The 121,896-nt window shown below is 33.0% G+C and overlaps 12 protein-coding genes across 28 annotated transcripts; 7 read left to right on the forward strand and 5 right to left on the reverse strand.

The window, feature by feature from the left end:
* Positions 1 to 22,354: 22,354 nt before the first annotated feature.
* On the reverse strand, positions 22,355 to 29,933 carry LOC141446630 (aldehyde dehydrogenase, mitochondrial-like). Of its 2 annotated transcripts, XM_074113214.1 has the most exons (9): positions 29,549 to 29,932; positions 28,794 to 28,898; positions 27,759 to 27,899; positions 26,235 to 26,481; positions 25,969 to 26,153; positions 24,989 to 25,276; positions 24,734 to 24,898; positions 23,287 to 23,444; positions 22,355 to 22,637 (listed from the first exon to the last, which is right to left on the reverse strand). In XM_074113214.1, exons 1-9 carry the CDS (start codon positions 29,657 to 29,659, stop codon positions 22,490 to 22,492), a joined length of 1,548 nt encoding a protein of 515 aa, XP_073969315.1. In that variant the 5' UTR covers positions 29,660 to 29,932; the 3' UTR covers positions 22,355 to 22,489. The 2 variants fall into 2 exon arrangements, with proteins under 2 accessions (XP_073969315.1, XP_073969316.1); XM_074113215.1 differs by lacking the exon at positions 28,794 to 28,898 and having other exon boundaries at positions 29,549 to 29,933.
* Positions 29,934 to 34,633: 4,700 nt separating this feature from the next.
* Positions 34,634 to 45,458, reverse strand: LOC141446631 (aldehyde dehydrogenase, mitochondrial-like). Of its 2 annotated transcripts, none has more exons than XR_012453798.1 (9): positions 45,318 to 45,458; positions 44,360 to 44,464; positions 43,164 to 43,304; positions 41,483 to 41,729; positions 41,217 to 41,401; positions 39,577 to 39,864; positions 38,996 to 39,160; positions 37,686 to 37,846; positions 34,634 to 34,917 (listed from the first exon to the last, which is right to left on the reverse strand). XR_012453798.1 is itself a non-coding variant. In XM_074113216.1 (9 exons), exons 1-9 carry the CDS (start codon positions 45,426 to 45,428, stop codon positions 34,770 to 34,772), a joined length of 1,548 nt encoding a protein of 515 aa, XP_073969317.1. In that variant the 5' UTR covers positions 45,429 to 45,458; the 3' UTR covers positions 34,634 to 34,769. The 2 variants fall into 2 exon arrangements, 1 of the variants encoding a protein (XP_073969317.1); XM_074113216.1 differs by having other exon boundaries at positions 37,686 to 37,843.
* A 201-nt stretch (positions 45,459 to 45,659) lies between these two features.
* Positions 45,660 to 54,213, reverse strand: LOC141446629 (aldehyde dehydrogenase, mitochondrial-like). Of its 2 annotated transcripts, XM_074113212.1 has the most exons (9): positions 54,008 to 54,208; positions 53,292 to 53,396; positions 52,414 to 52,554; positions 49,873 to 50,119; positions 49,612 to 49,796; positions 48,492 to 48,779; positions 47,768 to 47,932; positions 46,550 to 46,707; positions 45,660 to 46,066 (listed from the first exon to the last, which is right to left on the reverse strand). In XM_074113212.1, the coding sequence occupies exons 1-9, from the start codon at positions 54,200 to 54,202 to the stop codon at positions 45,919 to 45,921; spliced, it is 1,632 nt and encodes a 543-aa protein (XP_073969313.1). In that variant the 5' UTR covers positions 54,203 to 54,208; the 3' UTR covers positions 45,660 to 45,918. The 2 variants fall into 2 exon arrangements, with proteins under 2 accessions (XP_073969313.1, XP_073969314.1); XM_074113213.1 differs by lacking the exon at positions 48,492 to 48,779 and having other exon boundaries at positions 54,008 to 54,213.
* A 5,463-nt stretch (positions 54,214 to 59,676) lies between these two features.
* Positions 59,677 to 62,677, forward strand: LOC141446638 (uncharacterized). 2 transcript variants are annotated; one of them, XM_074113234.1, is made up of 4 exons: positions 59,677 to 59,941; positions 60,069 to 60,197; positions 60,271 to 60,680; positions 62,346 to 62,677. In XM_074113234.1, the coding sequence occupies exons 1-4, from the start codon at positions 59,935 to 59,937 to the stop codon at positions 62,529 to 62,531; spliced, it is 732 nt and encodes a 243-aa protein (XP_073969335.1). In that variant the 5' UTR covers positions 59,677 to 59,934; the 3' UTR covers positions 62,532 to 62,677. The 2 variants fall into 2 exon arrangements, with proteins under 2 accessions (XP_073969335.1, XP_073969336.1); XM_074113235.1 differs by having other exon boundaries at positions 59,678 to 59,941; positions 60,037 to 60,197.
* Positions 62,678 to 62,825: 148 nt separating this feature from the next.
* On the forward strand, positions 62,826 to 66,763 carry Csas (CMP-sialic acid synthase). 2 transcript variants are annotated; one of them, XM_074113231.1, is made up of 6 exons: positions 62,826 to 63,825; positions 63,898 to 64,028; positions 64,099 to 64,251; positions 64,319 to 64,480; positions 65,291 to 65,432; positions 65,795 to 66,763. In XM_074113231.1, exons 1-6 carry the CDS (start codon positions 63,707 to 63,709, stop codon positions 65,949 to 65,951), a joined length of 864 nt encoding a protein of 287 aa, XP_073969332.1. In that variant the 5' UTR covers positions 62,826 to 63,706; the 3' UTR covers positions 65,952 to 66,763. The 2 variants fall into 2 exon arrangements, with proteins under 2 accessions (XP_073969332.1, XP_073969334.1); XM_074113233.1 differs by having other exon boundaries at positions 65,324 to 65,432.
* Positions 66,764 to 67,462: 699 nt separating this feature from the next.
* Positions 67,463 to 77,652, reverse strand: dare (NADPH:adrenodoxin oxidoreductase, mitochondrial). 8 transcript variants are annotated; one of them, XM_074113222.1, is made up of 11 exons: positions 77,442 to 77,652; positions 77,090 to 77,261; positions 75,457 to 75,630; positions 72,445 to 72,575; positions 72,161 to 72,379; positions 71,865 to 72,080; positions 70,630 to 70,822; positions 69,656 to 69,831; positions 69,052 to 69,187; positions 68,798 to 68,971; positions 67,463 to 67,655 (listed from the first exon to the last, which is right to left on the reverse strand). In XM_074113222.1, the coding sequence occupies exons 4-11, from the start codon at positions 72,559 to 72,561 to the stop codon at positions 67,519 to 67,521; spliced, it is 1,368 nt and encodes a 455-aa protein (XP_073969323.1). In that variant the 5' UTR covers positions 72,562 to 72,575; positions 75,457 to 75,630; positions 77,090 to 77,261; positions 77,442 to 77,652; the 3' UTR covers positions 67,463 to 67,518. The 8 variants fall into 8 exon arrangements, with proteins under 8 accessions (XP_073969323.1, XP_073969324.1, XP_073969326.1 ...); XM_074113223.1 differs by lacking the exon at positions 75,457 to 75,630; XM_074113225.1 differs by lacking the exons at positions 75,457 to 75,630; positions 77,090 to 77,261.
* Positions 72,878 to 78,212, forward strand: Rae1 (ribonucleic acid export 1). The gene is made up of 9 exons (XM_074113230.1): positions 72,878 to 73,032; positions 73,108 to 73,290; positions 73,365 to 73,457; positions 73,535 to 73,708; positions 73,919 to 73,990; positions 74,338 to 74,491; positions 74,991 to 75,121; positions 76,387 to 76,581; positions 77,649 to 78,212. Exons 2-9 carry the CDS (start codon positions 73,108 to 73,110, stop codon positions 77,733 to 77,735), a joined length of 1,089 nt encoding a protein of 362 aa, XP_073969331.1. The 5' UTR covers positions 72,878 to 73,032; the 3' UTR covers positions 77,736 to 78,212.
* Positions 78,213 to 81,476: 3,264 nt separating this feature from the next.
* Positions 81,477 to 85,634, forward strand: Mlc2 (myosin regulatory light chain 2). The gene is made up of 5 exons (XM_074113236.1): positions 81,477 to 81,635; positions 82,846 to 83,055; positions 83,158 to 83,338; positions 84,293 to 84,365; positions 85,233 to 85,634. Exons 1-5 carry the CDS (start codon positions 81,633 to 81,635, stop codon positions 85,378 to 85,380), a joined length of 615 nt encoding a protein of 204 aa, XP_073969337.1. The 5' UTR covers positions 81,477 to 81,632; the 3' UTR covers positions 85,381 to 85,634.
* Positions 85,635 to 89,466: 3,832 nt separating this feature from the next.
* Positions 89,467 to 99,121, reverse strand: LOC141446635 (BTB/POZ domain-containing protein KCTD9). Its single transcript, XM_074113229.1, has 9 exons — positions 98,977 to 99,121; positions 98,510 to 98,822; positions 98,234 to 98,355; positions 97,280 to 97,510; positions 97,028 to 97,185; positions 95,392 to 95,615; positions 95,113 to 95,308; positions 94,196 to 94,329; positions 89,467 to 93,910 (listed from the first exon to the last, which is right to left on the reverse strand). Exons 2-9 carry the CDS (start codon positions 98,555 to 98,557, stop codon positions 93,794 to 93,796), a joined length of 1,230 nt encoding a protein of 409 aa, XP_073969330.1. The 5' UTR covers positions 98,558 to 98,822; positions 98,977 to 99,121; the 3' UTR covers positions 89,467 to 93,793.
* An 85-nt stretch (positions 99,122 to 99,206) lies between these two features.
* Positions 99,207 to 100,351, forward strand: mRpS16 (mitochondrial ribosomal protein S16). The gene is made up of 2 exons (XM_074113238.1): positions 99,207 to 99,595; positions 99,816 to 100,351. Exons 1-2 carry the CDS (start codon positions 99,207 to 99,209, stop codon positions 99,865 to 99,867), a joined length of 441 nt encoding a protein of 146 aa, XP_073969339.1. The 3' UTR covers positions 99,868 to 100,351.
* A 1,277-nt stretch (positions 100,352 to 101,628) lies between these two features.
* LOC141446626 (clathrin interactor 1-like) lies at positions 101,629 to 120,614 on the forward strand. Of its 5 annotated transcripts, none has more exons than XM_074113205.1 (13): positions 101,629 to 101,817; positions 102,382 to 102,461; positions 103,133 to 103,254; positions 103,337 to 103,604; positions 104,374 to 104,461; positions 107,603 to 107,840; positions 109,097 to 109,314; positions 110,168 to 110,349; positions 110,444 to 110,656; positions 111,878 to 112,087; positions 115,760 to 115,833; positions 115,982 to 116,135; positions 117,595 to 120,614. In XM_074113205.1, exons 1-13 carry the CDS (start codon positions 101,786 to 101,788, stop codon positions 117,687 to 117,689), a joined length of 1,974 nt encoding a protein of 657 aa, XP_073969306.1. In that variant the 5' UTR covers positions 101,629 to 101,785; the 3' UTR covers positions 117,690 to 120,614. The 5 variants fall into 5 exon arrangements, with proteins under 5 accessions (XP_073969306.1, XP_073969307.1, XP_073969309.1 ...); XM_074113206.1 differs by having other exon boundaries at positions 110,447 to 110,656; XM_074113207.1 differs by lacking the exon at positions 101,629 to 101,817 and adding an exon at positions 101,910 to 102,024.
* LOC141446623 (telomere length regulation protein TEL2 homolog) lies at positions 112,094 to 114,586 on the forward strand. Its single transcript, XM_074113197.1, has one exon. The coding sequence runs from the start codon at positions 112,198 to 112,200 to the stop codon at positions 114,427 to 114,429; it is 2,232 nt and encodes a 743-aa protein (XP_073969298.1). The 5' UTR covers positions 112,094 to 112,197; the 3' UTR covers positions 114,430 to 114,586.
* Positions 120,615 to 121,896: the final 1,282 nt, after the last annotated feature.

Here is a 121,896-nt window from a genome sequence, read left to right on the forward strand (position 1 = left end):
TTGTTTATATTTTACCTGTATATGGAGACTACAACTGTATATAATTGTGTAAATTTTAGTAAAAATCTGTCGAGTAGGAAACGAGATATTTAGAGTTAAAGTTTGGTTTTGTTTGAAACAGTGAAATCTTCAACTTCAAATATCTCGTGAACTACTCAATAGATTTTGTTTATATTTTACCTGTATATGGAGACTACTATTGTCTACAATTGTATCAAATTTCGTAAAAATCTGACGAGTAGGAAACGAGATATTTAGAGTTAAAGTTTGGTATTGTTTGAAACAGTTTAATCTTCAACTTCAAATATCTCGTGAACTAATCAATAGATTTTGTTTATATTTTACCTGTATATGAAGACTACTAGTGTCTATAATTGTGTAAATTTTAGTAAATATCTGTCGAGTAGGAAACGAGATATTTAGAGTTAAAATTTGGTTTTGTTTGAAACAGTGAAATCTTCAACTTCAAATATCTCGTGAACTACTCGATAGATTTTGTTTATATTTTACCTGTATATGGAGACTACTAGTGTCTATAATTGTGTAAATTTTAGTAAAAATCTGTCGAGTAGGGAACGAGATATTTAGAGTTAAAGTTTGGTTTTGTTTGAAACAGTGAAATCTTCAACTTCAAATATCTCGTGAACTACTCGATAGATTTTTTTTATATTTTACCTGTATATGGAGACTACTATTGTCTATAATTGTGTAAATTTTAGTAAAAATCTGTGAAGTAGGAAACGAGATATTTAGAGTTAATGTTTGGTTTTGTTTGAAACAGTGAAATCTTCAACTTCAAATATCTCGTAAACTACTCGATAGATTTTGTTTATATTTTACCCGTATATGAAGACTGCTATTGTATATAATTGTGTAAATTTTAGTAAAAATCTGTCGAGTAGGAAACGAGATATTTAGAGTTAATGTTTGGTTTTGTTTGAAACAGTGAAATCTTCAACTTCAAATATCTCGTAAACTACTCAATAGATTTTGTTTATATTTTACCTGTATATGGAGACTACAATTGTATATAATTGTGTAAATTTTAGTAAAAATCTGTCGAGTAGGAAACGAGATATTTAGAGTTAAAGTTTGGTTTTGTTTGAAACAGTGAAATCTTCAACTTCAAATATCTCGTGAACTACTCGATAGATTTTGTTTATATTTTACCTGTATATGGAGACTACTATTGTCTACAATTGTATCAAATTTCGTAAAAATCTGACGAGTAGGAAACGAGATATTTAGAGTTAAAGTTTGGTATTGTTTGAAATAGTTTAATATTCAACTTCAAATATCTCGTGAACTAATCAATAGATTTTGTTTATATTTTACCTGTATATGAAGACTAGTAGTGTCTATAATTGTGTAAATTTTAGTAAATATCTGTCGAGTAGGAAACGAGATATTTAGAGTTAAAATTTGGTTTTGTTTGAAACAGTGAAATCTTCAACTTCAAATATCTCGTGAACTACTCGATAGATTTTGTTTATATTTTACCTGTATATGGAGACTACTAGTGTCTATAATTGTGTAAATTTTAGTAAAAATCTGTCGAGTAGGAAACGAGATATTTAGAGTTAAAATTTGGTTTTGTTTGAAACAGTGAAATCTTCAACTTCAAATATCTCGTGAACTACTCGATAGATTTTGTTTATATTTTACCTGTATATGGAGACTACTATTGTCTATAATTGTGTAAATTTTAGTAAAAATCTGTCAAGTAGGAAACGAGATATTTAGAGTTAAAGTTTGGTTTTGTTTGAAACAGTGAAATCTTCAACTTCAAATATCTCGTGAACTACTCGATAGATTTTGTTTATATTTTACCTGTATATGGAGACTACTATTGTCTATAATTGTGTAAATTTTAGTAAAAATCTGTCGAGTAGGAAACGAGATATTTAGAGTTAAAGTTTGGTTTTGTTTGAAACAGTGAAATCTTCAACTTCAAATATCTCGTGAACTACTCGATAGATTTTGTTTATATTTTACCTGTATATGAAGACTATTAGTGTCTATAATTGTGTAAATTTTAGTAAAAATCTGTCGAGTAGGAAACGAGATATTTAGAGTTAAAGTTTGGTTTTGTTTGAAACAGTGAAATCTTCAACTTCAAATATCTCGTGAACTACTCGATAGATTTTGTTTATATTTTACCTGTATATGGAGACTACTATTGTCTATAATTGTGTAAATTTTAGTAAAAATCTGTCGAGTAGGAAACGAGATATTTAGAGTTAAAGTTTGGTTTTGTTTGAAACAGTGAAATCTTCAACTTCAAATATCTCGTGAACTACTCGATAGATTTTGTTTATATTTTACCTGTATATGGAGACTACTATTGTCTATAATTGTGTAAATTTTAGTAAAAATCTGTCGAGTAGGAAACGAGATATTTAGAGTTAAAGTTTGGTTTTGTTTGAAACAGTGAAATCTTCAACTTCAAATATCTCGTGAACTACTCGATAGATTTTGTTTATATTTTACCTGTATATGAAGACTATTAGTGTCTATAATTGTGTAAATTTTAGTAAAAATCTGTCGAGTAGGAAACGAGATATTTAGAGTTAAAGTTTGGTTTTGTTTGAAACAGTGAAATCTTCAACTTCAAATATCTCGTGAACTACTCGATAGATTTTGTTTATATTTTACCTGTATATGGAGACTACTATTGTCTATAATTGTGTAAATTTTAGTAAAAATCTGTCGAGTAGGAAACGAGATATTTAGAGTTAAAGTTTGGTTTTGTTTGAAACAGTGAAATCTTCAACTTCAAATATCTCGTGAACTACTCGATAGATTTTGTTTATATTTTACCTGTATATGGAGACTACTATTGTCTATAATTGTATCAAATTTCGTAAAAATCTGACGAGTAGGAAACGAGATATTTAGAGTTAAAGTTTGGTTTTGTTTGAAACAGTTTAATCTTCAACTTCAAATATCTCGTGAACTAATCAATAGATTTTGTTTATATTTTACCTGTATATGAAGGCTACTAGTGTCTATAATTGTGTAAATTTTAGTAAAAATCTGTCGAGTAGGAAACGAGATATTTAGAGTTAATGTTTGGTTTTGTTTGAAACAGTGAAATCTTCAACTTCAAATATCTCGTGAACTACTCGATAGATTTTGTTTATATTTTACCTGTATATGAAGACTATTAGTGTCTATAATTGTGTAAATTTTAGTAAAAATCTGTCGAGTAGGGAACGAGATATTTAGAGTTAAAGTTTGGTTTTGTTTGAAACAGTGAAATCTTCAACTTCAACTATCTCGTGAACTACTCGATAGATTTTGTTTATATTTTACCTGTATATGGAGAATACTATTGTCTATAATTGTGTAAATTTTAGTAAAAATCTGTCGAGTAGGAAACGAGATATTTAGAGTTAAAATTTGGTTTTGTTTGAAACAGTGAAATCTTCAACTTCAAATATCTCGTGAACTACTCGATAGATTTTGTTTATATTTTACCTGTATATGGAGACTACTATTGTCTATAATTGTATCAAATTTCGTAAAAATCTGACGAGTAGGAAACGAGATATTTAGAGTTAAAGTTTGGTTTTGTTTGAAACAGTTTAATCTTCAACTTCAAATATCTCGTGAACTAATCAATAGATTTTGTTTATATTTTACCTGTATATGAAGACTACTAGTGTCTATAATTGTGTAAATTTTAGTAAAAATCTGTCGAGTAGGAAACGAGATATTTAGAGTTAAAGTTTGGTTTTGTTTGAAACAGTGAAATCTTCAACTTCAAATATCTCGAGAACTACTAGATAGATTTTGTTTATATTTTACCTGTATATGGAGACTACTAGTGTCTATAATTGTGTAAATTTTAGTAAAAATCTGTCGAGTAGGAAACGAGATATTTAGAGTTAAAGTTTGGTTTTGTTTGAAACAGTGAAATCTTCAACTTCAAATATCTCGTGAACTACTCGATAGATTTTGTTTATATTTTACCTGTATATGGAGACTACTATTGTCTATAATTGTGTAAATTTTAGTAAAAATCTGTCGAGTAGGAAACGAGATATTTAGAGTTAAAGTTTGGTTTTGTTTGAAACAGTGAAATCTACAACTTCAAATATCTCGTGAACTACTCGATAGATTTTGTTTATATTTTACCTGTATATGGAGACTTCTATTGTCTATAATTGTGTAAATTTTAGTAAAAATCTGATGAGTAGGAAACGAGATATTTAGAGTTAAAGTTTGGTTTTGTTTGAAACAGTGAAATCTTCAACTTCAAATATCTCGTGAACTACTCGATAGATTTTGTTTATATTTTACCTGTATATGGAGACTACTATTGTCTATAATTGTATCAAATTTCGTAAAAATCTGACGAGTAGGAAACGAAATATTTAGAGTTAAAGTTTGGTTTTGTTTGAAACAGTGAAATCTTCAACTTCAAATATCTCGTAAACTACTCGATAGATTTTGTTTATATTTTACCTGTATATGGAGACTACTATTGTCTATAATTGTGTAAATTTTAGTAAAAATCTGTCGAGTAGGAAACGAGATATTTAGAGTTAAAGTTTGGTTTTGTTTGAAACAGTGAAATCTTCAACTTCAAATATCTCGTGAACTACTCGATAGATTTTGTTTATATTTTACCTGTATATGGAGACTACTATTGTCTACAATTGTATCAAATTTCGTAAAAATCTGACGAGTAGGAAACGAGATATTTAGAGTTAAAGTTTGGTATTGTTTGAAACAGTTTAATCTTCAACTTCAAATATCTCGTGAACTAATCAATAGATTTTGTTTATATTTTACCTGTATATGAAGACTACTAGTGTCTATAATTGTGTAAATTTTAGTAAAAATCTGTCGAGTAGGAAACGAGATATTTAGAGTTAAAGTTTGGTTTTGTTTGAAACAGTGAAATTTTCAACTTCAAATATCTCGTGAACTACTCGATAGATTTTGTTTATATTTTACCTGTATATGGAGACTACTATTGTCTATAATTGTATCAAATTTCGTAAAAATCTGACGAGTAGGAAACGAGATATTTAGAGTTAAAGTTTGATTTTGTTTGAAACAGTTTAATCTTCAACTTCAAATATCTCGTGAACTACTCGATAGATTTTGTTTATATTTTACCTGTATATGGAGACTACTATTGTCTATAATTGTATCAAATTTCGTAAAAATCTGACGAGTAGGAAACGAGATATTTAGAGTTAAAGTTTGGTTTTGTTTGAAACAGTGAAATCTTCAACTTCAAATATCTCGTGAACTACTTGATAGATTTTGTTTATATTTTACCTGTATATGGAGACTACTATTGTCTATAATTGTATAAATTTTAGTAAAAATCTGTCGCGTAGGAAACGAGATATTTAGAGTTAAAGTTTGGTTTTGTTTGAAACAGTGAAATCTTCAACTTCAAATATCTCGTGAACTACTCGATAGATTTTTTTTATATTTTACCTGTATATGGAGACTACTATTGTCTATAATTGTGTAAATTTTAGTAAAAATCTGTCAAGTAGGAAACGAGATATTTAGAGTTAAAGTTTGGTTTTGTTTGAAACAGTGAAATCTTCAACTTCAAATATCTCGTAAACTACTCGATAGATTTTGTTTATATTTTACCTGTATATGGAGACTACTATTGTCTATAATTGTGTAAATTTTTGTAAAAATCTGTCGAGTAGGAAACGAGATATTTAGAGTTAAAGTTTGGTTTTGTTTGAAACAGTGAAATCTTCAACTTCAAATATCTCGTGAACTACTCGATAGATTTTGTTTATATTTTACCTGTATATGGAGACTACTATTGTCTACAATTGTATCAAATTTCGTAAAAATCTGACGAGTAGGAAACGAGATATTTAGAGTTAAAGTTTGGTATTGTTTGAAACAGTTTAATCTTCAACTTCAAATATCTCGTGAACTAATCAATAGATTTTGTTTATATTTTACCTGTATATGAAGACTACTAGTGTCTATAATTGTGTAAATTTTAGTAAAAATCTGTCGAGTAGGAAACGAGATATTTAGAGTTAAAGTTTGGTTTTGTTTGAAACAGTGAAATCTTCAACTTCAAATATCTCGTGAACTACTCGATAGATTTTGTTTATATTTTACCTGTATATGGAGACTACTATTGTCTATAATTGTATCAAATTTCGTAAAAATCTGACGAGTAGGAAACGAGATATTTAGAGTTAAAGTTTGATTTTGTTTGAAACAGTTTAATCTTCAACTTCAAATATCTCGTGAACTAATCAATAGATTTTGTTTATATTTTACCTGTATATGAAGACTATTAGTGTCTATAATTGTGTAAATTTTAGTAAAAATCTGTCGAGTAGGAAACGAGATATTTAGAGTTAAAATTTGGTTTTGTTTGAAACAGTGAAATCTTCAACTTCAAATATCTCGTGAACTACTTGATAGATTTTGTTTATATTTTACCTGTATATGGAGACTACTATTGTCTATAATTGTGTAAATTTTAGTAAAAATCTGTCGCGTAGGAAACGAGATATTTAGAGTTAAAGTTTGGTTTTGTTTGAAACAGTGAAATCTTCAACTTCAAATATCTCGAGAACTACTCGATAGATTTTGTTTATATTTTACCTGTATATGGAGACTACTAGTGTCTATAATTGTGTAAATTTTAGTAAAAATCTGTCAAGTAGGAAACGAGATATTTAGAGTTAAAGTTTGGTTTTGTTTGAAACAGTGAAATCTTCAACTTCAAATATCTCGTAAACTACTCGATAGATTTTGTTTATATTTTACCTGTATATGGAGACTACTATTGTCTATAATTGTGTAAATTTTTGTAAAAATCTGTCGAGTAGGAAACGAGATATTTAGAGATAAAGTTTGGTTTTGTTTGAAACAGTGAAATCTTCAACTTCAAATATCTCGTAAACTACTTGATAGATTTTGTTTATATTTTACCTGTATATGGAGGCTACTATTGTCTATAAATGTGTAAATTTTAGTAAAAATCTGTCGAGTAGGAAACGAGATATTTAGAGTTAATGTTTGGTTTTGTTTGAAACAGTGAAATCTTCAACTTCAAATATCTCGTAAACTACTCGATAGATTTTGTTTATATTTTACCTGTATATGGAGACTACTATTGTCTATAATTGTGTAAATTTTAGTAAAAATCTGTCGAGTAGGAAACGAGATATTTAGAGTTAAAGTTTGGTTTTGTTTGAAACAGTGAAATCTTCAACTTCAAATATCTCGTGAACTACTCGATAGATTTTGTTTATATTTTACCTGTATATGGAGACTACTATTGTCTACAATTGTATCAAATTTCGTAAAAATCTGACGAGTAGGAAACGAGATATTTAGAGTTAAAGTTTGGTATTGTTTGAAACAGTTTAATCTTCAACTTCAAATATCTCGTGAACTAATCAATAGATTTTGTTTATATTTTACCTGTATATGAAGACTACTAGTGTCTATAATTGTGTAAATTTTAGTAAAAATCTGTCGAGTAGGAAACGAGATATTTAGAGTTAAAGTTTGGTTTTGTTTGAAACAGTGAAATCTTCAACTTCAAATATCTCGTGAACTACTCGATAGATTTTGTTTATATTTTACCTGTATATGGAGACTACTAGTGTCTATAATTGTGTAAATTTTAGTAAAAATCTGTCGAGTAGGAAACGAGATATTTAGAGTTAAAATTTGGTTTTGTTTGAAACAGTGAAATCTTCAACTTCAAATATCTCGTGAACTACTCGATAGATTTTGTTTATATTTTACCTGTATATGGAGACTACTATTGTCTATAATTGTGTAAATTTTAGTAAAAATCTGTCGAGTAGGAAACGAGATATTTAGAGTTAAAGTTTTGGTTTTGTTTGAAACAGTGAAATCTTCAACTTCAAATATCTCGTGAACTACTCGATAGATTTTGTTTATATTTTACCTGTATATGGAGACTACTATTGTCTATAATTGTGTAAATTTTAGTAAAAATCTGTCGAGTAGGAAACGAGATATTTAGAGTTAAAGTTTGGTTTTGTTTGAAACAGTGAAATCTTCAACTTCAAATATCTCGTGAACTACTCAATAGATTTTGTTTACATTTTACCTGTATATGAAGACTATTAGTGTCTATAATTGTGTAAATTTTAGTAAAAATCTGTCGAGTAGGAAACGAGATATTTAGAGTTAAAGTTTGGTTTTTTTTGAAACAGTGAAATCTTCAACTTCAAATATCTCGTGAACTACTCGATAGATTTTGTTTATACTTTACCTGTATATGGAGACTACTATTGTCTATAATTGTGTAAATTTTAGTAAAAATCTGTCGAGTAGGAAACGAGATATTTAGAGATAAAGTTTGGTTTTGTTTGAAACAGTGAAATCTTCAACTTCAAATATCTCGTAAACTACTTGATAGATTTTGTTTATATTTTACCTGTATATGGAGGCTACTATTGTCTATAAATGTGTAAATTTTAGTAAAAATCTGTCGAGTAGGAAACGAGATATTTAGAGTTAATGTTTGGTTTTGTTTGAAACAGTGAAATCTTCAACTTCAAATATCTCGTAAACTACTCGATAGATTTTGTTTATATTTTACCTGTATATGGAGACTACTAGTGTCTATAATTGTGTAAATTTTAGTAAAAATCTGTGGAGTAGGAAACGAGATATTTAGAGTTAAAGTTTGGTTTTGTTTGAAACAGTGAAATCTTCAACTTCAAATATCTCGTGAACTACTCGATAGATTTTGTTTATATTTTACCTGTATATGGAGACTACTATTGTCTATAATTGTGTAAATTTTAGTAAAAATCTGTCGAGTAGGAAACGAGATATTTAGAATTAAAGTTTGGTTTTGTTTGAAACAGTGAAATCTTCAACTTCAAATATCTCGTGAACTACTCGATAGATTTTGTTTATATTTTACCTGTATATGGAGACTACTATTGTCTATAATTGTGTAAATTTTAGTAAAAATCTGATGAGTAGGAAACGAGATATTTAGAGTTAAAGTTTGGTTTTGTTTGAAACAGTGAAATCTTCAACTTCAAATATCTCGTGAACTACTCAAAAGATTTTGTTTATATTTTACCTGTATATGGAGACTACTATTGTCTATAATTGTATCAAATTTCGTAAAAATCTGACGAGTAGGAAACGAGATATTTAGAGTTAAAGTTTGATTTTGTTTGAAACAGTTTAATCTTCAACTTCAAATATCTCGTGAACTAATCAATAGATTTTGTTTATATTTTACCTGTATATGAAGACTACTAGTGTCTATAATTGTGTAAATATTAGTAAAAATCTGTCGAGTAGGAAACGAGATATTTAGAGTTAAAGTTTGGTTTTGTTTGAAACAGTGAAATCTTCAACTTCAAATATCTCGTGAACTACTCGATAGATTTTGTTTATATTTTACCTGTATATGGAGACTACTAGTGTCTATAATTGTGTAAATTTTAGTAAAAATCTGTCGACTAGGAAACGAGATATTTAGAGTTAAAGTTTGGTTTTGTTTGAAACAGTGAAATCTTCAACTTCAAATATCTCGTGAACTACTCGATAGATTTTGTTTATATTTTACCTGTATATGGAGACTACTAGTGTCTATAATTGTGTAAATTTTAGTAAAAATCTGTCGAGTAGGAAACGAGATATTTAGAGTTAAAGTTTGGTATTGTTTGAAACAGTGAAATCTTCAACTTCAAATATCTCGTGAACTACTCGATAGATTTTGTTTATATTTTACCTGTATATGGAGACTACTATTGTCTATAATTGTTTAAATTTTAGTAAAAATCTGTCGCGTAGGAAACGAGATATTTAGAGTTAAAGTTTGGTTTTGTTTGAAACAGTGAAATCTTCAACTTCAAATATCTCGTGAACTACTCGATAGATTTTGTTTATATTTTGCCAGTATATGGAAACTACTATTGTCTATAATTGTATCAAATTTCGTAAAAATCTGACGAGTAGGAAACGAGATATTTAGAGTTAAAGTTTGGTTTTGTTTGAAACAGTGAAATCTTCAACATCAAATATCTCGTGAACTAATTAATAGATTTTGTTTATATTTTACCTGTAAATGAAGACTACTAGTGTCTATAATTGTGTAAATTTTAGTAAAAATCTGTCGAGTAGGAAACGAGATATTTAGAGTTAAAGTTTGGTTTTGTTTGAAACAGTGAAATCTTCAACTTCAAATATCTCGAGAACTACTCGATAGATTTTGTTTATATTTTACCTGTATATGGAGACTACTAGTGTCTATAATTGTGTAAATTTTAGTAAAAATCTGTCGAGTAGGAAACGAGATATTTAGAGTTAAAATTTGGTTTTGTTTGAAACAGTGAAATCTTCAACTTCAAATATCTCGTGAACTACACGATAGATTTTGTTTATATTTTACCTGTATATGGAGACTACAATTGTCTATAATTGTGTAAATTTTAGTAAAAATCTGTCGAGTAGTAAACGAGATATTTAGAGTTAAAATTTGGTTTTGTTTGAAACAGTGAAATCTTCAACTTCAAATATCTCGTGAACTACTCGATAGATTTTGTTTATATTTTACCTGTATATGGAGACTACTATTGTCTATAATTGTGTAAATTTTAGTAAAAATCTGTCGAGTAGGAAACGAGATATTTAGAGTTAAAGTTTGGTTTGGTTTGAAACAGTGAAATCTTCAACTTCAAATATCTCGAGAACTACTCGATAGATTTTGTTTATATTTTACCTGTATATGGAGACTACTAGTGTCTATAATTGTGTAAATTTTAGTAAAAATCTGTCGAGTAGGAAACGAGATATTTAGAGTTAAAGTTTGGTTTTGTTTGAAACAGTGAAATCTTCAACTTCAAATATCTCGTGAACTACTCGATAGATTTTGTTTATATTTTACCTGTATATGGAGACTACTATTGTCTATAATTGTGTAAATTTTAGTAAAAATCTGTCCAGTAGGAAACGAGATATTTAGAGTTAAAGTTTGGTTTTGTTTGAAACAGTGAAATTTTCAACTTCAAATATCTCGTGAACTACTCGATAGATTTTGTTTATATTTTACCTGTATATGAAGACTATTAGTGTCTATAATTGTGTAAATTTTAGTAAAAATCTGTCGAGTAGGAAACGAGATATTTAGAGTTAAAGTTTGGTTTTGTTTGAAACAGTGAAATCTTCAACTTCAAATATCTCGTGAACTACTCGATAGATTTTCTTTATATTTTACCTGTATATGGAGACTACTATTGTCTATAATTGTGTAAATTTTAGTAAAAATCTGTCGCGTAGGAAACGAGATATTTAGAGTTAAAGTTTGGTTTTGTTTGAAACAGTGAAATCTTCAACTTCAAATATCTCGTAAACTACTCGATAGATTTTGTTTATATTTTACCTGTATATGGAGACTACTATTGTCTATAATTGTGTAAATTTTAGTAAAAATCTGTCGAGTAGGAAACGAGATATTTAGAGATAAAGTTTGGTTTTGTTTGAAACAGTGAAATCTTCAACTTCAAATATCTCGTAAACTACTCGATAGATTTCGTTTATATTTTACCTGTATATGGAGACTACTATTGTCTATAAATGTGTAAATTTTAGTAAAAATCTGTCGAGTAGGAAACGAGATATTTAGAGTTAATGTTTGGTTTTGTTTGAAACAGTGAAATCTTCAACTTCAAATATCTCGTAAACTACTCGATAGATTTTGTTTATATTTTACCTGTATATGGAGACTACTATTGTCTATAATTGTGTAAATTTTAGTAAAAATCTGTCGAGTAGGAAACGAGATATTTAGAGTTAAAGTTTGGTTTTGTTTGAAACAGTGAAATCTTCAACTTCAAATATCTCGTGAACTACTCGATAGATTTTGTTTATATTTTACCTGTATATGGAGACTACTATTGTCTATAATTGTGTAAATTTTAGTAAAAATCTGTCGAGTAGGAAACGAGATATTTAGAGTTAAAGTTTCGTTTCGTTTAAAGCAGTGAAATCTTCAACTTCAAATATCTCGTGAACTACTCGATAGATTTTGTTTATATTTTACCTGTATATGGAGACTACTATTGTCTATAATTGTATCAAATTTCGTAAAAATCTGACGAGTAGGAAACGAGATATTTAGAGTTAAAGTTTGGTTTTGTTTGAAACAGTTTAATCTTCAACTTCAAATATCTCGTGAACTAATCAATAGATTTTGTTTATATTTTACCTGTATATGAAGACTACTAGTGTCTATAATTGTGTAAATTTTAGTAAAAATCTGTCGAGTAGGAAACGAGATATTTAGAGTTAAAGTTTGGTTTTGTTTGAAACAGTGAAATCTTCAACTTCAAATATCTCGTGAACTACTCGATAGATTTTGTTTATATTTTACCTGTATATGGAGACTACTAGTGTCTATAATTGTGTAAATTTTAGTAAAAATCTGTCAAGTAGGAAACGAGATATTTAGAGTTAAAGTTTGGTATTGTTTAAAACAGTTTAATCTTCAACTTCAAATATCTCGTGAACTAATCAATAGATTTTGTTTATATTTTACCTGTATATGAAGACTACTAGTGTCTATAATTGTGTAAATTTTAGTAAAAATCTGTCGAGTAGGAAACGAGATATTTAGAGTTAAAATTTGGTTTTGTTTGAAACAGTGAAATCTTCAACTTCAAATATCTCGTGAACTACTCGATAGATTTTGTTTATATTTTACCTGTATATGGAGACTACTAGTGTCTATAATTGTGTAAATTTTAGTAAAAATCTGTCGAGTAGGAAACGAGATATTTAGAGTTAAAATTTGGTTTTGTTTGAAACAGTGAAATCTTCAACTTCAAATATCTCGTGAACTACTCGATAGATTTTGTTTATATTTTACCTGTATATGGAGACTACTATTGTCTATAATTGTGTAAATTTTAGTAAAAATCTGTCGAGTAGGAAACGAGATATTTAGAGTTAAAATTTGGTTTTGTTTGAAACAGTGAAATCTTCAACTTCAAATATCTCGTGAACTACTCGATAGATTTTGTTTATATTTTACCTGTATATGAAGACTATTAGTGTCTATAATTGTGTAAATTTTAGTAAAAATCTGTCGAGTAGGAAACGAGATATTTAGAGTTAAAGTTTGGTTTTGTTTGAAACAGTGAAATCTTCAACTTCAAATATCTCGTGAACTACTCGATAGATTTTGTTTATATTTTACCTGTATATGGAGACTACTATTGTCTATAATTGTGTAAATTTTAGTAAAAATCTGTCGAGTAGGAAACGAGATATTTAGAGTTAAAGTTTGGTTTTGTTTGAAACAGTGAAATCTTCAACTTCAAATATCTCGTGAACTACTCGATAGATTTTGTTTATATTTTACCTGTATATGGAGACTACTATTGTCTATAATTGTATCAAATTTCGTAAAAATCTGACGAGTAGGAAACGAGATATTTAGAGTTAAAGTTTGATTTTGTTTGAAACAGTTTAATCTTCAACTTCAAATATCTCGTGAACTAATCAATAGATTTTGTTTATATTTTACCTGTATATGAAGACTACTAGTGTCTATAATTGTGTAAATTTTAGTAAAAATCTGTCGAGTAGGAAACGAGATATTTAGAGTTAAAGTTTGGTTTTGTTTGAAACAGTGAAATCTTCAACTTCAAATATCTCGTGAACTACTCGATAGATTTTGTTTATATTTTACCTGTATATGGAGACTATTAGTGTCTATAATTGTGTAAATTTTAGTAAAAATCTGTTGAGTAGGAAACGAGATATTTAGAGTTAAAATTTGTTTCTCTTCTATAAAGTGAAACATTTAACTTCAAATATCTCGAAAACTACTTGATAGATTTTGTTTATATTCTACCTGTATATGGAGACTACTATTATCTGTAATAGTGTAAATTATAGTAAAAATCTGTCCAGTAGGAAACGAGATATTTAGAGTTAAAGTTTGGTTTTGTTTGAAACAGTGAAATTTTCAACTTCAAATATCTCGTGAACTACTCGATAGATTTTGTTTATATTTTACCTGTATATGAAGACTATTAGTGTCTATAATTGTGTAAATTTTAGTAAAAATCTGTCGAGTAGGAAACGAGATATTTAGAGTTAAAGTTTGGTTTTGTTTGAAACAGTGAAATCTTCAACTTCAAATATCTCGTGAACTACTCGATAGATTTTCTTTATATTTTACCTGTATATGGAGACTACTATTGTCTATAATTGTGTAAATTTTAGTAAAAATCTGTCGCGTAGGAAACGAGATATTTAGAGTTAAAGTTTGGTTTTGTTTGAAACAGTGAAATCTTCAACTTCAAATATCTCGTAAACTACTCGATAGATTTTGTTTATATTTTACCTGTATATGGAGACTACTATTGTCTATAATTGTGTAAATTTTAGTAAAAATCTGTCGAGTAGGAAACGAGATATTTAGAGATAAAGTTTGGTTTTGTTTGAAACAGTGAAATCTTCAACTTCAAATATCTCGTAAACTACTCGATAGATTTCGTTTATATTTTACCTGTATATGGAGACTACTATTGTCTATAAATGTGTAAATTTTAGTAAAAATCTGTCGAGTAGGAAACGAGATATTTAGAGTTAATGTTTGGTTTTGTTTGAAACAGTGAAATCTTCAACTTCAAATATCTCGTAAACTACTCGATAGATTTTGTTTATATTTTACCTGTATATGGAGACTACTATTGTCTATAATTGTGTAAATTTTAGTAAAAATCTGTCGAGTAGGAAACGAGATATTTAGAGTTAAAGTTTGGTTTTGTTTGAAACAGTGAAATCTTCAACTTCAAATATCTCGTGAACTACTCGATAGATTTTGTTTATATTTTACCTGTATATGGAGACTACTATTGTCTATAATTGTGTAAATTTTAGTAAAAATCTGTCGAGTAGGAAACGAGATATTTAGAGTTAAAGTTTCGTTTCGTTTAAAGCAGTGAAATCTTCAACTTCAAATATCTCGTGAACTACTCGATAGATTTTGTTTATATTTTACCTGTATATGGAGACTACTATTGTCTATAATTGTATCAAATTTCGTAAAAATCTGACGAGTAGGAAACGAGATATTTAGAGTTAAAGTTTGGTTTTGTTTGAAACAGTTTAATCTTCAACTTCAAATATCTCGTGAACTAATCAATAGATTTTGTTTATATTTTACCTGTATATGAAGACTACTAGTGTCTATAATTGTGTAAATTTTAGTAAAAATCTGTCGAGTAGGAAACGAGATATTTAGAGTTAAAGTTTGGTTTTGTTTGAAACAGTGAAATCTTCAACTTCAAATATCTCGTGAACTACTCGATAGATTTTGTTTATATTTTACCTGTATATGGAGACTACTAGTGTCTATAATTGTGTAAATTTTAGTAAAAATCTGTCAAGTAGGAAACGAGATATTTAGAGTTAAAGTTTGGTATTGTTTAAAACAGTTTAATCTTCAACTTCAAATATCTCGTGAACTAATCAATAGATTTTGTTTATATTTTACCTGTATATGAAGACTACTAGTGTCTATAATTGTGTAAATTTTAGTAAAAATCTGTCGAGTAGGAAACGAGATATTTAGAGTTAAAATTTGGTTTTGTTTGAAACAGTGAAATCTTCAACTTCAAATATCTCGTGAACTACTCGATAGATTTTGTTTATATTTTACCTGTATATGGAGACTACTAGTGTCTATAATTGTGTAAATTTTAGTAAAAATCTGTCGAGTAGGAAACGAGATATTTAGAGTTAAAATTTGGTTTTGTTTGAAACAGTGAAATCTTCAACTTCAAATATCTCGTGAACTACTCGATAGATTTTGTTTATATTTTACCTGTATATGGAGACTACTATTGTCTATAATTGTGTAAATTTTAGTAAAAATCTGTCAAGTAGGAAACGAGATATTTAGAGTTAAAGTTTGGTTTTGTTTGAAACAGTGAAATCTTCAACTTCAAATATCTCGTGAACTACTCGATAGATTTTGTTTATATTTTACCTGTATATGGAGACTACTATTGTCTATAATTGTGTAAATTTTAGTAAAAATCTGTCGAGTAGGAAACGAGATATTTAGAGTTAAAATTTGGTTTTGTTTGAAACAGTGAAATCTTCAACTTCAAATATCTCGTGAACTACTCGATAGATTTTGTTTATATTTTACCTGTATATGAAGACTATTAGTGTCTATAATTGTGTAAATTTTAGTAAAAATCTGTCGAGTAGGAAACGAGATATTTAGAGTTAAAGTTTGGTTTTGTTTGAAACAGTGAAATCTTCAACTTCAAATATCTCGTGAACTACTCGATAGATTTTGTTTATATTTTACCTGTATATGGAGACTACTATTGTCTATAATTGTGTAAATTTTAGTAAAAATCTGTCGAGTAGGAAACGAGATATTTAGAGTTAAAGTTTGGTTTTGTTTGAAACAGTGAAATCTTCAACTTCAAATATCTCGTGAACTACTCGATAGATTTTGTTTATATTTTACCTGTATATGGAGACTACTATTGTCTATAATTGTATCAAATTTCGTAAAAATCTGACGAGTAGGAAACGAGATATTTAGAGTTAAAGTTTGGTTTTGTTTGAAACAGTTTAATCTTCAACTTCAAATATCTCGTGAACTAATCAATAGATTTTGTTTATATTTTACCTGTATATGAAGACTACTAGTGTCTATAATTGTGTAAATTTTAGTAAAAATCTGTCGAGTAGGAAACGAGATATTTAGAGTTAAAGTTTGGTTTTGTTTGAAACAGTGAAATCTTCAACTTCAAATATCTCGTGAACTACTCGATAGATTTTGTTTATATTTTACCTGTATATGGAGACTATTAGTGTCTATAATTGTGTAAATTTTAGTAAAAATCTGTTGAGTAGGAAACGAGATATTTAGAGTTAAAATTTGTTTCTCTTCTATAAAGTGAAACATTTAACTTCAAATATCTCGAAAACTACTTGATAGATTTTGTTTATATTCTACCTGTATATGGAGACTACTATTATCTGTAATAGTGTAAATTATAGTAAAAATCTGTCCAGTAGGAAACGAGATATTTAGAGTTAAAGTTTGGTTTTGTTTGAAACAGTGAAATTTTCAACTTCAAATATCTCGTGAACTACTCGATAGATTTTGTTTATATTTTACCTGTATATGAAGACTATTAGTGTCTATAATTGTGTAAATTTTAGTAAAAATCTGTCGAGTAGGAAACGAGATATTTAGAGTTAAAGTTTGGTTTTGTTTGAAACAGTGAAATCTTCAACTTCAAATATCTCGTGAACTACTCGATAGATTTTCTTTATATTTTACCTGTATATGGAGACTACTATTGTCTATAATTGTGTAAATTTTAGTAAAAATCTGTCGCGTAGGAAACGAGATATTTAGAGTTAAAGTTTGGTTTTGTTTGAAACAGTGAAATCTTCAACTTCAAATATCTCGTAAACTACTCGATAGATTTTGTTTATATTTTACCTGTATATGGAGACTACTATTGTCTATAATTGTGTAAATTTTAGTAAAAATCTGTCGAGTAGGAAACGAGATATTTAGAGATAAAGTTTGGTTTTGTTTGAAACAGTGAAATCTTCAACTTCAAATATCTCGTAAACTACTCGATAGATTTCGTTTATATTTTACCTGTATATGGAGACTACTATTGTCTATAAATGTGTAAATTTTAGTAAAAATCTGTCGAGTAGGAAACGAGATATTTAGAGTTAATGTTTGGTTTTGTTTGAAACAGTGAAATCTTCAACTTCAAATATCTCGTAAACTACTCGATAGATTTTGTTTATATTTTACCTGTATATGGAGACTACTATTGTCTATAATTGTGTAAATTTTAGTAAAAATCTGTCGAGTAGGAAACGAGATATTTAGAGTTAAAGTTTGGTTTTGTTTGAAACAGTGAAATCTTCAACTTCAAATATCTCGTGAACTACTCGATAGATTTTGTTTATATTTTACCTGTATATGGAGACTACTATTGTCTATAATTGTGTAAATTTTAGTAAAAATCTGTCGAGTAGGAAACGAGATATTTAGAGTTAAAGTTTCGTTTCGTTTAAAGCAGTGAAATCTTCAACTTCAAATATCTCGTGAACTACTCGATAGATTTTGTTTATATTTTACCTGTATATGGAGACTACTATTGTCTATAATTGTATCAAATTTCGTAAAAATCTGACGAGTAGGAAACGAGATATTTAGAGTTAAAGTTTGGTTTTGTTTGAAACAGTTTAATCTTCAACTTCAAATATCTCGTGAACTAATCAATAGATTTTGTTTATATTTTACCTGTATATGAAGACTACTAGTGTCTATAATTGTGTAAATTTTAGTAAAAATCTGTCGAGTAGGAAACGAGATATTTAGAGTTAAAGTTTGGTTTTGTTTGAAACAGTGAAATCTTCAACTTCAAATATCTCGTGAACTACTCGATAGATTTTGTTTATATTTTACCTGTATATGGAGACTACTAGTGTCTATAATTGTGTAAATTTTAGTAAAAATCTGTCAAGTAGGAAACGAGATATTTAGAGTTAAAGTTTGGTATTGTTTAAAACAGTTTAATCTTCAACTTCAAATATCTCGTGAACTAATCAATAGATTTTGTTTATATTTTACCTGTATATGAAGACTACTAGTGTCTATAATTGTGTAAATTTTAGTAAAAATCTGTCGAGTAGGAAACGAGATATTTAGAGTTAAAATTTGGTTTTGTTTGAAACAGTGAAATCTTCAACTTCAAATATCTCGTGAACTACTCGATAGATTTTGTTTATATTTTACCTGTATATGGAGACTACTAGTGTCTATAATTGTGTAAATTTTAGTAAAAATCTGTCGAGTAGGAAACGAGATATTTAGAGTTAAAATTTGGTTTTGTTTGAAACAGTGAAATCTTCAACTTCAAATATCTCGTGAACTACTCGATAGATTTTGTTTATATTTTACCTGTATATGGAGACTACTATTGTCTATAATTGTGTAAATTTTAGTAAAAATCTGTCAAGTAGGAAACGAGATATTTAGAGTTAAAGTTTGGTTTTGTTTGAAACAGTGAAATCTTCAACTTCAAATATCTCGTGAACTACTCGATAGATTTTGTTTATATTTTACCTGTATATGGAGACTACTATTGTCTATAATTGTGTAAATTTTAGTAAAAATCTGTCGAGTAGGAAACGAGATATTTAGAGTTAAAATTTGGTTTTGTTTGAAACAGTGAAATCTTCAACTTCAAATATCTCGTGAACTACTCGATAGATTTTGTTTATATTTTACCTGTATATGAAGACTATTAGTGTCTATAATTGTGTAAATTTTAGTAAAAATCTGTCGAGTAGGAAACGAGATATTTAGAGTTAAAGTTTGGTTTTGTTTGAAACAGTGAAATCTTCAACTTCAAATATCTCGTGAACTACTCGATAGATTTTGTTTATATTTTACCTGTATATGGAGACTACTATTGTCTATAATTGTGTAAATTTTAGTAAAAATCTGTCGAGTAGGAAACGAGATATTTAGAGTTAAAGTTTGGTTTTGTTTGAAACAGTGAAATCTTCAACTTCAAATATCTCGTGAACTACTCGATAGATTTTGTTTATATTTTACCTGTATATGGAGACTACTATTGTCTATAATTGTATCAAATTTCGTAAAAATCTGACGAGTAGGAAACGAGATATTTAGAGTTAAAGTTTGGTTTTGTTTGAAACAGTTTAATCTTCAACTTCAAATATCTCGTGAACTAATCAATAGATTTTGTTTATATTTTACCTGTATATGAAGACTACTAGTGTCTATAATTGTGTAAATTTTAGTAAAAATCTGTCGAGTAGGAAACGAGATATTTAGAGTTAAAGTTTGGTTTTGTTTGAAACAGTGAAATCTTCAACTTCAAATATCTCGTGAACTACTCGATAGATTTTGTTTATATTTTACCTGTATATGGAGACTATTAGTGTCTATAATTGTGTAAATTTTAGTAAAAATCTGTCGAGTAGGAAACGAGATATTTAGAGTTAAAATTTGTTTCTCTTCTATAAAGTGAAACATTTAACTTCAAATATCTCGAAAACTACTTGATAGATTTTGTTTATATTCTACCTGTATATGGAGACTACTATTATCTGTAATAGTGTAAATTATAGTAAAAATCTTTTGAGCAGAGAACGGATTTTTAGAGGTTAAATTTGTTTCCGTTCTATAAAGTGAAATATTTTAACTTCAAATATCTCGAAACCCATTCGATAGATTTTGTTTATATTCTACCTGTATATGGAGACTAATATTGTCTACAATTGTGTAAATTGTAGTAAAAATCTATCGAGCAGAAAACGAGATATTTAGAGTTAAATTTTGTTTCCGTTCTATAAAGTGAAACAATTTAACTTCAAATATCTCGAAAACTATTCGATAGATTTTGTTTATATTCTACCTGTATATGGAGACTAATATTGTCTACAATTGTGTAAATATCTATCGAGCAGTAAACGAGATATTTAGTGTTAAAGTTTCTTTCTGTACTATAAAGTGAAAATTTTAACTTCAAATATCTCGTAAACTACTCGATAGATTTTGTTTATATTTTACCTGTATATGCAGACTATTATTGTCTATAATTGTGTAAATTTTAGTGCAAATCTATCGAGCAGAGAACGAGATTTTTAGAGGTTAATTTTGTTTCCGTTCTATAAAGTGAAACATTTTAACTTCAAATATCTCGAAAACCATTCGATAGATTTTGTTTATATTCTACCTGTATATGGAGACTAATATTGTCTACAATTGTGTAAATTGTAGTAAAAATCTATCGAGCAGAAAACGAGATATTTAGTGTTAAAATTTGTTTTTGTTCTATAAAGTAAATATTTTATCTTCAAATATCTCGAAAACTACTCGATAGATTTTGTTTATATTTTACCTGTATATGAAGACTACTATTGTGTACAATTGCGTAAATTATAGTGAAAATCTATTGAGCTGAAAACGAGATATTTAGTGTTAAAATTTGTTTTTGTTCTATAAAGTAAATATTTTAACTTCAAATATCTCGAAACCTACTCGATAGATTTTGTTTATATTTTACCTGTATATGAAGACTACTATTGTGTACAATTGCGTAAATTATAGTGAAAATCTATTGAGCAGAAAACGAGATATTTAGTGTTAAAATTTGTTTTTGTTCTATAAAGTAAATATTTTAACTTCAAATATCTCGAAACCTACTCGATAGATTTTGTTTATATTCTAAATGATCACTAAATATTTTCTAAAAAGTGCCAGCACCTAGATCTGATAATGATCACTTAAGAGCCGAATGAGTTTTCTTAAAAATTTCGATAACTTTTATTTTTCCAGCAATCGGAGGAAGATTGAGGCTGATTGGAGAATAACTTGTGCTTCGAAATGGTATCAATTTTTAGAAAATTTATCTATCTTTCTAACCGAGTCACCAGAATCGAATTCGGACTAAAACTTTTTGAGTAATAACAATTTTTTTTAAAAAAAGTAATGATTTTAGAAAAAAACTTTAAAGTGACGTCACTCAAAAACAGAGGAAAATATGAATTTGGCCAATACGTCATTGAACTCCACTTTAGATGTACTCTACACAGTAGGCCTATGGACAATACTTACTGGTTCACCCTGTATACACATTGGGCGGGCCTCAAATTTGTTGAAAGTAAAAAAAATGGAATTAACATTATTTCAGAGAACGCACGGAAAATGGCAACATGGTCGAAGTACATTTATAAAATCTGAAAGATAATATTTAGAGGAACTTATCCTTTCGGGTGGAGAGGTCAATTTGTCATTGATTATTGCCGTTTCTCTGAAAATATTATTCTTTACGTTGATACGTTCTCTGCAGGTTTCTCAACATTTTCTGTCCCTTGCTCCTTATCGTTCCTTAAAATTTTATGATAAAGTGAATACACCTTGCTGCAGCACCCAATATTAAACTGTAATTTACAAAACAATGATAATTTCAGTCCTTCTTTAAAATCTTGTATAAAAATCTGTGTTTTAGAGAATCTCTTAACATAATAATAAATGGCATATAATTTATACCGATCGAAATCAGCAAGAAAACCTTCTTTTAAAAATGCGAATTGAAGCTAGAGTAAAGTATTGTTATTAACAAGATTCTGAATCTTTAGAGGAAAATTAAAATGAAACATAGTATGAGGGATATCGTCGAGCTGATCGTCTGTTCTGAACTTACTTCCTTCTCTCCTCAATAAAGATAAAAAAAATAATAAAAATCTATTTTCTTAAGTTTATAAAATGGTAATAAAATGACTACATAAATGCTTAATAAAAAAAAATATATATTTATTCAAAAAAAGATCATTTTTTGAACTTTTTATAAAAACAGATAAAAAATATTATAATAATGTAAATACATGAAATGATCCTTCTTTTTATCCTTAATCAAGTACCCATTTACGAATTCTTCTTTGTCAAAGCAACGTATGTGGTCTTGACTTCAGTGTACGCCTGGAGACCGTATTCACCTAGTTCTCGGCCATTACCAGACATCTTGTAGCCGCCAAATGGTGCTTGACAATTGATCACGTTGTAGCAGTTTACCCTTTACAAAACATACTTTTTATTGGAAGACTATTAAATTACATTTAGTGGGTATATTTTACTTTTAAAAACTACTAATTGCCCTGATCTATACTTAATAAGTCCACTAAAGATTGTTTTAAAACCGCAGACTTGACTCTTAATCAAAGAATGATATATCGTCCAACTCTCATCCATCTGCTAAGCCTTTCAATTTGCCGATTACAGTATTTCTTGATAGTGAAAAATATAACGGAAACAAATCTGTTTCCATCGTAACCATCGTAACATACTCCAGTTGACTTATGCGATTATCATCCATTTCCCACCAATTTTGAAGACTAGGTAGTTTCTTTTTTAAAATATCGAGTGGCTAACATCAGTATTTCTACTGAAATATTTATATATCCCAGGAAAATGCAAATCGTTTTCAGATATAACTAATACAGATAACTAATTCTAATCGCAAATGAGAAGAGCAAGACTTTTGGATTCCTAAAAGATTTAAGAATAACTATAATAAGTGAAATTGATTGAGTGAAAACGATTTATCATTATTTCAAAAAACTCTCTCAAAGTCAACAGTATTTTTATGCACAAAAAAGTTGATACAAAGCTAGAAAAATCAGTACTTGCACAGCCTACCTGGGCTATTGAGAATCCAAACTTACCAAACAGTGCCCACTCTAAGTCCTTGGGTGATTGTGTTCACTGTGTCTATGTTCTTGGAGAAGACACCGGCGGCTAGGCCATAGTCTGAATCATTTGCTCGTTCAATCACTTCCTCTACTGAGCTGAATTTTAGTATCTGCTGCACTGGACCAAAAATCTAAAAAGAAATACATAAGAAAATGATCTGCTCAAAATTTTTGAGACATAGATTTATCAAAAGGTCACATCGTTGGAAAAATTGTATTTCTATTTTCTTCAAACGTTTTTAAAACAAAATTTTAAAGGATCTACTCTTACCACAAAGAAGTTTAATCAACTTCTTTAAATCGTGAATTATTAAACTTTTAGCTGGAATACTTTAGTGCCCTCAAATAAATAGTAAAAGTGCAACAAACAACTTAAGGCGCGGCTTATATAATGACCAAGATCTGTGGCCAAGTGAAGTTTAAGTGCTGGTGCAACTAAAGTTTAAGGCGATAATACTCGTAAGAGCGAGGAAGAATGAGTGTGAGGATGGCGTTAAGGTAGTTGGCACATGAGAGAACCTAAACACTGTGACGTTGCGTCAAGTAATGGCGGGGGAACTACGAGCTTGAGGGGCCGTAAGGTGCTGCGGCCACCGGACGTAAAAGAAACTAACGATGAGGTAGCCGAATGAAGGGGTAGCGGAATGAGGTAGTATTGGAGAGAGAGAGCGATTGCTTGGTGACGAGTCAGTAACAAAATTCATAGACAGAGCGACCGAATTTCTGGCCGACCCGCCTTGGAGTCCCTACTTAACGAATGGACCACGTAACCGAGTAGCCGAGCCACGACCCCCGGAAGACCATCGGCGGAAGTAGGTGGCCGTACCGCACTCCCCAGGTACTCTTGTGTGCTGTGAAGTTCCCCCCCCCCTAACCTATCAGGAACGGTCGGGAGAGTGACTAACCACCCCCTTATTCGCTTAACCCGAACGTTGGGACAATTAGTTATTATTTTAATTTTACTATTTAAGTTGTATTTTTAGTTATTTTTTCTTTAAGGCAATCAGGTGAAGGATCCTTCTTTTTTTTGTTAGTCGACTTGTATAATTTTCTGTTACTTGTTTTGGTCAATATAGTTGTTCACCATAAAGGCCTAGTTATTGTTAACCTTTTTTCTGTGATGGTTATCTGGTTCCTTGCTGGTCAACACTACTAATAGCGGTGTTACAACACTAGTAAATAAGTTACTGTGAAGGGCATGAGTGTTTTGCGAGAGTAAAGGAAGAATAAGTATTGAGTGTTGTTAGGAAGGGTCGCCAAGATCACATGGCTAGCTGATTTCCACCATAGAAGCACCTAGAACCTCCAAAACATAGTTATTATATCTTGCCAAAGTGTGAAATCGGTCTGCTAACATAACTTATATTCGTTTCACATTTCTACCCTGCGTTTCACCCTGTTCTGTAACAATGAGGCTCACCTCATCTCTAGCGATCGACATGTCATCTTTGACGTCCGCGAAAATGGTTGGTTCGACGAAAAAGCCTTTGTCACCGACTCTCTTGCCGCCAGTGACCAAACAAGCTCCCTGTTTTTTGCCGCTTTCAATGTAGCCAAGAATTTTGTTCATCTGTTCCTCGTCTACCTGTTAACAAAATAATTCTTAGAACTCATGATTTTTGATTAACTAAAAGAACTTAAATAATAGCACTGCCTCTGAACAGGATTAACCAACCTGAGGACCTTGTTCTGTGTTTGAATCAAAAGGGTTGCCAACAATCCGTTGTTTAGTTCTGGCCGCACTCTTTTCTATAAATTTATCGTAGATCTTCTCATGTACGTAGACTCGCGTACCCGCACAACAGCACTGTCCCATATTGAAGAACGTTCCAAAGTGAGCGCCTTCCACAGCCTGGTCCAGATCGCAGTCGTCCATTATAATATTTGGCGATTTGCCACCGAGTTCCAGGGTCACTCGTTTCAAGTTTGTTCGCCCAGCTGCTTCCTTTATCTTTTTTCCAACCTGCACACCAAGATTAGTGAATTGATTAGAGGTTTGGTAGAGCTGGCGATAAATAAAATGAAATTCACTAACGCCCTTAATTAAGATTCAAATCCAGAACGGGAACACTTGCACATAAACTCTTCTCAATGAATTCGCCAACTCTAAATTTTTTACAAACTCATTCTTTTTTTAACAACTTTGATTCCCACCAAGATTCGATTCGTTAATCGAATTTCCATGTAAAAATTCGAATTAAACATACAGGTTACATGAATGCAATGAGCATCCTAGACTTTAAAAAATATTGTTGGAACCTTTTTCTGGAAATTTCAAAGAAGTGGGGTCAAATATTCTTTTAAATGAAACATTTTCGGTACCCAGCTTTCACCCACAACTTTCGAAATTTAAGCGTCCGGTCACAATTTCATAGAGTGCACTTCGACACTTGAGGACACTCATTTGATAATGATGAAATTGTAAAGCGTCTGTTATCTTTCACTGACATGTACATCCCTGACCACTGTGTTTAAAAAACGTAATTGCTATTTCAAAAAAATACATTTAAAGTTTACTCCCAAAATATTTTAAAAAACGAAAAAGGAATTCTAAAACAAATAGACTTGAATCACAGAGAGAAAGGAAACGTTTCCTAAATTTAAAATCATATAGAATGAAGTAAAACTGGTAACTATTAGGTAAAACTTGGGAACCTCAGTAGATCCTGTGAATGCCACCTTGTCCACGCCCATGTGGTTGGCCAAAGCTTCACCAGCATCTCCAAATCCTGGCAAAATGTTCACAACACCAGGAGGAAAACCAGCTTCTCGACATAACTCCGCCGCGTACAAAGCTGTTAAAGGTGTCTGTTCAGCTGGCTTTAACACTACAGTATTACCTAGAAAAATGTGCATACAAGTTGTAATTATTAATAATAAAAATTGTTCATAGTATCAGAATTTTTCAGAGAATGTTTTACCAGTGGCCAAAGCGGGACCTATTTTCCAGGCCCACATCAACAGCGGGAAATTCCATGGGATAATCTGAGCACAAACGCCCACAGGTTCATGTCGAGTATAGCAGAAGAAGTCGCCATTAGCTGGTATAGTTTTACCATGATTCTTGTCGGCCCAGCCGGCGAAGTACCGCAGGACATCAATTGACATTGGAATGTCGACATTGTAGGACATAGCAAACGGCTTTCCATTGTCCAGTGTTTCCAGGCTCTGCAAGGAACAGTTCAAGAACAATTAAAATTTAAAAAAAAAATGCTAATAAAAATGAGTAGGGTCTAGTTACGCTTCCCTCCAAAGTTTCAGTGTATTATAACTATAACATTAATAGTATAACATAAATAGTAAATACATATGTATGTAATCAAATTTCAAGAAAATCTGTTACTGAGGTGTTTTCTTTATTGAAAAGATTTGAGTTTCTTTTTAAAATTCCAGTAATTTTTAAGTTTTGCTAAGAAAATATACTGACATTCTCTACATCAAAACTCAAGCTCTGATCTTAGATACCTCTCACAGAACAAGAAGGAGGGACCTACTTTCGCAAGGGTCAGGGTTTTCAAACCAAAACTTTAGTGTGTATTCTCAAAGTGTCAGAATTTTCATTTTGTCATCAAAAACATCCTCCTTCTCCTTCTGACATAATGTGCGCGGGGGTTCTAACCAGATTGGAAATGTTATCTGCGCTTATCGTACCTCAAACGTAAATCTAACTCGGCTTGAGGGTACTCAACTGGTGGTTTAAGACCCCTGGCTAGTGATTTACGGCAACCAAAATTAGATGACTCATTGGCCTTGACCAGCATTTTGGGATGTTTAACGCAATCTGTTCCTATTAAATGCCTCTCCAGCTCAAAACGTTTAAATGCAGTCGAGGATTGAAGTTCTATTCCCTGATGAACTGCCGGTTCTTGACACTGGGCTAGCTGAATTGCCCAGATCCTACCCAACAAATACCCTAGAGGTAAACTATTTCCTTCTTTTATTATTATTTGTTTTTTATTTTATCTTTTTTTTAACTCATTACAAGAGACGTGGTAATGAAGGGTAAAGAAGAGCTAAAACAAGAAGATGTATTCGTCCCGATCGTTTAAAAAAAAAACTCCCACCTAGACAAATTTAAGATTCTGCCATGTTATTTACCAATGGACTGGCAGCCCATTACAGAAACTACTCAAAATTACAATTAATTTGGGAATTATGACACTTTTGAAATTTAGCGGCTTTTAGCTTATCTAAAAGTTCTGTTGGAACCGTTGGTCTAAAACTTCAACTACCAAAGACTAAAGGAGAATAGATCGAACAACTAGCTGAAATGGATCAGCACCCAACTGCAATGTTATTACTTCATGACTTCGATAATTTCCTTCAACAAAGTTACCACAGATAGCTGTCAAAGCTAGTTATTGCCATTTTAACCCTTAACCTTACAACTGTTACACCTCAACCGAGATAAAAGCACCTTCCTACACATATACCACTTTTCTTACCGCTATGAATATGTGATCTCTGGTAATTAAATCAGCCAATCTGTTTAATAATAAACCTCTCTGTGAAGCGTCCATCGTCCTCCATGGTGCACCAAATCTGAATGCATCCTGCGCTGCCTTTACTGCAATATCCACATCATTCTGCAAAAATCAAACACATCCATTCTTTTTTTTCAAAAATATCTTTTTCTCTCCAACCCTTAATCGTTCTAAATGCCAATTTCGTTTTTACGTGTTTAGGTCCCCTAAACGAGAAATGGCTTTTGCAAACTGAGTTTTTTTCTGGAAATATATGTATTTCCATAACTCAAAACAGAAAATCTTAGGGCCTAAATTTAGCGACCACTGCAACATTCATTGATCAGCTAGTCGTAACCAATGGCCGAAAGTACACATTCTACCCTATCGCACATTGTACGCCAAAATTCTCCTCAGAAGAGGCTCCTTCGTACAGCTCAACGCAATTTTGAGGAACCAATCTCATATCTCACATTAGCAGAGCATTGGACCGGCATGTATTCATGAAATTATGTGCTTGTAAAAAAAAAAAAGGTCCGATCAATATACAGCGCATTTGTTTCAAATGTTTACAACCGGCTATTAAAACTAGTAAGTATGAAAAAATGCACCAAGACATTTATACCTAACAGTAAATAACAATGCGCTGAGGGAACCTCCTTAACATTTAAATGTTAGTATATAAAAGTATGTCCTGAATATGAACTTAGCCTTTTTTTAATGAAATGTTTATAAAAAGAAAAACAAGAGTGTTTTGTATTCAAACAGTATGTACAAGGCAACGTTTTTATAAATTATCGGGTAGTATACGAACTGAAGGTTATTTTTGTCCCCACATGTTAACCTTCACGGCTGTTATGGTGATTGCTATTGCAAGTATGTACTTTTATCTCAAATTCTAATCAATGAGACGTGATAAAATATCGTTACATAACAAAAAAAGTTAATGAAGAGGCAAAAATATTCATATCATTTCTTAAACACTAACTTTAAATCAAATTATATATTTTACTGTACCTTATTCGCTCTGCTAACTTCTGTTATCACTTGACCAGTTGCAGGATCTATCGTCTCAAACGTATTCCCAGAAATTGAAGGGAGCCATTCGTTATTGATAAATAACTTTTGTAAAATAATAAATATTAAACTGAGTATTCAAGAAGAAATATAGCTTAAGCAACTAAATGTTCCAGGAACTAACTTTAATTTCATTTGCCATTGACTCTGAGGTCAAAGACAGGTTTTTAATTACGCTATTCATGAAGAAAAAAATGCATTCACAGAAGGTGTTTGATGACAAGTAAAGAAAGGTGTGCAGTTCACGTTTAATAAGACATTAACTGTAATTTATTTTGTTCTTTTTTTCTACGATTGATTATGAAAGACAAAATATAAGTGTTAACAAGAATTTATTTCCTCGAAGAAATATTTCCTTGTGTAATTACTAATTTTTTTATGGTTACAATTGAATTTGCCGCTCAGCTATATTAAAAATTCACTAGATGCGAAATTCGAAAACAAAAGATTACACCAGGATTTTAAAAAAATTAATAAAGTTTGAAGGATTCTCAGGAAACAAAGTTCCTTAAAAGCAAAAACTAGGACATGTGTTACTGCTACCTTTGTTAAATATTATACATATACAATGAAGACATATATGTATGTATGATCTGCGTTATTTATTACTTAAACATATTTAGTTCTAATAGTAGCTACACTTTAAATTAAATTTGTTTTTAAATGGGAAGTTTAGATGAATAAAATTAACTTACCCTGGTCTGTCTAATTTTAGGTTTAGCCTCAGGTTGTGGTAAAGCTGAAGCGAACCTAATACCTGATCTACTATGTGGTAAGAAAAATTTATTACAAACAGATTTCAACATGGCTTTATGTTTTCCAAACTAGAAACTGGAATTAAATACCACAGTCACTAAAATTAAAACCTATTGGATAGAGAATCGGAAAACCGGTTTATTTCTATAAGTGTTATTCTAATTATTTAAAAAAAAGTAATCTACGACACCTACTAACACAGCCAACAATTACTAAGTGTCCCCTCGAGATCCTAGACAATACTAATTGTTAACTACACCTACCTAACGTCTAAAATGCGAGGAGACAGCTATAATTCACATTCCGGCCGCTGATGCTGCACTAATCTACAAATTTACTCTTCGCGCTAAAATACAAATTTAGCACGTCATTTATGCTACAAACATAATTTATGATCGTTAGTGGAGGGGAGTAAATGAAAGATGTATGTAACTTATTCACAGTTTTAATTCATTACAGATATCTGCTGCAGTTTCTTCTGCTCCTTTCGCTGCCTATCCCCACCAAATGGCCAGCATATTAAAACTGTCCGGAAGGACAGTTGTATAAGGGTTGATCGTCAAAAACTGCACGAAAAAGCGTAACGTTGAAAAACACCCAACTTTGACAATTTTTTTCTCTTTTTCTATAAAAGATAAAATTCCCAAATTTTCTTTATAATATAGGGCAAACCCTCCTTTATAACTGTAATTTTTTCGTAATAACATAGATTAATTAGTTTTCGAGAAAAACGATGCGAAAAATGCACAAAAATTACATTTTCAAAAATTCTTCTTCTTCTTCTTCTTCTTGTTGTTGTTGTTGTTACCTTTTTTGTAAACTGCGTAGCGCCTAAACGCACGAACCGATTTTCATGAATGAGGTGTTATTCGATTCGGACTTTTATGTAGATGTGCCTTTTGGGGGTCTCGACGCTGTACATCGAATAGGAGAGGAGTTAGCCCCCTTTATGTAAGGCCCCCTCCAAAATTATTATTACTAATTACTCTGTAAATCTTAGCCCGATTTTGAAATAATTTGGTAGGATGATAGAGTTAGGGCTCCTCTACGTAACATTAAAGCGGCGATCAGCTCTTACACTTGTTAAGGGAAAGTATAGCAATCGTTTCAAATTATCGACACGAGAACCGATTGTCATGAATGAAGTGTCATTCGAATCGAAATTTTGTACAGATTTGCACTTTAAAAGTCTGAACGCTGTGCCTCATAAAGAGGGGAGTTTGCCCCACCCAAGTAAGGCCCTTTCTAAAACTATTATTACCAATATTTCTATAACGCTTAGTCCGATTTTGATAAAATTCAGCTCGAATAAGTTGTTAAAGCTCCTCTACTTGGCTGTGAAGGACCATCAAGCTCTTGCATCTACTAAGAGGAAGTACTGCAATCGTTAAAATTATCAATGGGTGAACCTATTTACATTAATGAATTGTCGTTCGATTCAAAATCTTTGCCTTTTAGGGAGAAGTACTGTAATCGCAGTTTATTTTTCTTACTCCTCTTAAGAGGAAGTACTGAAATCGCAGTTTAATTTTGCTTTTTACGTACAAATACCTTCCTATTTTATTCAAAACGCTTTCTCAAAAAAATTGTTATTGAGGATGGCAACTATAATCATTCTTTAAAAAGATCTCTCCAATGATAGTTATGGTCCGACTTAACACCTTATCAGGTTATAATGATAGAATTGCTTATTCTAAATTTTAAAAAAATCTGTGAAGCAGATAAGTAACTTTGTAAAATAGACAAAAATGAAAATCTATCCAAAAGGTACAAAAATCTCTTTAACAAAAACTTACAGTTTAAAATGTTAAGTATAAGGGTTGATTAAACGCCAAAAGGTACACAAATCAGCTAGTAACCAACATTTCATTCATGCTTAGCTGATATAATTTAAGTAATTTTGCTGCATTAACTTTTTCTTCACATTTTTTTAGAAATTATTAGATGTCACAGACCCTTATGCTGGCCAGATCATTCATAATATTATTTTGTTATAATTATGATAAAATGTATATTATATCTTCGTTTTTAAATAGGTACTTTATTTTAACTCCATTTCAAATTATTCTTTGGATTTATCTTTAATATGCCCTTTATTCTTAGTAGTCACATATACATTCATGTTAAAGTAGAGAAAAACAAAGTTAGAGTCAGCTACTGTTTAAATTTGAATCACGGATTTAACAGAATATTTCAGTCTTGAATTCGACTTACCGAAATATTCGTGAGCACAAATAACTCACAGTTAATAACAAGTAGATTATTCAACAATTATTCATTTCTGAATAAATTGTAATTTAATTTAGTCTCCCTAATTTTACTTATAGCAAAATACTGGAATAATTAACTGCCCTAAAAATATGCATATCTTATTTATTTTATATTACATATATACAACATTGTGAGAAGAACAGCTACATTGAGAGTGTAATTGAAACTATATTATTTGCGATAAAGCCAGATAATTATTACCTATTATTATAAACGTTTGACTACTACATAAAATAACAATTACTTTAATGGAAGAATGAACTTAAACCGACGATTTAAAAAAATAAATAAAATAAAATAAACAAAATCATTGATGTATGTTGATATAAGCATTTTTTAAAAAAAGGTTTTGAATTTTTTAGCCTCATATTTTTTTATTATTTTTTATAACGTTTTCTTTCTAACCTGTAATTAACAGTTTTAATAGTTTGATTATTATAGATTAATAGATATTATTGTACAGTGCTACTTGAACAAATATTTTGTAGACGAAAATGGCCAGCATAAGTACGGTGACCATTCGTACTGTTTTTGGCAGGACAGTACTGTTTTTTAAGACGCTGTCCTACTGTTTTTCAATGAAATTAATGAAAATATGAATATTTTTTCGAAGATTTATGTATGATTTTGTTAAGATCTGATCTTCATATTGTGAAAATTAGATATATTTGTATATTATTGTCGTTAGTATAGTTTTAAAGAATGTGACATTAAAACAAAATTTTGTTGTAATTTTAAAAGACTGACTATTTTTTCTATTTACAAGAGTTACTATTTACATTTTGTTACTAATTAACAAGTGTATAGTGCAAGTAGTCGCTCAGTTTCGGTTGAACATGGGCCATATTATATGGCCATTGTTTTGTAATAACCGATCTCGTGTTAATAAACGTATTAATATTTTTTAAAGGTTTTTTTTGCTCCTTGTCCTGTTTTTTGATACAAAAATAATGGTCACCGTAAGCATAAGGCAAAGTGACATCTAATAATTTCTAAAAAAATGTGAAGAAAAAGTTAATGCAGCAAAATTACTTAAATTATATCAGCTAAGCATGAATGAAATGTTGGTTACTAGCTGATTTGTGTACCTTTTGGCGTTTAATCAACCCTTATACTTAACATTTTAAACTGTAAGTTTTTGTTAAAGAGTTATGTCTATGTGCTTTTCTAGAGAACACTTAATACTTCAAATAGTTTCCCGTTGCACCAGCTTGAGCAGAAATAATAGCTGAAAAGGCCCATATGTAAATTATGTTTTATCCTTTTTGAATTAAAACTCGAATAGTTCGAGAACGATAAAGCATAGCCTTCATTCATTCTCAATTCAAAACAACTTCTAAGATATAAAAAATTAGAAGAGAAGTAGGACGTAAAACCTAGACGACCTCTCATCACAGAAGGTCTTGTTGATTCGTAATGTTCGGAACTCAATATACTTTTGATTAATTAAAGAATACCGTACCTACATTCTAACAATCGGGAAAAATTTCAACATTGAGGAAAAGATATTTCATGTAGAAATTTAACGATCACACTACACACACAAATTTTAAACCAAAGTATATTGTTATGTAATAATCAAAACTTTAAGCAATTTTGCTCAATTAAAATAACGAAACTGAACAAGAGAGAACTATGAACATTGGAGAGATGTAGGATGTTGGAATTAAACGATCAACATGAAAATCAAATTCTGTGTCGCAATATCTCAATTCGTAATGTAAAGAACTCTATATATTTTCACTCATTTAAAAATACTTCTTTAAAGCTGAGAAAAGTATCGTTGGAGATGCAGCAACGGGTGAGATATGGGATGTTGAAATTTAATTGTTTCTCAATATGCCGCTTAGTAATGTAATGCAGCGAAATTTTTACCAATGCTACAAACTACACGTGAATTATTGTAGAAAAATTATTATACTAAAATAAAATATAAAAAACGTTAAATATTGGAGAGGCGTACTGCTTGCGAGCTACTGCCGCTTTACTGCATGTCCAGCAAATATATAATGTTGCCAAACCCGGATGTAGAGGATTAACCCTTATTAACTTCCTTTTTGCATTGAGCTTCTTTCCACTGATACGAGTCCTTTAGAAACTGATGGAAATCTAATTCTCAGCTAGAAATCTTATCTCTCAAAATGAACAGTAATTCGAAATATGAAAATAAAAAAAGGTATATGATGAACACTTGATGCTATTTGAATATATCAGTTTTTGTGTTTCTAGTTGGGATGTGGAAGAAGTGCAAGTTGCCTTCTTATTAATAGATAAACGGTATTTCATCGTTCTAACTAAATAGGAATATTATTAGAATGAAGATTAGCAGAATAATCGTTTAAGCTATTTATGTTCTCAATTATGGTTTATTTTTCACTAGTTTATAAAATAAAACCTAGAACTGAAGACGGCCTTAAATGCGTATTAGCGTAGGGAAAAATGAAGCTCCTCTACCTAGGCCTCCTTAATGGGCACGTAGATTCAGAATGCTTCTAGACAGAGTAGCGTTAATCAGCTTAGTGTCCCTATAAAGGTAATTTGATAGCGTAACATTCATTAGCTTGAGGTCTGGGTAATTTAGCATCAGAGACCTACGACCACCAGATATTGGAGGAAAAATCCAGTTAAGGTTCATACACTGGTCCTACAAGGTGCTTAAGCACCTACCAAAAGTAGCTAGTCTGCCAAAAGAACGGGCTGCACTCCATCCTACAATGTATGCAATTCTCCAAAAATAAAATCTTTTAAAATCATTTCAGGTTAAAAAATATATTTTCAAAATAGAAATTTTTACAAGTAAAACTTTTTAAGGTAAAATGCAAATTCATGAAAAATCCATAAATATTTTTGTTCGTTTGTTAGTTTTTTGTTCCTTATTTAAGTAGTCATTTACGAATTCTTCTTTGTCAAAGCAACGTATGTGGTCTTGACTTCAGTGTACGCCTGGAGACCGTATTCACCTAGTTCTCGACCATTACCAGACATCTTGTAGCCGCCAAATGGTGCTTGGCTTACAGTGAAGTTGTAGCAATTAACCCTTTATAAAAACATAACAATCACTAAAATATATATTTGAAATGGATTAGGATAAATTTTTTATATGTATTGAACATTCTTCAAAAAGCAGATTTCTACCTTTTCCCCATTAGGAGACACAACCACTGTTTGGTTTAGAAGCTACTGATTCGCACTAACAACCTAACCTTCAAAGTGCCGCCAATAGATTAGTCGTAATTAGAGTAGCAAGATCGATACCAACTAGGCAGGCGAAAGCAAAAAATAAAAACTCCTATGAAGTCAAGTACTCAATTTGTCAGAATTTATCATTTAGTGCCTTCACAATTGAAACTTTTTGTAATGACGTTTGAATGCCGATGATAGATATTTGAGTGGTCGCAGGAGTATTCTGAAGACTAAGAAAATTTTAGAATGGTCAGACTTCAGAGCATCAGCTGAGGGTTCCTCAAATCACAGGCCTCAAAAAATGAATACATTTTTATACTCGTCTGTATAACGATTATTGAACTAAACTTAGATTAGATTAGATTTAGACGGGCGGGACGGGACCAATACCCCACGGCACCGCAGCCACAAGAGGCTTATTGTGCCTTCCCTCTAAATCTAGTAGGTGAAACCTCCCCTTCTAAGAAGGTTGAGGGCTTTCCCTACCAGTTCCTTCTGCGCTATAATCTCCTTTGGTCTCAAAGTCCCAAAGATGTCGTAGCGCAGTCTCGCGATTGCGACGCAATCGAATAGCAGGTGAGAGGCCGTTTCCTCCTCTTCCTGGCACAATCTGCACAACGGTTCCGAGCTAATAAGCCCTAATTTGTGCAGGTGCTTTCTGAACCTACCGTGCCCTGTGAATAGGCCCGTAATCAGAGTGATCTGATTCCTGCCCAAGCCCAAAGTCTCTTTGGTTCTATGTTTGCACAGCAAGGGCATAACACTCTTGCTGTGTTTAACCCCAGGAAGTATCACCCAGTTCTTTTCGTGTTCTCTCCAGATCCAATCTCTGAGAGCCTCACGAACTGCACCCGTGGTGATCCCCAGGACAGGCTACGGGCCAATGAAAGGAGTGTTGGCTCCATTCCTGGCCAATAAATCAGCAGTCTCATTCCCCTTAATCCCTGCATGACCAGGCACCCATTCTAACCGAACTTTATTGTGCCGAGCCAGTAGTTCTAGGGCCTTTCTGCATTCCCAAACCAGGGAAGAGGTAGTTCTGAAGGAGACAATGGCCTTCAGCGCGGCCTGGCTGTCCGAAAAGATGCGAACCTCCCTATCCCTCAAATTCCTTCGCAGATTTTCCTCAGCACAGGTTTTTATAGCCAAGACTTCGGCCTGAAAGACGGTGGCATATCTCCCAAGAGCACTCTCAATAAGTACCTCAGGTTTAGCCCTATACACTCCAGCTCCGGTCCCACAGGCCATCTTGGAGCCATCTGTATACCACATGGCTTCCTTCTGGCACTGTTCTGTCCAATTTATCCTCCATTCAGTCCTCGATCTAAGAATCACCTGAAATGGAGTCTCAAAACTGTATTTAGGACAGACACTGTCCCCAACCATGTCTATGACCGGAATTGAGTCGACCTTGTCTGTAATATTCATATGTCCAATAGAGGAGCTAATGCGCCTCCATTGTCCATTTCTCGCTAGTCTATACGCGCCAGCTCTTGCCTCTGCCTGAATAACAAACTGAAGCGGAGGCAACCCCAGCAGTACCTCCAGCGAAGCAGTTGGGGCACTACTAAAGTCCCCTGTAATTAACATACAGGCCAACCTTTGTACTCTAGCAAGAGCCTTCTGTTGCTCAGTCTTCCTCCACCACACCACCGCTCCATAGGTGATAATAGGTATGACTGTTCTTGTATAGAGCCATTTTTGGGCGCAGACCCCAAGTTTTCCCACAGGTCCTAGTTATGCCACACAAAGCCTGTTTGGCTTTGAGTGTGACTTTATCCAGATGTGCCTTCCAAATGAGTCCAGAGTCCAGGATAATACCGAGATACTTAACTTCACCTGACACATCCAGAATTTTATCAAAAAATCGAAGATTTCTGTAGCTCTCCTTGTCCCTTCTCCTAGTAAAGGGTACCAGAGTAGTTTTAGAAGGGTTCACAGAGAGATCCACTCTTCTGCACCATCTTTCTATAATTTTGAGTGCTTCCTGCATGAGTTCAGTAACAATAATCTCGTGCCTACCCCTGACTACCACGGAAATATCATCCGCGTAGCCAAGGACCGTGAACCCACGGAGGTCTAACATCTCAATTAGCTCGTTAACGACCATACACCGCAGGAGCGGAGATAATACTCCTCCCTGCGGACATCCCCTAACGGTCGTTATCACCAGTGATTCCCCAAAGAGAGTCGCTGTAATTCTCCTTGACATTAGCATGCTACCAATCCACCTTGTGATTGTGGAGTCTATACCATGCTTTTCCATTGCCAAGTAAATAGAACCGTAGGAAGTGTTGCTGAATGCTCCCTCAATGTCCAAAAACACCCCCCAACGCCGTCTCCTTGCAAAACACAGAGGCCTCCAGCTCCTTAACTAAACAATGGAGGGCTGTTTCACAGGATTTGCCTATCTGGTAGGCATGCTGATTGACTTGAACTAAACTTAATAGTGAAGTATACTTTTGCAAATATTCCTACTGGATGTACTTAATATCAGCGCGAACCTGTGAAGAACCTGCAAGCTTCATTTTAGTCCTATTCTACTTTCAAGAATAACAGTGTTCCCATGCACAAAACTATGTAACCTGACATTAGATAATACAGTCTAAAGAGCCTACTTACCAAACAGTGCCCACTCTAAGTCCTTGGGTGATTGTGTTCACTGTGTCTATGTTCTTGGAGAACAAACCAGCGGCTAGGCCATAGTCTGAATCATTTGCTCGTTCAATCACTTCCTCTACCGAGCTGAATTTTAGTATCTGCTGTACTGGACCAAAAATCTACTTTACAAAAAGAAAAAAGAAAGAAGATAATTGTTGCAGAGGAAGATTAAACTGTCACTGCAGGAAAAAATTACCTCCAATTTGCCGTTAAAAATCTACTATTGCTCTCTCTAAAAAAGGGAGATTTTTAAATTATTCAAAATATTATTAGCGGAATTGTATGCGAGTACATGTTCAGAAAGCATGGAAAGGCGAGCGTTTTGACGCAGAATGAAGATGTTTAAAATAAAATAGATAAAAACAAAAAACATAGTCGGAAAAACAAATTTCCGTTTCTTCTGCTGACGGTCAAAATTCAACAAATCGAATACTTTTAAAGTTTCTCTACATCCACGTCTCCGATTCTGATAACCTTTTCTATAACTCTCCTCACCAGCATATACACCTACTGCCATACAAATTTTATTTGCAACTTTTACAAACATTCAGGGAAATCACAAGATCAGTTTTTTTGACGCACGTCATTAACATCTATTGCAGACAATATTGGCCTATTTTTTTAGGCGTGGTGTATCATCATCACATTAGGTTGACAGGGTGAAAGCTCATACTTTACTATTCACATTTTTTCTAATAGAAATTGTTCCACTTGGGGATTTCCCACTTAGAAGTACACGCTAATAACCCCGTACCCGAAAATTACAGAGAACTTTACAAAGACTGATAATCTTTTCTCGAAAATAACATTACAAATTTCATACTTAAATGTGTTATAAATACAATGTACTCAAAAATGTTACCAAAAATCACTGATTGAAATCCAAGTAATAAAACGCAGAAGGCGCTAATGACCGTGGCAGTCGATGCCCCACAATTATATATATAAATGTTTTCATACAAAGTTATGAAATCGTTAACACCGCTTACGAGGAAATCTTCCAAAAACGAAAAATGATTCAGTAAAATGACACATTATCTTGGCAGATTTTGTAAAATCAATCTGTCGGTTTCTGCGGTAGCGCCTAAGCTAGATATCGAATTTTTCTATTGTTGAGTAGTAAAAGTAATATCTTTTTCGCATTCGAAAGAACCTCAGAACTTTAAATCCCTCAGAATTATCTCTAGTGAGAGATTAGGGAACATAATTAGATGCGAAATATCGCTTCAAATTCTGTGAATATTTAGATAACTGGTAACTTAAAGATTCACCTCTTCTCTGGCGATAATCATGTCATCTTTGACGTCCGCGAAAATGGTTGGTTCGACGAAAAAGCCTTTGTCACCGACTCTCTTGCCGCCAGTGACCAAACAAGCTCCCTGTTCTTTGCCGCTTTCAATGTAGCCAAGAATTTTGTTCATCTGTTCCTCGTCTATCTGTAAGTAAATTCACCCGACTTTCTATTAAAGTAGTTTCACACACAAAATATTCTCTTCAGAATTAAAAAGAAGTTTCGACTTCGTACAAAAAAAAGTAAGTTAATTTCAATATTAATCAAATTCAAAATCATTCTACTGAAACAAGTATGACGTCAGCAAAAAAAATCGTGAATCGGTTTTACAAAAAAAAAATATAAAAAAATAGATTCCATAAGGGCACTTACAATTCTCTGTAATTTGGAATTTAGCTCCTATATTTGATTCTTTTTATAATTAAATAATTGGTAAGACATTGTCTAGGATTAGCACAATGGAGAAAAGCTAATTTAGAGGAAAAACTAATAAAGTGCTCCTCATAATAAACCCTAGTTTTTCATTAAATATGACACTGCAATTGACTATGGTTAACTAACCTGAGGACCTTGTTCTGTGTTTGAATCAAAAGGGTTGCCAATAATCCGTTGTTTAGTTCTGGCCGCACTCTTTTCTATAAATTTATCGTAGATCTTCTCATGTACGTAGACTCGCGTACCCGCACAGCAGTTTTGACCCATGTTGAAGAATGTACCGTCATGAGCGCCTTCAACAGCCTGGTCCAGATCGCAGTCGTCCATAATAATATTTGGCGATTTGCCACCGAGTTCCAGGGTCACTCGTTTCAAGTTTGTTCGCCCAGCTGCTTCCTTTATCTTTTTTCCAACCTGCACACCCAGATTAGTGAATTGATTAGAGGTTTGGTAGAGCTGGCGATAAATAAAATGAAATTCACTAACGCCCTTAATAGTTGAACCACCATTTTTTGCTGAAAATTTGGACGTTTCGACATGAATAATAAATACATAAACGAATAAATTTTATTATGTTATCTTTTATCTGTACTTCAAACAAATTAATAATGATAACATATAAAGTTGGTTATCATCAATAAATCCTATGAATTAATAGATGGATCAGAGGTGACCTCATACGTGAGCTGAAATTGGCGGAGGATAGAAACATCATAAAATATTATTTCAGGTTGTTGAAGCACTAAAGAAGTAAACTAATCGGAGATAAGCGAAATCTCGGCTCTACTAAGCACCACTATTATGATACCATTCAAAAATAGACCTTCGCAATAAAAAAAAATGGGAAGAATCTATCTTTTTCAAAAGAATGCGCCTTTGAAAAATATTCTTTTCGGTAAAATACGTGTCAGGTTGGCGAAGCATAAGATCCAGGAATGTATGTATTTACTCACGTAAAACAGATGTTCTCAGAAACATCTTACCAGGAAGACAATGCGCTGGGCAGGCTACTTGGCCAGAATGAGAAAGACGGAGATGGCGAGGAAGGTGATTGAAGTAGTATTCCATCAAAACAGAAGAGTTGGTTGACCAAGATTGATAGGGGAGAAGGTGATGCAAGAAGCTAGCTGGGAGTTAGGAATTGGGAAGTGACTGCATAGAATACAGCTGAATGGCGACGGCTCATTTAGAAAGCCAAGACTGCTGAGGATTTTTGCACAAATTAAAACAAACAGGGATATAACTGAACTTAATAATTATTTTTATCTTAATTCAAAACGCTGTAAAATCAAATATTCTATCTTGCGGTGTACCCTCAAGAATGACTTAGGTCACCAGTAGCACCTCGGTACTCCTTTGTTACGCCACCGTTTAGGAGTGATTGATAAAAGATGATCAGCAAACATTATTAGCAACCAGTACAATGAAGTTGCAATGTAAGTTTACGTCGATGATGTGGCAATTCTTGCAAAGTCACAGAAAAGTTAAAGTCAAAGCATTTCTAGGGTTGAATGTGATCGCTAAAGAATTTAGGTTAGTGCGATCTGTGAAAATATAGCCGTACCAACAAGAAACAGCGTATTCTGGAACCAAAGGTGTTGTTAAATGCTTTTGAACTGTTGTGAGTTTTGTATACTTGATCCTCTTTTAGATCTCGATCTTTAAAATAGATTAACATTCATTCTTCACAGAATCATTTTTGCTTAGCCAGAAAAGCTGTAGCAAAACCTAACGATAAAATAGCCACTAAAGTTATACTTAGGAACCTCAGTAGATCCTGTGAATGCCACCTTGTCCACGCCCATGTGGTTGGCCAAAGCTTCACCAGCATCTCCAAATCCTGGCAAAATGTTCACAACACCAGGAGGAAAACCGGCTTCTCGACATAACTCCGCCGCGTACAAAGCTGTTAAAGGTGTCTGTTCAGCTGGCTTTAACACTACAGTATTACCTAGAAAAATGTGCATACAAGTTGTAATTATTAATAATAAAAATTGTTCATAGTATCAGAATTTTTCAGAGAATTTTTTACCAGCGGCCAAAGCGGGACCTATTTTCCAGGCCCACATCAACAGCGGGAAATTCCATGGAATAATCTGAGCACAAACGCCCACAGGTTCATGTCGAGTATAGCAGAAGAAGTCGCCATTAGCTGGTATAGTTTTACCATGATTCTTGTCGGCCCAGCCGGCGAAGTACCGCAGGACATCTACGCTCTCTGGAATATCAACAGTGTACGACATGGAAAACGGTTTCCCATTGTCCAGTGTTTCCAGGCTCTGCAAAGAAATGTAAAACTAAATTAAAACGAGTAGGGGCTCGTAATGCTTGCCTTTTTTCAGTGCTAAATATGCTAAAAAGTTGGAATAAGATTATAGATATATTTTAGTTTCTAATCATAGGAAGAATTTTAGGTTCTAATTTGAGGCATAAATTATAAACAATTTCTATTGAAGGTAGCAGGTAGTAGATTTTCATGCCTTTTACGAATTTAAGGCGCATTCACACTTAAAAAAAACCTTTTACTGTTAAACCAATTTTTTTACTTCTTACTTTTTCTTCTCAGAAAGGGGTGATCATTCTCTCATCACGCAAGAAATCTCTTAATTTTCCTTACACGTATTTATCTTTTGTAGTGGACCGTATAAATTAACTGGTTTTCATACTACAAAAAAGTTCTACAGAAAATCAAGCTTTATAGTCATTCATTTAACAATTTATTAATTATTAACCTAACCAAACACATAACTTTTTTCAGAATATAAAAAACCTCCAATAAATCAAGTTTACTACTTGTCATTTCCATCAAGATAAAATGTCTAAATCCTTTCTCTATTCTGCAGTATTTGTGAAACTCTCTAAATAATAAACTAGCTGTCTAAATTCGTCCTGGAAAATGATATTCTCTCATTTTCGCTAAGTGTTTCTTTAAAAAAAAAATCTCATTATGTTACTTTTTTCTAAATAAAATAAAATATAATAAAACCTTTCAATCCTACATCCATGAAGTACGATTTTCTGTTTATGTTTTTATTAAAATTCGCCAAAATGGTTGCAGAGATGGTCGAAGACTCATATTTAGACTCATTTCATAAACCCTTTAACATTTTTTAAAGTTATTTTATAGATTGAAATACTTGCTATTAAGTTTTAGAAGCCATCTTTGGAGGACTTGGGTATCCGTCACTGGCAGAGGCTATGCACTAGTATGTTGGCAAGGGATAGCAACTGATTCAAGGCTCGAATTCCCTTCCACTAGCAGCTTTTGGAGTTTTTTAGCTGAAGAGGTAAGTTAATAAGGACCATCATTTAAAGTAAAAGGTCATATTATGGCCTCTGTACGAACTTCTCACGATTGTTTCCCTGAAGATAACAAGACAACAGGAGAGGAACGTGTCCTACCTGATAAACTGGCCTTCAATCACTAATTGGCTTTATAAGAATTTTAGATCTTAGAGATCCCGAAATGACTATGAGTCACCTTGGATCATATAAAAAGTCGAAGTTACTCGAACTACAAGAGATCTCAACAATAAGCGTCTTTCCTTCAGCAATGACTATTAGAGTGCTTCTGTACAGACTAACTCTACAAGAAGAGATGGCCTCGCTGATTGCTGGCATCGGCATGTTTCTACAAGATATCTTTGGCAAGTTGCGATTAGAGATTATATTGCAAAAACAAAAAAGTTATTATTGTACTAAAATACACTTGCCGCAATGTATACGTGATCTCTAGTGATTAAATCAGCTAATTTGTTTAATAGAAAACCTCTTTGAGAAGCGTCCATCGATCTCCATGGTGAACCTAATTTGAATGCATCTTGTGCTGCCTTTACTGCAATATCCACATCGTCCTGCAAAAATCATACAAATCAATTCTATAAATTTTGCATGTAACTACTCGTAAAGGATATTCTAATTTCTCTTTGAAACATTTTTCCTTGAAAATTAATCTCACAAGGGTGCGGAGAAGCGGTCTTGCCCAGTTTCAGTGAAACATGCGCTCCTATCAATTATATACTGCTAAAGGAATAATTAATAAACTGAAGAAACTTCTCTTTTAAAGAAAGTTCCACAACCAAAATTTTGGTTATCTCTTTTATAAGATTTGTTCGTAAATGGCTCTCGATGGTTTTCTTTAAAATTTGTCAGTATATTTCATGTAATCAGATTGATAACTTTTTTGGTTTTTTTTTAGAAAAAATGTTATCGAACAAATCGTAAGGAAGAATTGGACAGGTTTTCTTAAAGCGTCATTTTTGTATAATGTAGGTTTTACAATCTTTGTAATAACAGTGGGAATCAAATACATATATACATCGTACATAATCGTACGCCTGCTCAATCGGCCCAGCGATGTGAGGCTCCTCTCCTAAACATAATTTTCCTCTTCACCCCTCTCTCTACCTGTACCGCACCGATTTGAGAATTAAATTCAGACTTTGAAGTAAATGAAAAAGTTGGAACCTTGAGAATTGTATTGAGAGAAAGCAAGTAAATGTTTACACCAGATTTTTCCTGATAAAACCCCTTATGATCGAAATTGAATTAATACATCAAAAATAAATTAAATTTTCAATTTAAGAGTTTCAAAATTAAAAGTTCATAGCTCTTTGTTGAGATTAATTGACGAGGCAAAGTTGAATGCATTCATACTTTTATCAAATAGGAGGTTATATGAATGTTATTATCTGCACCCTAAAGGTTATAACCTTAATAATCAACGGCACATGGGGATATTGGAATTTTATCTGGAAATTTTATCGCGATAACACTACTATATACCACAAGTTATAAAGTCAAGCTATAACAGAACATATTTTAATAGAACAAACTATAAATAAATTTTACACTTAACTCTTTATATGAAAATTTAAACAAATATTTATTTTATTAACAGTTACAATACCTTATTCGCTCGGCTAACTTCTGTTATCACTTGACCTGTAGCTGGATCTATCGTCTCAAAAGTACTCCCAGAAGTTGAAGGAAGCCATTCGTTGTTGATGAATAACTTGGAAAATATTAATTAAATAAAAAGAAATCATAAATTTACCATAATGAACATACATATTTATAAGGAGTAATTAATGAAACTTAATATTAAGCATGTTTTAGAAAAATATATTTTACTATGTTTGAAATATATTTTTGTAATACTGAAGTGGAAAATTATACGTATAAAACATATTTGAATAAAAAGTGTGACTTCTTAGACGGTTGACAAGGGGGGAAAATTGCTAATTCATTTCTTAAAGAAAATTTTCCATAAAATGTAACACTTAATAGATAAAACATCAAATTAGACATCTCGTGAGTTTTTGCTTAACAACTATTACAGCTAAGATTCACAGCTTTGACAAGCTTGCTATCATTATCAGCGCTTAAATTTAGTTTTTGGCCCTAAACATGAACAATATCTTCAATAGCTTGCTTGTAAAATGCCGTGTTAAAAAAAAAAGTAGCAGATGTTAAAAGATAACATGTAAACAGCGAAAACAACGATTATTTTAGCTGCTAATAGAATATCATAATCTGAAATATGGTCTTAAAAACTCGTCTTTCTCTAATGGCCATATTTTTCAACATTTCCGTATTATATCATAGAAACCACTAAAAGGGGCAAACATTCTTGCCGTACTTTGTTCCGAAACATTGCCATTAACCTCTTGAAAAAGTTAATTGAATAGCAAAGGAAAGAAAGGCCCTGACGAGTTTTGAAAGCCAAAATAAAGTATTTCTAGTATTTAAGACGGTCTTAAAAACAAAAACGCCAGTTTTAAAGAGAAGACTTTAAATTCAATTTTATCAGAAAAAATAGAATGACACATACAAAACTACATAAAAGGTGAAATAGATTAACTTACCCAAGTTTGTCTAATTTTAGGTTTGATCTCTGGTTTAGGTAAAGATGAAACAAATCTGAAACCGAATCTGTTATTTGGTGAAAAAACTTTGGTACAAAGTTTTTTCAACATAGTTCATAATTTTCCAAACTAGAAAACAGAAGTTAAAACTACTATTGTTTTATAAGATGACTTAATTAAATGTATCGGAAAGTAAGTACCCCGGTTCGTCTTAAACGAGGTGTAAAAAGTACTGATGCTAATAGGCGACTACAGGATCGCGAACGGTAACCTCTGCCGGCTTTAATTCTCATTCTAGCCGCTGTTGTGGTGTTGTACACAGTTGATTTTCGCGCTAAAAACTTAAATCTAGATGTAAATTAATTTAAATATTTAGAAGTTAGATTAAATAGCAAAGGAAAGAAAGGCCCTGACGAGTTTTGAAAGCCAAAATAAAGTATTTCTAGAATAGGGGCTGTCACACAGCAGATCGCTTGTCACGGTTGATCCTGTGAGCCTTATGTGGAACCCCTTTAGTGGCATTCGAAATCGCATAACTCAATTAATGACAGATTATTCAGTTTTAATTAAATAATTTTATAAATTTAAAATGTGAAAATTGTCAAGAAATTTTCTGTGGTAGTTTGATGTAAACTGCTTTCACTTCAGTATAAGATCTTAGTGCATATTCACTGCACTCCCGACCAAATCCAGACATCTTGTAACCACCAAATGGCACTTGTGGATTCAGAATATTGTAACAGTTCACCCTAAAATTAAATTTAAAAAAAAAAATTAAAGAACTGCAAAGTTAATGTATCAAGTCTTTTGGTTTAGCAATGAACTTATACAAGCTTAAAAACAAAATACATTTATATTTTGAGTTTTAGATACTACAAAGGAAGTACCGGAAAACCTCATAAACTAGGTCTGTTATTTGTTTGTTTCACGAAAATTTTATTTTAAAGTTTTACAAAAATTTTACAATAACCACTAGTCCAGAACTCCGCAACTAGTATGCCAATGCTGCAGTAATTAGATATATAATAACACTCTCAAGCTGACCCCAAATTTTTAGTCAGAATATTGAGACATTTTAAGGAAGTATTTTAGCAGCCTTTTGGCATCATTCTGCCACTTATCCCCACAATTCAATTTATGTCCGATTCCATCTAATTTCAATGTTAAACCATTGTTACATATGTATACACGCATAAGTAAATAACATAAAAGGCTTATTGCGTTCTACCTACCAAACTGTTCCAGCTCTCAATCCTTGAATTACTTTATTAATAGAGTCAATATTCGGTGAGTATATTGCTGCAGCTAGGCCGTACATAGAGTCATTAGCCCTATCTATCACTTCATCAAGAGTGCCAAATTTGAATATCGATTGTACCGGTCCAAAGATCTGGAGAAAACAAAGAACAAATTCAGATTTTGAAGTAAATGACAAAGTTGGAACCTTTGTTCTGTTTTACAAAACAAATAGTATAAATAAGAAACTCTATTATTCAAAAAATCAGTAAGCTAAAAGTGAAAATACTCTATTTTTAATTTGGAATGAACACTTCCTTGGTCAGAATAAAACAGTAAGCATACACTCAGTTACAGAGCCGGATCTGTAATACAATACTACCGTTCTTAAGCAAAGAAGGCAATTTTTTTTATTTTTGTTGTTGTGTTAGGATACTTTCTGCTCTGCGACTAAGCACATCTGTTATTGTTACCAAAGTGCCAGACATGAGACCACACAGGAAATGTTACTTTATCCGAGCAGGGTCTCATGCGATCCTCTTCGATGTGGTAACTCTGGCTAGATTAAGAATGATATAATTTAAAGGTAATTTTTATTTTATTTTTATTATTGTCATAAATACAAACTTGACCCTTTACTATCAAGTTTATTTCTGTTGCGCTTTTCTATTTATTTGTATTACAGATCTTCTAAACACCTTCACTAGGGATCTTGTACCTTTATCCAGATTACTTACTGCTTTTCTCATTGTTTCTTCTTGCTAGTGGCCCTTAGTATGAGGGTCAAGGCTTCTTTTTTTTTCTTGTCTAATTTTACCATCAAAAAGTGATTTTTTTTTTTTCTGCCTTCTGCGCGAAATTATAGTTTTTCAGCTTCCCGGCCAGAGTTATGGAGCTGTAGTCTGGTGAGCCTACTGTGTATGAATTAGCCTAGAAACCAAACCTTAGCTATTTCCAGGGCTGTCAGAAAAACCTTGTGGATGCCTTTACATATTTAAATGTATACTAAATATTTTTTTCAAAACCCAGGCATTTGAGCCATGTACGTAATTACATTAGACAACAATCTTTGTGGTTCAATTAAAACAATGAGGTTGATCCCTGCAAATTCTCTACTTCATAATCTTTTTTCTTTACTCTTCTAAAATATTGAAGACGTTACCTCTTCCTTAATATTAAACAAAAAATATATGTATACATATACGAGTATATACCTCTTCCTTGGCTATGGTCATGTTATCAGAAACGTGGGTAAAAACGGTTGGCTGTATAAAATATCCTTGATCTCCTATTCTACAACCACCAGTTTCAAGTTTAGCACCTTCCTGCTGGCCAGCCTCAATATACTCCAGTATTCTTTCCATCTGTGTCTCATTAATCTGTGAAATGTAAAGTTTAAGTTGATTCAAAGAATACTTTGCATAGCTAGGGCTCCTAATGATCCTTTTCAATTAGTTGCAATCTCGTTCTTGCAACAGCGAATAAAAAAACACTTCTGCACTTGTAACATACATTTTCGTTAAAGGTAAAAAATAAAAATAAAAAAAATTTGTTTAAATAAAATTATTTCAAATACAACCTAAAAAAAATAAACAACTGTTACTATAGTAAAATAAGCCAGTCTTAATATATTTTTTAAGAAGCTAATTAGCCGAATTGAAGTAAAAACACGAATGTAAAATTAACGTAGTAATTGAATGACATTAATCAACAGAACGCTTTTTGGAGCAGTTTTTGTCGCTCAACCTCTTACAACAATCCTACCGGCCAGTTTCTGCATGCGGCAAGTACCTTAATGATTCAAATAAGTACATATCCAAAGTCGTAATTATCAGGTAAAAAACTTTTTCGGTGAGACTTCTTGTAAAAAACTATTTGTTGTAAGAGGGTAGTATGATTTCGCAAAGGAAGACCTATCCGAAAAGTAAAACTGCTAACCTGTGGACCTTGTTCTGTGTTCGGATCAAATGGATCGCCTACTCTTCGCTTCTGTGCTCGTTCCACACTTTTCTCCACAAACTGATCATAAATACTCTCTTGTACGAAAACACGTGATCCAGCACAGCAGCATTGTCCCATATTAAAAAATGTACCAAAATGAGCGCCTTCCACGGCCATATCTAAATTACAATCATCCATTATAATGTTTGGTGACTTGCCGCCCAGTTCTAACGTTACACGTTTCAAGTTAGTCTCGCCAGATCGCTGTTGTATCAATTTGCCCACCTATTTACACATTTGTTGAATTAGTTTTCGACAATTTAATTTTTTTATTGAAAAAAATTATGTTTGTCACTCTTCAGAACATTTGTAATCTTTTCTTTCTTTAAATAAATTTCTAAATTTGTTTTCGCAAAACTATTATCATTTTCAAAATTTACTTTTTAAAAATTTATATACTTTAAAGTGATGAATGTTTTGGTTACAATCAATAGGTTATAAAAATTTTGTAAAGCTGGGATGAAGGTTGAGAAGGGCGGAAACATGATTTATGTTTCTAGCAAATTAAAATAAAGTTTGAGCATAGAAAACTAAGGGTTTTCCACGCAAACTGTAATAATAATAATAATAACAGAAATAAGGGAAGGGATTAGCTATGCAGTTAGCGTATTGGATTCCTACACGGAGGTCCCGGGTTCGAATCCAGCTGCTGAACCTTAGATTTTCTCTTCCTAGGAGCTTCTTATAGCTCACTATATGTGAGTTATGTGTATATGTGAGTTGGACAGTGTTGTCTGTAACGAGAGTACACTGTCCTAAGGCCGGCAGTGCACTGACAAAAGCTCCGGGCGCCAATAACCTTAGATGTTGACGCGCCTTAAATCATAAAAAAAAACAAAAAAAAAACAGAAATAAACCTATTATAAGTCATTAAACGAAGAAGTTCAAAGAATGAAAATTGGCACAGTTCTGTTCTAAACGAATTGAAGAAAAATACTTTTTTAAGGAAGAAAATATTTTCCTGAAAACTAATGGATTTCCTCTAGTCAAGATGATACACTTCCAGTCTAATAACAATAAATAATTTTTCTTTGGTAGTACTGAAATATTAACCAACCTCAGTTGATCCTGTAAAAGCAACTTTATCTACGCACATATTGTTGACTAGAGCTTCTCCAGCATCTCCAAACCCTGGTACAATGTTGACCACGCCAGGAGGAATGCCTGCCTCGCAACAGAGATGGGCAGCGAACAGAGCAGTCAGTGGAGTTTGTTCGGCTGGTTTCAGCACCACAGTGTTACCTGTTTAAATAAAATAAAAGATTAATCTTAGAACTGATTGTAGGATATGTGCAATTATTCTCAGAGAGCACATTACCAGCTGCTAGCGCAGGTCCAATCTTCCAAGCCCACAGTAGCAATGGGAAATTCCAAGGAATGATTTGGCCACAAACGCCCACCGGTTCATGCCTGGTGTAACTGAACAGCATACCATCAGTTGGTATGGTCTTACCATGAATCTTGTCTGCCCAACCAGCAAAATATCGTAAAACATGCGCGGATGCTGGTATATCAACTGAGTAGGTCATTGTGTACGGTTTACCAGCGTTTAATGTTTCCAGGCTCTAATTTTTATGTGAAAAAACAAATACCAAATAGTATGTGTTAAACATTAGGTTAAAGTAATAATCCTAGTAGCAATACTACCAAACTCAGGGTCTCTGTCTGCCGTTACTATTTGAACCATCAGTTGTTGCTACGGGGATAGAACTTATTACCACTCTCACAATAGGTTAAAAACTCAGCTAGATTGTACAAGAACAATGAGTAATTCCTGTTACTGGAAGCACTGCAGCCGAAGAGGCTAATTGTACTATCCCTATTATGTTCTTGGCAGGATTTTTCCTTCCAAAAACGGTATGCATCAGGCTTCTAAATGTCCCCTGAAATATGAAATAGCAGTCCGTCATTCCTTTTCATCTCTCACAATGAATCTACAGGGTCAGCCCTTCAGTGCCCACAAGTCTACTGTGCTCTTTGAGGTCAGCCAAACTTCAAACTTTTATTAGCTTTTTTCCATAAGAAGTTCCAAGACAAGTCTCTACTGGTTTCTCCGACTTTTTTTTTCTTTCTTTCTCTCTGAGACGTTATTGAAGATAGCTAATCTCACAAACACATCCACAAAGCAGAGTTGATGACTTCACTTACTAAGATGGCGGCAAATACGGCCTGGTACTTAAGTGGAGTATTGATTATTTCGCCGCACAACCAAGCAAAATGTATATATACATAAACATATATTTATATATACGAGGTGTGTTCAAAAAGTAACGGGAATTTTTAAATTTCGCGGGTTTGGAGAGTCTGATTGTAAAATTTTTTTTTTTATTATGTTGGTACACATGCCCCTGAAGTACGATAAAATTTTCAGTAATATTCATTGTTTACTTCTTAAGTGGCAGCCGTTAAGGTTAGACGTGTTTTTCGAGCTTGGCGATTTTTGTTTGTTAAAAAAAATGGATCAAAGAATTTGTATTAAATTTTGCGTAAAAAATGAAATAAAGTGTGTGAAATGTTAATAAAGGCATATGGTGAGTCTGCTATGAGTAAAACAAGGATTTACGAGTGGTATAAGCGTTTCCAAGATGGCCGCGAAAACGTTGAAGATGACGAACGACCTGGACGTCCAAGCACATCAACAACCGATGAAAACGTGAAAAAAGTGAAAGAAATGGTTATGAACGATCGCCGAATCACAATCAGAGAAGTCGCTGATGATGTTGCCATATCAATTGGCTCATGCCATGAAATTTTTTCGGATGTTTTGGGTATGAAACGTGTGGCAGCAAAATTTGTTCCAAAATTGTTGAATTTCGAACAAAAACAGCGGAGAATGGAAGTTGCTCAAGAGTCACTCAATGAAGTCGACAACGATGCGGATCTACTGAAACGTGTTATAACAGGTGACGAAACATGGGTTTACGGATATGATGTCGAAACTAAGGCTCAATCGTCCCAGTGGAGGCATTCTGGATCGCCAAGACCGAAAAAGGCTCGACAAGTGCGGTCGAATGTGAAGGTTATGCTCACTGTGTTCTTCGATTTTAATGGCATAGTGCATCATGAATTTTTGCCACAAGGTCAAACAATCAATAAGGAGTACTACCTACAAGTTCAACGCCGTTTGCGTGAAGCAATCCGAAAAAACGCCCGGATTTGTGGCAAAACAATTCATGGATTTTGCACCACGATAATGCACCTGCTCACACTTCATTGCTTGTTCGTGAATTTTTGGCCAAAAACAAAACTTTAACGATGCCCCAGCCTCCATATTCGCCAGACATGGCTCCATGTGACTTTTTTCTATTTCCAAACATAAAGAGAACATTAAAAGGCCGTCGTTTTACAAGCATAGATGACATTAAAAGCGAATCGCTGAAAGAGCTGAAAGCTATCACAAAGATCGAGTTTCAGAAGTGTTTCGAGAATTGGAAAAAGCGCTGGCACAAGTGTATTGTATGCGAAGGGGACTACTTTGAAGGCGACAATATTAATGTAGATGAATAAATAAATATTTTTTTCAAAAAACGAAAATTCCCGTTACTTTTTGAACACACCTCGTATGTGTGTGTGTGTGTGTATTGATAAACGCAGAGTATAAAAACACAATTTTTGTATTTTAATTTCTTTTACGAGCAAGTTTTAAAATAAATCTGTCCTGTCCTAGGCATCTTAAACTAGGCAAGAGAAATACCTGGAAGAGCCTTTTTGTTTAGCGCCATGGCGCCTTTTATCCTGTTTTAAGTGATAAAGTTTGTAATGCCTTAATTATATCTTCAATAATTTAATTTTATTTGTTTGGATGGTAGAGCAGAGTTTACACTATATTGTTGCACATGTAACAAGGTGTTCTACTCACCGCTAAGTAGTGACGATCTCTAAGAATCAGGTCAGCCAGTCTGTGAAGTAGAAAGCCTCTCTTAGAAGCGTCCAGTTTCCTCCAAATTGAGTTGGGTTTAAAAGCTTCCCTCGCTGCTTCTACTGCTTTATCAATATCATCCTATATGCAAATGAATGCGCATATTTATATAATATTTTGGTAGTGAATTAAAGCCTCTCAAAACTAGAACTGAAAGTTTCAATAGTTTCCAACTTTACATTATTATAGGAGGCGATGACCCAGAGTTCTCACTAAACATTTTAATTTCAAAGAATTACCAAACCCACTTACTTTCCAACTCGTAAATGCTCAGTTTACTACTTCGGCTTGCATAAAATCTTTGGAACATCGTTACGGGATAAGTTTTGGAAACCTAAAATAGCATAAGAAGGTTATTATCTCTCCAATATTTCCATATAAAAATATCTATACGAAAACTCGAAACTATTTTACACAGAAATAGTGACACGAGCGTTTACGAGTTTGAAACGTGGGTGAGATTGGTTATTTTTGAAGGCAAAATGTCCTGTTGAATACCTAAGCAGAAGGTTGCTGGTAAAGCCCCCATAATAATGTAAAATTGGGAAACCAATGGGAAAATGTGGTGATGTAGTTTATCGTGTTAAAGGCATAACGAAACCCTGAAAAAGTTTTCCATACAAACAATTTTAATAATAATTAGCATTATAAGGGAGGGGGATTAGCTATGCGGTTCGCGTATTGGATTCCCACGCGGAGGTCCCTGGTTCGAATCCAGCTGCTGACCCTTAGTGTTTCTCTTCCTAGACGCTTCTAGGAAGACCTCTTCTTTTATCACTATGAAATGCTACTAGATCTGACCAGTTGATTGTAATTACCTTTTCTCCTTGACTAACTTGAACTATTTCTTCACCAGTAGAGGGATTCACAGTAGGAAATTTTCTTCCGGAACAAGCTTCTACCCATTCATTGTTAATGAAAATCTGGAAATAAAAACCTTGAGTTCTAAAACAACTAGTAATAGTAGAAACTATAAAGTTATCATATTTGGTAAGTGCGTACAAGATAACCGGAAGTAAGTAGAAAAAGAAAAAATTATTACTAGTTATTTTTGTAACCAGTGAAAAATTCTTTCTTATTTTACGTGTGATGTCAGTGCTGTGCAACCGCCGGACAGTGTTCTTTCGCAACGGATAAGTCTATCACAAGACAGTTGAGGTGTAAAGGATCCTAGAAAGAGAAAACGCCTGACTTTAAACCTAGATCCTCCGGCCTACTACCCACCGGATTCTCAACTGTAATAATTTCTTCCCTCTTTGCAAATATTGTTAAAATAAATTATAAAACACTATTTTTGGTGTATATCTTTTGAAATTAATAGGAAGAGTTATTGTAAGTAATCAATTTAAAATATTGATCTTATTGATGTTTTTTACATGATATCAACATCATTCTCTTGAGGAAAGTAAGTTAGTAGCGCTGTGATTTATTTTGTTAAATTCATAACCAAGCGGTAAAAAAAAAACGCTTTCTAACTACTGTAGAAATAACGCGATTTCTGCAAGACCGTAGGAAAACGAATTTCAGTACTTACCCCAGTGTATTTTATTTCGGGACATCTTTCAGGTTGTGGAATGGCGAAGTGTCGCTTTATGACTCTATAATTTTCGTTTAGTTTCCTACTAGACCGGCATAAATAATTAATCATGTTCATAAAAAAAAAATATGAGCATATTAATTTCAAAAATCTTGATAAACTTAACGCAGAAAGCACCTTTCTATTGCTCATATGATCAGAGCATTATTTAATTTGAAATATGATCTAATTTTAACACATTTCATTCTATGAACTAGTGTAACCAATCAAAAAGTTAAATACCATAAACTTTTTTTTTTGTATTTGTAAAAGAAAAGTGTTTAAAGGTACTCCCCACATCTGAACCAAATGATTAAGCCACCTAAATTTACAGTTTGGTTTTAAATGAGCTTGCGTCGGAAATATTATTGGGATTTTCTGTTTGGTTTTTGGAAAATTAAGCAAATAGCGAAAATTAAAATTGATACTGAATTTACTACATCCATGTTTCACAATCTCCATTACTCATTTTTTTATTTTTCATTCTCTACTATTCATTTTTAATCGAAAGGCTCAAATTTATTATTAACTGATCATCTTGATTTGTCAAAATTTGTATTTTATATCTTCATTGTTAGATAATGCATAAGATGGTTTAATTTCCTGTAAATAAAAGCATTCAGGAGTTATAAAAAAAAGTTATTTATAAAAGACATATTTCAATATTAATGGGTAAAGTTTATGTATGTTTCTTGTACCAATTCCAGGGACTGTGCATTGAATGTATCATCTAGATTTGTTTATTATACTCTGAGCAAAAGATATAGTAATAATGCTCTTGAGAAGGAAGTAGGCAATATGCATTTGAACTGCCGAAGTATGCACCTGTTTTAAGACATCCATGCGACTCAATTGGTTATCAAATCCTATGTAGTCAATTCAAGGCGTGTGGACCGTTACTTTAAAAGTATCCGAATATTCTGGACAATAGCGAAAGTAACACCTATAAATCCCCAGAGGAACTCATTTATGGCGAAGGAGAAAGCCTCAGTATTACACCCAACTGTGAGTGAAAATCGTAGAGCCAAAGGCGAAAAAGTTCATTATTAGCAAGTATATTTGGTAGTATCCAAACGAAATATTAAGTTTAGCATAACTTCGTTTTTACTTTTTGAGCACACACACAGACTATTTTCTAAAATCACTTTTTTGGCCACAGGGGACTTAAGAAGATAATATTTCTAGCATAAATTTGATTTCGATAACTTTTGACACGAAAGCTAATTACCTATAGTTAGCGAAAGCAAACTTAATTTAATCTTAAAAAAATAATAATAAATAAATGAATATTATTAGGAAACAATTGAATTAAAATGGTTGGAGGAGTTAAGAAATTATAAAATTAATAGAATTAACAGAAATTAAAATTATTAGCTGGACTAACTCTTGGCCTAGGCATCATGGATTAACGTTCTAAGAACACATTTTTCTGTAATAACCGTTTATTAAAACTGTCCGGTAGGACAGTTGTATAAGGATTGATCGTCAAAAAGTGCACGAAAAAGCGTAACGTTAAAAAACACCCAACTTTGACAATTTTTTTCTCTTTTTCTATAAAAGATAAAATTCCCAAATTTTCTTTAAAATATAGGGCAAACCCTCCTTTATAACTGTAATTTTTTTGCAACCCCCCAGACCTAATAGATTTCGAGAAAAAAGTTGCCGAAAATGAGCAAAAACGGCATTTTCAGAAATTGTTGTTGTTGTTCTTCTTCTTCTTCTTCTTCTTCTTCTTCTTCTTCTTCTTGTTACCTTTTTTGTAAACTACGTAGCGCCTAAACGCGAGAACCGATTTTCATGAATGAGGTGACATTCGATTCGGAATTTTATGTAGATGTGCCTTTTGGGGGTCTCGACGCTGTACACCGAATTAGAGAGGAGTTAGCCCCCTTTATGTAAGGCCCCCTTCAAAATTATTATTACTAATTACTCTGTAAATCTTAGCCCGATTTTGATAAAATTTGGTAGGATGATAGAGTTAGGGCTCCCCTACGTAACATTAAAGCGGCGATCTGCTCTTACACTAGTTAAGAGGAAGTATAGCAATCGTTTCAAATTATCGACAAGTGAACTGATTTTCATGAATGAAGTGTCATTCGAATCGAAATTTTGTACAGATTTGCACTTTAAAAGTCTCGTCGCTACGCCTTATATGGAGGGGAGTTTGCCCCACCCAAGTAAGGCCGTTTCTAAAACTATTATTACCAATATTTCTATAACTCTTTGTCCGATTTTGATAAAATTTAGCACGAAGAAGTGATTAAAGCTCCTCTACATGGCTGTGAAGTGCCATCATGCTCTTACACCTACTAAGAGGAAGTACTGAAATCGTTAAAATTATCAATGGGTGAAACTATTTATTACATTAATGAATTGTCGTTCGATTCAAAATCTTTGCCTCTTTGCCTTTTAGGGAGAAGTACTGTAATCGCCCGTTTATTTTTCTTACTCCTCTTAAAAGGAAGGTCTGAAATCGCAGTTTAAATTTGCTTTTTACGTACAAATACCTTCCTATTTTATATAAAAAGGCTTTCTCAAAAAAATTGTTATTGAGGATGGTTTGGGGACCGCAACTATAATCATTCTTTAAAAAGATCTCTCCAGTGGTAGTTACGGTTCCTACTTAACACCTTATCAGGTTATAATGATAGAATTGCTTATTCCAAATTTAAAAAAAACAGTACAGCAGATATGTAACTTAGCAAAATAGACAAAAATGAAAATCTATCCAAAAGGTACAAAAATCTCCTTAACAAAAACTTACAGTTTAAAAAGTTAAGTATAAGGGTTGATTAAACGCCAAAAGGTACACAAATCAGCAAGTACCCAACATTTCATTCAAGCTTAGTTGATATAATTTAAGTAATTTTGCTGCATTAACTTTTCCTTCACATTTTTTAGAATTTATTAGATGTCACAGACCCTTATGCTGGCCATTTTCATCTACAAAAAATTTGTTCAAGTAGCACTGTAGATTGACTGTAATATCTATTAATCTATAATAATCAAACTATTAATTACAGGTTAAAAAGAAAACGTTATAAAAAATAAAAAAAAATACGAGGCTACAAAATTTAAAAACTTTTTTAAAAAAATGCTTACACCAACATACATCAATGATTTCGATTATTTTATTTTTAATAAAAATCGTCTGTTTAAGTTTATTCTTCGATTAAAGTAATTGTTATTTTATGTAGTAGTCAAACGTTTATAATAATAGGTAATAATTATCTGGCTTTATCGCAAATAATATAGTTTTCTTCAATCACACTCTCAATGTAGCTGTTCTTCTCACAATGTTATATATATGTTATGTAATACAGGGTGGAACCGGATAAGTGACGAAATTTTTTTTCTGTTAAACTACATTCAAAATGTAGTACAACGCCGCCTGAACGAGTGTCCTATCTCTATCTGTTAGAAAGTTATGATTTTTTCAGGTTTTTTTCGACTAAGCCCGACCTTACGTCATAAAAACACTATTTCTCAACTTGTGCCTCACTTATTTACATTTTTCACCTCATTTTCGTATTCAGCATTAAATTTCCTATAATAATAGATCATTTTTGTAGTTATTTAACTTTAATCAGATTCATTTATTACAATAAGAACGTTAATTTTTTTAGGAATTTAGAATTTTCATGAATTTTCAAAAATTAGCCTCCTCGACAAAATTGGTCTTAGAGGCTGTCAAATTTCACAAAAACTGCTCCTTTTAATACTCTTTCCAATGGTATAATAATCAGTTTCAATAATAGCTGTTTTCTTTGGTCTATTACTAAGAAAGTGCTGAAAAACACGGTGTTAGCGAAGGAAGCAAAGGGGACTGGATGAAGCGTACTCGCATATCAAAATTATTATTTATTAACAAAATCATTTCTTTAAGCATGTAAAATACATAATTACTTAGTAATTATTGATGCATCATGTTCTCAAAATGCCGACCTCGATTCTTGACGCATAACCGAGCGCGTTTTCGCATTGTTCCCACTGTTGTTGAATCTTCCTCACAACGTTAGCATAAATTTAATTTATCAACAAGACGGAGCTCCACCTCATTATTCGGTGAACGTCAGAAGATGGTTGTCACAACGTTTTCCTGAGTGGACAGGGCGAGGTGGAACTACCGCGTGGCCACCGAGATCTCCTGACCTCAACCCTATGGACCACTTCGTATGGGGTTTTCTTAAGAGTGAGGTCTACAAGGTTGAGGTCAACAGTGAAGAAGAGGTGAGAAGACGGGTAATTGCTGCTTCAGAAAAACTGAAAGAACATTTTCAGCAACAGTGGGAGCAATGCGAAAACGCGCTCGGTTATGCGTCAAGAATCGAGGTCGGCATTTTGAGAACATGATACATCAATAATTACTAAGTAATTATGTATTTTACATGCTTAAAGAAATGATTTTGTTAATAAATAATAATTTTGATATGCGAGTACGCTTCATCCAGTCCCCTTTGCTTCCTTCGCTAACACCGTGTTTTTCAGCACTTTCTCAGTAATAGACCAAAGAAAACAGCTATTATTGAAACTGATTATTATACCATTGGAAAGAGTATTAAAAGGAGCAGTTTTTGTGAAATTTGACAGCCTCTAAGACCAATTTTGTCGAGGAGGCTAATTTTTGAAAATTCATGAAAATTCTAAATTCCTAAAAAAATTAACGTTCTTATTGTAATAAATGAATCTGATTAAAGTTAAATAACTACAAAAATGATCTATTATTATAGGAAATTTAATGCTGAATACGAAAATGAGGTGAAAAATGTAAATAAGTGAGGCACAAGTTGAGAAATAGTGTTTTTATGACGTAAGGTCGGGCTTAGTCGAAAAAAACCTGAAAAAATCATAACTTTCTAACAGATAGAGATAGGACACTCGTTCAGGCGGCGTTGTACTACATTTTGAATGTAGTTTAACAGAAAAAAAATTTCGTCACTTATCCGGTTCCACCCTGTATAAAATAAATAAGTATTGCATACTTTTAGGACAGCTAATTATTCCAGTATTTTACTGTAAGTAAAATTAAATTACAATTGAGAAATGAATAATTGTTGTTGAATAATCTACTTGTTATTAACTGTGTGTTATTTGTGCTCACGAATATTTCGGTAAGACGAATTCAAGTCTGAAATATTGTTTTAAATCCTCCGTGATTCAAATTTAAACAGTAGCCGACTCTAACTTTGTCTTTTTCTACTTTAACATGCATGTATAAGATGTGACAACTTCAGAATAAAGGGCATATTAAAGATAAATCAGAAGAATAATTTGGAATAGAGTTAAAATAAAGTACCTATTTAAAAACGAAGATATAATATACATTTTATCATAAGTATAACCAAATAATATTATGAACGAACTGGCCAGCATAAGGGTCTGTGACATCTAATAAATTCTAAAAAATGTGAAGGAAAAGTTAATGCAGCAAAATTACTTAAATTATATCAACTAAGCTTGAATGAAATGTTGGGTACTTGCTGATTTGTGTACCTTTTGGCGTTTAATCAACCCTTATACTTAACTTTTTAAACTGTAAGTTTTTGTTAAGGAGATTCTCAACAAGCGAGCATTTGGGAACATTTTCTGAATGCTCGGAGAGGGGGGAAAATTGAGGTCTTCGGCTTGTGGTGGGGTTAATAAATGTATTGTAAATGTAAACTAAACATGTTGGATGGTCGGCTTCGTCAAGTAGAAGCTTAGAAATTTAACCTCCTTACAGAGTTGATGTTGACAAGTCTTGCAAAGTGTTAAATTTGACTAAAGTTTAGGAACTGTTAAACTTGACAGCTATTGAGTATCGAACTGGCAAACACAAATTTTATGTAACTCATTTTTGGTTGATAAGGTGATTGTAGAACACGTCTCATTAGATTTACCATTAAATGCAGAGTAAGTTTTCTTATTTAGTTATTTATCAAAGAATTGGAGCTGTTAATTTGTTATACAATTTTAAGTTAAAACATGATCAATTTATACTAATGCAGTAAAGAATTTTGAAAATTGCGAGACATTTCAGAATCCTTAGTTTTATTCAGTACAATGGGTGATAGTACGCCGGATGCGAAAGCATCTAGTAACCTAACTAGCAAGTATTTGACACCTTGCAGAACGTTCGGTTTGAAGAGGAGGAGTACACCAAATTTAGGTAACAGTCATTTGTATGTAACATACTTTATTGAACTACATATTTTATTAATGCACTTTTATCGTTGTTCTAGTAAAACGTGAGAAAAAAGTGAAATCAGAAAATGATATGCCTATGTTAAAATCTTCAATTGAAAGTCCGGTGACCAGAAAGATTAACAATTGTAGATCATATTTAAACCCACTAAACAGCATCAGTGATAAACTGGAGAATCACTCAACTCTGGACAGATACGGTAATAGCTCTTCTAAAGATGTTAGCAACAATGCAGAGGGTCATTTGGTACCTTGTACATCTGGGAAAAGCTTGAAGACCGAGTCAATCGAACATCACAGTACACCAAATAAATATAAATATCTTCCACTCCCATCAGATCTGGGAAGTAGTTATATAGAAGCTCAATTGGTTGCACTTATTAAGAGAATCAATGATAAGTATGGTCGGCTAGAAAAACTGAAGCAAGAGCAAATTTATATTAGGAAGGTAAAATTTTGTTTTTAATTTTTTAAAAATTATCAATAACGGATGCGCGATTTAAGTTAAATAACATTTCGTTATATTTTGAAGTTTTATATTGTTGAGCACTGTTAATTTATTATTAAAGAAGTGGTTTTTTTTTGCTTTCTATACGCGTAGATTAGCCTCAAAGTAGTGTTAAAGAATATATTGATCGACTTATTTACCTAGGGCTAGAAAATTTTCCTAGGACTGGACAGAGAGCAGTTAGAAGCTCTTAGAAAAAGAAAATGCAAGGGACGGTAGCTGGATTTGAACCCGGCATCTACGCTTGAGGATCAAATATTCTATCTCTAGCTAATCTCTTCCTCTTTCTTTAAGAATGTTTTACTACCAGGCAAGCAAAGAATTCGATCCAAAAATCGCTTAGTTAGCTCCACATTTGCAACACTGGTTCATTAATCTGGTCATTTAGGTATCTGCCACGAAGTAGGAAGTTCTAACTCATTACTACTAGTTTGCTTTTTTCTGCAAATCATCTAATAATGGTAATATTGGGAATATGATAGTATGGCGGATTGAGGTATCCCAAAATTTGGTATTTGGGAAAAATAAAAGTGGTATTTTTTTTTTTTTTGCGCATCAACAGCTGAGGTTATTAGCGTCCGGAGCTTTTTCCAGTGCACTGCCGGCCTCCGGACAGTGTTCTCTCGTTACAGACAACACTGTCCATCACCGGACAGTGAGCTGTAAGAAGCTCCTAGGTAGAGAAAATCTAAGGGTCAGCTGCTGGATTCGAACCCGGGACCTCCGCGTGGGAGTCCAGTATGCTAACCTCATAGCTAATCCCTTCCCTTAAAAGTGGTATTCATAAATTGTAGAGCACTTACCTATTTATTGTTATTATAATTGTAGACCCGTGTTAAAAAAAAAAGAATGTATTAGTAAAATTAAGAAACGAATGGCTCAGTTTAAAACTTTCAGATTTATTAATTCTACCTTGTCGTTTGTTCCGAAAAAAAAATGTGCGCTTGGTTTAGTACATAAGGATTAATATAATGCTTGAAAGTTCGATTCATTGGAATATTCATAAAATTAAAAAAACATCGCAACAGATTATAAGGAAATAAGCAAATTAAAAACCTTTATTAGAGTAACTAATATTACTTTGTGTTGGGAATCAGAATAAATCCTTCAAATTTTATGTTAAATGCCTTCTCTGTAATTTTCTCAGACCTCATGTAAAACCTTTTATAAACACAAAAGAACATTCAAGAATTTTTTGAAAATGAAGAGTCCTGATTCTAGAAAACCTGACACTCTAATGTATAACTAATTGTTCTGGGTATAACAATGCGAGATGTGCATATTTAATGAAGAATAATTTGAGTAACCAGCATTTAATGAAGTGAATTCTTTAAAAAAAAATCCTTGCAAGTTGCCGAAGTAGTTAATGGTTTAGAGGCGAGGACCCAAAATATTGAATCTTGAGTTCGATTTCTGGAATTATGCCTTGGATTTTAATTATACTTAATTGGTAGTTTTATAGTAAAGTGTGTTACCGCCTCCTACCATAACCAGCCGGAAAATAGTCATTCTAAAGTAATGCTTAGAGCAGAGATAAAAAACAGTCCACTACTCTATTATCCTAAATATAAACTATCAGTGATTTTTTTTTTTTACTTTTTCCAGCACAACATGTTAGAATTGCAGAAAAATACCAAGAAATGGATGGCAGGATTCAAAGAAGTGGTTGTTGCTTTACATTCCGAACTTGAAGCACGAGGTAAAGTTTGCTCGCTGTTAGACTTACTTGAGGAACATCATATTCCGCTGGACAGAGTTGGTTTCAGTGTCGACAACATGGAGTTTGATTGAATGTTTTCCAAATAAAGTTTATATATATGTAAAGAAAAGAAATGTAGATAATGGTTAGGTTAATGGTAATGGTGGAATTTGTCCAATTAGGTGTGTATATTCTGTAAAAAGTTTCGCAAAAAAATAAAACAGTGTTCCATATTTTATTTTATTTTATTTTTTTCAAATTTCTAGAGAAAACTTAACATCTTGTGACATATTCTCAAGAAATCAGCCTTATAAAGGATGTACCTTTTTGGACTGGACGGACGGACAGACAGACAGAAAGGGCTACTCTACACCTTATTTCCAGATAAAAAAGGTCATTTAACTCAAGACCGGATTCTCTTTTTGTGAAAGCGTACATTTTCGTACTTTATGCGCCTTTTTTTTTTAATATGGTCTAAACTCTTGGGTGTTAGAGCTTGATTAAACCTAATAACGTCAGTCAAAAGAAGATGACATTTTTCGAAAGATGATTATGTTATTTTTCCTATTGTTAAAAAAGATAGTACTTTTGAGAGCTTAACATTAAATTTAAAACACAGTGACCAAAAAGATGAATATTAATACACATAATAAAGATGTGAAATAACTTCATCTCATATATTATGTTTATGAGCAGAAAGCAGTACATATGAGCTGTGGTTTTGTAGAATTACATTCGTTTAGTTTTCAGCTCTTAAATGATACTCTCTTATAATAATTAGTGAAATGATGTAATCCTCTTATTAAAAAACAAAGTGTATCGATGTTTGATTGTAAGCTTGAGACTTTTTAAAAAAACGTCTGCTCTTGACACCTCTTTTTTGAACCGTCAATTAAATGCTACCAACCATTTTTTTTACAGATAATTTTGGCAAGTGAAGCAGTAGTTCGTAGCAAAATAAATATGAAACAATCATAATACTTTTCGTTTCTAAGTCCTTTAATTACAAAAACTGAACATATTCAAAGTGCAAAACTTAGTTTAATCTTCAACTAATGCCTCTCTTTGAAAGGTGTGACCCTCCTTACTTGCCTTGCCAGTAAGTTGATGTAATTCACATTTCAGTCAGCCCAGGAGCTTATTAAACCACCTGTTGAGTATAGAAACGCACAGCAGCTGGCCGTCATTCTGAACTGCGCAGTAGAAAACAAAGCTATTGACTGTAAACTCAGTTTGAGACTGCAGCAGTTCTAAGACCACATCCATAATGTTGCTATTCTATAATAGAAAGTTTTGTCTCTTATTTTTACCCACAATTGCAATTCTTTTTTGGCAAATTTTCAATTTTTATTCATTCGATCATTTAATTTACAATAATTTAAATTAGTAAGTTTGTTTCCACATTTTACTATTTTCTTATTACATACACTACTTATATTAATGGAATCTCATTTCTAGCAATAAATCCCATATTGCTGGATTAATTTTAGCAAGAGGTGGTAGCAAAGGAGTGAAAAATAAAAATCTTGCGAAATTCAACAACACTACCCTGCTCGGAAATTCATTAAAAACTATTATCGATTTTGGGAGTAAGTAATTTTTGGAGATATTTATCCAATTATACAATATTTCTGATGCTCTTGATTTTTTATTTGCTAGAATTTAATTCTATATGGGTATCCACGGATAGTGACGAAATTGTTGCGGAGGCCAAGAAATTCAATGTGAATGTCCACCTGAGAGCTGCGTACACAGCTACCGATGATGCACCGTCACTGCTAGCGATTCAAGAATTCATTCAGAAACATCCAGGTTTGAATTCGCTCTATTTACTCAACAGAAAGCTAAATTTTATGACAGTGAAGTTTTGATTTTTTAGATATTGATATAATCGCTTTGATTCAATGTACTTCGCCTTTCTTAAGAAAAGAGTATTTGGAAAAGGCTGTTTCTTTATTGAAGAAAGGCTACCATTCAGTTTTCTCTGTGAGTCGTCAATTTAAATTACGTTGGAAAATTAGTACAGGAGGCTGGGAGACAGGTAATTTAAAAAAACTTTCGTTACGGCGCCATTATATAAATTCTTAATTTTATTCATCAAAAAAGAAAAATTGTTGCTGTACATCCAAAATATCAAAGCATTTAGAAAAGTGCAACTGATTGAATCCATCCTTTAATTTAGCAAAGAAACTGCAGTCTTTTCTGCTCTTTTTCTATCTAGCTCTGGAAGATGTGAGAAATCATTTGATCAACAGATTTAATGAATTCTGTTACAAAACTTTAATGTTTTTTATTTTATTTTATCTCCATACACAGTCTCTCTTTCTTTTTATAGAATTAGAAACATTTCAAGATACTACCTAAAAACAAAAGTGTCATAATCATAAAAGTTGTTGACAATAAATACTTTTTAATTTTCCTCGGCACCTCCAAATGTTAAATCATTTTAGCATACCACCAAAGGAAAATATCCAAAGTGTTTTCCTGGGCCTTTTCATGAAGCTCAAGAGTAGTATTATAACAAATCTCTCTCCACAACTGACTCAAACACATTAACTCCTTCCCATATAAAATAAAATTTGCCATTAATACATTTTTCTCCAAAAATCTCCTATTTTTGGTCTCATCACTTCAGACATATTGCATTACCTTCCGCTTATAAAACATTAATATTTCTAGCTTCCCTTTAAAAATGCAACTTTGCTTCACGTTTCTTATAAACTGACGGAATCTTTGTCTTAATATTTCTATAATTAAGCTGAGTAGAGAAAACATTCATTCGTCTTTGATGAGTGAAATCAATCCAAACCAATCAATGGTCACTCAATGTAACATTTCTTGATACTTTTAGAAACAAAAATATTAGCAGACAATTTTTTACCAGAAAAACGACCTCGCAGGCAAGATTGGGATGGTGAACTATATGAAAACGGCATGTTTTATTTCAGTTACTCAAAGTTAATTTGGACACACGGGATACTGCAAAGTGGAAGGTACGGAGACTGAAACTTGTCTTTCAGGAAGTAGTGCGGTTTTTGAAATTTGAGATTTCCCCGTAGTTCTTGTTAATTCCCCAAAAAGGAAACACGTGTTTTAAAATATTGGAAAAATTGTGATATTGTTGAGAATAAAGAACTCTTCATAATCGAAGAAAATTCATAGAAGTTTTCTTAAAACCGTTGTTTCTGATACCAGAATCTGTACGGGTAATTTCAAATGAAATCTCAATTTTTAAGAACGACTGCAATTCTTCCTCTTACAATAAGTTTTCTGAACAAAGTAAAAAATGGACAAGTATTCACGGACTCAAATGTTTTGTCGATAAAGATTACTATATTTTAAATATTTTTTTCAGAATTGCTGTAGTTGAAGTACCAACTAATGATAGTTTAGAAATTGATTCGCCAAGCGATTTGGTTGTGGCTAATGCAATGACATTGTGTGGCATTACAAGCTGTTTAAATAACCAATGGACCAGCCAAGAGGCCATTTGTGCTGAAGAATCAACTTGAAATGAATCAGCGAAATATTCTGTTACAGGTGTCAGATATTAATCAGATTCTGTAGGATGTGATACTTTCTCTTAATTCCTCATCAGGGGAAATATTGACAGCTTGCAGCTTTTTGATGTAGTGTTTTCACTGGAAATTCATGTTTTGAAGTCTGTACTTGAAAGTAGCTTTTATAAAATGGCCTGTGAAGGAAAAAGCAAAAAGGATAATCGCTCCAAGTTCAACTTCCGTATTGGTTAGGGGCACCGTGAGTATTAGGGCAAATCAATCAACCACAAATGCCACTTTTTTGTTCATTCCACGACAACGGCACCGAAGGTAATTCTCGATTTCGAATTCTATTGAAACATGGTGCACTAATTGCATACATGCAATAACATAACCATTATTCAACTGAACATTTTCAACTGGCCACATAAAAGAGGAGGTATTAAATTTCAAAATAAATCGACGATTAATAAAGACGTACAATATGGCACGAGACTAGTTCTGCTGTGACGTTGAGATTGGAGGGAAAATGTTTCGCTCTCAGTCTTTTGGAGGTGATAAGGTCACCCTGGCCTACTACTGAAATATTGTGAGGTTTACGAGCAGTAACCATGTGACCGATTCGGGCTTACAACATGCCTAATTGATAAGGAATGCATCTTCATGGTTGAACCCATCATAATCGACACGAAGCAGTTAAAGCTTTGTGCTACTTCAATTATTTGGGTTCTGTTATCTACCAATCAGGGACCTGATAATAAGCAAAGGTCAGCGAGACTTGAAGCACAATAGTTAAAGACGAGATCTAGCGGAAATGTAATAAGGGTTTCGGGGATAAGGATATTGAAGAAACACCAAGATTATGATATGATCTTGTTTCACGTCCCATAGTTACTCTACCTTCTTTATCATACCAAAGTGTTATCTTTATGAAATCTTGGCTCAGTAGAAACAAGGCATAAAAATCTGGACCTATTCCCTTCAAAATTACTTAACTACAGAACTGCAATTAAATAAATTTCATCAATTGACTGGTTACGATCTCGTAAAAAAATGGCATTTCCCCAGCAATAGTTATTTGCACCTGTTAATAACATTATGGGACAGGGAAAAGAATTGTATTTTTTTAAAAATTGAATTGGACTTTTTTAATGAAGAATTCTGGAGAATCAGACAGATAATTTTGTTTAATATTGTCTCTATTTAATGTTTATGTAAATTCATTTTTTCATTGATTTTTTTAGGATAAAACCTTTCTTTGATTTGAACAAATCAAAAATTCAGTTGCCAAAATTCATAATGCTGCTTTTAAAAATAACGAAGCGAATGTATACACCAGATAATTCTTTTGTGACATTCTTTTTAGATGACTTAATTTTTGTTAGCTTTGATAACGAAAAAAATACAAATTCGTTCAATAAGTATAAAATTGTTTTTTATAAAACTACGTTCAAACATAACAATATTTAAAAAATCTAAAAATATTCTAACCCCAGAGTATTCTTAAAAAGATCTTTTTGTGGAATTTCTTGGTCCAAGAAAAGTGGAAGTTGGTGTACCGACTTTGGTTACTAACGTGTCATGGTGTCTGTCCACCTATTTTCAACATCTCTTGGATAGAAACAATTTTCTCTCTGGGTTTTCCTACAGCTTTTCCTCTCTCTACTTCTACTCGATCAATTTTCTTCCATCCATCAAAACTTACAGTAACTAAACCTGCAACAAGAATTAAAGTGACATTATAAAATAAATAAATGAGATTAAATGAAATATAAAAAAATCTAGGAGTTATTTTAACGGAGAATACCTTGGATTGGGTAGAAATTTCAAGGGGAATATTACAACTCAGTAGGAGGCGAGGAGGTTGGTTTAGTGGAAAGGGGCCCCAATAGGTATATGCTTCCGTCCTTGTGCACCACATCCTCTTTGCAACTGGACATTAAGTCCCGTTGGCATTCCTTTACTTTTTTTTAAAAAAACTGAGTTGCAATTACAATTATTCCCGGAGTTTAAACACAAATAATTGGAATTTCTCCAAAACTGACTTAGCAAGATTTTTTTTTGCAACGTGGGGTATTCTGCGACGAATAGTACCTCCCACTGGTGCCAAGGCCTCTCAACCAACAGCGTCCCACGGTAATGAAATAACTCATCAAGTTCTATATAAAATTTCTGGAAAGAGCGGTGAGACCGTGGCAGTACGAATATACTCACTATTTCCAGCCCACTAATTCTCCCCTCCTTAAATTTTCTGAAGAAGAATTCCCTATATTAAAAGTAAAAGAAAGTACCAAGTGCGTACATTAATCCTTCAACACTTAGTTGAATTACCAAAAAACACCATGAAGCTTCAGGTACTGCACGCGGTCCAGAGATAACCACATAACCACTCCCTGCTAACCAATGCACCTCTCTCCGCAACGACCTCTTCAGGTAACACCCACCTTTTTTTAGTGCATTACCAGTCTCCGGGCTGGCTCGTCTCGCTACAGACTCGGAAGAGAAAATCTAAGGGCAGTGCATCTAGATCTGAACTTTCATAATTTTATGTATTCCTATAAGAGGTGAAATCAGTTTCTTAAATATTGAGTCCGCAGCAAATGTTAACCTGGTGCCGTAAAGCTATTGGTTAAAGGCTGTCCGAATTCTGTAGCTTAGAGTCAAATTGGTGGTGGTAGATTTTGCTTGACAGAGGAAGACCACCTTCACGGTTACATCTGACATCGCAAGGGCATTGAGGTCACATTCCTTCAAAGCCCTTCTGAAGTTGAATCAAATGCGGTGGCCATCTGTCAGGAAAAGGAGCCTAAACAGAAGTTAATATGTAGTACTATAATAGTGTAATTTATTATTTAAACCTTTCTTATTTAATAATGCCTTAATCTGAGTGTAACCAGATTTTGTAATGCTCGTGTCCAGTCTATTGGATGCGATGTCTTGGGTAAGAATAGCCGCTTGTTTGTACGCATTATTCATAGTGGAGAGTATCACTCCAACAGGCCCTGAGTTGATCCAACCAGTACTGTAAACGCCTGAAATATCATGCAGATAACTCACGGATTCTTTTACGAAGAGAAATAATGAAGTAAACAAAGTAAGAAAGTAGCCAAACCTGGGCAGTCCTTTATTCTGCCAGTTTTTTCATCGAACGGTACATTACTATCTGGACAAATGCCTTTGTATCCTATACTTCTAAGTACAAGCCCGCATAAGATTTCTTCAAATTTGTCCGTACTGACCACAGTGCCCTTTCAAAAAAATGCACAGGATTAAACTTTTTTATTCAAGATGTTCTTACAGATGTACAAACTTCATTTGCATTCTTTATCCTTTTAGTTGGAATAAATGGCAACCCGTAATTGTGTTTTTGCGTAAATTAAAAAAAGTTGCACATATGTGCTGATTACAGATGGGTCCTCTAATTTGGCGCTTCAAATGGAAACTCCAACTTACGAAACAGTCTTTATCAAGAGAATACTCTCTTAGAGGCTCAGATATTCCTTCTTTAAACAAAAATACAAAAAGTTGGAGTCTCCATCTTTTAAACGAAATTATCACTGATTTGGGGATGCTCTGATATTCTGAAACGAGAAATGCAAGGAGTCAACATTTAAATTAATTTTTCCCTCATCTTTAAGGAAGCAGAAGACAAATGGGGGTCTCTCTAAATTATAAAAAAAATTAAACATTTTTCAAACTTTTTGATGTATAAATACCTCTTTATGGTTAACTATCTTATTTATGCTGAATTTTACACCTGAAACGGAAGCATTCCCTAGGATTGCAACAGGTTTTCTGTAGAACAATGGTTGAAACATTTTGTCTCCAACTTGTTCCGTGCTTTGCGTTTTGAGAATAAGTTCAGTCAATCGCTTTCTAGCGCGTGGTAATTCTGAAAGTAAACGGTTTGTTAGTTAAAACTGGGCCAATATTTGACTATAACATAAATAGTCAATCAATCAAAATTCGTTACTAACAAGAAGCTCCAAAAAGGCTACATTAAGTGTCTTGGATTAACGTCTGTTTTTCTGCTTGTGCGCGAGTGCATCGAGAATAAGCGAGCCCCGGAGCCGCTAATGACCTCTCTAGTACTCTAGATCTTACCTTACAGAATTATCTCTAGACCTTACAGAATTGCTACTAGATCTCAGAAACAGAATCGCTTTATTTCTTTTACGAAGTCAAGTATAGTACCGATAAAAAAAGAAAAAAAAATGACAAAAATAGAAGATGAAAATAGCTCTTATTAATCTGTTTATGAATGAACGTAATATTCACGAATATTCGAAAATTAGTTTTGAAGAGCGTCATCAGATAAATTTTAAACTATTAAAAAAGAAACGCATAAACAATAACTGGTTTACGCGTCTCCCACTAGAAAAGCCTTAAGAGATAATATTTGAACAAGAAGTACATCTTTTTAGCACTATTTTAGAACAATATTTTAAGAATAATGGTAGTAAAAATAAAATGTTTCTGAAATTAGGAATCTGAAGAATTTTTAACTTACAACTACAACAAAAGTTGTTATTTAAAACAACATATGATCAAATTTTCCTCCAGATACTAATTCAAGGAAATGGACATTCAAAGGGCCCAAGAGATAGTTGGAAGAAGACACTACCCTACTATCACGAGGGATATTCCTACACTACTCAATCTTGTAAAAAGTAATTCAGACAGTACTAACCGGCCACATATTGTTGTATATCCTTCAACTGTTCAGATCTGAACTCTGTTCTTACACCAGGAAGTTTCGTCATCTCACGAAATTCCTTTGTAGTAAAGGCCACTTGCAGCGGTCCTCTACGGCCCACCAGATAAGCATTTCTAATGTTGCTTGAACTAAGTGTGTCCAGAGCATGTGCGCTAATATCAGTTTTCTGCAACAGTAGTTTGTGTGTAAATAAAATACAAAATCGATTGCGCTGACAGGATGAAAGGTGTTTAAAAGACTTCAGGTTCAAAGACTGCGTTCTATAGTCAATATCTGAGAGTGAGCTTCGGAATTAACCAGAATTGGTTGTGTAGGTCAATTTATTTAAAGAAAGAATTCATAATATTTTAAAGTATGTTGCAGAAAATATACTTTAGTAGTCTGTGCGCTTCAATTAGAATTATTTTTCTTTAATACCTAAACCGTCAGTGAGCAAAGCCTTCTGTGTCTGATACCTCAATATATGAACTATATATCATCTAGCTATCCTAATGCGAAGATGGCTGGAATTACTTGTTCATTAACGGAAGTTTAGGAGCTTAAAAAAAAAAAAAAAATCTGCACAAAAAGGAGACTTAAATAAACACATTTTAAAAGACATGCAGAAAGCTGTCGTGTATAAATTTTTTGTTACTATTACCAAAAGAAATAACAGTTTTGGAAGTGAAATCAGATCGAAGAATGAAGGCTTAAACAGTTAAAATATTTTATATTAAATTAGTATTGGGTTACCTGCCAGTTGGTAAATTAATAGTATTTTAAATTGTTAATCTCTATTATATGTAATAAAAATAAGTTATTTTTCAGCATTTTTTTTATTCATTAATTACTAAATCAGATTTTTTATACTATCTGTTTAACCCATTGGGTTTGGCTAATCTGGAATTTACGGGGAAAAAAATATATATTTATAACAAACGGTCCTTAATCTATCTAGATGTTAGCAGTTCGTTTAAATTAGAGATACAACGTAGTATCTGCAGCAGTCATCAAAACAGTCAAACTGACAAAATCCAAATAAGGAAATACCAATGTTTCAGTTTCAAAATTTTGATCTCCTTACGGTAATGGCTAACCGTTATTTCTAGACTGAAAACATCCTTTTTTAACTAAGAAAGCTACCATTATTAAACAAATTGAATTATAAATAAAATTTAAATACTAGACGATGTACTACTAAATATAAACATAAACGTACTAATAAACACCTTTAGAACGTCAACTGGTGTAAGAAGTATTCTGGCTACATCCATAGCCACGTTACCTTGACCAAGGATTGATACACTGTCTGAGGAGAGGTCAACTTCTAAATTCTTATTATCAGGAAGTCCATTATACCAGCCAACAAAGCACCTTGCTGATATTAAATTATTTAATTTCTCACCTTTAATACCTAATTCACAATCTTCGCTGCATCCATATGCCTAAAAATTAAATAAATATCGGATTTTAGTCATTTAACCATTATCTTTAGACAGGTACATACAAAATTGTCACATCTTACCAAAACTACTGCATGATATGAATTACAAAATTCGGTGAAAGGTATATCTTTTCCCATCGTAACATTTCCTACAAATTGGAAATTGGGATGAGATGCAGTCTTTGTAAACGTACTAATTACATTTTTTACTTCAGGATGATCTGGAGCGACTCCATATCTGACAAGTCCAAAAGGGACTGGTAATTTTTCGTACATATCCACCTGAACATTTGGAACTTCCTGAAATTTTAAACTTACTAAATATTCAGTTTTTGTTATGGTTAGAGTTTTTTTTGTTAACTTGCCTTTAATATGTGCTGCGCAAAGTAAAATCCAGCCGGTCCTCCTCCAATAATGCAAACTTGTTTTGGTGAAAAATTAGGCAGGCTACAAAGACCACGGATTAAAATGGATTTAAACATCTTGCTCCTATTATCTAAAAAAGTTTACATAAGAGTACTGTTATCAAAAGTTCATGTACAATAGAACCTAATACTGCCACAGATTAAGATCTTTACCATCTATCACATTGGATCGTTTAGAACACTAAAAATATATTACTTCAGAGCTATTAAGTTGTACAATTCCTTAATAATTAATTTTCCATTTTTTTTTAAATGCAGCAAGACTTTAATAATTCATTTGCATAAAGACTTATTTTTAAAAAACGCGCTAAATTAGTTGATTACCCTACTAAGTTATGTGACTGTAACAGTGTAGAAGTAGAACCTATCCCTCCAGAACAGGTGGAGCTGTTTAGTCTTCACTTAAGTGTTTACTGTTTAACTGCTCGGAACAATTCGATTGCCTTCTGAGTACTTTTACTTTTTTTTCTATCTTTCAATTCATGATCCTTGTAAATATTTAAAAATAAAATTAATTTTATTACCAGAGTAAGTTCAAAAGAAATACAGAAGTCTTGAAATCAGAAGAAGAATTGTAAACACTAATTTTTCAATCATTTTCAGATGTTTAGCCAAGGAGGTCTGAATACTACTGCGAACTTTGGGTCCACAGTAACTTCTACAAGTGCGAATCCAATGAAGGATTATGAAGTGACATCACCACCGGATGATTCTGTATCTTCCCTTGCTTTTAGCCCACCCACCGTTTTGCAAAATTTCCTAATAGCTGGGTCTTGGGACAATAATGTAAGTCCAAAGCAAAAAAGCATAAAATACAAAAAAAAAAGTTTTTATATACCAATTGTATTAATTATTTGTAGGTAAGATGTTGGGAAGTTGAACAATCCGGCAAGACAATCCCTAAATCAATGCAAACCATGCAAGGACCAGTACTTGATGTTTGTTGGAGTGACGTAAGAAAAGACACTCTTAGAAACAGAAATGTAATTCTTGTATTTGTAATAATCTCGAAAATTTGTTTTTGTTTCAGGATGGAACTAAGGTGATGATGGCATCGTGTGACAAACAGGTGAAATGTTGGGATCTCACCAGTAACCAGACAGTGCAAGTAGCAGCGCATGATGCTCCTGTCAAAACTTGCCACTGGATTAAAAGTCCAAATTATACATGTCTGATGACAGGATCTTGGGATAAAACGCTAAAGGTATAGACAGACGAATAGCAAACTCAAAATTAATTGTTTACGCTTACTTAATTTTTAAGTAATCAATTGTTTACAGTAATTATTGTAATTATTAATAATATTAATTATTTAAAATTTATATACTTAAACATTGAAGTTAAATGAATCAGTAAAAAGTTTCAAGTTTTTAACACATATTTATTGACTAAATGTTACTTTATATGTTAACAGTTTTGGGATTTGAGATCTTCTCAACCAATGATGACAATTACACTACCAGAAAGATGTTATTGCGCAGATGTTGTAAGTAGGCGTATTTGATTTACAACAAACAAATGTCAGTAAGGCTCCCATATATTAGGTAGTCCAACCTCGTCGCCTAGCACAGATGTTGGCAAAGTTTGTGGTTAAAAAAAAAAAATGTACCAATCAGCTTGATAATTTTAACATAGTACTTGAATTGCTATGAACGAGATACCCAAAATTTTATTTAATTTTTTTTATTGTTGCAACTTTACCTCAAATTTGCCTTGTTTGATGAGTTATTGAAGGGGGAACGAAAAATGTGCAGGGACGCCCGCTGATCGTTGAATACGTCCTTACAAGGAAGTTTTCAAACACAAAATTACAAAATTTGAATTTTTGTTTAGGATTATCCTATGGCTGTGGTTGGAACTGCTGGTCGTGGACTTATCATTTATCAGCTGGAAGGTAGGCCGCAAGAATTTAAAAGAGTGGATTCTCCATTGAAGTATCAACACAGATGTGTAGCCATTTTTAAAGATAAAAAGAAGCAGCCAACAGGTTTGATATTACACTACATAATTTGGAAGTTGTTTTGAAAGACTCTCCCCAAAATATAGCAAATTAGACATCTTTTTAGGCTATTTTTCATTTTAACTTAACCACTCAAATTCCTCCATCTTTTATGTCAAGTGTACATTATGGTATTGTTGACTAAGGGGTTTGAATTTGAAGTCAGATATTTGAAGTCTAGTGTTTTTCGGTTATGTTGGGAGAAAAAAATTCAAAATAGGGTCTTCCAACGTATTAAATACTAAGTTGGCACTGGTTTTAAATTTGACATTCTTATTAGGGTGTTATCCATCTAAGTTTCCTAACAGCCAGCTCTAACCTCTTAACTATTCGAGGTCGAGGAGCTCCTAGTAACCGTATTGGGCTTTTTTACTTCTTTTTTAATTTATAATTTTTTTATATAAAATGAAAAACGTCTAAACACAAAAATTATCATTTTCACAAACCAGTTCAGATTGTTAATAGTAACAACAGGTATATTTTACAGGATTCGCTCTTGGGAGTGTAGAAGGCCGTGTGGCCATACAGTATGTTACTCCATCAAATCCTAAAGAGAACTTCACATTCAAATGCCATAGAACAAATGGTGCTGCAGGAGGTTATCAAGATATTTATGCGGTTAGATTATTATGAAAAATCAGTTTTATTAAGTTTTTTGCTTAGATCGGTAGTTAGGCGTAAAGTGCGCATGAAAAGAACAAAAGAAATACAAATCAAGGTCGGGAAGACCTAGTGGTAACGTACGAATTTGGCAATGTTATAGTCTGTATTCTGGGATAATGACAATAATATTGAAGCGAAGTATTGATGAAATGATAGCAGTTTGCTCAATATTGCCGGATAAAAACAAATATCGACTGTATATACATATATAATTATATATTTAAAACAATGATCGGCTTGAATAAAGCCATGTTATTATAAATATTAATAATTAATTTTACGTTATTAACCTCTTTGTCTTCTTTGAGCCGACCAATGGGGCAACTTGCAAACTTCTAAATACCTCTTATTGAGCGACTGCCAGCTCAAAACAAAGTTTAGGGTCAGAAACAAAAAGTCTGTTCATTTTGATTGAATATGTTTCTTCAGTAACAGTTTGGTTTTTATTAAATTGTGGCTGGAATCTATGCAGATACCCCATTTGATTGTTTGAGTAAAAATATAATTTTATTTGGTTTTATTATCAGTGTTTAGTTTGAAAATGAAAAGCCAAGTACTTAAATTACCATAACTTTACTATACTAATAAAATCTACTTTTCGCTTAATTTTTTTCAAATTGCAAAATATACATATATTTTGTCCAGTAAAGGCATTTTCTTTATTTTAAGGAAGGTCCAATAATAAGCTGCCTATTTATTTAGAGTTCCATTTTGTAGAAATATAAGTAGGCGTTAATGCGTTGATGATGAGAGAGCTGATTTTTGCTTTAAGAAGATTCCTTGATTTATTTTAAAGTATTGGCCATTTAGTTAATGTAAATTATTAATCAAAAAAATATAATTAACATCTATTTGAAAAATTTTCTTTTAAATTTCTAGGACGATGAAATTTTACTGTTTGAAAAATGACTTTTTGTTTGGGTTTTAAAAAAATCTTTATGCAGCATGGCGTGCGGGTCACTATCTCAATAAGTAACTTTATTGATACTTCTTTTTACAGTTGTGTGTAGTTAGAACGCTAGCATCTTTTGTTATTTGGAGGTTGCAAAATAATCAAGATTAGCTATTTATTGATGTATTTCAAAACTATAGAAGAGTTTAACTAAAGTAGATGAAACCTTGTTTTTACGATTTGTAATTTGCAAGCATTGGGAAAAAGTAAGCCTCAACTTGTTCAACGTATTTGCATTGCATTTGAGTAATATTGGTTGTATTTTAAGGTGAACGACATAGCCTTCCATCCAATCTACGGCACACTAGCCACGGTGGGATCGGACGGTACTTTCAGTTTCTGGGACAAAGATGCCAGGACTAAACTTAAACCTTCTGAAGTGATGGAACAACCGATAACAAGATGTGCTTTCTCACATAATGGCCATATTTTCGCATATGCTGTCAGTTATGATTGGTCCAAGGTAAGTTTTTTTTACCCTCACTCTTAAGAGCTGGTAAGCCCTAGGGGAAATTAGCAACTAGAGAATGTTGCGTCCCTGCGGAGACGCTAGCCTTAAAAATATCAACAACTCTTAATAGTAACACTGATAAATAAAGAGCCTGCAGAGATAGCTTATTATGTGCATAACTATTTGGTTTTATCAACCAATTGGCAAATTTACAAAACTCATCACTCAAACAAACATACTTCACACTTTTAGATGCCTACACTCTATGATAAACAGTTAAGGGAGCTCTAATTGGTCTTAAAAGTCGCATCGATTTCGATTTATTAAGCCATTCCCTCTTCAGTCTGCAGCTGATTAGAGAACAGCATTGCTTTCTTGCCAACTCTTTTTGATTTTATGTTTCTACCAGAAATAAGTGTTTTACACCGGAAGTACAACATCAAGATACTTGTCCGGAAATAGTTCCTAAGATTTTCTTTAAACTTTGTTTAAACTATTTACGCGTAAATCCATAACTTACATTTGGAAATGTGTTGGAACCGAAGAACTGTGTAATATCGTTGAAGATTTAATTAACACTCAAGTTTTTCTTATTTCTCGGCCAGTTATGGAATTTCATCCATTTTCAGAGATAGATTCATCAATTTGATGCAGAGATTTTGACATCCATTCACGTTGTTTCACTTCACTTGCTGCCACCAAAAAATAGGAAAACTTATTTGCTTATTGACGTGCTAGAGGCGACTGAGTAGGAAAAAGCCAATATATTATGGCAACAATGTCATGCGAGTTTTTCACATTATATTTATTTTTTAAAAATAACGATCATAAATAAACAAACATACAAATAAAACAAAAACAAAAAACCTTACTGATGTATTAACTTGAGATCACAATAGAGGACAGGTGTCCATTAACCGCCTTAGTCAGAAAATCCAGTGCTTCAGTCCAACATCTTGGTCATTTAGTCTGCAGAAAATAATGCTTTGATGGGAAAAAATTTCTGTGTATGGTCCTAATATCTAATACATATTTAAATAATTTTTTAAATATTATAAATTTTGTTTATTCATTTTTAGGGACATGAATTTTACAATCCAATGAAGAAAAATTATATATTTTTGAGAAACTGCTTTGAAGAATTGAAACCCAGAGGTACAACGTAAAAAATATAAAGGAAAATCTTAACAGATGATTTTTTTGTAAATATGTTAGTATTTTTGTTTCATTCCACTTTGTATTTGTATATTGACACTAATAATAATTATCAAATAATTATTATCAAATTGTACTACAAGATATTGAAGTTTTTTTATTTTTAATTTTTTTTATAATCATTACTTTATTTTTTAACTTTGAATTTAACTGAAATATTATTAATCAAGTGTTGTTATTTAAAAAATAAAATAAAAAAAAGCGATTTATAATAGCTGAATAACATTTATTCAGTCAGAGACCTTGCCTCTATTCTTAGCTGCCAACACAGATTCACTTGGTCTCTCGTTGCCAGACTATGTAGATTCTTGTATTTAGAGCTCCTGACAGCACAGCTCAACTTTTACAGCCAATACTATATCTTTAGAAAAGTACATATGTTTTCTTTACTTACTTTTTTAAATATATTTTTGATTTAAAACATTCCATCATTATGTTTTCCTTTAAATTTCCCCTAACAATTATTATTTTTATTTTCAATTTCTTCATCTTCAACTAGCATTTAATAATTTTACAAAATTTAATAATTTCACGTAAACAGGACTGTTCAAAAAATATGTGATATATTATTTCGTGCATTAGAAGATGGTATTTAAATCTTCATTGCAGTCTTCGCCCCAAACTTGGCCAACTGGCTAGTTCTTTCCAGAACCATCAGTCTATTCTTTTAGCTCTTCTAAGAGAATAAAAGTAAAAAAGAACCTAGGTAATGATTTTTCGGTTAAACCTGAAATGGTTCGTTCTAAGGAGGTTTCAAAAATAAATTAAAAAAAAAAACAAACAAAGAAGAAAGTCCATAGCTTTGGAGGAAAAAGCAGTCGTGCCTCATCCTTTGTAATCCATTTACAAGTTGTTTAGAATAAATTTAAAATACTTTAATAAGGGTGCTTACCACCTAACAATGGTTTCTCAAAGGTAGAATTTTATTACACATACAAGTATTAACTTCAAGATTGTAGAAAAGTTGCCGGAAATCTGAACAGGTTTGGGAGTTTTCGAAATTTAGTTGGAATAGGCTTCAATAATTTATTGAAACAGGGCTGCCAGCTCTACGCTTCTATTTGAAAAAATTTCTAGAAAATTAGATTTTTTTTGCTAAAATTTGAAAACTATATTCGCTAAGAGTGACTTGTCCTGGGCGTGCCAAATAAAACTTAAAGAAGAAAAACATAAAGCAGTGAATATACCAATGCTAGGGTATATTTCTAAATTTGAAAATATTAAAATAAATAAATAAACTTTAGAATAGTTAGGTTTGTGACAATAAGTCAAGGTACATTAAGACTCTTGTGGCTTCGGTACTGTGGGGCCATAGGTCCCGTCCTGGTTTTCTAATTTTAGGTTAGTGTCTAGAATTTTGGAATTTTAATTTCTTTGCACCTACGACACTCACCAATTAAATACATTTTATTGCATGGCATTTTTGAAGACAGGAGGATGTGCATGATTATTCGATTAAAGCAATCCTCATTTCATGCCATATATTGATAGCAATGTCATCAATTTTTCCCAACTTGTGTATGAGCAAATATATGATTTAGGCTTGATGTATAGACTTGAATAAAATACAAATGTATTCCTTACATAAAATTCTAGTTGTAGCCGTAAGCTAGATTTAAATACATCGATAACAAGACAAGTTATAGTGACCGCACTGTGCTATTTTAGAAATATCCTTCTGTAATGGGGACAAATGATCCTGTGATTATTTTACCAGTATTAGACATCTGTTATTAGAAATTTATTTCCAATCAATTTACTGACTTGAACACTATTGTGTTCAAAACTCTTATTATTTCTAGGGGGGGGGGGCGGATCTACTAAGAGGTGCATAATTATTGAAGAAATGTTTTGGTTTAACATAGTTGGCAAATGATTCGCGTTTTTTTCTTTCCTCTGCGTGTTCATATATTTCGTTGAATGGAGAAACTGAGGATATCAAAAAGTCGTACAAATTTTTGTTTCAGTCGATTTATAGAGACGGAAATTCATTCACAATTGGTGAACGCTTATGTTGGAACCTCCTTCTTCATTTTCAAACCCGAAGAAATGAGTGACTGAAATTACGTCGTACTTTTCTTTAAGGTGATCCAGTAAAAGAAGCACCAAAACTGCAATCATAGATGAAAACATTGAACATTGTGGACAATGTTTAGACGATCGAAGTGTATCATCATATAGCTGATATAATTAGAGGCGAAACCTAATAATTATTTATAGATTATATTAGATTTCAAAAAGAATATTATACAGTAAAGAAAAGTGAGAAAATCGCAAAAACAAAACAAATTATACATTAATGGGTGGGTTACTTCCTCCCAACCTAATTTCTTCAAATTTTCAATTTTATTAGCTGATTTAATTTTTATTAATACTTCTATTGAAATTTCTCAATACGCTAAAGAAACCCATCTCTCTTCCAAAAGTACTTGTAAGTATTTTTCTGAGAAACTTCTAGGTTTATAATTGCACAATGAGTATAACGGAGTTAACTTAAAAATCTTTGGAGCCGATATACACAAAATATAAAAAATAAAATAAAAGAAGTCAATGAATTGTAGAAAAACATATTAGCGCGGCGCGTTGCTTGGTTGGTAATGATTCCAAATGTGTAACCTTAACTATCTGTGATATTTTGCTTTGCTACATAAAGAGGACAGAACACGCATACAGATCGGATGGAGACCTCAAAACGGATATTTCCGGTTAAAACATAATCTAGTAAAATAGGATTTTAGAAAGAGATGGTAAACAAAAAATACTGAAATTGGCAATAATTTTTCTTTCCTATATTCGTTGTTAAAAGTTTTAGAAAAAATGCATTGGATGCGTATGTGGACACGCAGATGCTTTGCGTCCATTCTCACTCCACATTTACTGATATGTTGTGATAACATATGAGAATTCGTAAATTTGGATGCGTAGATAAAGAAATCATTTTTTACTAAAATACTACAAGACCTTAGAAGGCCGTGACTTTTCCTCAATTTTTCGCTTTCTTAATCCAACTCTGATAATTAATCAATAAATGTAAGAGGAACTAACTTGGAGGTGGTAATTCGAAAATCGATTTGAGAAAGGGACATAAAAACTTTCTTTTAAAAAAAAAATATTGTTCTTTTAGATTAGATGAACTGTTTGCGCACTCGGCGAGACTTTTAAAGCGAAAAAAGAAACTTCTTGCAAGATCAAGAAATTGGAAGCCTAGATTGGTTTCCTTGGTCACCGGATTTTCAATCCAAGTGAGCCTTTATGAGACAAACTTCAAAGAAGGATCTTCGGCGGAATATTATTATTATTTAGCTGAACTAATTGGCAACTGCTTTTTTGGAGGAATGAGACGCGATTACTTAAGTTACTATTGGAACTTTTAAATAGCAAGCCTCATTTTTCTGTAGCAATTATTGCGTAATTTTTATTTCCTAAAAATTAAAGAAAAGAAAAATTGAATGCATTTTTTAGAAAAGTAAGTTTTTACTTTGGAAAAAACAGGCAAAACCTTTTTGCTGGTTTTCCAGATGATTCATTTCCAAATTAGTGCAATAGCTAATGGAATTGGGACAATAAAAAAGCCAGTGCACTAAATTTAAGAACCTTTTGTTAAATAGCCGAGATTTTTTTATTTGGAGCTACATTATCTAGGTAACACTCTATATAAGGACTTGGAGGGGAGTAGTCCTTCAGGAACCATAGTTAAATTTAGATTTGTGAAGGAGCCATCTCCTGATCGCGGCTCCCCCCTCCACAGATTGTGGGGATAAGAACAAAACACTAAAGTTAGGAGGTTGGTTTGGTCAGTCGGGGCTCAGTTCACATCTAGTCAGCAACTCTCCTAAATAGCATTAACCATGGTAAGTAATTAATTGATATGATCTCTGTGAAAATGTATAATTCTTGTTTTTAATTTTTTCAATAAATCGATATGCTCTTAGTTCATTTAATTGCTGGGTTTAAATCGATTTTGGATGGATTGCAAAGTTTTTGATTTAAACATTGATTTGAAATTACACATTAATTTTATTGTGTTGTTGTTAATTATTACTATTATTATTTAAAAATAAATTTTAAGAGGAATTTAGGTGGATTTTTACTTCGATTGTTTTCCATTACACGTTACCATACTTGTCTTATTTTAACAGTTCATACTTAGAACATTACAAGTTCCTCTTGTTAACAGTATAATGTCTTTTGTAAAGTCTTCCTTGACACTAACTTTACGTTAAATATCTGACTACTGAGTCAGGGCGTAGCATGAAATTATGGCATTAAGCCAACTTCCCTACTAGTGACCACTTTTGGTTCTTGAGCTATTATTAAATTAAACCCATGGATCGACTGTCTGCCTTGTCCTATTTTCTGAGTAGTATTTATTTCAGATTGAAAAACATACATATATTATACAAATATTTATACTAGTTTTTTGTTTGAAAGTTTTTTTTTTTTTTCTTTAGTAAATCTCTTAAAATAACTTAAGCTTTGACATTTGATACTATTGACTAGAATATAAAACCATGATATGAATTTAAATATAGCAATGTTGCAACAAATGTTACTCTATATTAAATAAGATATGCCAATGTCGAAAGATGTAATTCCTTATTTTCAATTAAGCTGCCAATTTTTTCAGATTATTATTTTAAATGCTTAGAGTGTTTTTATAACACATTAGTGGATTACAAATAAAAATTTTTCTTATTTTTAATAGGATATAACAAAAACAATTGTTTGTGTTTTTTTTAACCTTTAGATTATCTTTGTTGCCACTCTACACACTTCATATGGCCATTTTGTTTGTAATTTTAAATAGTAAGTTAACGTAATATTGTCTAGTAGCTTTATATTATCACAACATATCAGTAAATGTAGAGAGAATGGACGCAAAGGAAATGCGATTGTTACTTTCAAGAACTAAATTGTAAGGAAATCATTCAGCTTTCGAAATACAAACATTTATTCGCTAAAACTGTGATAATTTCAACTTTGTTTAAGTAGTGCCAGAAGTAAATTCAAGATCTATATTGTGTGCACTGCTAACTAAAGCTTGTTGTGTTGTGTAAACAGGCGGATAAGGAAAAGAAGAAGAAGAAGAAGGTAAAAGAAGAGAAGGAGGAAGCGCCGGCAGCAGCTCCAGCTCCGGCTCCCGAACCTGAGCCTGCCCCGGCCGCCGCCCCCGCCAAGCGACCCTCCTCCAAGAGTAGCAAGAAAGCCAAGAGATCCGGCTCCTCCGTCTTCTCCATGTTCACAGAATTTCAAGTGGCCGAATTTAAGGAAGTCAGTATTCTGCTTTACAAAAATTTTCATTTTATTAATCATAGTAAATGTTTTTATTTTGTAAAAACATGTTAAAATTACACATAATGTCCTTCTATATAGGGATTTTCGCTCATGGATAAAGATAAAGATGGTATCCTAGGAAAGGAAGATCTTAGAGCGACCTGGGACCAAGTTGGCAAGTTGGTAACTGATAAGGAACTTGACGACATGTTGGGCGAAGCTCCTGGTCCAGTTAACTTCACCCAGCTGTTAACGCTTTTCGCCCAAAGGATGTCTGGAGGTGAAATATTCCTACAATAATATGATAATTATTACACACAAATCAGAAAATAACGATGTACTTTTTGTTATAAAAAAAGTTGAAAACAAAAATTATTACTTTCTCTTAGAGTGTGATTGAGGAAGTACAGAGTCATGCCTGACTTGCGGCATCACGTATTCGCTTACTTAGTGTATATACTCGTATTTCGGGAAGAAGGAATGGATGTGTTTTTAAGCTAGGCCGTCCTCACTCTCTGAATTTGGCTGTTCTAAAGCTGGAAATCCAGAGAGCCCTTCTAATTGATGTTTATTTTATTTGACCGCTGACCCCATTATAATTGTGAAAATCTTACCAACTTTTATGGGATTTGTTACAACCCCCTCTTATATTTAAAAAAATAAATCACTTTTATAGTTTCAACAAACGTTTCTTTTTGTTTCTGGTTTGTATTCTATTTTTAATGACGTTCCGATTGAATGATCTATGCCAATCGTCCTTAAACTCTGTGTTAGGTTGAGTTTTTTTTAATGATTTTAACTTCTGTGAGGAAGCTGATCTGATGTAAAAGAAACGAACGCAAAGCAAACCATAACGTAGTTGCGGCAAAAGTACTCCAAATCAATAATTTAGATTAGACATTCTCTGGTCTTAAGTTTTAATTGCTTACAATAACAGCAGTCATTGCAGGAGAACGAAAAGGAAGGTTGCAATTGGCAGTTTTTCGAATTTAATTTTAATTTTAAAAAATATCCGTTTTGTGGTTCAGTGGTTTTTACAAACAGATCAGCTTGCGTGACATTCTTCCTTTGTCTAGGGCCTATAGTCTAGGCCATTTCATTTTTGTTAACATGTATAAATAATTATTCCAAACTATTTTTTAAAATAAATATTCCAAAATTCGAAAAAATTGAATTGTAAACATTGTTGAAAACGGAATGAAACTAACGAAAACTTTATTTTTTAAAAAATTAGGTTCCGACCCAGATGATGTCATCAGAACAGCTTTCAAGGCCTTTGACAAAGAAGGACTTATTAATGGTGAAGAGTAAGTTTCTTTTTAAACTTAATCATTATGAATGTTGATTTTTTTCCTAGATTGAATGAAAGTGTTACTATCTGATACCTTCTCGAAGAATTAAGACCTTTATTTGTAAATTGAAATACACTTTTCAATACTAATGTTTATGAAAAAATGTTTTACATGTTGGAAAATCGCAGAAAGTTCAAATTTTTATATTTGGTTTAGTTGGCACATTGCTGAAAGAGTTTTTCAGTCGTTTGAGGAAAAGGCTCCAGTGAGTGTCTTTAAACTTGATGCACTAATTGCATGCTGGAAGATTTATAACTTTTTTTCGAAACATACCGGGAAAGCATCCTTAAAGCGCGTTCATTGGGGAGATGAGAACTTGCTTTTTCTCTTGAGTACCTAATTTATGATCTTGTCACTTGTGTAATAAAATTGGGTATTAAAATGTAACCAAACTTCAAAGTTTGAAGAAGCTTGGTCACCCGGAACTGCCTCTTTGCCAAGTTTTTAGCACTTAACGACTTTTTACGAACACGAATTCAATGATTTTCTTCTAACATGGCACTCACTACAACATAAGTGAAGGCTTTTATTTGAAGTAAGCTCTCCTCTGAAGTGCGTTTCATTTCATTCCAACATCCGTTTTTGTTTGCGAGAGCAAAATGCCAAAATTAAAAATATCAATCTACCGAAAACAAAAAAGTATGTAGGCATACAACTTTTGTTGCGAAGTTTCAGCAAAAACTGATTATTAAGGTTCTTCTAAAGCAGGATCTTTTTAGTGCAAGCTACATAGATGAGTAAATTTCGTGTGAAAAATTCACTTGAGAATGTTTCAATATTACTGAGTGAAACTTGCTTCAAACAAATTTATTTGAATTACAGTCTGAAGCACGCTCTGCTCACCTGGGGCGACAAGTTCACCAAGAAAGAAGTGAACGACGCCTTTGACGCCATGGACATTGACAACCAAGGAATGATTGACACCGAAGCCCTGATCCAGATGCTTATCGGTGGCGCTGAAGATGAATAAAACGCACGAAAAATGCAAGCATTTAAGAAAAATCTTCGGCTGTATTTTTCATGCAAGAAAATGCCCAAACAGAGAGAAACATTAAAAGTTTTTTTTTTTTTTTTTTTTTCTAAAGCAAGTTTTGAGAAAGTTTAAGTTAGTGTTAAATATATTGTTAATTTATTAAATAATTTAAGTTAATATCATTTAAGAATGAATAACGAGAGAGTCTGATTATAAACAATAAAGAGAACAACCTTTGGTTTACTTTGTTATTTTCATGTTTTTTTTAAATTATTATTATTTTAAATAACTCCCACTAAATGTTATTTCGTAGAGGATATTTCAGCAACTTAAAATACTATTACTGCAGTTTATTTTCAGGCAGTTTACTAACATCTGATATTGTTGATATTAAGATCCAATATTATTTAAATCGCCTTACTTTGAGCAAAATTTTATTAATCTAAATAAAGTGCCTGAAATGGAGACACACATATACAAAAAATGGAGAGTCCTCAGTTATCTGCAGATACTTTCTTTCAAAACCAGATGTGGTCCGTTATCATGACTCGATCTCATTCCATATTTACGATCAAATTTATGATTATTCGTCCATTGTATAAGTCTTAAAATAGGTATAAAAACTCTTTTATCTTTATCGCACGAGAAATTAGGTGTTAAAATGTTAGTACTTTTAATTGATAAAGAATAATGGTTAATTTGTAAAGAATAATGTACAAAATTTCTTTCTTTTTTAGGCAGATGATAGTCCAGTTGGTGGAACTTTCTAGTTTTAACATTCAAATATTTTTCAGAAAATATAAAGGCAAAATGAATGATATTGAAGATGGAAATAGTATATCCTTGACTTTAACAGAATTAATTTATATTATCGTTAGTGTTTGGAACAAAGGGCCAATTATGGGGATCTCACCTGTCAGCTCATCCTAGAGCTGTCCAGAATCCGGATATCTGTTTTCCGTACTAATTGGCCTCGAATCTACAATTCATCAAACCTCTAAACCCTAGCCAATTATTAATTTATTAATAAAATTAATTATGGCATTGTATCAAAGTGAAATTTGATATATGCCTGAGTAGAAACTGCTGTCGTATTTGATGGACATCAGTGACTGATACAAGTGGAATGTTAACAGACAGAAAATTTGCTCCTGATTTTATACTACCTTTATGAAAAATGTAGTTTGTATACTAATTATTTATCGCTCATTTTGCTTCTGAGATGGTCATTTTCTACGATAATCCGAATATCCCCTTTGTATCTTTTTTCTTATTTGGTACGTTGAGGTGCGATATTTAAGCATTCTAATTAAACTGTTAGATTTGTCATTATTATTATTACAATTGAATTCAATTTAGATAGATAAGTATTAATTTAGTATACTCTTATGATTTGGAGATTAGTATGAAGTCCTCTACTTAGTAAAAACATAGATGTCCATAATAAGGATTTTAACTCTTACTAGTCTTAAAAGACAAGCCTTAAGCTACAGATTTCGACGACTAAGACGCTTCCTATGAGATAAAATACTGAAACTCTATAAACATGATACTAATTTACAAAACCATAATTTGCCTATTTAGAAGTTGGAGAGATGTCAAACCATCCAACCTCAACAGACCTTTCAGTCTAAACCGTTCCGACTGTAACACATTACTTACGCATGTTACTACTACATTTCAAACCTTACACAGCACGCCTACTTTAACATTGCTTTTGTCAATAATACTATCAACACAAAATAAAGTAAGATTCCCGAAACATTAGCACAAGCCAATTGTCTCCTAGCAAACGTACTCTACCCAGCGAGGAGATTGAAAAGGAAGTGTTCCATGGATATCCCTGGCAAGTGAACTCAACACTGGAGTATCAGCCATTAATGAATGGCCACTGCGTATATGCCATTAATGGTAACCAGGTTAACTTTTATGCAATGGGAATTCTTGTATTTAAATCATACAATTGTTAATAAATAAAAATAATGAGAAATACAGTTTTATTCTAAGGATATTTCTTGAAATTTGATCGGCACATTCTCGACAGACTAAGACCATAATTAAAAACTGCTCTTTTTCTTTTTGAAGTTTGAAATAGTATCGCTTTACTTTCATATCCTAGAAAAAAATAGCCAGAAAAAATTGCATTCGACATTCGAGGTACAGTGGAACCTCGCATAACGAGCACCTCGCTTAACGAGTAATTCGCATAACGAGTAAAACAAATTGATTCTTATAGCGAGCGATGTTTCGCATAACGATAGTTTTCTAATGACATTTCGCTGACTTATCGAAAACTGCGCATTCTTCGATTAGTCATTCCTGTTTACGCATATGCGTTTCATATTCTCCACGTATCTAATGCACTGATACAGTAAATTCAAAAAAAGAACCGGCATTCACAGCGTTATGAGGCACGGTGAAGCAGCAAGTTCCGATAAGAAGGCAGCTGAGAACTACGTCAGCGACTTCAAAAAACTTTTGATTTCCGAGGGTTACTTGCCACAACAAATTTTTAACTGTGACGAGACAGGTCTCTTTTGGAAGAAAATGCCCAAGCGAACCTACATAACAGAAGAAGAAAAAGCATTACCCGGCCACAAGCCCATGAAAGATCGCCTCATGTTGCTGTTTTGTGCTAATGCAAGCGGTGACTTGAAAATTAAACCATTGCTGGTGTATCATTCGGAAACTCCACGAGCCTTTAAGAAATGCAACATCCACAAGAACAAACTAAATGTATTGTGGAAAGCCAATAACAAGGCTTGGGTGACACGTGACATTTTTGTTGAATGGATAAATGAAGTGTTTGGTCCTTCTGTGAAAAAATATTTATTGGAGATGAATCTGCCGCTCCATGCGTTGCTTGTACTGGACAATGTTCCCGCTCATCCTCCAAGTCTACAAAATGATCTTCTTGACGAATTTCAATTTATCAAAATTCAATATCTGCCTCCTAATACTACACCGTTACTTCAGCCTATGGATCAACAAGTAATTTCCAACTTTAAGAAACTGTACACTAAAGGTCTCTTCGAACATTGTTTTGAGGTGACTGAAGAGACAAACCTTACTCTGCGAGAATTTTGGAAATACCACTTCCATATTGTTACATCCCTCAAGATAATCGACAAGGCGTGGGACGGGGTTACCAAAAAAACTCTAATTTCTGCATGGAAGAAGCTCTGGCCTGAAACCCTCGTCGAATCTGGTTTTGAGGCGATTGAATCCGAACCTGTGGAATCTCTAGATAATGAAATTGTGTCTTTGGCCACGGATATGGGATTGACAGTTGATAAAGATGATATTGATGAGCTTGTAGCAGATCATAGTCAAGAGCTATCCACAGAGGAACTTGTTGAGTTGCAACACATTTCACAACAAGAATTGGTGGAAGAGAATTTATTAGACAAAGAGGAGAAAATATCAGAGGAACAACAATCTTCCAGCGCAATAAGAGAAATGTTGAAAGCATGGTAAACTGTTGCAACACACGTAGAAAACTATCACCCGAATAAGGCTGTGGCTATGCGATCTATAAATTTATTTAATGATAATGCTGTGTCACATTTTGAAGACATTTTGAAGCGACGGCAGAAACAAGGAACATTGGACAAATTTATAATTAAAAAGGATTAATTATGAATGTACATATTTATCTCAATTAATATATGTAATTTATATTATATTACATCATATGTACATATGTATATAATTTTTTCGAAATAAATGTTATAAAAAAACATTTTATCAATATTTTTTTTGCATGGAACCAATTATCCCCTTTTATTTTAATTTAAATGAAAAAAATTGTTTCGCTTAACGAGTATTTCGCTTCACGAGTAAGGTTCTGGAACGAATTATGCTCGTTAAGCGAGGTTCGACTGTATCTTTAAAGAGAAAGAAGACTAGTTGGTCGATTAACAACTGAAAGTTCGAGATTAGCATGTTTGGATGAAGCTCACGAAATAGTTGTGTAGAGGTAAAACAAGAAAGCTGAAGAGAGCATTCGAAACCTAGAGGAGGACAACTAGACATCACTGTTATAAACCAATGTGAGCATGGTAACAAGGAAAGAAGTGTAAATCACAGAAAGGAAACACTTTATTTTTAGTAGATTTCATATAATAGTTTCACATAATGTATTATACAATCTAGGTCATAACAAATTTAAGTATCGGTAATGATATATAATTTCTTTAATACTGATTTTTAAAAAAATAATAATTTTCTAATCTTTTACCTGTTTAATATTTATAATTTACAGATTAATTGAATTTGAAGGCAAAGAAATTTTAACATTAATGTTTTGCTTTTAAAATTGCAATTTCACTGTAAGGTAATATAAAAAGTGCATAATGTAGAGTTTGTGAAGAAAAGAGAGTGCAATCCAACTCTGCAGGCATCTAGCGGCCAGCGCTACGGGTGGCGAGACCAGCAGTGCCGTCAACACCACAGTCACACATTACCCGAAGGGACTGCCAAGTAGTTGATGGGTGTAACTATCACCTACATGTGGGATAGCAGCAACAACCGCTCTTCTTATCATAGCCAAGATCACACATTAACTCTGCTTACAAATCCTCACAGTGGAAATTACCGGTCAACATTAAGTAAAATTGAAGTTTTTGTTAATTTTTTTAAATAATTTTTAAAAAATAAATATTTTTTTATTATTATTTAAACGTAAAATATGTACATTTAAATCACAATTATCACATAAGTTGAAAAAAAACGCGTTTAAAATAATTAAAACTAAAAATAATATTCAAAACATTACAATAGGACAGTTTGCTAATTTCTCTTTAAAGATGGGCCAGTTCCGGATATTGATCCGCCCTCAGAGCCGGGATCCAAATCATTTTTCTTCCTCTTGGGATTAAGAGGTAAGAGTTGCATTGAATACATTTGGAGAAACAATCTCAGCAGAGGGAAGCAACTTTAACATTGCTTTCGTCAATAATACTATCAACACAAAATACAAAAACTTTCCCGAAACATTAGCACAAGCCAATCGTCTCATAGCCAACGTACTCTACCCATCCGTAAGGAGATAAAACTAATTGAAAAAATCAGTACTTAATGGAAAACCTTTTTAAACAATATCCGCTTTACGTTGTTTCGAGTTTTGACCAACCCGAAATTAAATCAGTTGAACTTTTTTTTTTTTTTTAAAAAAAAAAAGGTATTTAAAATGGATTACTAACAAGTCAGCCCAATATATTAGAATCGTAAAGAACAGCTGATTATTGTGCATTATTTTTCTTGAGTTTTTGAGTAATATTTTTTCTGAAAAAAATTACAAAATTAGGAAATACGGTTTATTGTACCAAATTATATTTTGAGATCTGAGAGATCGATAGCCCGTAAGGAGAATATTTCCACTTTCCAAAGATAAAAGAAAGTTCCTAGAAGCCAGATAAAAAAAGCTCGAACATAGCCCATTGGTTTCCCATCAATCTGTTATGGTAATACTTCAAGTGTTTTCTATTTAATTTTCTGCTTGGATAAAGGAAGCGCTTCGGAATCAACTTCCTGTATCTTCGCCACCAATAGTATATTAGTCCTTTTACGTCATATGTATAGTCGCGAGTGAACATGAGCAATATTATATTAATATAATTGCATAAATTTTCACATGAGTAAATTTGTACGGGCTGAATCAAGTCCAGATTTTAGTCGATCTTGGGAACTAACTTGCAACGTAAGGAAGATAAGTCTGAAATAGAATGCAAATCCTCTGTTATTGACGAGGCCTTTCTTTGGTGCGGCACTTACACTTGGACCTAACATCGTCGTCACGAGCAAGTTAAATAAAAGGAATATAAAGTAGGATAGTAGGGCGGCTTTACTACAGAAACTAGGTAATATACACTAAGCCAGCGTTCCCTTAACCGCAGGTCTGCAATAGTCAAATTTGCCAAAGGGTTTCATTTAAAACTATCTGGTCAAAAACATCATTTTTATATTTTTAAGATCTTGATTTGCTAATATTGGGCGATCTACTATTCTAATGACCTAAAGGTAGCAGAAACTGATCTAATTTTTTGAGCTAGGTATTTTATCAAGATGCCAGTGGTTTCATTCGGGCCGAAGTCTTTTTCTTGAGTAACCTGGCGGCCAAAAAGGCCAGTCCAATTAAGAGACTGTTAGCTAGTGTGGGACTGTGGTTGAGATCCAGTCGAGAATCAGTGGCCAGAATAAAGACCGGTAGACCCGGGGTACCCTTTCGTGCAAAATGCAAGTTTAACCATTAAATGACTTATAGGGCAGTAAATCTTTTGGAGGAGTGGGTAAAAATCCTAGGCCTAGGGCAATTAAAGTAGTTCGTGAAAGCAAATCGTCTAAATTATTGTAACAAGGCCGGGCGTTTCTTTACTACTGACTGAGAAAACACTTGTATACCTAGGCCCCACAGCATGTCAAGAACATGTAGGAACGGCAATGTACATGTTTTGACAGTGAAAAGGGCAGCTGTGAACTGAGTGTTGCTCTTTGCAGAAGAAAAACTCATTACTTCATCCTTTAACTAAAGACTGGACAAAGAGCGAGAGGTGCTCTAACTAGAACTAGCGGTCAAATTGATTGGCCAGTTAGATCGCGGTGGCGTAAGCTATCTAGCCAGCCCCTCAAGAAATCTAATCTAATCCACTAGTTCTCACTTAACAAAACAAACGACACATTCTAACTAGCGATGCGCGGTGTGCTTATTTGGGGAATTGCGTCACTTTAGCAACGTTCTAAATCAGCTTTGACCATTAACCATTTCATCACTGCAATACTCGCTTTTTTTTTTTTGAAATTACAATAATTAACGTAATTGATTAATAATTAATTAAGTGAAATCCTGGTCAGTGTAAGAAGCGATGATTCAAGCATGCATCCAAGAACAAAATCAGCATGATGATCCAACATACTTAATACAACTTTGGCAGACACTAAAATAAAATAAACACAACTGAACAATGATTACTTTTGGAACAGGAATTTTGCAAAGTATTAGTTCTTATACAAGGGAAATTTAGTTAAAACATAATATTCCTTTGTTTTTTAGTAAAGGCTTATTGATTGTTTTTTTTTTTTGTTGTTGTTTGTTTACTTGTTTTTTGAAACCACATTTCAAAAATTCTTTAGTGACAAAGAAGATTACAGGTAAGTGAAGTTTAAGAAAATTTAAAATGCTACGTTATAGCGACTAGAAAAAAACAAAAATCTAGAATATTATTTAAGGGACATTTTGGATAGTTAAGCTTATCTTTTGTTTTTTTTAAAAAAAGTTACCTATAGGAACTGCAATTAAAATGAATGAGTATTATTTTTAAAGTGATAAAGTGAATAACAATAGTGGTTAACAAATATTTGGAAAACATTTCTGAGGCAAGATAAAAATATAAGTTTGATATTCTAAAATAATGAAATTGGAAAGCACAATTTTTTTTAAGCCGATAAATAACGTCATCAATGAACTTCCCCCTATCCCCAAAAAAGTATTTTACTGAAATATCAGAACTTTAAGAATTTTGAGATTATTGTTTTAAATTTCAATCATTTTGAACGATTATGTCTAATAGATTAATAATTTCGAAATTTTATTAATATTCTATATATATATATAAATATAAAGATGAAAACCATGATCACAGTGTTTGTAATTGTACCGATGGCATTGATTTTATTTATTCTAATTAATGTGGCATTGGGTACTCTTACATAGTAATGTTATAGTTTTATAATATTTCATTAATGATAAATGCAATTTTTCAGAACACGGTATTAATTTTTAATAATAATAAAATGTTTTCCATAGATATTAAAAGAGATAAAAATATAAATATAAATATATATATATAGAACCACTAGTTAAATATAGGGGCAATGTTGGCCGGATATTTAAAGATAGTTATGGGAATATTTAAAGTGAAATTTAATTTTTATTTTATATTTTTCATGTTTTAATCGAATCATCCGTTGGTAATTATTGCACAAGAATATTATAATTTTTTACTTTACTAAACAAATTTATACTTTGAACGTTTACGGCAGTATTGTTACAATAGTAATAGAAAACATCAAATTGCTACGAATATCTTCTGTTTCAGATCGATTTTTACAAGGAGGGCACCGACATCAACAATTTCATACCGACATAAAAAAAATGCATAATTTCACGACTTTTGGAAAATTTATTGTTTTTTAAAAAATAATCCATTAGATATTAGATTTCTTTAGTTTCTCATCCAAAATAATGTATTTTTCTTAAACGACAAAATAAAAAAACTAAAGGTCAAATTTTCTGTTAAAAAATAATAATAAGTCGTCATAAGAATATAATCATAGCAATTTTGTTGGTTTATCCTCCTCCGCCCCCGCCCACCAACATTTAACGTGTGCAATATTTGAATTCGTTTGTAACCTAACGGACGGTCTGTGACATGTGCAATGGTGTCAGCATCAATTCCAAAGCTGCGTCCTTTAAGTTGGCACCACGTAAATTTGCCTCCTGTAGATCGCTACCAGATAAGTCACAATTCTGTAAACATATTGATTATAAAATAAATAAATAAAATCAGTATTAAATACATTAAAGCTATATTAAAGTGGAAGAGAGTAAAATATATTAATACTGCACTTAAAAATGTCTACTTTTGACAGGTAAATATTTATTTTGTAAACCGCAACTCAAAAAGTAGTGGATATTTGAACATCCCATCGAGAATTAGCCCGTAGAAGACAGTTTGCCTGTGCGAGGTTCTACGACCTAACCGTTAAGCCTAGCACAGGTTTACTAAAAATTACCAATATGAATGAAGCTCACCTGCAAATCAGCACCAGCAAGTACCGCAGCTCTCAAGTCACAATTCTGCAGATTAGCTCCTTTGAGTGTAGCAACTCTCAAATTCACACCTGCCATATTGCTGCTCTCTAGATTCGCTCCCTTCAAGTTCACACCTAAACCACAAATCAGCTTTTTACCAAACAGTATATATTTTAATTCTTATAATAGAAATCTGCCGCCGTATACATATTAATCTATTATTTTGTTGAATAACTTGTGTATTGAAACTTGTATTGAAAAGCATAAAATGTCGTAGAGTTCATAGAGTAATCATTGATTTATTGAATTTGTCAGGCCAAGTGGCCCCCTAACGTTCATCAACAAAAATAATAACAACTACGGCAAGGACACTGAATAATTATAGATGCAAGATACATTAAATACCTTTATCAAAATAAATGAAGCGATTTATCAAATGAATAAAATTGATATAGTTGGATTAAAGAACATTTAATCAAGAACAAAATATTACAATATATACGCAAAGTAATCACCAATTTTTAAGTAGGGGCTTTACGTTCAACTACTAACATGGTGTTGAGGAATTAAATGGAAGCACATACTTCACTATTAACATTTTTCTGAAAAAATACAAACTAGCTAAACGCGCGTCAGACCTAGGAATCTCCCACTTACAAATTTACCCTTTATAACCACTACATTCAAACCGGCCCAATATATACACCCACATATATCCACTGTACAATAAAGTTCACACAGAGTAACTAGAAAATCTATTTTAAATTACACCAATCTTTTACCTTATTTAAAAAAGAAATTATTATTCTATTCAACGTTCTTAAGTTCACTGCGGCTGCCTTGGTGAACAGTACCCAAGTCAGATTCAATAATAATCTGACTAATAGGTTAAACAAGTTAATAAAAATTCTACTTACTCTCCATATTGGCGCGAGTACCAGCAGGATCTTCAAAATTACAAGCACGCAAGTTTGCCCCTTCAAGATTAGCGCAAAGCATTTTAACGCCAAGCAACTGAGCGCCTTCCAAGACAGCATGTGATAAATCAGCTCTTTCCAAAGAACACCAACTAAGGTTCGCACCGACCATTCGACATCCGTGAAGGCATGCGTACTGAAGAAAAAGGATATTTTGAAAAGAACATGTAGTAAATTATCATTAAGGTTTCACTTAAATGCAAATTAATGAATTATTACCTTGAAGTTAATATATCTTAAATCAAGCCGGCTGAGATCAGAACCTGCTAAATTCACTCCTTGGAATCGTAATTCAGCGGTATAAGGTGTATTAATTAGTGCGTTAATGACGTCTCGTCGTGTCAAAGGTAGATTATCTCTTGTCTGCTGACTTGCTGCGATCATGCTCTCCAATTGAGGTATGACAGAGTCAATTCCAAAAAAACGAGCTTCCTCAAGAACACCTAGACAAAAAAATTAACAGTTATAAAAAATAAAAATACATTTCCCCCCTTTCAGATATCAAATGAACCCGCAATGCCAGTTAGTTGTTTTTATCTAATACTGCGTGTATGGTTTTTCTAATTCTTGACTTTTTAATTTAGAGCACAAAAAAGCTAGTTTCACAAATTGAAGTGTTTCTACGTTTTAGGACACTGAGGCTGCTTCCTTGGTGATCAGGTCCCGCCCCTTGACCAATAAATTAAACTCTGTTTCCGTTTTCGACAAGATCAGCTCCCAAAGTGCCGCTTTACAGAATCCATTTTTCAGTTTGCTAAGTTTTTCACGAAAATGACCCAACGATTTTTATTTCCATCAATTTTCCAGGATAGTTTGTAAATTCGGTGTTCTTAGATGTGAGTTAAGTTAAGCTCTCTTTAAAACACCGCTGGTTTATTCCAGCAATATTAATGAGCATGAAATATACGTATAACCACAATTCCGATTTGACTTTGACTTAGAAGACTTGACTCTTTTCTAAACCAACATTTCGTAATTTGGATTCTCTGTTTATATTAAAATGAACACACAGATATGCTAGCGTGCACTTTTACACTCTCGCAGGACTCTTTCCTCCTGGCTACACCAACAATTCTCTTCCTTGCACAGATCTGGTGCGCTCCCTTGAGCTCTTGGACAAACGACTCACTTGGAACTCACACAACAGATTTGTAAGACAAGCGTTGGCAAATGTGCGGGACTTTACAGAATACTTGGACAACGCTCCAAAATACAATAGAACTCAAAGTGTCTAATAAAATACTATCTTCCAACCTACGTGGTCTACGGAGTAGAGCTAAGGGGTTCAATCAAACTACAAACTTGCGGAATGTACAGCCTTTTCAATCAAAATTACTCCAACAGATAGTTGTCACTCCTTTATATGTGACTGACCTTACTCTTTCACAACGACCTTTATATGCGTACAACTCGCCAAGATGAAATATTGCAAGTTCCATCTGATCTCTCTACTTGCTCTGTTTTTCTCGTTTTTACTGTCAATCCTGCCAATCCACCACGCCGATTGATTCGTCAAGGCCCTGAGACATCCTTGAGGTCTGAAGATCATCATTATCATCACAGTGTTACAGCTGGATTGTTTCCTTTCTCCTCATCACGCACAATTTTCATCTTCACCAGATTTAGTTATTGTAAATATTTATATATTGCTTTCAAATTTCTAAATAAATTTTTTTAAAAAAATCTTAAGCTAATAAATTATATTGCTCAAGACAAGTATATTTCTTACAAAACATAAAGTTGAAAAGAGTTAAGTTGATTTATCAACGCGAAATTAATCACTCAATCATTAAAGATGAAATCGAACAGTTTAAGAAAACTAACATCAAACGGTTGAAATTAACCCATACACTACCTTCAGGATTTACATTGTTATCAAAGATAAGTTGTCCATTTCGAAGATAATTAAGAATCGGTTCAAAATATGTTGGACTGCGATCGATTAAAAATGCACCTTGACTATCCACATTGCTTGGACTCATAAAATATCCGTTATCACGTTCAGCAAACATTCTAGAAAAAAAATAGAAACAGAATATCTGACAATATATTTAATGTATGTACAATTATAAAAAAATCAACTAAGAATGCAACAGATTCTACATACCTTGCCAACATACTGTTGGGTTCTTTACTCACTAATGTACTTCTAGACGTCGTAAAGTATTTGCCACCCACATTAAGAGTAACCCAATGTAAATTTTTCGGTTCCATTCTACGTATCTCCACGATTTCCTGTTTAAGAGGTTGTGCGCCAGAAATAGAATTGTTCTGACCTACTAGTGAATTCGGTGCGATAAAATATTCACCAGAGGATACATAAAGGATATCATCATCTCTGTAATGTAAAATATCTATTCAACTTCAAAGTTTATTGAATAAAACTAATCAAAATAAAAAATCCCCGTAAGAGGCAATTATTGTACAACATCTTTGCTCTCTTTAAGGTGGAGCAACAATTTTTTTTTAATTTAAAACTCGTGATTTGTTATTTCAATTGGGAACCACAACTTTTTCATACTTTTTCTATTATTATGATTTTTCATTAAGAATCAGCCTTAAAAATGAACATTAAAAAAGTACTTCCGAAGATTTTATTTCTGAAAGTAGAAACAATTATTTATTTTTTAATTAAGGCGCCTATCTGAAGTCAGGCTCTGAGCCTTTTTCAAGTGGTTAGTGCATTGGATTCCCAGTGAAGAAATTCTCTTGGTATTAGCCTTTCACAATTCACAATCTCAATTAGTGATATCTCAATTGAAACTAAAGGATAAAAAATCCTAAAGCCCTTTTTTGCTGTTAATAATAGGCTGCATCATTTTCACTTTAAAGGAAACAAAGTAACGTTAAACTCAATTTTAGGCCATAGTGTTACTTATTTAACAAAAAATATTTTAAATTAAAATCGAAAAGTTTGTGAAATTAATCCCTTGTTGTAAAGAAAACTATTAGCACTTTAACCGATTGTACAGGTAATTCACAATCATAAATAACGACCCCAACATGTAATATTCATATAGTCAGTGTGATGTGATTGGTCTAATGAATTAAAAGAACTTGCCTAATTAACTTAATATCATCAATTTCACCACCTTTTTCAGTAAACAATCTCTTAGCAGTTAAATTAAATTTGTTTCCTGCAGCTGTTAAAAGTTCCTCAAGGGAATGTGTTACAAGTACCACCTAGAAAAAGAGAAAAATAGTGATTTGCCAACTTCTTAACTTGATTCCTATAGAAGAATCATTGTTTAATTAAAGTTCCACACAATAAATCAATTTTAATTTTTAAAAAAACATACAAAATGAATATAATTTATATGATAACAAATTAACTAACCTTCCCGTCTATGTTAGATCCGTTTCTGAACAAAACAACTCTCTTCATCTTGTCTAAAAGCAACAAGGCGACTTTAAAATAGCAATGAATAAAAATTAAAATAAAACTGTTCACTTCATGCTTCTAAAACTGAAAATAGTTGAGATATTCCACAAAATTGAAGGTTGGGCTGAACCAAGTAACCTCTCTAATCGTCCAAAACTAGAACTAAGAAATAATAAGGACTAGTATCACAATCGCCTCTTCTACTCCTGTCAAGATTTACTGCACTGTGCACGGCTTTCTCAATCTTTCTTCAAAGTCAGCTGTTTTTCTGAAATTTAATATTTGTTTTCAATCTAAAAAAATAGTATTCCCTAATTTATACTATTTATTTATTTCGAACTAAACTGAAGTGTAAAAACAAGAAAAATGAATGCTATGCATAGATTACAAAACTTTAGATTTAATATGCAGTATTTACTTACTATTTTGTGCAGATAGAAGTTTAAGCGAAGCGTCCTTTGGGGTATCTCTGAGTATAATAATTTTAAACTGATTGATACTGATTATAAATGTGTTCCAATCATATTAATTATTAAGTTGCATGTGATCATAATGTTTAGGTCAGAGAAATAGCCAAGTGATTAAAAGTGGAGGTTTAGTCAGTAGAGGTTATTTTACTTGAGTTCTGAACCAGGAAAGAAATTAACAGTTAATGGCTTCAGCGATATTTCCTTCCAGTGGTGGCGGATTGTGTATAAAAAATGCTAAGAAGGCTATCAGACTTGCCCGTTACGGATGTGCTAACAGACCATTCTACCACATTGTAGTAATCATGAAAGGAAGAAACCAACATCAACAGCCCATAGAACAGTTGGGTACATACGATCCAATGCCGAATAACAAGAATGAAAAATTGGTATCATTTAATTTTGAAAGAATAAGATACTGGATCGGTGAAGGATCAGAATTATCCACTCCTGTTGCAGAACTTTTAGGTTTAGCTGGTTTTTTACCTATTCACCCAATAACTTACATGACTGCCTGGAAAAAACGAAGGGCGGCTCAGTCACAAGCAACTTCTGAAGATTCAATTAGTGAATCGTAAATATTTTGTTATTTCGTTTTGTAAATAAATGTGTTACTTAGTGTAAATAAAGTTCTTTAAAGTAAGGTAATGCCTATTTTCACGGTTGGGTTTAATGTCCTACTAACGAAAGTACTTTATTGTTACAGTCATTAAACATTCTCTTTTTATCTAACTTACCATTTTCAATGTCCTTCTAGTGATTTTATAGTTATTTACAGTTATGACAAATTTCAGGAATGATGATCTTAACAAATTAGCCATGTTTTTGGAAAAGTTTTGGGACTGAGAACAGAATAATGAATAGGACGTATTTTCTGAAGTGTTGATAAGAAGCAGAATTTGTTTTCTTTCAAGAGATACCCAGGTCTTTGGTGATTTAAGAGCTTGATTTTATGTAAAAATATGTTAAAGGAAAATTAGAAATTTTGCTCTCTAATCATGAGGTATTCTAGGCCTTTTTTTTTTATTTAAAAATTTAAGACCAGGCCATTGTATAATGGCCGACGAAGTTTAGAAACAATCGTAAAAATCTTAGAGAGAAAATGAAATGAAATTATACACTCAGTGTTGTGGTACCGGCAGAGGTGTGGTTTTAGGTTTATGATGTCTTAACCCTTTATCCAAAACCAGTGGTAGACATACATATGTACGTAGATAATGCAGTCTCTTGTAAATCCTTTCCTCATTTATAACTTTTTGGCAAACTTGAAATTTGTACTAAATGATTGTTAGCTTCAGTATTCTTTATAATAAAATGTTATTTTTGAGATGAGCACGGCGTCAAAGCTTGGCAGAAGTCCCTTTAGTCACTTTTGTTAAAAGGCATTTTAAACAAAAGAAATGTCTTTATCTGAGTTGAGAGGTGTGAAACTAAAATAAAAATGATAGATAACTTGATCCCTTACCAGTAAGTGAAAATAAAAATGATAGATAACTTGATCCCTTACCAGTAAGTGAAAATAAAAATGATAGATAACTTGATCCCTTACCAGTAAGTGAAAATAAAAATGATAGATAACTTGATCCCTTACCAGTAAGTGAAAATAAAAATGATAGATAACTTGATCCCTTACCAGTAAGTGAAAATAAAAATGATAGATAACTTGATCCCTTACCAGTAAGTGAAAATAAAAATGATAGATAACTTGATCCCTTACCAGTAAGTGAAAATAAAAATGATAGATAACTTGATCCCTTACCAGTAAGTGAAAATAAAAATGATAGATAACTTGATCCCTTACCAGTAAGTGAAAATAAAAATGATAGATAACTTGATCCCTTACCAGTAAGTGAAAATAAAAATGATAGATAACTTGATCCCTTACCAGTAAGTGAAAATAAAAATGATAGATAACTTGATCCCTTACCAGTAAGTGAAAATAAAAATAGTTCCAACTGCGCACTTTCAACCCCAAAATTTTGCAATATATTTAATTTGCAACAGTTTATCTTCTATACACCTACTATGTAATATTACACACCTATGTATTTAAAAACCTTATCAGTGAGCAAATATTACTGAAATGGCATTTTGAAGGTGACTCTGGTAGCTCTTACTTCAGAAACTTCATGAAATAAATTTTTAGGAAAAAAGTTTAAATTGAAAACCTCTATGGTTTGTATAACGAATTTGAAGCGACTGCTTGTTGCGTGTCAAAAAATCATGGAAATCTGGGGAATAAAATCCTTCAGGAAATGGCCAGTTTTCGGTCACGCACGTAATATCAGCAATATATTTATATAAACCATACATAAACTGGATTGACGCATTAGATAGAAGCTTACCCAATCAGATGTTATTAGATTTATTTATTTTATTGTGCCCCCCAGCTTGGGGCTCATCCGCAAAGTAAACCTAGGCTTCAATACAATTGGGGATGCCATTATATACAAGAAGTAAATTGATATTTTTTTTAGAAGAATGTATTTTATAAATAATTCAGAAAGGAGTGTTTTTTATAATTAGTAAAAAGTTTTAAAATTAATTATACAAAACAATTTTTGTATAATTGTCATAATAAATCAACAGTGTGGCTACTAATGGTTACACACTTACGTCAGTATTTTGGTGATGGTGGCCAGCACAGCTGTTAGTTGGTTAGTCTGTGATATAGCTTATATAAAAACATCAAACAAACATCCATTGGTTGATGCAAAAATTTTAAGTATTTAATGAAACTATAGTGGGTTTATTAAAATCAATAATGTGGAAAGTTAGAGAATTAGCTGATAAAGTGTAAGTACAAAAGTTCAATTGAACTTAAATCAACACCACTTGAACACGTCTTTCTTTGCCTCACCTCTTACTCTCCTTCCTTTTTATTTTATATCTGCCCTGCAAGATTGCATATTTTTATTTGTATTGTATCATAGCTTTAGTTTGTTGATGCAACATTCATTTTGTTAATCCCTTGCGATATTGAATTGAATAACATTGCAACATGTAAGTTGTGAATAATTTATTAACCAAACCTTGTACAGGTTGGGGTAGTATTTGTTGTACTTATATCAAGTATATTTTCATCGCTCCAAGTATTTATACCCCTTACTTAAATGAGAAATAAAAGATAGGTAAATTCTGTATTCGTTAGTTATTTCTAATTGTAACTAATGGGATCATACAGTTCACACCTCCTTCTCAGAATTTTCTTGTACTATAGATTTCTTAGATTCTTAACAGTCGTCTTGCAATTTAGTTTTGGTTTTTTATTTTATTTTTAAAGCAATAGATTGCTACTTAAAATTAGGTCTCTTATAGATATAATATTTTTTAACCTGTCGTTTCTTTGTTTCATTTTAGAACCAATGTTGTTATGAACTATACTGAAGTTGAAGCAAAAGTACGTGAGGCTACAAATGATGATGCATGGGGTCCTACAGGTAGTTTACTTCACTTAGTTTTTGTGTAGTTGTTTAGAAAGACATCCTGCAATAAGAATGCGTACATCATTTTTATGCGAGTCAAAAAAGCCGTCCACTACATGTATATATGCATTATTTCCGCATTTATTAACAATTTGCTTTGAAGTTGTTTAAGGTTTTTGTAGGAAAATAATTTACCTATGTAAAGTTAAATAGTGGCTATTAACGCTTTAATTGCTGTATTTTCAGTAATTTCAAACTTACATTTTTTGGGGGGACTTAACTCCCCTCGCCATTCGAATGCCGCCTCCAGTTCTTAGTTATTCCTCCAATGGGCTTAACTGCCAAATTTATTTATCAGTCATATTTCTAACTCGTAAACGATCGGATCAGAATTTTTTAGCGCTGTGCTATTTAGATTTATTAGCCTACTACGGTTCGATGAACCCAAAAACGAATCTCTGCAGAAATAAGACTACCTGGATAAGTTGTATTCATGGTGAATTTCCGTAAGTAAATTTATACAAAATGGTGTGAAATACAAAATAACAACTAGCCATACTATTTTGCATCAATAAAAGTGATGTCCAGCATATTTATCGTTAGTCTGTAAACAATTAGCTGCTTTCTTTAATATTAAAACCAAGACAAATATGTGGCGAATTTACGTATTGTGTGTTTTTAAATAGGTGCGTTAATGTTAGAAATAGCGCATGCTACATTTACTTTTGAACATTTTCCTGAAGTTATGACTATGTTATGGAAACGAATGTTACAAGACAATAAAAAGAATTGGAGACGCACTTATAAAGTAGGCTTATTTTATATTATAAATAAACAATTACAGTTTTTAATAAATTTTTTAATAACTAAATTTTCAAATTTTTTTTCAGAGTCTTTTATTATTAAATTATCTTGTAAGAAATGGTTCAGAAAGGGTAGTGACATCGTCTAGGGAACATATATACGATCTGAGAGGATTAGAAAATTATGTTTTCGTAGACGAATATGGAAAAGATCAGGGTATTAACATCAGGCATAAAGTTAAGGAACTGATAGACTTTATACAGGATGACGATAAGCTGAGGGAGGAACGTAAGAAAGCGAAGAAAAACAAAGATAAATATGTTGGGCTTTCTAGTGACGCCATGGGCCTCAGAGGTATTTGTATTTCGATTCGTTTGTTACTTATTTGAAAGTGTGGTTAGGTCCTCAGAGCTGGATAATATCTTATTAGTCGTGGGACGCTTGGGGTTGTGCGAGAAGCATAAGTGAACTCTAAGTCTGTGACAAAATGATAATTTACCTCTGAAGATGAATGAAAGTGCGAACCATCATTGGGCTAAGATTTACAGAATGATTTGTTATACAAATTTTAGAGTCGTCCTTACGTACATTGAGTTAACTCTCCACTGAAAGTATAGTATGTAGTGTCGAGTCATCTTAAGATTACATACATACAATAAGATTTCGTATCGAATGACTCCTCATTCATGAAAATCGGTTCATGCGTTAAGGCGTTACTTTGTTTTCAAAAAAGTAACAAGAAGAAGAAAACTTTTGGAAAATGCCGATTTTTTGGCATGGTTTTTCTCGAAAACTAATTAATATGCGTGGTTACTAAAAAATTGCAGTTATAAAGAGGATATACCCTTAATTTTAAAGAAAAGGAAAAGAGGAAAGAATTGTCAAAGTTAAGTGTCTTTGAACGTTACGCTTTTCGTGCAGTTTTTGACGATCAACCCTTATACAACTGTCCTACCGGACAGTTTTAATTAAAAAACACAAAATATTAAATAGTTAATGAATAAAAGGTATTTCTTTATTTCGTTACAATTGAGCACAGGTGAAATGATTCTTTATTTTACCAATATCATATTTTCCGACTACAAAATAAAATATAGTTGTGACATAGTTACATATTTTTTAGGTGATAGGTGGGAAGGAGGAGGTAAATGGGGTAAAGAGGAGTATGACTGGGCCGATTCTGACCGTAGAAAAGATGATTTCGACAATAGGTGAGTTCTTAATTTGGTTTTTTATGCAATTAATGGATAATCAAATAAATTATGAATTTAATTGAAAAAAAATTCTATTTGATGTAAGAAATACCATATGATGCAAATGAATTTTGTCATGGTAGCTGTTTAATGAATTGAACTGAAATATGAAGTACAGCAAGGCGCCACAGTAGCCGAGCGGTTAGGGACGAGACCTCAATAGCTAATATAGATTGTGGTACTGTGTTCGATTCCCGGTCTCTAGGCCTTGGATTTTATTTAACGGTTAATATGAGAAATTTTAGTCGTAAAGTACGTTTGCTAGTCGCCTCCGTCCACGACACCTAATTTGATAGTGGGACGTAAAGCCCGCCTGAAAAAATAGGATACTTTACTTACTTTTTCGTGGTTCTGTACAGCATAGGAAGTAGTTATTACTTCCTTTCACTTGAAGCAGGAAATTTTGTGATCTTGACAAATCTTCTGAAATAAGTTAAATACAAAGAACTTTTCCACTAATTTCTTATACAGACAGTAAATAAAATCTAAGGCATAGACCGGAATCGAATCCAATACTAGAATAATTGCTTCTTTTAAACTTTAGTTTCAGTGGCAGGTTTCAATCGGTTTAATGTTAGTAGGATGGAATATGTTAAAGTACGAAATGTCACAGATTTTTTACCAAACTCCATGACAGTGACATACCTATTTACAGCCAGACAGGAACATATGACAGCAACTTGAAGTACAAACATAAAAGAGTCTAGAATATACTTAGCCTATAATTTAGGATTATAAGTAGACTTCAACATTTTATTTTTACCTTTTAGAGGTTTTTATTTATTTTTCCCTCTAATTAAATTTGTACTCCCTTACTATCCTGTGTAAATATGCGATAAATGTGTAGGAGTTAAAATACACAAATTGGTACTCATGTATATTTTTTACTTATTTTGTAAATAAATAAATAATACTTAAAAAAAAAAAAACGAAATTTAGGAGTGAGTCATTTGAGTGACGATTTAATCTGGCCCTTTTTTATAAGTTCCTGTGGGCTCTCATCACACCGTAGGGCAAACGTACTGAGGGACTTCAAAATCTGCGACCTCTTACTGAGGGTTTCCAGCCAACTTGTAGAATGTGCTAGAGAGAATACTTCCTCTTATTTCCTCGTCATGCAGTGCAACTTGCAGATATAAGACTTGTGGCATACCCGACTGCTGGGGTACACCCCTAAGACCTTGGGATCGGCAAAATAAACTTTTTTTAACAGGCAGCAAAAAGATCCGCAACTTGTTCTAATCCAGACTAATCTTGAAATTTTGTCAATTTGGCATGTGAATATTATAATAAAGCCAACAATTTTTGCCAAATGCCATATTGTCTAAACGAAATTTCAATTCAAACATTCTGCGCTTTCCTGTTTTTAAGAACCTCAAATAACATACATTCGAACCATTTTAGGGGAACCAAAATAAAATATGTGCTTCTGGTCGAAACTTTTCGTTTACATTCATTCCTGAGCTGTTTCCATCCATTCTTTTAATGAAGTAGGAAAAGTAATGAACGCTAAAATCATGTAATACATTGTGTCTCTGAAACGTAGTACTATGGCAGCGCTGAGAGAACTTTTTAGTAAGTTCTTCTCTGTCGACTAAATAGAATTTGCGGAGGAAGAGACTTCAGCGGTTGCCCAGAAAGCAGTGCTAGCTCTCTTAGTTGCAATCTCCTTATATGGAAACTGGTCACTGCTTGCCCGTTCTTTCTCTTTGCTGTAACTATTAAGGTTCCAACTCTTACAAACTCCGAAGCTTTTAAATATATTTAATTATTATTAATATTATTCAGTCTGTAATCTCTTTTAAGAGCGAAATTCGCCCTATTTCTATCAAGAACTGCCTAAAAATAAATTTATATCTGGCCTAGATAATTACTTTAGTAAAAGTTGAATTTATTGGTATTACGCAATTTAGAAACCATAATTAATTGTTTAGTTTGTTAAAAATGGGGCTTACATTTTTCTGAAGTAGCACCTTAAAGAAAGTGTAGACATCTTTCTCTGGTGAGGCCTTATTGAATTTTTTTTTTTTTTTAACTGATAGATGTGGCAGATTCCAAGTTATAGAGAATCGTGGCAGCCATTTCAGCAAAGTCTAAAATAAAGAAGTGATAAATCCTTTCTTAGAACCCAAAAGTAATATAAATTTTGATTACATCTTTTTATGTGAATATTTCTGATAAAAGCTCGTTCTTATCTCAGTCACTTCAGTCAGTTAAGAGTTTCATTCGGTTTATATTTTTAACAAAAAAGAGGGGGGAAACCTTGATGCTCCACTTTTCATAAAAATCTCACATTTCCCCTTCAGAAAGTAAAAATTTTGCATCATTATTCAGTTAAAAATAATTTTTTCATGTTCAGGTGGCACTGGAACATTTATTCTATGTGAAAAGTCAATTCGACAGAAAGAAATATTTTTTCTTATGAGCAAGGGAAAGTAATTCTACCTATTTATCTTATATTAAATATTAGATAAGTTATAAGAGTGCAAAATATAGTTGTTTTACAGCCGACCCTAAACTTCTTTGAACTCATAAGCTTTTGAAACTTTTAAAAATTAGCTTAACCAGGATCTCTTGTGACACTTAATGAAGATAATAATGAAGAGTTCGATAAGCTAATAAATATTATCTATTGAATATTATTATGAAACATATGTTAATAAGAATATACGGAACACTCTGGTAAACAAATTAAGGCTTTAAAAAACTTTTAATCCCCTGACCTAGTGTTCTTTTCCCTCGGGGCTGTGGATTTTTCGAAGAAGGTTGAACAAAAGCTTGTTTTTCGAAAGCAAGAAATTACGCTGAATATTCGAACCAAAAGGCGAGAATACATCGGTGACGTAGAACCAAAAAAGTCATCTAAGCCTTAAGAAAGGAGCCCGAATTAAACTAAATTGATTAAAATAAATATGCTAAGATGTACCGAGAAAGAAACAAGAGACGTACCAACTGTGAGTTGCCGGCAATGACGCCAATCGTAATGAGAGAGAGGTGCGAGTACCCCAATACCCCCATGGGTTGCATATAATCTGTAATATACTAATTGTGGATTCTCTCTAGTTTATTAATTTTGTAATGAATTTTATTTGTTACCAGTGACGAAGGAGAGAAGTATGATTCCGAAGGAGAAGCTCCGGTACCTAGAATGTCCAGCCCCAAGGAATATACAGATGCTGTAGTCCATAGTTTTGATCACGAAAGTAAAAAAGAACGCTCCCCTAGTGGGCTCACAAGTTCAAGACTGTCCAGAAATTCCAGACAAAATGGGGCGAACAGTAAACCTAGTACACCAACAAAGAGAATTGATTTAGGAGCTGCTCTTAATTATGGAAAGGTACTGATAAAATCATGTAAGCTATAGCGGCGCAGATTTGAATCTATTACCTTCTGTTACAGCAGTGATTCCCAACCTGTCGTCTGCAAGAACTAAAATATGGTCCGCGAAATACTTTACATTTTTAAAATAATAATATATTTATTTGACATGCGGCCGCGTGTGCGGTGACGGAGCGGTGAGTGGGACGTCGAGCGAACGTAGAGCGCCTAAAAACGTCTCCTAGAGTCCAGGAGACGACTAAAAACAAATGATGATGTGCGTGTAGCTTTCAGCAATCTCACCAATCTCAGAATTACCCATCTTGTTAAGAAAATGCAAGCCCAAAAAGCATATAAATATAACTGAAAACACGACCACAATGTTAATTGAAGTTTATTTTTAAAATCTAAAAGTAGTTTACTGTGATATTGAACCTTGTGGTCCCTGCTAACAAAAAAATATTAAATTGGTCCCGGGCATAAAAAGGTTGGGAACCAGTGTGTTACAGAGTTTTTGGAAGAAGTATCTGCTAAGCCGCACCAGTAAGAGCGTAAACAATACTTTTATGGTACCTACAGTGGAATTTGTTGCACCATCAGTGGTTGGTTCCATAGATTTACGGTTGCTCCAGCAATCCATCTGGATCGCTCACATACTAACAATAATATTGAGGTTGAACAGAACATTTAGCGTTTTGGGCTATTTTTATTACTCTCCTGTTTACTAACAAATCTGATTTCAAAATGTGTTCTACCTTGGTATAATACTTTGCTATTTACCTCTTTAATCTGCCTTTGTCTCATTAATGCAACTCCTCTTTGGTGTCATGAAAGTTCTTTGCAGTATTAGGTGCTTCTTCCTGATGCAAGCTGTTCCGACTAAAAGAGCTTGCTTATTTTGCCGAGCGAGCCGCATCTACGCCTCCCAACATTCTAAAAGAAGGAATGAGATAGTTTTAATACAGTCAAGACTTAAGAAGCTGACGATAAAGGTGCTAATCTCCTTGTCTTTAAAACAATGTCTCCGGCACATGGTTTCACCGTGGTGTAGAATTCTATGGAATGATTTCCAAGAGTTTTTTTCTTAATATCTCCACTCTCGCTCCACTGATCATCTAGGAACTATGAGTGAACTGGTTGCTTTAGGTCCAGTTCCTCCGATTTCGTTCAGTCTTTCACATGAAGTGGGAGTGCGAAACTCTACTTACTAATAGAGAAGTAAAGCTGTAATAACTAAGATAAAAATGTTTTCTCTTTTATTGTTTTTTTGATTAGACAGAAGTTGGGGACACAACGCCAAAAATAAAGCCTAATACATCGCCAACTCTATTTGGCGAAACAGTCGGCGACGACTTGTTCGACCCGAGACAAGAGATACACTCGCCCCAACGTACAGCACCGACCAGCCTCACTTCGCCCGTTAGTCAGCCGGCAACCTCCTCTGAATTTGGTGACTTTGCGAATGCATTCCCACAAACTGTTAGCAATACTACGTAAGTTTATATCTGAATTACTATTTAATAACATTCTAAATATTTCGAGTAATTAGGAAGAATTTTCCATTTGCTTAGAAAGATCTCCATGTTTCCTTGGTCAAGCAGAAATATCTGTATTTTATCCGTCCTAGTACGCTTGTTGTTCGATTTCTTTCTGGTTTTTAGTTTTCTTTCATAATCAGTTATTTGTTGAGTATTAGACTAGTTTCCGTCACAAACTGCACTTTCTTGCAGTTTAAGGGAAATTTGATGTGTGTATGTGTGTTCCTTAAAATGTTTCAAAATATTTTTGTAAAAATAGTAAATAAAATCCATGAAATTAGTTTTTATTTAAGATTGCTGTAAGTTTTTTGAATAGATGATGTTGTATTTGGAGTTACATTCCCAGAAAAAGTTACATGATACTAAATGAGGTTCAAATTTGGTGGGTCCTCGAGCTGGATAATATAATCGATTTTATTTATCATTGTGCTCATGTTTTGCTTGTTTAATTCCTTCGGTTTCGCATGGTGATCATCTATCATCAAAGCTTGATTCATCAACTTGTGTAGAGATTTAGAGTGATTTAGATAAGGTGACATTTTCTGCTTAAAGAAACTTTTAAAGTCAGTCATTCACATGTATTCTTGTTTCCTTTCTGTTAGAAGATTGAGTTGTCAGGTTGTCATTGTTGGGAGTGGTTTATTGTATTATTTTAGTGGGGTGAAATTAGTTTTTTTTTCTTAACAATCTGTTTTATTTTCAACATGCTACATAATATGTTGCTCAGAATATTGTTTCCTAAAATATAAAAACTGGGGGCCGTGGAAGTATTTTCCCATCAAAGTAATTGTAATTATTATTTTGCCAGCTCCGATGATAAAGATGACTTCGCTGATTTCACTTCCGCATTCACGTTGGATTCCGCTGCGAGCAGCTCTGCCAGTGCTACTCCGGCACCATCGTTAATTGGAATGTCCCCGTCGGTGCAGGCAACACAGCCCGCAAGTTTGTTGTCCAGTCCAACTGCATCTTCATCTAGCCTAATCAATGGTGGGTATCGCGCTGAATATTTTAGTCTTAATCAGTTGGTGAGTAACTATAAAAGCAATTTAATTTGATTCGCTTATTTTCTTCGAATTGTAAGCAGGTGTTAGGAGCCAATCGAATGCTGATCTACTGATGGGATTATGTGCGGACTCCGCCAACAGTTTGTCTCCGGTGGGCGCTACGTCTAACTCTAGTAATTTACTGTTAACTCCACAATCTGTTGCTCATAAGCCTTTTGGTGTGATGCCAACCACTCAGGCACCTTTATCGCTCACCAATCCTCTGGATGACTTCGCTTCACCTACTACTGGTAAATTTGGTCATTTATTAATTATTAATTGTGTCTGAATTAACTATATAGAAACCAAACCAATTGCATTTTCGAAAACTAGACATTTCCAAAAACATTTTAAGCCTTGTCCAAAGTGAACGAGTTATATCATTTACTTACTATCAATTCATATCGTCATAATATTTCATATTCTAATTTATAAGTCTACATCGTCACAAATAAAAAGTCCTGGCAGCAGTTTCATTATTTTGGAATGTCCAGGAAAACAGTATAATTGGGACATAACGTTTTATATGTTTCTATAAAGTATGGTATGAACTCACTCAGCTTTTCTGACCACAATTTACGTAATTAAATTTTATTTTAACTTAAAATAGGTCTTAATAAAATAAAAGTAATGAAATATTACTGTTGAAAAAAAGTGACATCACATCCGCCCGCAAACCACATGAGTTCTCTAAGTTTCAAACCAAGCTGATAGATAAGTTTATCACACGTTTTCTCCACGATCAAATGAATCCCATTGGAAACTTCCTGGTGAATTAAAGAAAACCTTTTTCCAGTCGTACTTCCTGTATACTCTCAGGAGGTTTGGTTAGCCATCTCATAATGAAATTTTGCACAGGAGTTAGAACCGTACAATGTCAAAGATGGCACTTTAGAGAGTGCTTTACTTCATCCCTTTCTGAGAACCTTAAATTCATCCAGTTCCATGCAAGTATGTTTAAAACAAACGATAATAACCCTTTAATTGTTCCATTTTTATAAAAAGTTAATAGAAACCGTTGAACCGTTGTTTTAAGGAATCGCGTAAAACTGTTAACATCTTCTATAAGGTGACATTTTCTGCTTAAAGAAACTTTTAAAGTCAGTCATTCACATGTATTCTTGTTTCCTTTCTGTTAGAAGATTGAGTTGTCAGGTTGTCATTGTTGGGAGTGGTTTATTGTATTATTTTAGTGGAGTGAAATTAGTTTTTTTTTCTTAACAATCTGTTTGAGCTGAAGTTTGAATGTGCTTATCTAAGTTAAATGTATCAAACAAACGCATGAGACTTCCGTATTTTGGCCGCGAAACACTATTACATGAAGAAAAAAAGTTATCAGAATTGATATCGTCAAAAACGTTTCCCAGCATTCTTTCATGGTTTTCATGTGGAAAAATTTACTTTTAAGAAAATTAAACCAATAAAGATTAATTAAGTTGCCCAGAAGTGCTTTTTTTGTTGCAAATTTCCAGTTGCTGAGGAGAAGATCTGTTCTGGCTGTGAGCAGAAGAAAAGCGCTTTAACAGAATTAAGTGAAGACTTTTTAGAAGAAGCGAGGAATGCACAAAATTTCCAACAAGTTCAGACAGTAATTCTACAATTAGTGCAACTGTTTCCAGGAGTAATTACTGAACAGAAATTGACTGGCGTTGACATTGAAACAACAGATTACGAAGTATTCGGTGAGAAACAGTACGGAGTGATATTAGACACAGTGTTAAGCAAATTGTCTGGCATCACAGACTGTGTATTGTTAGATTCATTGTTTGCATGCGAAGGCAATAGTGTGGCCATGTTTAGAGAATCGTTGTACGTACTCCTGGAAAATATTAAGTTATGTAGTTGGCCAACTAAGAAATTGGACACTCTTGTAAGGTTAATTATAAAGCTGTATAAAACAGACTGTCTATTTACAGTTATATTGCGCGCAAGTTTTCAATATGAAAGAATATTTGGCGGCAAATATAAAGATTTCACCGAGTGGGAACAGTTGTGTCAAACTCTGATCTCAGTACCGGAGAGAATTTCGAACAAAATGCAAGGAAAGGTCCCAGACGAGTTGTCAGTTGAACATTTTTCTCGCATGATGTTTCTTCAAATTGCAAAATGTTTAGGCGTAATGTCGCAGGCTACAGTAGAAATTAGTATTAAACCGTTAGTCAAACTTCTAAGTTTATGTGCAAATTTTACCAGATTCGATTCGGCCAGAAATTTCATTCAGTTGATAACAATATGGTGTAACAAGCGTCCAGAATTTGACCTACTAATTCAAAGAATATTCAGAGATATTGATCAGAGAAGTGTTGATCCGTTTGCATTGTTGATTTTACAATCATCTGATCAGGTAACAAAATTGATTGGCCCCGCCATATTGGAACGACAATCTTGGCATTATGTTCTATGTAGGAAGTTTCCATTTTTATGCTTCGATTCAAACGATAGATTAATCAGTAATTTAGTCAAACACTTAGGAGATTTAGATCAACTAGAAACCATACTAAAGGAGTTGGTGAAAATTTGGTCAGACAGAAGTGCATTGAAACACACATTGTTTCAACAACACCTATACATTTCAAAACTGATAATACTGTCATTTAAATTGGTCTCGAAAAAAGTAATGGATAACGACCAATTAAAGGCTGACATCACGACTTACTTATTGGAAGGAGTTTCAGTGCATTTAGATTCAACAATTGAAACAGTACGTGCCTTAGGCATGATCACTGCGGAGCTACTAATAAACACGTTGAACTCTAATTCGGAAAACAAACTCACTTTTGATTACGCCGGCATCAAGCCGGATCAGCAAGAAGTGGTGAACATGTTGAAAACTTATGATTTTTATATCGATACACTTGATATGAGAGAAGAAGATGTTTTTGAGAAATTATTGAAGGATGCAACTTCAAAGTGTTCCCAAACAAAGACGGTAGCCAAACTAAAACTAGCAGAAAAGGGCAGTCCATCTGAAATAAACCAACAAGTTGGTCAAGATGTACTGGATAGTGACGATGAGTTCGAACCATACGACACTTCGAACGATGTGAAGGCAAGCGTTAAAAAACGTCCGAAATATTTGCGCGATTTAATAGAAGGTTTTCGCGAACAAAAAGACCATGAAATCTTCTTGGAGAGCATAAATACGGCCGCAGAATTAATACATCGACAATTACCTGACGATGATGTTTCTCTTGGCATAGATATTCTTCACTTGTTATGCACTTTGGAGGAGAACTTTTACTGTGAAAATTTTGAGGATTTAAAATTCAGTGCTTGCTTGGCAGTGTTACAGGTATATCCGAGAGAGAGTGCTGAATTCCTTTGCGAACAGTTCCACGCTCCAACAGGCAAATATTCTATCGGTCATAAATTACTATTTTTGGAGTTGTTATCAGCAGGAGCCTCTTCTTTGTCAGCTGTTAAGAAGGAAGCGAACACCAGTGATAAAGAACTTAAAAATACGATAAAAATGAAAATTGTTGGTAAAACTAGGAAAATTGCCAGCGCCACGGTGATTAAAAAAGGACAGGAGAATCGTTTTGCCAAAGCAGTTGGGTCGTTCTTTTTTCCGTTGATTCGAGGTAAACACAGCGGTATTAATGTACTGTACAAGCCTTCCGGCCTGCGCGATGATACAACTTTAATACTAATTCATCTCTTGCGCACATTAGCAGTAATAATTTCTTGTTCAGCGAACCTTGGGCAGTTATTGAACAGAATGAGCGTGGAATTATTGGAAGCTGTGTGGAGTTTAAGGTTTCATACAGAGCTGAAAGTGCGAGAAGCTGTAGTGGCCTGCATGGGTGCCGTTGTGGTTACCTTACCTGAGTACGTCCTTGTGACAGAACTACTCCCGGAGCTATTAGAAGCAAGGCAATGGCTGGCAGATCTCGTCAGTTCTCAAGTCCTATATCAGGATGTTGATGAATATTTGAAATTATTTGCTGCCCAAGTGTTACTTTATATTGAACAAAACGTTTCACTTGAAAAAATTTTGAAAAATATATCTGAATGTAATTTGTAAAACAGAGTATACAAATTTTTGTTATTATTGCTATTATTAGTATTGTACAAATTAATATTAAGTTAGAGAATGTGAATTTTTATACCAGTTTCTTTATCTCAGTGAAGTTTCTCAATTTGTTTCTAAATTTAATTTGAAATAAAGAATTTGTATTATTTTTTCGTTTTTTAATAGAATGTTCTGCACTGCGACTAAATAAATCGATTTTGCCCCTTTTCTTCTTGCCACAATCTGTGGAAGCTGTGTGGAGCCATTGCTCCAGTTAGAAAATAGTCCTAGCTCTTCTAGTCAAAAAACCAAATGTTCAGGATTTGTCCTCGGTGTCTTTGGTTTATCTCTCTGAGAGTATTGGATATATCGCAATATCTGCAGTCGGGTATAAACGTTCCCTAGCATTGAATACTTCCTTCAATGCTCCTACCATATTTTGATGAGGATGACTTCTTTGCCAACCTCACTACCACAAGGTGAAAAGGAGAACCATTGCCGAGATTAAGTCCTCACACTGTCTCGCTAGGCTACTCTCAAGAGGAGTTGCTCTCGGCGTTTCCCGGAGAAATAGTAAATAATCCGTTTGGAAAACATTGACCATACTGCTGGGCAGTCTGGAAAAAGCGGATCGAAAGGAGCTCACCACTTCTTCAGTTAGTACTGTCTATACTGCTTGAGGATCGTTACTGACATTGATTCTTTTAGCTGGATATAGAAACGAGTTCACCCTTAACCGAGCCTCTTCTAACCTCTTATTGAGATAAGGAAAGCCAGAGCTGATCAAATCGGCTGGATAGTGTGCACAAGTACCTGGTTAAAACAAAAATTATATTTCATTAAAATTAAAATTGGTTTTGGGAGGATTTTTCAAGAAAGCGATAGGTATGATGAGTTTGAAAATACTTAAGAGGAACTGATCGAAGAGATGTTAATCAGACCTAATGTATAAGTTCTCTGATTCTTCGTGTTTCCATAAATGCCAAATCCTTTTGTTATACTTTTACTAAAAAGACGTTCAGTGATAGTATCTATTTTTTTTTCAGGAAATATATGTTTTCCTCAGATTGAGATAAATGTTTTCTCAATCAGGTTTATGTATGTAGAGATGAGCTGAACTGAACATTTGTATTTTATGGAATAATGTTGTTTGTTAGTTACCATCAGAGAATTTCCATCCGCCGGTGAAAGTCCGAAACTGGTCAAATGACAAGCGCACAAAAATTGTTAAATTAACGAAATAGAGTTTCCATCAGAAGAGGTCTTCTGGGGAGGACTAAAATCAATCAAACTAAATAAAGAAAGCTCTTATTCATCTAAAAGAAGATGTGTACTTTTTCAGGAGGCTCTGGAGGAATTCTTCAACCAACAACCAACTCCGCTATACAGCCCGTCAAGTCTTCCACAACACATCAGGTAGGCGCTTTTCCTTTGGTGTGTAAGATAGCTTAAAAATAAAATAAAAATTCAGGACATTTAATCTTCAATCATATGGTATTTGCAAGACACTAACTCACCTCTCCAATTTGTAGAATTTAATTCTAACTTTCAATGTTTCTTGCAGGTAGGCAGTACTTGGAGTAATTCAGGTAGCTTGAACATTGACTTGGAATGTCTAAGTTTGTCTAGTGGTAAGGGCAAGCCGCGAGATAATGCTCCCAGTATGAACCAGCTGGCCAACCCTTTGTCACCAACTGCCCACATAACTTTCAACAGCGGTAAGTATTTTCTATTGTGCTACTCTATCTAAGGACACCAGCCACATCCTAAACATAATAAACTACGAGTAAATATAACCAAAACGCACACATGTTTCTCTGTCTCTCACCTCAAGTAGAAGATAGAATATCACCGGAAATACTGTTTTGAGATCCCGTAAAAAAATGTTTTTAGAGCTTCCTTTGTGTTAGAATTATGTCATCATTATGTCAATCCTTAGATTTGGTCAAAAAATATGCCATCAAATAGTCTCAAATTATAATAATAATTATCGTATATATATCGTATTTATATATAATAATAATAATAATAATAAGGGAAGGGATTAGCTATGAGGTTAGCATACTGGACTCCCACGCGGAGGTCCCGGGTTCGAATCCAGCAGCTGACCCTTAGATTTTCTCTTCCTAGAAGCTTCTTACAGCTCACTGTCCGGTGATGGACAGTGTTGTCTGCAACGAGAGAACACTGTCCGGAGGCCGGCAGTGCACTGGAAAAAGCTCCGGGCGCTAATAACCTTGGATGTTGACGCGCCTTAAATCATTAAAAAATAAAAAAAAAAAATAATAATAATAATAATAATAATTATTATTATTATTTTTTTTTTTTTTTTTTTTTTTTTTTTGGCGCATCAACAGCTGAGGTCATTAGCGCCCGGAGCTTTTTCCAGTGCACTGCCGGCCTCCGGTTTATTTTCCAGCAGATCTTCGCCTGTCTCAGTCCTGGGAAATCTCCCCCAAAGCCTAGTATTACTGGCTTTTTTCTTTCTTGTGAACTTCCATAAGAAAGGTGAGGCCCTTTGCCTTGTTTGCTTTTTCATTTAGTGACACCCGAAATGAGGTAATTGTATTATCCTTGCTCAGGTCGTGTACGCCAGCTGTGTTTTTCCCCAGGTCGTGGATCAAGAACCTAGGTGAGTTTGAGAGAGTGTTCTCAAACCATTTTCACACTACAGCGTATGAACTTAGCTCTTTAGTCCTTATCCTCACTAGCGGAAAGTGCTGATAGAAATACCTAAGTTTTTCCCGCCCTATTCTTGAACACTATGAAAACACAAGTGGCTGAACAAGCTTACTTTTAATAATAACACCTGGGCACTTTACTATTTTCATCTCTTCTAAGTTGCAAGTGTTATCGAGTTGGTTAAAATGATAGATTTTTGTGCATTTTCATGCCGTTTTAAGGCCTTTCATAGGGAAGAGCTTTGGCTAAGCGTTTTTTTGTCAACAAACAGTGACCAACCCTTGTTCGAGCGCAAAAGGCTTCCAGTAAATTTCAATTCATTCTTCCCTCAATGCATGAAGGAGGAGTGTCTATTGTTTGCGGTGTGAACTTAATTTCGAATAGTAGACTTCATCTTAATTTGTCTTTCTCTCTTAGAGTTAGTACTTAGAACATTTTCGTAGTAACATGTAAAATTACATCAAATACCATTAAATGATCTGTTTGTGGGCGTAGGTGTGAACATGATGGGCGCAAGAAGCGGCCCTTACCCCGCAACCATGCCGCAGTTTCCGGCGCCCTCAACCGCGCAGTTCGCCAGCTTCAAATGAGATTATTATTCACTGCTCCGAGTGCAGTCCTAACTACCAACTACAGCAACCACTGTCGCTTACATTCTTAATGGATGATGGTAACAGACAAAACTGAATGATATTTATCGAAAAAAAAAACTACTGTAAACAGTACGACGACGAATGAAATTTCCAGGGCTCAATTAGTTTTATAATATTGTACAACTAATTCATTGTTATCATTGTAAGGAATAAATTTGGAGATAATGGAAACTTAATATTATAAACAAAAACTGTAAATAATCAGAGAACGGCATCTTCCAATTATTGAAATTACGTAAATATAAATATTATATATTACATTTGATTTGAAAAGCAATTTGAATTTTTAATTTTGATTTGGGGGGTTAGCAAATTTTTTTATTTGAACTGATGGCTACACTGCATTCCGTCTTTAAATATATATATATATGTATAACTGTTCTTTCAATTAATTTTGTGTATAGAAAGGTTGTATTTTTGTTAAGATTTTTCTTTCTATTTTCTTCATTTTTGTTAGTATTGTTGCAAAGAAATCCTTGCAAACTGCTTAACCAATACATAAATTTTATCCAAAAAGTTACATTTTTAGAATGAGTATTTAATTTCTGTCAGCTATTAATTTTATAATTAGAAGGTTTGAAAGTTAGAATTTAATTTGGATGAGGGATGATTAATTCGTCCGCGCTTGGTCTTTCGCTCCTGATGCAGAGAGAATTTCTTTAATCATCTAGCTCATGATATTTGTAATCTTAGATTATTTTAATTTGTAAATTAGGGGGGGGGGGAGTGCCTGAATTAGTCTCTGCATCCAAGTGAGAAGATATTTCATTGGCCCTCCTTAGTTCTGAACTTGCTGTTGCCTTCTTCTTGTCGGCTGCCTCTTTTTTATTCGGGTATCTGGATTCGATCCAAATTGAACAGGGCGGAGAATCCACTGTTTTATTTTTATCAAAAAGATTTTTTACATCCTAGGGCATCTGCGAGCATAAAATTCATTAGCGACTTGTTTAATGCAACCAATATGATTAATCGTCGATGTCTGGTCGGACATTCCTGAAGTTGTGATACTGGGGATATACTGGAGGTGCTTTTATAGATAGTCATGTCTGTTAGCAATCCAAAGAGCGCCACTAAATCGCGCTGCCCTAGTCCATGTGCAATTTCATCTCATTAGTGCTTTCCTGCGTTCAAGTATGCCCATTTCTTTCTGCTCTGCCGACATGTGTTTCCCAGTTAGTGCTTCAGGATTTGTTCGCTGACTTGAGAGGGGGATTAATGGTCTGGCCGATGCTTTTTTGCCAACCTGCACAACCTCCTTGAATGCCGCAATAGCCAGGTTTCCGTTGAAGTTAGGCCTTTCGTCAATGTTTTCCAACTCATATCTCGTGTTTCATGCATTCAGTCCCTTTATTAGATAATAGTCGGTATTATATTTCTTAAAGGCTTAAGTGACCCTGAAGGCATTCAGAAAACTCTCTTAAGAAGCGAGTAGGAGATTTTAAATACCTGGAAATGTCATTGCGACTAAAGCTTGTATTATATTCATTTATTTCGAGAGGCAGAACACAGGTCCCAGGTGGCCATCTTTATTCTTCTCATTTATTTAAGAAAGGTTGAGCCGTATTGCACAGAAATTTTTTAAAAAAATAATCATTTCAGTTTTAAGTTGTACATCACTGTTATAAATTGTGACAATACTTTTAACTGTTTATTTCATTTTTTTTTTCTTTTTAGTAATATAATATACAAAGAAATTGAATTAATTATATTTGTTAACAAAATTTCAATAAAAAGTTGAAATATATTGTATTAGAAAAGTACGATATTTAGTATAAGAAGAAAGATAAGTTATGTGAGAGTACTAGACTAATGTACTCTTGATTAAGCAAGTATAGTATATTTGGTACTGATATTTGGTTTTATTCTCACGTCAACTTCTTCCATATAAGAAAATTGCTTTTGTTATAGAAAACTGTTAAATGAGATAACTGATTTTATCAGTAGATAGCGTGGCTTTTTCCTTTAACTCTAACATTCCTGGATGTTAACTCTAACATGTTCGGGGTTTTCATTTATCTTCAGAGATATGATTCTTCTGGTCGGTGGAAAAGTTTCCATTGTTAGTTACACTCGATGACTAGTGAAGGAGATTGTTATAGCGTGGCATGTCTTTTTGTCAAGGGATGCGGTGAATTTAAGCCACATTCACATTTAAGACTTGCTTCATTGATTTGGGGCGGACAGTTTTTTTTTTGTAAAAGCGGAAGAGTGCCTGGCTGCTGTGTTAAGTAGAGTTGCCTTTATGAACAACTCTGGACCATATTTCATGATCTGTACTTATTCCTAAGAGACCTCTGTCTCAGGTCAACAAGTGTTCAAATAAATGATACTTTAAAAGAGGAAGTCATCGCTCTTCACTAATCTCGCTAAACAACCAATCTCTAAAGAAGAATGAAAAAATTAAATCAGAAAAAGCCTTTAAAGTGGTGGGTAAACTCTACGTCGCATTTGTTATCTTTGTTTTTTATTATATTATATATTATTTTTGTTTTTGTTATTCAATTTATATGAATTTATTTAAAAATAAATATATATATATTTATGGCTGCGAAGAACTAATAGAAAACGTAGATAAATGTTGTGCGTGGAGTACATTAACACAATATGCTAAAATATCGAGGATTTGTAGGGCACAAATATTCCCAATTTTTGTACTATATTTATAAATAAAGAAATAAATTGTAAATATCTACAAGAAAAAAAAAAGTAAAAAGAATAAAATAAAAAATGTGCACTTAGTGTCATAAATACAGGTGATGGGTTTTTCAAAACTAAAGAGAAATTACGAATTACTACCGCTGTTTATTATAAGTAATTGCAAATTATAAAAATAAATACAACTATTTTTATTGCATTTACAAATTGTTTTATTATTTAAGAAAATATATATATTTTTTTTTTATGGGTAGCAACAGAAATAATTGATTTAATTTATTTTTTTTTTTTTTGGCGCATCAACAGCTGAGGTCATTAGCGCCCGGAGCTTTTTCCAGTGCACTGCCGGCCTCCGGACAGTGTTCTCTCGTTACAGACAACACTGTCCATCACCGGACAGTGAGCTGTAAGAAGCTCCTAGGAAGAGAAAATCTAAGGGTCAGCTGCTGGATTCGAACCCGGGACCTCCGCGTGGGAGTCCAGTATGCTAACCTCATAGCTAATCCCTTCCCTGATTTAATTTATTGATTCTGAGATATTGATGGCATCATATCTATGATTCCCAAGAATTTCAGCTATTCAATTTTGAAAGTAAATTGAATTTCAAAAGTGCTGGTAAAATATAGAGGTATGCAGGGCCGGATTTAGATGAAAAGAGGCCCTAGGCTATTCCACTTATGAGGCCCTTTCACCTCCCATTTTTAAGTCTGTAAATGACATTAGAGATAATAAAATACATCACTACTGTGATATACTGTGTTTCAGGGTTAAGTGTCCGCATTAAGCCTAGGTGGTAAGAAATGCGGACCAATTAAAATATTGTTTAATACCACTGAAACTCACTGAAAATGGTGCTCACGAATTGCATGAGGATTTTCGAGCATCCAGAGATAATAAGTTTTTTGGTTGAACACCCTGTATGTCAATGAGTTAAATGAAACATGTGGTTATTGTTACTGTTTTTAGAATAGTGTAATTTTAATTTTGCTAACAATTTGAATGTAGGCCCCTCTTGATCTTGAGGGCCTAGGCTAAAGCCTAGTTAGCCTATAGGAAAATCCGGCCCTGGAGGTATGTGTTGTGGAGGTAGTGTAGCACTAAAGTTGAAGCGGACCTTGTGAAAAACCTATATATAGAACTAGCAAATGTTTTTATTGAACTTAATATTATTTGTTTTAAGAAATTTATCCTGACATTTTTGCCAACTTTATTTCCCTCCCTCTCAAGGATCAATATTATTGTTTGAATACCAGGTTTGCTTCTTCTTGTTGTTTTGATGCCAAATTGAGAAATTGCATCGTATTCCTCCACAAGTGTGGATTTCAGTACATTGAGAGTCAATGAAGGAGTATTTCTTGCTACAATTCTTCCAAGAAGTTTTTCTCAATCTCATTTAGAATCTAGTTCACAACATACCAAAACAATTTTCTTTACTGCATAACTCTCTGGTCCTAATAGAGGATTAAAACGAAATGTTAGCACTTCCTTG

Source organism: Rhodnius prolixus, unplaced genomic scaffold (genome assembly GCF_049639745.1).
Source record: "Rhodnius prolixus isolate KJV_2025 unplaced genomic scaffold, Rpr scaffold_7, whole genome shotgun sequence".
Taxonomy (NCBI): Eukaryota; Metazoa; Arthropoda; class Insecta; order Hemiptera; family Reduviidae; genus Rhodnius; species Rhodnius prolixus.

Bases quoted from the DNA above. Each gene is read 5' to 3' on its own strand.
- LOC141446630 (XM_074113214.1), bottom strand. From the start codon at position 29,659: ATGTTGAAATCTGTTTGTAATAAATTTTTCTTACCACATAGTAGATCA. The intron at 27,900-28,793 runs GTACAGTAAAAT...TGATTTTTGCAG, and splicing joins AAGTTAGCAGAGCGAATAAG to AATGATGTGGATATTGCAGT. The intron at 26,154-26,234 runs GTAAAACATTCT...ACATTTTTCTAG, and splicing joins AGGTCCCGCTTTGGCCACTG to GTAATACTGTAGTGTTAAAG.
- LOC141446631 (XM_074113216.1), bottom strand. From the start codon at position 45,428: ATGTTGAAAAAACTTTGTACCAAAGTTTTTTCACCAAATAACAGATTC. The intron at 43,305-44,359 runs GTATTGTAACTG...TGATTTTTGCAG, and splicing joins AAGTTAGCCGAGCGAATAAG to GACGATGTGGATATTGCAGT. The intron at 41,402-41,482 runs GTAAAAAATTCT...ACATTTTTCTAG, and splicing joins AGGTCCCGCTTTGGCCGCTG to GTAATACTGTAGTGTTAAAG.
- LOC141446629 (XM_074113212.1), bottom strand. From the start codon at position 54,202: ATGAGCAATAGAAAGGTGCTTTCTGCGTTAAGTTTATCAAGATTTTTG. The intron at 49,797-49,872 runs GTAATGTGCTCT...TTATTTAAACAG, and splicing joins TGGACCTGCGCTAGCAGCTG to GTAACACTGTGGTGCTGAAA. The intron at 46,708-47,767 runs GTATATACTCGT...TGTTTTCTCCAG, and splicing joins TGACCATAGCCAAGGAAGAG to ATCTTTGGACCGGTACAATC.
- LOC141446638 (XM_074113234.1), top strand. The intron at 60,198-60,270 runs GTAACAGTCATT...TCGTTGTTCTAG, and splicing joins GAGGAGTACACCAAATTTAG to TAAAACGTGAGAAAAAAGTG. The intron at 60,681-62,345 runs GTAAAATTTTGT...TACTTTTTCCAG, and splicing joins AGCAAATTTATATTAGGAAG to CACAACATGTTAGAATTGCA.
- Csas (XM_074113231.1), top strand. From the start codon at position 63,707: ATGTTGCTATTCTATAATAGAAAGTTTTGTCTCTTATTTTTACCCACA. The intron at 64,252-64,318 runs GTTTGAATTCGC...TTGATTTTTTAG, and splicing joins ATTCATTCAGAAACATCCAG to ATATTGATATAATCGCTTTG. The intron at 64,481-65,290 runs GTAATTTAAAAA...TGATACTTTTAG, and splicing joins TACAGGAGGCTGGGAGACAG to AAACAAAAATATTAGCAGAC.
- dare (XM_074113225.1), bottom strand. From the start codon at position 72,561: ATGTTTAAATCCATTTTAATCCGTGGTCTTTGTAGCCTGCCTAATTTT. The intron at 72,380-72,444 runs GCAAGTTAACAA...TTAAAATTTCAG, and splicing joins TTGCGCAGCACATATTAAAG to GAAGTTCCAAATGTTCAGGT. The intron at 67,656-68,797 runs GTTTAAATAATA...TTCTTGTTGCAG, and splicing joins GGCATTATTAAATAAGAAAG to GTTTAGTTACTGTAAGTTTT.
- Rae1 (XM_074113230.1), top strand. From the start codon at position 73,108: ATGTTTAGCCAAGGAGGTCTGAATACTACTGCGAACTTTGGGTCCACA. The intron at 73,709-73,918 runs GTATAGACAGAC...ATATGTTAACAG, and splicing joins CTTGGGATAAAACGCTAAAG to TTTTGGGATTTGAGATCTTC. The intron at 76,582-77,648 runs GTAAGTTTTTTT...ATTCATTTTTAG, and splicing joins TCAGTTATGATTGGTCCAAG to GGACATGAATTTTACAATCC.
- Mlc2 (XM_074113236.1), top strand. The intron at 83,339-84,292 runs GTGAAATATTCC...TTAAAAAATTAG, and splicing joins CGCCCAAAGGATGTCTGGAG to GTTCCGACCCAGATGATGTC. The intron at 84,366-85,232 runs GTAAGTTTCTTT...TTTGAATTACAG, and splicing joins GGACTTATTAATGGTGAAGA to TCTGAAGCACGCTCTGCTCA.
- LOC141446635 (XM_074113229.1), bottom strand. From the start codon at position 98,557: ATGAAGAGAGTTGTTTTGTTCAGAAACGGATCTAACATAGACGGGAAG. The intron at 95,616-97,027 runs GTAGTGTATGGG...TTTTTTGTCTAG, and splicing joins TAACAATGTAAATCCTGAAG to GTGTTCTTGAGGAAGCTCGT. The intron at 94,330-95,112 runs GTAAGTAGAATT...TTTGTGGTTTAG, and splicing joins TACTCGCGCCAATATGGAGA to GTGTGAACTTGAAGGGAGCG.
- mRpS16 (XM_074113238.1), top strand. From the start codon at position 99,207: ATGGCTTCAGCGATATTTCCTTCCAGTGGTGGCGGATTGTGTATAAAA. The intron at 99,596-99,815 runs GTAAATATTTTG...GACAAATTTCAG, and splicing joins GAAGATTCAATTAGTGAATC to GAATGATGATCTTAACAAAT.
- LOC141446626 (XM_074113205.1), top strand. From the start codon at position 101,786: ATGTGGAAAGTTAGAGAATTAGCTGATAAAGT. The intron at 102,462-103,132 runs GTAGTTTACTTC...GTTTTTAAATAG, and splicing joins TGATGCATGGGGTCCTACAG to GTGCGTTAATGTTAGAAATA. The intron at 103,605-104,373 runs GTATTTGTATTT...CATATTTTTTAG, and splicing joins TGACGCCATGGGCCTCAGAG to GTGATAGGTGGGAAGGAGGA.
- LOC141446623 (XM_074113197.1), top strand. From the start codon at position 112,198: ATGTTTAGAGAATCGTTGTACGTACTCCTGGAAAATATTAAGTTATGT.